This window comes from Rattus norvegicus, chromosome 20 (genome assembly GCF_021556685.1).
Source record: "Rattus norvegicus strain SHRSP/BbbUtx chromosome 20, alternate assembly SHRSP_T2T, whole genome shotgun sequence".
Taxonomy (NCBI): domain Eukaryota; kingdom Metazoa; phylum Chordata; class Mammalia; order Rodentia; family Muridae; genus Rattus; species Rattus norvegicus.
The window spans coordinates 2,484,035-2,610,884 of NC_141553.1; the positions used below are offsets into that span (position 1 = coordinate 2,484,035).

Genomic DNA, 126,850 nt, shown 5'->3' on the forward strand with positions numbered 1-126,850 from the left:
AGACAATGAATATCCACAGGGTTATCAGGAATTTGAATGGCAACCGGTGGATGTGTTACAACTGACGAAATTTAAGGAAAGTGTCACTAATTTTAGAATGCATTCACCATTTGTACAAACAAATCCTGATTTCTTAGGCTATTAAAAATAGAATAATTCCCCAAGACTGGAAAGCTATGACAAGAACAATACTAGAGCCTGCCGAAAATTTACAATGGATCTCATGGTGGAGAGAAGAGGTGAGGGAGATAGCAAAATAGAGCCAGGTTGAGAAATTTCCACAGATCAGCTGCTCGGTGAAGGTTGCTTTGCTGAGGTAGAGGTACAGGCTGTATATGATGAAGAAACACTGGCATAGTGTAGATTGTCAGCCGTAAAGGCCTGGAATAAAGTCACAAAATCAGGGAAAAGACTTGAACCATTCACTCAAGTCACACAAGGTCCTAAAGAAACCTTCCCTGACTGGCTAACCTCAGCTGTGGAAGGGAGCCTTTGAAAATGCAAATACAGAATGCAAGGAAGCAATCAGATCACTGAGGACAAGGTCAGCACCAGTAGAGGAGTGGATTAGACATACAGCTGATGATGGGTCTTGCTCTCCTGTTATGACTGTGATAGGAGAAGCTGCTACTAGACAGCTAGAGATGACCCAAGATTGCAAATGTTTTAATTGTGGGGAGCAGGGTCATCTCAGATATAACTGCAAGAAAAACCAAAGTAATACCTAAAAGGGGGTCTATGCCGCCTGGAATATGTCAAAGATGTGGCAAAGGCTGACATTTGACTAAGGAATGTAGAGCAATAGCATGTAAATGGGACAACACCCTGCCAAAAAACCTTCGGGGGTTGGGGGGGCCTCATGCAGGCCCCGATGCCAGACAAGCAGAGTTCTCTCCCTCGAACAATTAAACATCACTGCTTCCAAAACAGATGTTCTGAGACCAGACAAGGCGGAGCGACTTCTGTAGACAATTGCAAAAGCCACAAAGAGGGCTAAAAACAAATATTTTGGCAAACTTCCATAGAGGATCAAAGGCTAAAAACAAAAATACTAGTAAACAATATTGAAATTGAAAGAATGGTTGACACTGGAGCAGCTGTCACCATCAGCTCTCCAAAATCTTGGCCTGCTAGTTGGCCACATTAAGAAGTGGACATCCAATTTCCAGGTGTTGGCACTTTATCCCAAATAATGCAAAGCACCAGGTGGCTTAAATGTTTAGGACCAGAACGTCAGGTAGGAAAATTGAGGCCATACGTGGCTGATATAGCAATCAACTTATGGGGAAGAGATCTATTACAGCAGTGGAAAACCCTAATCAATATCCGCTAGGTTTCAGTGTCTGTCCATGAAACCCATCAGGCTCATATTAAAAATTTTAAATTATTCAGGGAACATTATCAAAGACAGTTACAGCTGTCCAAGCTGTCCATAAACAAGATACAGCAGAGGCTGACAATTTGGTTCTACTCCAAGGAAATACTTTTGCTAGGACACCAACGGGCTTGCCACTAACAACCCATTTGGATTGATCAATGGTCTGTGACAACAGAAAAACTACAGGTATTAGAACAGCTAGTCCAGGAGTAGCTGGAGGTTCAACATACAGAGGAGACCACAAGTCCTTGGAATTGTCCAGTATTTGTCATCAAAATAAGTCTGGCAATGTGAGGATGTTGGCAGATCTCAGAGCCATTAAGATTATTCAGCCAATGTATTCCCTGCAGCCTGGGATCCCACTGCCTTCTTTGCTTCCTAATGAAAGGCCTATCACAGTGATTGACCTGAAAGATGGCTTTTTTCACAATTCCTCTACATGAAGGCAATAAGGAAAGGTTTGCTTTCTCAATGTATACCTTCAATAGAGGTCACCCAATAAAAAGTTATCAATGGAAAGTCCTGCCACAAGGAATGTTAAATAGTCCAACCATGTGTCAATATTTTGTACAACAGTCATTGGAGATGATTCCCAAACAACCTCCCCAATCTATTATCTATCATACCATGGATGATATCTTTTTGACTAATCCAGATATAAATATCCTGGAAAGAATGTTTGATGAAGTAAAATAAAAAACCTTGCCTTTCTGGGGATTGCAAATTGCCCCTGAAAAAAATACAAAGAGGGGATTCTATTAATTATCTAGGATATAAAATAAGCCTGCAAAGGATTAGGCCACAAAGGGTGCAAATCAGAAGAAACCAGTTAAGGACCCTTAATGATTGTCAGAAGCTACTGGGAGATACTAATTGGCTGAGAGTTGCAATTGGCTTGACCGTTCAAGAGCCAAGCAATTTATTTCAAACCTTACATGATGATAAAGATTTAAATAGCCCAAGAAAACTATCAGCTGAGATTGAGAAGAACGTAGCTTTGGGAGAAAGGAAATTGCAGGATACACATCTAGATCTTATTGATCCAAAGATGGCCTGCATCTTAGTTATCTTACTTCTACTCATTCCCCTACAGGGATTCTTATGCAGAGAGAAAATTATATTTTAGAATGGATATTGTTAGGACATAACCAGAGTAAGAAACTGAAAAACTACATTGAGAAGGTCTCTGAATTGATAATAAAAGGAAAAGTGCGATTTTGACAATTAGTCAGAATGGATCCAGCTGAAATTGTGGTACATTTTACTAAGGGAGAGATTGCCTCATTATGGGCACAGGATGAACACTGGCAAAGAGAATGCAGTGATTTCTTGGGAGAGATTAACAGCAGATACCCTAAAGGCAAGTGACTTCAGTTCATAAAAAGAACTAACTGGATTCTCCCTCAGATAATAAAGGGAACTCCAATATCTGGAGCCCCTACATTTTACACTGATGCCAGTAAGTCAGGAAAGGTAGGATATAAATCAGAAGATGTAAGTAAGGTGGCTGTGAGTCCCTATAAGTTGGTTCAAAAATCGGAATTATCTGCAATGCTCATGGTGTTGTCAGATTTTCAAGAGTCTCTTAATATAGTAACTGACTCTCAATATGCAGAAAGGGTTGTTTTACACATAGAGACTGCTGACCTTACTCAGGATGATTCTGAATTGACTTCACTATTTACTCAGCTACAACAAATGATCAGAAAAGGAATATATATATATCTCACATACAGATCTGCCAGGCCCTCTGTGCAAGGTAATAAGGACATTGACCAGATATTGATAGAAAGTGCACTAGAGGCTTCAGATTTCCATAAAAAACACCATGTTAACAACAAAGGTTTGAAGAATGAATTCTCGGCACCCAAATCCCGTGGGAGGGAGAGCTAAACCTTCAGAGGGGCAGACACTCCTGGGAAGCCAGAAGAGACTACACTCTGCCCACATTTCTGACTCTAGAGGAAAACACCTAATGCCATATGGGACCCCTCAGCACAGGGGCCTGAGAAAAGGAGAGGCAGGCCCTTCTGGTTGCCGCCCTCATGGAGAGGTGAAATGCAGCCCCCCCAGGAGCAACTTCAGGCCCAGAACCAGAGGTAAGACCAACTTTTCTGCTCCTGACTGGTAGACTCAGGACACACAGAGGCAAAATTCCTCTGGGACTGGACACTTCCGGTTTTTAGCTAGAGCCCAAACCTTGCTGGTCCAGGCCCACAGCTCACTGCTCTCAAACCCCTGTGGGGGAGAGAGCTCACCACCCAGACAAGTGGACACTCCTGACTGCAGAGTGGGAAAGACTGCCAACACTGCCCACCCTTGCCCACATCCCTGGCCCAAGAGGAAACTGTATAGGGCCTCTGGGAACAGGAAGATAGAAGCACTGAAGCGGCAGGTCCTCTGTGGTCCAGACACCACTGCATCTGAAGGGACCCGGTCAACAGCTCCCTGCACCCAAATCCTGTGGGAAGGAGAGCTAAACCTTCAGAGGTGCAGACTTACCTGGGAAGCCAGAAGACACTACAGTCTGCCCACATTCCTGCCTCTAGAGGAAAACACCTAACACAATATGGGACCCCTGAGCACAGGGGCCTGAGTAAAGGAGAGGCAGGCCCTTCTGGTTGCCGCCCTCATGGAGAGGTGAAATGCAGACCCCCAGGAGCAACTTCAGGCCCAGAACCAGAGGTAAGACCAACATTTCTGCTCCAAGTGACCTGCCTGGTGGACTCAGGACACAGGCCCACAGGAACATCTGAAGGCCAGTACACAGGAAAGACTACACGCCTGAAAGCAGATCACTCTGTTCCCATAACTGGCTGAAGGAAAACAGGAAAACAGGTCTACAACACTCCTGACACACAGGCCTATAGGAAGGTTTAGCCACTGTCAGAAATAGCAGAACAAGGTAACACCAGAGACAACCTGATGGGGAGAGGCAATCTCAGGAACCCAAGCAACAGAAACCAAGACTACATGGCATCATCGGAGCCCAATTCTCCCACCAAAGAAAACACTGAATATCCAAACACACCAGAAAAGCAAGTTGTTAATTTTAAATCACATTTGATCATGATAATGGAGGACTTCAAGAAAGACATAAAGAACCCCCTTAGAGAAACACAAGAAAACATAAATAAACAAGTAGAAGTCTATAGAGAGGAATCACAAAAATCCCTGAAAGAATTCCAGGAAAACACAATCAAACAAGTGAAGGAATTAAAAATGGAAATTGAAGCAATAAAGAAAGCACAAAGGGAGACAACCCTGGATATAGAAAGCCAAAGGAAGAGACAAGGAGCTAAAGATACAAGCATCACCAACAGAATACAAGAGATAGAAGAGAGAATCTCAGGAGCAGAAGATTCCATAGAAATCATCGACACAACTGTCAAAGATAATGTAAAACGGAAAAAGCTACTGGCCAAAAACATACAGGAAATCCAGGACTCAATGAGAAGATCAAACCTAAGGATAATAGGTATAGAAGAGAGTGAAGACTCCCAAATCAAAGGACGAATAAATATCTTCAACAAAATCATAGAAGAAGATTTCCCTAACCTACAGAAAGAGATGCCCATAAACATACAAGAAGCCTACAGAACTCCAAATAGATTGGACCAGAAAAGAAACTCCTCCCGTCACATAATAGTGAAAACTCAAATGCACAAAACAAAGAAAGAATATTAAAAGCAGTAAGGGAAAAATGTCAAGTAACATATAAAGGCAGACCTATCAGAATCACACCAGACTTCTCACCAGAGACTATGAAGGCCAGAAGATCCTGGACAGATGTCATACAGACCCTAAGAGAACACAAATGCCAGCCCAGGTTACTGTATCCAGCAAAACTCTCAATTAACATAGATGGAGAAACCAAGATATTCCATGACAAAACCAAATTTGCACAACATCTTTCTACAAATTCAGCAATACAAAGGATAATAAATGGTAAAGCCCAACATAAGGAGGCAAGCTATACCCTAGAAAAAGCAAGAAACTAATCACCTTGTCAACAAAACAAAGAGAAAAAAAGCACACAAACATAATCTCACATCCAAATACGAATATAACAGGAAGCAACAATCACTATTTCTTAGTATCGCTCAACATCAATTGACTCAATTCCCCAATAAAAAGACGCAAATTAACAAACTGGATATGGAATGAGGACCCTGCATTCTGCTGCCTACAGGAAACACACCTCAGAGATAAAGACAGACACTACCCCAGAGTGAAAGGCTGGAAAACAAATTTCCAAGCAAATGGTCTGAAGAAGAAAGCTGGAGTAAACAGTCTAATATCGAATAAAATCAATTTTCAACCAAAAGTCATCAAAAAAGATAAGGAAGGACACTTCATATTCATCAAAGGAAAAATCCATCAAGATGAACTCTCAATCCCAAATATCTATGCTCCAAATACAAGGGCACCTACATACATAAAAGAAACCTTACTAAAACTCAAAGCACACATTGCACCTCACACGATAATAGTAGGAGATTTCAACACCCCACTCTCATCAATGGACAGATCATGGAAACAGAAATTAAACAGAGATGTAGACAGACTAAGAGAAGTCATGAGCCAAATGGACTTAACGGATATTTATAGAACATTCTATCCTAAAGCAAAAGGATATACCTTCTTCTCAGCTCCTCATGGTACTTTCTCCAAAATTGACCATATAATTGGTCAAAAAACGGGCCTCAACAGGTACAGAAAGATAGAAATAATCCCATGCGTGCTATCGGACCACCACGGCCTAAAACTGGTCTTCAATAACAATAAGGGAAGAATGCCCACATATACGTGGAAATTGAACAATGCTCTACTCAATGATAACCTGGTCAAGGAAGAAATAAAGAAAGAAATTACAAACTTTTTAGAATTTAATGAAAATGAAGGTACAACATACCCAAACTTATGGGACACAATGAAAGCTGTGCTAAGAGGAAAACTCATAGCGCTGAGTGCCTGCAGAAAGAAACAGGAAAGAGCATATGTCAGCAGCTTGACAGCACACCTAAAAGCTCTAGAACAAAAAGAAGCAAATACACCCAGGAGGAGTAGAAGGCAGGAAATAATCAAACTCAGAGCTGAAATCAACCAAGGAGAAACAAAAAGGACTGTACAAAGAATCAACCGAACCAAAAGCTGGTTCCTTGAGAAAATCAACAAAATAGATAAACCCTTAGCCAGACTAACGAGAGGACACAGAGAGTGTGTCCAAATTAACAAAATCAGAAATGAAAAGGGAGACATAACTACAGAATCAGAGGAAATTCAAAAAATCATCAGATCCTACTACAAAAGCCTATATTCAACAAAACTTGAAAATCTTCAGGAAATGGACAATTTCCTAGACAGATACCAGGTATCGAAGTTAAATCAGGAACAGATAAACCAGTTAAACAACCCCATAACTCCTAAGGAAATAGAAGCAGTCATTAAAGGTCTCCCAACCAAAAGGAGCCCAGGTCCAGACGGGTTTAGTGCAGAATTCTATCAAACCTTCATAGAAGATCTCATACCAATATTATCCAAACTATTCCACAAAATTGAAACAGATGGATCACTACCGAATTCCTTCTACGAAGCCACAATTACTCTTATACCTAAACCACACAAAGACACAACAAAGAAAGAGAACTTCAGACCAATTTCCCTTATGAATATCGACGCAAAAATACTCAATAAAATTCTGGCAAACCGAATTCAAGAGCACATCAAAACAATCATCCACCATGATCAACTAGGCTTCATCCCAGGCATGCAAGGATGGTTTAATATACGGAAAACCATCAACGTGATCCCTTATATAAACAAACTGATGTCTCTTATCACTTGGTGAAACTGCAGGGACTCAGGCCTAGAAAGCCAGTGAGGGTGAGCTCAGGACATGTTCTGACCAGATCAGCACCCCATTGTCCCCAAGGTGTACAGCAAACTGAATCCAAGGAACTGCAAGAAGGGTCCCCTGTTTTATGCAAACCAGGCACTAGGAGACCCTCAGATCCTCTAGACTGTACTTGTGACAGTTTTGAATTTTTTTGTACAGCAGGCAGTGCTAAGTGTTCATGATCCTCTCTGGCCATGAGGTGCTGGCTCAGCAAGATGTAGGCCAGGCTGAAGACCCATCAGCAGGTGTGGGTCTCAGGGCCTCCTGTAACTGCCTTGACAGCTCCTGCATCCGGAATACAAGGTGGCAGTTTAGGCGTCAGATGCAGGTGGTGTCTGCCCAAGCACCCTGGGAGGCTGAGCTATGAGTCTTCAAGAGCCAGGGAGAGCGGGGGTTCCTGAGACTTTGAGCTCTGCATCTGGTCGCAGCTCTGCTGCCTGCACCCTAGGTGATGGCTGCATTGAGAAGGCACAGAACTGTAAGCAGAGAATTTGAGGCAAAGCTTGTCTCTCCGCAGTTCAACCTCAGAGCTCTGTGGAGAGCCCTGACTGCATCAAATATCTCCCTACCAGGGTGGTTGTTGGCTTTCCAGGGCTGCATCAAACTCACCTATTGTAAACCAACTCACAAACGCCGAGCTCTCAGCGCCCCCTGCTGGTGCTTCTGTATGCTTGCGGATCCCATTCCCACCAGAGCACAGGCACCCAGTTTTTCTTTCCTGCATTTTTTTTTTAAGAGTAGAGTAGCAGACTTCCTTGTACCAGGCTCCCCGAGGCCAGACTGGGATGTGGTCGTGGAGAAAGACCTCAGCAAGTGTGAGCATGAGGCTGTGAACAATGAGACCCGCCTGGCATCCCCCAACCCCCACTGCGCACGCGCACACACACACACACACACACACACACACACACACACACACACACTTACTTCCTCCTGTGACCCTGGTTGGGTGCACAGACCTGGAGGGGAGAGGGGAGGGGCCTGGGATGCAGTGGAGATGGGGCAAAGCACCTGGTGGGAAATGCAGGGATGCTGCTTCCCTGGTGCTGCACCTCACAGCCCCTCCCCCCTCCCTGTCCCTTCCTGCAGAGGACATTTTCATCCTGACCAGGCACTCTGTGGTCAGTGTCTGGGTCAAGGACAGGGCAACGACCAATAGGAGGAGCAGCAGCATGGCGCCATCACTCACATCTGAGTCCCATGGGCTGTGTGGACTTTATAACCCATGACCATGTCGACTCTGCTTGGTTCCCCAGGATCACACAACCAAATGGGAATGAGAACTGCCATCTGTCAGCAGTGTCCTGGCCAAAGGACCTGACACAGGTTAGGAGCAAAAGTGAAGCAGGGGAAACTGGGAATGCCCTTCTCCCTTCCCCACCTGACTTGACCTGCAGACTAAAAGTTTGCCCCAACACTTAAAAGGAGAATACCTGGATAAGAAGGTAAGGATACCGCCTGGTGCTTCTCTTTTGGAAAACACCAAATGGGGGATGACTTAGGTGCAGCAGGAGGGCCCAGAGGACCTGGTGGCCCAGGTTTAGGAGTCTGTGATGGATTCCACAAAGGATTCACAGGGGTCTTAGGGGATGAACATGGCAGTAGCCATGGTCCAGGACCTGGGGTTGGTGGAGGTAAAGATGAAGACAAGGAGTGGATCCCCATCTCCAAGTTGCCCTGCCTGGTTAAGGACATGAAGACCAAGTCCTTGGAGGAGATCCCCCTGTTCTCCCTGCCCATTAAGGAGTCTAAGATTATTGGCATCCCTAAAGCATGAGGTTCTGAAAATCATGCCAGTGCAGAAGCAGACTCGGGCTGGCTAGCAGGCCAGGTTCAATGTTTTTGTTGCTATTGGGGACTACAATGGCCATGCTGGTCTTGGCATTAAGTGCTCCAAGGAGCTTGCCTCTGCCACCCAAGGGGTCACCATCCTGGCCAAGCTTTCGATAATCCTAGTGTGGAGAAGCCACTGGGGAACAAGATTGGCAAGACCCACATTGTCCTATGCAAGGTGACAGGCTGCTGTGGCTCTGTGCTGGTGCATCTCATCCCTGCCCACAGAGGCACTGGCATTTCCTCTGCTCCTGTGCCCACGAAGCCACTGATGATGGCAGGTATAGATGACTGCTACACTTCAGCCAGGGGCTGCACTGCTTCCCTGGACTACTTTGCCCAGGCCACCTTTGATGCCATCTTCAAGACCTATAGCTACCTGAACCGCACCCGACCTCTGGAAAGAGACTGTGTTCACCAGGTCTCCTTATGAGGCATTCACTGATCATCTTGTGAAAACCCACACCAGAGTCTCTGTTGAGAGGACCCAGGCTCCAGCTGTGGCTACCAAATAAGGGATTTTATATAAGGGAAATAAATGAATTAAGTCTGATAAGAAAAAAGAATGATGCCTTATAATATCTTAGGGCGGATTAAAGGCAAGATAATTCTCTTCTTTGAAAGCTGTGGATTTCAGAGTCTGTGGAACTCCACAGGAAGATTGTTGGAGAACTGCACATCTCAGGAATCTACTGCACTCTAGCAAATCAGCCAAATTCAGCATCTGGAGACAGCAACCACTGATACTTCCCACAGTGTGTGACAACAAGGGACCTTGGTGACCCTGGCTCAGGAACACTCCCAGGTCACAGTTGTTTTCTTTTTGCAGTGTGTTCTCAAGGCTTCATTGGAGCTGAGGTTGCATGAGATATGGCTTCCTCATAGGGTAGCTAGAAAGGGTTCAGATTCCTGCTGGCGTCCCCAGGAGTCCTATGTCCCTATTTACCTAGATTTCTCTTTTGAGACTGCTCTTGACACAGCAGCTTACTTCCCCAGAGCCAGCCATTAGGGAGAGAGAAAGAGAGAGAGAGAGTGAGGGAGACAGAGACAGAGAGAGATACAGAGAGAGATAGGAGGAAAAAGAATAAATATGTGTAATATGCTAGTTACTCATTCCCAGATCACTGTCCATCATTTCACCTTCCTCCACCAGGGGAAGCAGTGAGCAGGCTCTGAACACCCAAGAGCAAGGATGTAGTCTCATACCTGGCAGGGGCAGAGTCTGAAACCTGTGAAAACCCACTATAGAGAAATTTCAATTCAGAACCTTGATGCCATGGCAGGAGATCACATCCAAAGGCCTTCTAGGTCTGTAAGATAAAGCAGAAATAAAGGCAGGCCCTTAATCCCAAGAGACAGAGGCAAGCAGATCTCTGAGTTTATGGCCAGCTGGTATAGAGCAAGTTTCAGTTAAAGCTTAGGCTCAGGTATTGTGGTACACACCTTTAATTCCAAAGAATGAAAGTAAATCAAGGTTGTAAAAGGAAGCCCTCCTGTTTGAAAGTGATGTGCTATTGAGTGGCAGGAAAGGTGACAAATCAGAGAAAGATTTGACAGGATAGGATATGCCCAAATCTCAGAAGAATAGAGAAGAAAGGGAAGCTACTGAAGGGAGAGACAGACGGTACAGGAGGAAGAGAGTCCAGTCAGGGTACAGTAGAGTTCATGGAGAGCAGTTGACAGGTAGAGTGGAGCAGCACAGAGGCAGTTTTACTGGGAGAGTTTCAGGGAGACAGACTGAAGGCAGAACAAGTAGACATAGGTAAAAACAGAAAGAACAGAGAGTCAGAAGGAGCCAGAGGATTAGAATACATGGCAGAGTTGGTTTGAGGCAAGTAGAGCGATTCAGAGTCTGAGAGCAAAACCAGGTTGAATAAATCAGCTGGGAGAGGAGTTTCAGCCAGAATTCAAAAAACAAAACAAAAAAAAAAAAACCCCAAAAAACAAAAAACAAAAAAAAAAAAAAAAACAAGGAAAGCTCAGAGCCTGAAAATATTCTAGGCTTATATTAGATTATCTGGAGGCTATACACTTCAAGGACTATGCCTAGTTACCTGACTGAGGCAGTAAGTCTCCCAGGAAACAATTACAACAGGACAATGAAAGATACTTTTACAACCCACTCTAAATACAATGTTACTGCAGCATCCTGTGAGTCAAATGGATATTTGCAGATCTTCTTGCCCTAGGCATTTAATTAAAAAAGAAAGGTAACATCTGCTACCACAAAAGATGATACAGGTTTATCAATTTTTCTCAAAAGGGTCTTTAAGAATTATTAATTGTATGAATATGAGTTCACTGTAGCTGTCTTCAGACACATCAGAAGAGGGCACCTGATGCCATTACAGATGGGTGTGAACCAGGAAGGGTTTGCCGAGAATTGAACTCAGGACCTCTGGAAGAGCAGCCAGTGCTCTTAACCTGTTAATCACTGAACCATCTCTCCACCCGCTAAACTCTTTTGTTGTTGTTGTTGTTGTTGTTGTTGTTGTTGTTGTTGTTGTTGTTGTTTTAGTGTCATGTTTGTCTTAGTCGTTGTTTTGTTGCTGTGAAAAGACAGGAGGACAATGGCAATTCCTATGGAAGAAAGCATTCCATGGGGCTGCTCTGCAGTTTCTGAGCTTAACATGGGAAGGATATTGGCAGGCGGGCAAGCAAGGTCCTGAAGATGGAGCTGGAAACTCTACATCTGGTTCCTCAGGCATCAGGTAGAGAGCCCCTGGGACTGGCTCTGGATTTGGAAACTTCTAAGACCACCCCCAGTGACACACCTCCTAATCCCTTTAAATAGTACCCCTCCCTAATGACCACGCCTTCAAGTCTATAGGCCAATGGGGGCCATTTTCATTCTTTTTGTTTGTTTGTTTTCTTTTTTTCCGGAGCTGGGGACCAAACCCAGGGCCTTGTGCTTGCTAGGCAAGCGCTCTACCACTGAGCTAAATCCCCAACCCGGACATTTTCATTCAAACTACCATATTCCACTACCTGGTTCCAAAAGTTTGTAGCCCTATCATAATGTCAAATGCATTAAATCCAACTTCTAAATTCCCCATAATCTGTCAGTCTCAAAAACCTTAAAAGTTCAGATTCCATAGTCTCTTCTGAGCCTCAAGACAATCTCCTAATTGCAACCTTTCTAGAAAGAAAATGAAGGTGCAGGTCCCATACTTCTAACACACAATGGTCCAGGAGGTACATTTGTGTTTCAAAAGGAAGGAAAAGCAGCAAAGTGAGGCAGTGTTAGATCACAGACTAAAATCCAGCTGGGCAAACTGTAAACTACATCCCCATGTCTGACGCCTAAGCTCTCTTCAGATCTCCAAGTCCTGTCAGCTGTGTTGTATGCAACACACTTCTCTGTCCAGGCAGGTTGACACCCGCTAGTGATTTTCCTGCTCAAATCATGAAGATTGGCATCTCCCATATCTTGGATTCTCCAGGAAACTCCAGGTCTTACTTTCACAGCTTCCCACAAGGACTCTCTGGGCCCCATTGTCACAGAAGACCCCACAGAAGAATCCTGTCCCACCTAACACGCAGCACAGGAAACACAGATTCTGGAAAAGTTCTCCATCTGCCATTTATTTCTTCCTCAATACTCTGACTGTTCTCAATCCCTTAAATTACCCACCAGTGAATTGCACAGGTCAAGGGGTTCACATTCAGATTCAGATGTTCAGTGCTGATGACAGCCTGGAGCCAACAGGATGCAGATACCCCAGTGTCTGTTGGACCAGGAAGGTTAGCTATGGAAGGGATGACAGTCAGTATAGGGACAGAGTGCTGGTGTCCCCAGGTCTCCCCCTTTTGTGCCCCATAACAAAAGCAAAAACCACCAGTCATAGTTCCCCAAAGTGATTTCACTGTTCCGAAGTCAGATCTTGTCACTTGGTCCCACGTGGCAGCTGTCCCAAGATAGAGAACAAGAGTCAACACTGTCAGTATGAAAACATCTCAAAGGCCCACCTCTCATTCAAAGGTCTCAACCTGAGAGGCCCCAGAACCCAGTTCTCTCCTGTTTGCCTCAGACCTAATACTATGTCCCCAGGTATCACCTTTTCAAGTCTCCAGAGACAAGTCAGAGGTCTGGGAACTGTTCCCATCTGCAGGAGAAGAAATACCAAGGCACACTCAGGAGACTGACATGCGGGGCTGGAGGAAGAACCTTCAGCTCAGTTCCCACCCTGAGTACCTCAGGCACAATGTTCCCTCACATACCGACCTACAGCAGGAGCCTAGCCTCTGTTTCCACCTGTAAGAAAAAAAGCTGTGAGAGTCCATGGAAGTCCTGGTCCCAGGAAATTTCCAGAACAATAGCAGCAGACCAGGGAAGGTTCAGGAGGCATGAGGAAGGAGTTGTCCAGGGAATGAACCCAGGACAGCCTGTGATCTGTAGCTGTGCAGGGTCCTTCCCCTCTGACCTCTGACCTCTGACCTCTAACCACAGAGATTCTTGTGTAGATCACCTCCACCATCAGGGTTATTCCTCTCTCCTTCATTTTCCATGTGCTTTACTGTCCGATGGGTGTCGGCAGACATATCCAGTTATGGCCTGGTTGTGCTTATGGTATATGTGTATGATGCTTATGGCATATGTTTATTGTGCTTATGATATATGTGTACTGTGCTTATGGTATATGTGTATTGTGCTTATGGTATATGTGTACTGTGCTTATGGTATATGATGGGTATTGTGCTTATGGTATATGTGTATTGTGCTTATGGTATATGATGGGTATTGTGCTTATGGTATATGTGTATTGTGCTTATGGTATATGATGGGTATTGTGCTTATGGTATATGATGGGTATTGTGCTTATGGTATATGTGTACTGTGCTTATGGTATATGTGTATTGCTTCTTCTTTACAATGGATCCTTGTGAAAGAACCAAGTAGCAGCCCTCACACACCTTTTTGCTTTTTCATCCACCTAACACCACCAATGATGAGACCTATGATGACCACACCACCAACAATGGCTATGATGCACATCATAGGCAGAGGAGGCTCTGGGACTGAAAGGGAAAGAAGGGAAAGTGAGGGTCATGGCTCCAGCCACCAGCACTGTCCTTCTCCAGGATTTAGAGAAGGTTCCACCTTTCCCTTGCCCCAGCTCTGCACCCACACACTCCCTACCCCATCTCAGGGTGAGGGACTGAGGCAGCCTCTCATGCTCCACACGGCATGTGTAACTCTGCTCCTTTCCAGAAGGCACCACCACAGCTGCCCACTTCTGGAAGGTTCCATCCCCTGCAGGCCTGGTCTCCACAAGCTCCCTGTCCTGAGTCAGGTCCTCCCCATTCAACTGCCAGGTCAGGGTGATGTCAGCAGGGTAGAAGCCCAGGGCCCAGCACCTCAGGGTGACATCACCTTCAGGTCTGGGGTGAAGGGTCACATGTGCCTTTGGGGGATCTGAGGAGAAAAGTTGGAAAGTTCAGTAATTTTTCTTTCTTCTTTGCCTTGAGCAGTGCCCATGAGGCTGTTGTGGGAATGGACTGAATCAGGTGCAGTAGAGGTCAAAATCTCTCTTAGGTAGCTTAGACACAGTGTTCTGGATAATCTAATATTTGGAAATTCTAGATCTGGGTTAAGGAGGCCATGATCAGAAACTTCAGGTGCTCACTAGGAAAAGTGACTTCTTCTCTGATCAGGTTGGCCAGACACTCAGCCTCACTGGAGTCAACTCCAAAGACCTCACGTGTGCGCTGAGAATGGGCCCTGAGCAAGACCATGGCTCCAAGGGCTGCAGATGCAAGTTTAACGGACTTGGTTATTTCAGGATCTTCCCTCCTTCCCTCCTGGTACACTGAGCTGTCCTGAGAAAAGGGTGAGGCCTGACAGAATTGAGAGCCTTTCCTGATAGATGGTGAGGAGTCCCAGGAGACCTTTCCTCCTCCCATGTGCAAGAGATGGAGAGAATGGGAAACCGAGTCAGGAAAAAAAAAACCAGGAAAATGGATGAACTTAGCATAGATAATATTAACCAAGGTCACACAAGCCCAGGAAGAAAATTACTCAGTCTTTCCTCCTGTGTGCGATATAGCCTACAGCATATGTATTTACGTAAGCAAGTGTACATCTGTGTAGAGTATAACATGACCAAAAGTCAACAAGAAAGGTAAACACTGGGAGGTGAGAGAGACTGAGTGCAGGTCATCACCTAGAGTCATGGAACAGGATAAGGAGCCAACTGTTTTCTAGTTCTAACTGTCCTGGATATCTCTCTCTCTCTCTCTCTCTCTCTCTCTCTCTCTCTCTCTCTCTCTCTCTCTCTCTCTCTCTCTCTCTCTCTCTCTCTCCCCCTCCCTCCCTCCCTCCCTCCCTTTGCCTGTTGTTGCTGGGTTTATATTTGATAATGAATTTGTAAAATTCAAAGTGAATCTCCAGCGGTTCAGAATGTGTACTCTACTGGATAGACCATCACTGAGATGTACAGCTCCTGTTGTGGTTAAATTCAGTGTCTGATTTTTTTTTTTTTTGGTCACTTTTAGAAAAAGATAAATAACTAAAAGCTAGAAGAGACAGGGGCATGATCCCAGCTGATGGTTTCCTCTTCCTCAGGACTGAGCCCGAACCAGAGGGCAGAGGGAGGAGTTGCCAGAGTCCATCCACTGCACCTGTGCGCAGCAGCGTCTCCTTTCGGTTCTCCATGTATCTGTCCAGCCACCCCACGCAGATGCAGCCCTTGTAAAGCTTTGCAGAGTCCATCCACTGCACCTGTGCGCAGCAGCGTCTCCTTTCGGTTCTCCATGTATCTGTCCAGCCACCCCACGCAGATGCAGCCCTTGTAAAGCTTTGCAACATCAGTCTGCTCCCACTTTCATCCCGTGATCTGCGCTACTGTGCCCGTGGCCTTCCACGTTTTCAGGTCTTTGTTCAGGGCGATACAATCGCGGCCATTGTAGGCGATCTGCCTGTGCCCACGGACAAGAGTCCAGTCCGACGCCACCTCACAGCCATGCATCTCCTGAACTGTGTGAGAGCCTGCGGGAAGCTATGGTCAGCTCTGTCAGCTCTTTGGGTCCTCGGAATCCCCTCAACTGAGAGTGAAAGTGGGTCTCCAGTTTTTGGTCCCAGGCGCATCCTCAGTTTCCCCCAGTTTCTCTGAGTTGGGACCCCGGAAATATCAGGCCCTGTATCAAGGAGGGGTGTTGAACTGTGACCTGGGGTAGCTCACCACCCTCGCTCTGGTTGTAGTAGCCTAGTGAGTTCCTCAGGTTCACTGGGAACCACTGCTTGTTTCCCTTGGCGACAACACCAATACTCCGGTCCCTCCTGCTCCATCTGCTGCGCCCGCGGCTCCATCCTCGGATTCTCCGCGTCACTATCGAAACGCACGAACTCCGTGTGGTCCACTTAGACGACCTAGATGAACCGGGGCTCCCTGAGGCCGTTGATGTAGCCGACAGAGATGAAGCGGGGTTCCCTGAGGCCAGGCCAGGACACGGCCACAGCGAGTGTGAGCCTGGGGCTGGAGCGCGGTGAGACCCCGACATCCTCCCAGGACCCCGGGGCGGGTGCATGGGCCGGGAGAGGAGCAGGACACAGAGGTCCGGACGCCAGTGGAGAAGGAGCAGAGAGTCTGGAGGGACCTGGCTTCCCTGGTGCTGCTCCTGCACCTCCCTGCAGAGGCCTTTTCCCTCCGGACCCCACACTCTGGCCCACTAGGGGGGCTGCCAGCAGCAGGAGCAGCAGGCGAGACGCTATCGCCCCCCAATTTAGATGCGGGGCGCATCTGAGTTCTGCAAGGTGCCTAGACTTTACTACCAATTCCCACGGCCACGCTGCTTGGTTCCCCAAGATTGCTTCACTCACTAAGGGATGAGAACTGTCATCGTCATCAGTATCCGGGCAGAAGGACCAGATATAGGTTAGGAGCAGAAGTCAAACTGGGGAGATGGGAAATCGCCACCTCTGGCCTTCCCCACCCCTGACCTCACTGCCTGGAGACTAAGACTTTACACTTAAAATTGAAAGAAACTGTTAAGATAAAAAGGCTGAATAGGATAATTCCTCATCTTTGAACATTGTAGCTTCAGCACAGAGTTCTCTCACTTCCCCAGGGAGATTGTTGGAGAACTGCACTTCTCAGGAGTCTGCTGCACTGTAGCAAAGCAGTTAATACTTCCGACAGTGACACTGATATTTCCCACAGTAACACCAAGAGTCCTTGGTGACCCTAGCTCAGGAACTCTCTCAGATCCTGTTTTCTTCTTGTTGTGTGTTCTCAAGGCTTCACTAGAGCTGGGGTCACATGACATATGGCTTCCTCATATGGCAGCTGGAAAGGACTCAGGTTTCTGCTGCCTGTCCCCAGGATTCCTCTGTCTCTATTTACCTAAGTCTCTCTTGAGACTGCTCTTGACTTACCCAGAGCCAACCATTAGATAGAGGGAGGGAGGGAGGGAGGGAGGGAGGGAGGGAGGGAGGGAGGGAAAGAGAGAGGGGGGGGGGCTGGAACACCTAAGAGGATGGGATTAATCCCATACCTGGCAAGGGCAGAGCTGCAAATCTGTAAATACTCACTCTAAATACAAAGTTACTTCAAGGGCTGGAGAGAAGGCTCTGGGTTTAAGAGTACTGGCTGCTCTTCCAGGGGTCCTGAGTTACATTGACAGCAACCACATGGTGGCTCACAACCATCTGTAATGGGTTCTGATGCCCTCTTCTGCTGTGCCTGAAGACAGTGACACTGTACTCATACATAAAATAGACCGATAAATATTTTTTTAAAAAAAACAATTTTACTTCAGCATGGTGTGAGTCAGATGGACTTTTAGTGATCTTTTTATAAGGCTTTACTTTTAAAAAAAGAACTTATAATTTGATACAACAAAAGAATATACAATTTTCTCAGCTTTTCACTAAAGGGTCTTTGCAGTAATTTTATAAAGGTCAACTTGTGTCTTCATTATTGTTCTCTTGCTGTGAAGAAACACCAGGACCACAGCAACAACAACAACAACAACAACAACAACAACAAAATCATTTAACTGCCAGCTTGATCACAGTTTCAGAGGTTTAGTCCATGATCCTCAAGGAGAGCAGCATTCTATCATGTAAGCAGGCATGGTGTTGGAGCAATAGCTAGGAGTTCTACAACTGGTTCCTAGGGCAGCAGGAGAGCCTCTGAGCCTGGCTTGGGCTTTCAAACCTTCCAAGACCATCCTGAGTGACCCACCTCCTAAGGCAGTAGATCAGCCAGTCTGTCAACCAGTGGCTCTATTAAGTGCCAAGTACCAAGGAGATATAACTGAGGAATGACCAGAACAGCAAGGAAGTTCACTAGACTGAGCTCCACCTGCCACAGCCCCATTCACATGCAGATGCCACAGTGGACTCCTGTCCACATTATACTCAATACAGGAAGCATAGATTCTGGAAGGTTCTCCATCTGCCATTTATTTCCTCCACAATATTCTGAGTGTTCCCAACCCCTTAACTTCCCCACCAGTGAACGGCTCAGGTCAAAGAGTGTACATTCAGAATCTTATTTTCTGTGTGGAAGTGAGGAGCTGCAGCCCAGGGCAACATGGAGCTAACAGGATGCAGATGTCTTCTACTGTCTAAGATTGGCTATGCAAGGGAAGACAGGCAGTGCACAGACAGGGTCCTGGAGTGCAGGGGTGAACTGGGCTCTCCAGATTTCCCCATTGCGTGCACAGCCAAAAACATAAACCCCCAGACATTGATGTCCAAAGAGAATCCACTGTTTCTATGTCAGAACTTGTCACTGGATTCCACCAGGCAGCTGTCCCAAGATGAAAAACAGGAGTCAGCACAGTCAGTAGGAAAACATCTCAAAAGCTCACCTTGCATCCAAATGTGTAAATCTGAGAGGCCCAGGGACCCAGTCCTCTCCTGTTTGCCTCAGCCCTAATCCAAGGTCCCTGGGTTTCCCCCTTTCAAGTCTCCAGAGACAATCAGGAACTGTCCCTGCCTGCAGTAGAAGAAGTAACAAGGCACACTCAGGGGACTGACAGGTGGCCTGGAGGAAGAACCATTAGGACACTTCCAGAACTATGACTTCAGACCAAGGAAGTTTCAGAAGTCACCAGGAAGGGAGATATGCAGGGAATGAATCAAGGCCAGCCTGGAGATCTGTAGTGTTTAGCATGAGGCTTATCCTCTGACCCCTGACCATCAAGAATCATGTGCAGAGCCCCCCCATCACCATTATGAATCTGTCTTTCACTGTAAGCTGAGTGTCTGCAAACAGACACAGAGATGGGCAAGACACAAATGGGTATGCATATTGCTTTACATAAAGAACCTTTCTTTAAAAAAGAGAGAGATTTGGGGAGTCCCCCGCAGTGGGCGGCAGCCGCAGCATTGGCGGAAGGAGGCTGCGGTGGAGAGAAATGGCTGGCAGAGACCCTTGTGGTCTCATCACCTCAGAACCTGAATGACACAACTTCCTGGAGATCGACGTGAGCAATCCCCAGACAGTGGGGGTCGGCCGGGGCCGCTTCACCACCTAAGAGATCAGGGTCAAGACAAATCTTCCTATCTTCAAGCTGAAGGAATCCACTGTTAGAAGAAGATACAGTGACTTTGAATGGCTTCGAAGTGAACTAGAGAGAGAGAGCTAGGTTGTCGTTCCCCCACTCCCGGGGAAAGCATTTTTGTGGCAGTTTCCTTTTAGAGGAGACGATGGAATATTTGATGATAATTTCATCGAGGAAAGGAAGCAAGGGCTGGAACAGTTCATAAACAAGATGAAATCATAGATAAAAGCTATACTCCATCTAAAATAAGACATGCCTGAGTTTGGCAAGGAGAGGCAAACCCTGAGACCATGAATGATTCGTCCGCACCAATGAAGACGTTGTAACTAACTTAGCATGCTGCAGACACTGGTGTAACAAACACGCATGCCCTGGATGTACTAACACTCACGCTCCCTTTCATTCTGCCTTGTTTGGCAAGACGTTCATTTGCTTTAGTGGAAACTCCCTTGCTTCTTCCAGCCTTTCTAAGTAGCTCTTCCCGCTGTGTCCCTCCGCATGCACTGTAGCCTCAGCCCTGTAGACCTGCAGTGTTCTGACTAAAGCTGCTGACTTGCTCGAATTTGCAGTTTCTGGGTCGTGTGGTTCTTGAATCTGATTGACTAGGATATTTCTCCCCACCCCTGATGTGTGATGTAACCACTTGGTCCTAATTTATGTGCAGGAGCACGACACCATTTGTCTCCAGTGCCACACATACGAGGTGTACTTTGTGTGCAGAATGTGTCTTCCTTCTGGCCTGTAATCCCCTTCACATGAGAGATTAATGAGGGAAATCTTTATATTCTGTATAAAACAAAATCAAATTTATATACTAAAATCATTTGTCTAAAATTTAAGTTGTTTTCAAATAAAAGTTGAAATGCAAAAAAAAGAGAGATTTATTTATTATATATAAGCGCACTGTAGCTGTCTCAGACACATCGGAAGAGGGCAGCAGATCCCATTACAGACAGTTTTGAGCTGCCATGAGGTTGCTGGGATTTGAACTCAGGACCTCTGGAAGAACAGTCAGTGCTCTTGACCACTGAACCATTTCTCCAGCCCATAAGGAACCACTCTTAAAGGAGAAAAAAAAGACACAGACTCTTCCATACCTTTGTTATTCTTCATCCACATCACAACACCCCTGATCATAAAATCTCAGCTGACCATAGCTCCAAGAACAGCACCAACAATGGACCTGAAGGCTCTGAGAAGAGAAGGGTAAGGACATGAAGGGAAAGTGAGAAACAGGATGATCACAGCTCTCAGCCCTGACCAGCTCAGGGTCTGCAGAAGGCTCCAGCTTTTCCTGACACCAGCTCTGCACCCACACCCTCCTTACCCCATCTCAGAGTGAGGGGCTCAGACAGCCCCTCATGCTCCACACGGCATGTGTATTTTTGCTCTTCCCCAGAAGGCACCACCACAGATGCCCACTTCTGGAAGGTTCCATCCCCTGCAGGCCTGGTCTCCACAAGCTCCATGTCCTGGGTCAGGTCCTCCCCATTCAACTGCCAGGTCAGGGTGATGTCAGCAGGGTAGAAGCCCAGGGCCCAGCACCTCAGGGTGACATCACCTTCAGGACAGGGGTGATGGGTCACATGTGCCTTTGGGGGATCTGAGGAGAAGAACTGGAAATTTGGGCATCTTGTGTTCTTCCTGGGAACCTCAGATGTGCCTGTGACACCACCTGGGAAGGAAAGGACTAGAGCAAAGGTCAATTTTCCCCAATAAGTTAGATATGGAGTTCTGGAAATTCTAGACCTTGGGCCCAGTTTCAGCTTTGTGTCTCAAGAACAAAAGGGACCCCTGCTTTTGTCTGGGTGGGGCTCAGAGATTCAGCATCACAGAGTTCACAGAGGTTGGGTGTGGGCAGAGAAAAAGGCCTGAGAGAAGCCATAGCTGAAAGAGATGCAGATTCAAGGGAGCAGCTTCCTGTTCTTTCAGGAACCCTGTCTTCATCCTGAGGAGACTCTGAACTGTCCAGAGACAAAGGTGCTCCCTTGGGAGAGCCAGGCTCTGATATAGTCAGGAAAGACAGGAGTGCTCTCCCCCTCCTATATTGAAGAGAGAGAGCAAAAGGCTGGAAGCTGCTGTCAAAAGAAGAGACTCCCAGTATTTCTGGTAAGATCAGGAATAAGAAGGGAGTGTCCACTCTCCCTCTCTTCCTTGATCTGGTGCTCAAAGCCTTAGCTATTTCAATTAGACAAGAGGGAGGCATGACCGGGAAAGGAAGCAGTCAAATGATGTCTGATTTCAGATGATACGATTCCTAAAGACCGTGTGGAGTCCTCTAGGAAACATGCAGGCCTAATAAACACTTATTATAGCTGGATACAAAATTAGGTTTATAGGGACCTATGTATCCTAGGAAATAAGAGAACTCCACAATGAAAACTTCAAGATACTGAAAAAGGAAATCGGAGAAGACGATGTTAGACGCTGGACAGAAAACCCATGCTCTTGACTGCCAGAGTTAATACCGTGAAAGGGGCCATACGAATAAAATTAACCTCCAGATTCCAGCACTACTATCAAAATTCTGATTTATTTGATAGGTTTAGAAAAAAAATACGAACAAGTATGAACAACCAAACAAACGTAAGGAGTAAGAACTGGAGGCGTTTCCATCCCAGCCTCAAATTACACCACAGAGCTGTAGTGGAAGGGACAGCCTGGAACTGGGAGAGAATAGACAGGAAATCACAGGCCTGGGGTAGACGTCCAGGCCATGACATGTCAAGATATGCATCCTCAGTATTCCACAAAGAGTGCAAGATACACACTGGGGGTGGGGGCGGGGAGGATAGCACATACTACAAATGATTCTGTGACACAGTATTCCTATATGGGAAGATGAATTCAAATACTTAGGTTTCACCTTCTACCAAAATTACCCCAGCTGAAAGTTTCTTCTTCCTCCGGACTGACCCCCAGCCGAGGACAGAGGGAGGAGAAGCCTGAGGCCGCCCCCCCCCCGCCCACCACCTGAGCGCAGCAGCGTCTCCTTCCTGTGCTCCTGGTTTCTGGGGAGCCACTCCAGGCACATGCCCTCCAGGTAGGCCCTGTATTTCTATCTGTGCTGCAGTGTCCGCAATCTTCACGTTTTCAGGTCTTCGTTTATGGCGATGTAATCACTGCTTTTGTATGTGTACTGCCGCGGAGGAGGCTCCCGTCCGACCCCACAGCAGACGCTGGAGTGTGTGTGAGAGCCTGCTGGACACCTCCTTTCACTGAAACTGAATGTTGGTCCCAGGTCTTGGGTCCCAGGGTGTTCCCACAACTTCTGGGAGTTCCTAGGATTTGGGACCCAGGACATCTCTGGCCCCTCAGGTCACTCAATGCCCTCGATCATCTCTTAGTATCTGGTTACCCTCCCTCCAAGTTTTGGTATCAAGCAGGGTCCACAGGTTCACTTGCAAATCTGCTTGTTGCCCTTGGCAACCTGTGCTGCAGCTCCCAATGCTCAGGTCCCTCCTGCTTCACCCAAGTCGTGTGCCTCATATCTTTGAAATAAACCCCCACACCTATAGACACTTGATTTTTGACAAAGAAGGCAAAACTGTACAATGGAAAAAAAGAAAGCATCTTCAACAAATGGTGCTGTCTAATTGGATGTCTACATGTAGAAGAATAAAAATATGTCCATATTTACCACTCTGCACAAAACTCAAGTCCAAGTGGATCAAGGACCTCAACATAAAATTGGATACACTAAATCTAAGAAAAGAGAAAGTTGGAAATAGCATTAAACACCCTGGTACAATAGAAAATTTCCTGAACAGAACACCAATGGCTTAGGTCCTAAGATCGACAACTGATAATTGGGACTTCATGAAATTGAAAAGCTTCTGTAAGGCAAAGGACACTGTCAGCGGGACGAAGTGGCAACCCACAGATTGGGAAAAGAGCTTCACTAACCTTACATCTGACAGAGTGTTAGTATCCAAAATATATAAAGAACTCAAGAAGTTAAACTTCAGGAGATCAAATAACCCAATTTAAAAGTGGGGCACAGACCTGAATGGATAACTCTCAACAGAGAATCTTGACGGGCCGAGAAGCACTTAAAGAAATGTTTAATATCAGTTACCAGGGAAAAGCAAACCAAAACGACCCTGAGATTCCACCGCACACCCATCAGAATGGCTAAGATCAAAAACTCAAGGGACAGCATGTGCTGGAGAGGATGTGGAGAAAGTGAAACACTCCTCCATTGCTGGTGGGAGTGCAAACTTGTACAACCACTCTAGAAATCCGTCTTGTGGTTTCTCAAAAAGTCAGAAATAGTTCAAGCAAGAAGACCCTGGCCATATACCCAAAAGATGCTCCACCATACCACAAGGACATCCGCTCCACTGTGTCCATAATAGCCAGAAACTGGAAAGAACACAGATGTCACTCAACTGAAGAATGGATACAGAAAAGGTGGCTCATTTACACAATGGAATACTATTCAGTTATTAAAAACAAGGACATCATGAATTTTGCAGGCATATGGATGGAACTAGAAAATATCATGCAGACCCCAAAGGACATGGATGGTGTGTGCTCACCGATAAGTGGATATTAGTCATAAAGTACAGAGTACCACAGACCCAAAGTAGTTAAACAAGAAAGAAGATCCGAGCAGGGATGCTTGAAGGAGAAACAAAATAGGGGACAGAGTGAGGGAGGGAAGTGGAGGGGGATCAGGTGGTGGGGGAGACAGGAGAGAGGCCCAGATGGTCAGGAGAATGGATAGAAATCTACAGTTGTTAGGGGTGAAGGGATGGGGGAGGGGAGAATCTCTAGGAACTCACAGGAACGTGGGATAGAGGAGGCTCCCAGGAGTCAATGTGGGTGACTTTAGCCAAGATGCCTAACACTGGGGACATAGAACCTGAAGAGGGTACCTCTTGCAGCCAGACAGGATCCCCCAGTGGACAGATAAGGACACTAAGCCACCCACAGAAATTTCTGTCCAGAATTTATCCTGTCTAAAAGAAGTGCAGGGATGGAGCAGAGAGCAAAGGAAAGGCCAGCTGGTAACCTGCTCAACAGAAACCCATCCCATGGGCAAGCATGGATTAATGATACTCTGCTATGCTGTCAGTCATACAGGAACCCAGATAACTGTCCTCTGAGAGGCTTTGCCCAGCAGCAGACTGAAACGGACATAGATACCCACAGCCAGACATTAGACGGAGGTCGGGGACACTTATGGAAGAGTTGGGAGAAGGACTGAAGGCCTGGAAGTCAATAAGAACCCCACAGGTAGACGATCAGAGTCAACAAACGTGGGATCTCCTGGGCTCTTAGAGTCTGAGCCTCCAACCAAAGAACATACATGGGCTGGAAAGAGGCTCCCTGAATATATGTAGCTGACAGGCAGCTCAGATTTTTATTTAACCATTTCCCTTATATTTTTATTTAAATTGGATATTGCATACATTTCAAATATTAACCCCTTTTCCAACTTCCTTTCTGCAAACCCCCATTCCATCCCTCCTTACCCTGCTTCTATGCTCCCACACACACCCACCCATCTACCTACCCACCCACCCACTCTAGCCTCACTGCCTTAGCATTCCTCTACATTGAGACATCAAACCTTCACAGGACCAAGGGCCTCCCCCCACCCCCATTGATGCCAGATAAGGCTCCTTCAGCTCCTTCAGTCCTTCCCCTAACTCCTCCATTGGGGTCCCTGTGATCAGTCTGTTGGTTGGCTTCAAGCATCCACATCTGTATTGGTCAGGATCTGTCAGAGCCCCTCAGGAGACAGCTGTATCAGGCTCCTGTCAGCAAGCACTTCTTGGCATCAGCAATATTGTCAGGGTTAGGTGTCTGCATGTGGGATGGATCCCCAGGTGGAGAAGTTTCTGGATGGCCTTTCCTTCAGTCCCTGCTCCACTTTTTGTCCGTGTATTTCCTTTTGACAGAAGCAATTCTGGGCTAAATGTTCGGAGATGGGTGAGTGGCCCCATCCCTCAAACCTGGGGCCATGCCTAATCTCTGGATATGGTTTCAACAGGTTTTTTTTTCTCCTCTTCCAGGGGTAATATCATCCCCGTGGTATCCTGGGAGGCTCTTGCTTTCCTGGCATCTGGAACTTTCTGATTGCTATCCCCAGCTCCCCATCCCCCATTGCTATATACTTCTGTCCAAGTTCCTGACCCCCTTACATCTACGCCATCTCCTCTCATACCTGATTCTGCCTCTCTTTTTTCCCTCCCCTCCTCTCTTCCTCCCAAGTCCCTCCTACCCATTACTTCCCTTGATTATTTTGTTCCCACTTCTAAGTAGGACTGAAGCATTCACTCTTTGGTCTTCCCTCCTCTTCAGCTTCATGTGGTCTGTGAGTTGTATCGTGAGTATTCCAAGCTCTTTGCCTAATATCCACGTATCAGTGAGTACGTACCATGTGTGTTTTTCTGCGACTGATTTTTCTCACTCAGGATAATATTTTCTAGATCCATCCATTTGCCTGAGAAGTTCATAAAGTCATTGTTTTTAATGGCTGAGTAATATTCCATTGTATAAATGTACTCTATTTTCTGTATCCATTCCTCTGGTGAGGGACATCTGGGTTGTTTCCAGTTTCTGGTAATTATAAATAGGACTGCTATGAACATAGTGGATCATATGTCCTTATTACATGTTGGAGTATCTTTTGGGTCTGTGCCCAGGAGTGATATAGCTGGGACCTCAGGTAGTACAATGTCCAATTTTCTGAGGAACTGCTAGACTAATTTTGAGTGGTCGTACCAGCTTGTAATCCCACCAACAATGGAGGAGCGTTCCTCTTTCTCCACATCCTCACAAGCATCTGCTGTCACCTGAGTTTTTGATCTTAGCCATTCTCACTGGTGTGAGGTAGAATCTCAGGATTGTTTTGATTTGCATTTCCCTTATGACTAAAGATGTTGAACATTTTTTTGGGTGCTTTTCAGCCATTGGTCTAACTTTGCCTCCATGTCCCCTCCTATGGATATTTCGGTCCCCCATTTAAGAAGGGGTGGGAGCATCCTCATTTTGGTCATCCTTCTTCTTGAGCTTCCTGCGGTCTGTGGATTGCACCTTGGGTAATTCGAGCTTTTCCTCTTATCACTGAGTGCATACCAAATGTATTTTTCTGTGATTGAGTTACCTCACTCAGGATGATATTCTCTAGTTCACTCCATTTGCCTATGAATTTCACGAAGTCATTGTTTTTGATAGCTGAGTAGTACTCCACTGTGTAGATGTACCACATTTTTTTAATCCATTCCTCTGTTGAAGGGCATCTGGGTTCTTTCCAGCTTCTGGCTATTATAAATAAGGCTTTTGTTGTATGTTGAAGCATATTTTGGATATATGCCCAGGAGTGGTATAGCTGGATCCTCAGGTAGTGCAATGTCCAATTTTCTGAGGAACCTCCAGACTGATTTCCAGAGACGTTGTACCAGTTTGCAGTCCCACCAACAATGGAGGAGTGTTCCTCTTTCTCCACATCCTCGCCAGCATCTCCTGTCACATGAGTTTTTGATCATAGCCGTTCTGACTGGTGTGAGGTGGAATCTCAGAGTTGTTTTGATTTGCATTTCCCTGATGACTAAAGGATGTTGATCATTTCTTTGGGTGCTTTTCGACCATTGAATATTCCTCACCTAAGAATTCTTTGTTTAACGTGTACCTCATTTTTAATAGGGTTATTTGGCTCTCCAGAGTCTGACTTCTTGATTTCTTTGTAATTTTGGATATTAGCTCTCTATCAGATGTTGGATTGGTGAAGATCCTTTCTCAATCTGTTGGTTGCCATTTTGTCCTAATGACAATGTCCTTTGCCTTACAGAAGCTTTGCAGTTTTATGAGGTCCCATTTCTTTAGGAGTTATGGGGTTGTTTAGATGGTTTATCAGTTCCCAATTTAACTTTGGTACCTGGTATTTGTCTAGAAAATTCCTCCAGATTTTCATGTTTTGTTGAGTATAAGCTTTTGCAGTAGGATCTGATGTTTTTTTTTTATTTCCTCAGATTCTGTTGTCTCCCTTTTCATTTCTGATTTTGTTAATTTGGACACACTCTCTGTGCCCTCTGGTTAGTTTGGCTAAGGGTTTATCTATCTTGCTGATTTTCTCAAAGAACCAGCTCTTGGTTTTGTTGATTCTTTGTATAGTCCTTTTTGTTTCTACTTGGTAGATTTCAGCCCTGAGTTTGATTGTTTCCTGCCTTCTACTCCTCTTGGATGTATTTGCTTCTTTTTGTTCTAGAGCTTTTAGGTGTGCTGTCAAGCTGCTGACCTATGCTCTCTCCTGTTTCTTTTTGCAGGCACTCAGAGCTATGAGTTTTCCTCTTAGCACAGCTTCCATTGTGTCCTATAAGTTTGAGTATGCTGAACCTTCATTTTCATTAAATTCTAAGAAGTCTTTAATTTCTTTCTTCATTTCTTCCTTGACCAGGTTATCATTGCGTAGAGGGTTGTCCACGTTCCATGTATATGTGGATGTTTTTTCCTTATTGTTGTTGTTGAAGACCAGCCTTAGTCCATGGTGATCTGATAGCACGCATGGGATTATTTCTATTTTCCTGTATCTGTTGAGACCTGTTTTGTGACTGATTATATATGGTCAGTTTTGGGGAAGGTATCATGAGGTGGTGAGAAGAAGGTATATCCTTTAGTTTTAGGATGGAATGTTCTATAAATATCTGTTAAATCCATTTGATTCATGACTTCTGTTAGTTTCTCTATGTCTCTGTTTATTTTCTATTTCCATGATCTGAGTGGGGTATTGAAATCTCCTACTATTATTGTGTGAGGTGCAATGTGTGTTTTGAGCTTCAGTAAGATTTCTTTTACGTATGTAGGTGCCCTTGTATTTGGCGCATAGATATTTAGGATTGAGAGTTCATCTTGGTGGATTTTCTCTTTGATGAATATGAAGTGTCCTTCCTTATCTTTTCTGATAACTTTTGGTTGAAAGTCGATTTTATTCAATATTAGACTGGCTACTCCAGCTTGCTTCTTCAGACCATTTGCTTGGAAAGTCGTTTTCCAGCCTTTCACTCTGAGGTAGTGTCTGTCTTTGTCTCTGAGGTGTGTTTCCTGTATGGAGCAAAATGCTGGGCTCTCTTTATGTATCCAGTCTGTTAGTCTATGTCTTTTTATTGGGGAATTGAGTCCATTGATGTTGAGAGGTATTAAGGAATAGTGGTTGTTTTTTCCTGTTATTTTCATATTTAGAGGTGGGATTATGTTTGTGTGTCCCTCTTCTTTTGGTTTTGTTGCAAGGAGATTACTTTCTTGCTTTTTCTAGGGTGTAGTTTCCCTCCTTGTGTTGGGCTTTTCCATCTATTATCCTTAAAGGACTGAATTTGTAGAACAATATTGGTAAATTTGGTTTTCTCATAGAATATCTTGGTTTCTCCATCTATGTTAATTGAGAGTTTTGCTGGATATAGTAGCCTGGGCTGGCATTTGTGTTCTCTTAGGATCTGTGTGATATCTGTCCAGGATCTTCTGGCTTTCATAGTCAATGGTGAGAAGTCTGGTGTAATTCTGATAGGTCTGCCTTTATATGTTACTTGACATTTTTCCCTTACTGCCCTTAATATTCTTTCTTTGTTTTGTGCATTTGGTGTTTTGACTATTATGTTATGGGAGGAATTTCTTTTCTGGTCCAAACTGCAGTTCTGCAGGCTTCTTGTATGTTTATGGGCATCTCTTTCTTTAGGTTAGGGAAGTTTTCTTCTATAATTTTATTGAATATATTTACTGGCCCTTTAAGTTGGGAGTCTTCACTCTCTACTATACCTATTTTCCTTAGGTTTGATCTTCTCATTGCGTCCTGGACTTCCTGTATGTTTTGGGTTAGGAGTCTTTCCGATTTACATGATCTTTGATTGTTGTGTCTATGTTTTCTGTGGTATCTTTTGCTCCTGAGATTATCTCGTCTATCTCTTGTATTCTGTTGGTGATGCTCGGATCTATTACTCCTGATCTCTTCTCATGTTTTCTATCTCCAGGGTTGTTTCTCTTATGCTTTCTCTATTGTTTCTATTTCCATTTTTAACTCCTGGGTGGTTTTGTTCAATTTCTTCTCCTGTTTGGATATGTTTTCCTGTAATTCTTTAAGGGATTTTGTGTTTCCTGTTTAAGGGCTTTTACTTGTTTACTTGTGTTGTCCTGTATTTCCTTAAGGGAATTATTTATGACCTTCTTAAAGTCCTCCATCATCAAGATAGAATGTGATTTTAAATCTAAATCTTGCTTTTCCGGTGTGTTTGGATAGCCAGTGTTTGCTTTGGTGAGAGAACTGGGCTCTGATGTTGCCAACTAGTCTTGGTTTCTGTTGCTTGGGTTCCTGCACTTGCCTCTCACCATCAGGTTGTCTCTGGTGTTAGCTTCTCTTGCTGTTTCTGATGGTGACTTGACCCTCCTGTAGGCCTGTGTGTCAGCACTCCTGTAGACCAGTTTTCCTGTTTTATTTCAGCCATTTCTGGGAACAAAGTGTTCTGCTCTCAGGCATGTAGTCACTCCTGGCAGCTGCTTTTCAGCTCTCATCGAGGGCAGCAACCTTAAGAGTCCTGCCCACAACTGGACCTAGGTCCCTGTGCACAGGGGTCACAGATGGCACAAGGCTTTTTCCTCTTGGTTCAGTAATGTGGGCAGAGAGTGGTCTCCTCTGGTTTCTCAGGAGTGCCTGCACCTCTGAGGGTCCAGCTCCCCCCAACCCCCACCCCCATGTGATTTCAGTGCAGGTAGCCATTTGACCAGTTCAGTTCAGTTCTGGGCCCAGAACTAGATAGTGAGTTCCTGCAGCTGACTGCTCCTATATTCCTGTGTCCAGAGGCACTATGCAGTTTCCTCTTGGGCCAGGGAAGTGGGCAAAGGTGGGCAGAAGTGGCAGTCTGTCCTGTGGTCTCAGGATTGTCCCCACTTCTGGGTGTTCAGCTCACTTTCCCATGGGATTTGGGAAGGGGTAGCTGTGGGAAGGGACAGTCAGTGGTCTTAATCACTGAGCCATCATTCCAGGATGTCTAGTCTTAATGGGAACATATGTAAACATTCTCGGTTTTAAGCTTCTTATTCAATGGATGATTTCAATTTATGTTTGAGCTTTTAAAGAACTTTTGTAATAAAAAAAGATTCTTGGAAAAATCATAGAATCTATTCCCCCAGAAAAACACAAAAAACTAGCAACGATGACATTGCATGGAATTATAACTTCAGACCAGGAGGAGAGAGCAAGATTAGGAGGAAGAGGGAGAAGGAAAGCAGAGCAGAATAATTTAGAAATTAAAAAGGAATTTTGAAATTAGGGGTTTTTTGTTCGTTTGTTTGTTTTTGGAGAATTTCTGGGGAGAGGACTTTTGGAGCGATTTTAGAGAAGAAGAATGTAGAAATAAAGATGAATATAACTTTTCAAAGTGTCCCTTTTTCTTCCTCTCTATTTCACTCAGAGTCTGAGCTGCTAAATTACTGCAGAGAAAAGGACAGGATACTTTACTTAGCAGAAAGGGCTAGCTGCTTTACAGTGAAACAGGGACCCAGGAAGAAACCCTTGTGGAGGGCTAGTGTTTCAGCAGGGAATCAAATCCTGCAAAAGCTGGAGATTAGGGCAGTGGGGGAGGGTGTTGGTGCCTCAGCTCCTCCAAGTGATGCATGTTTTTTCCTGTTGAGACAAACTCAGTGTCTGCTGTGTGTTCACACCCCAGGTGAGTGCAGGCCCTTAATAACATATCAGAGAGAGGTTCTGTTGATCCTCACTGAGGAGTAGGGATAGGGATAGTTCTCTCTTCAACCTTCTTTCTGTCCAGGTTCCAGATAGGTGGAAGGTGATCCTAATCAGTGCTGAGAAGTCAGATCCACTCACCAGAGAAACCGCTGTCCTGCTGCCACTGCGCTGTGTGTGCACCCATGCAAAACCCTTAATGAATTTGCAAAAATAAAAGTAACCCCACAGTTTTAGCATCAAGATATTGAATGTAGAGTTTAATCCTCCCCTAATATTGACACAGTCCAAAAAAGGCTTGACTGGTTTATTTTCTCTGCCAGTCAGGAAAATAAGTCAGGAAAAATCTCAAGAGCAAGTGCCAGCTGCAGAGAAAACTCCAACATTGCATAGAATTCGCATTTGAAGAAAGCCTTTTATTGTGGCTCATGAAGCACATGTAGGAGAAACAGGAGAAAGTCTCTCTGGGTCTGCAGATCTTTCTGTACTCAGTCCCAAGTCCTCCTCACCAATAGTCAATCAACAGTCAATGGAACTGAAGGGCAGGGAGGGTATGGCTAACAGGGCAGACTGTTGTCAGGTTGGCCTGGGGTGGAGGGACTGTGGGCCCATTCCTGGGGATAGCATCTTGCCACAAGCCATCCTTCTGAGGACTCCTTCTCCCTTTTCACTCAGCTACAGCCAGACTCCTTTCTGTGCCCACACTACTCATGACTGTGAGTACAGTGGATGGGGTGGGGTGGGTTGGTAGGGGAGGGCTGATGGGGACGTGGTCACACCACTCTTTATCCCATAATAGTCATAAAGGACATTTGGAACACAACCTGGTGGGTTTTTTTTTTCTCATTTGCTTTGTTGTTTTTGTCGTTGTTTGAGTGTTTGTGTGTGAAGTTACTTTGTGGTGGTGGGGAGTGAGGGTGTGTGCATGCATTCCACCAAGCGCTTGTGACAGTCTCAGAAGACATTTCAAGAGACTGGCTTCTTCCTTCCTGTGGATCCCTGGGATCACACCCATGTCCTCAGGTGTGGCACGAGCCTCTCTTGATGGCCCTCTGTATTGTTTTTATACTTTTATGTGTGTGGCTCCCCTTCAGAGATCACCAGTCGGGGGCTGAGAATCACTGTCAACCTTCGTAGGTGACAAGACTTAATGTGCAGAAGGAGAAGTTCCTGTACCTCAGAAGAGCGTCATCCATGGGGCCCCAAGAGAACCTAACAGGTGGCAATAACTGTGCAACTGCGTGGGAATCATTAAGAGACAGTCAATAAGAAATTACATCCAGGTTAACACAAATCAAAATGCAGAGGAACAAGCAGCTGAAAGCCTTGTAAATGAAGCCACCATCTGTTTGACAAATTAAAAGAGAAATAGAAGAAGGCCCACTGCCGCGTGCAGGCTGACCAATTCCGCTGTCATCCAGTTTCAGATCCAGCACGTCGAGTCAGTCTACCCCAACATCTCCTCCATCTATGAGCTGCTAGATCGGGGGGGGGGGGGGGGGGGAGGAGCGAGTGCTGCAGAACCAGATCCAGGAACAGGTCCTGAAGCATGGCTGTGACTGAAGCCGCCTCCCACCTGCAGCCTGCAGAGCAGGAGCCCAAGACACCCATGGAGGCTCCCTTGATGTGGGGGCAGGAGAGAAGTCTGCAGAGACCGAGCGTTTCTGGAAATACCTGAGACCGGAATGTCCAGGGAAAGACGCCTTTGCACAGCGAACTCACAAAATTGGAAGGAGAGATGGAGGAACAGAGCTGGGTGTCCAGGGTCGAATGAAAAAACTAAGGACTGTGATGCTCTGGTCCACGCTAAGCCAGAAACTGCAATTTCCTGCTGCTGAGCTGCTGACTACAAAGGGCTGGTGTCAGTAGCCAAGCAGGGTCTTCTGGTCCAGTAGGAAAGTCTGCTCTGGGCCCTTGGCTCTCTTTCTCTGCAGCTCCCAGTACTCAGGCAACTCCTGATGTAGCTAAGAAGCCCGCGGTTCAAATCACTGTGTCCCTGTGGAAGCTCACAAAATAGTTGTTGTCCCCCTAGCCTTCCAAGAACCAGGGCTCCTCCAGGACAGGGCAGTGAGGAAATACCACAGTGAGTGTGATCCTGTGGAGTGTAAGGGGTGAGGGCATGCAGAGGGCTGAAGGTGAACATTGCTCATGACTGGCAACAGGGGTAGAAAAGTGTCAGGTGGTGTGGTCAGAAACGCAGGGGCGTGGCTTCCCCAGTAGCCACTCCCCCTCTTCTCTGCAGAGGCCATTTTCCTCCCCCTCCCAGCTTGTACTCACAGGTGCTATACTGGTTAGGAACCAGGGCAGCCACCAGTTAGGCAGATCTTGAGATGCAGGGCAGGTTTGATTCCTCGGGATCTGTGCAGACTTTATAACCAGTGCCCTTAAACAAGCTGGCTGCTTTTTCAGGATCTCACTATCCAATAGGGGTGATAATAGCCAACTTGTCATGAGTGCCAGTACAGAAGGAGTTCACTGGGGTGGGGTGTGAAACTAGGGAGATGGGGAAGAGCCTGCTATGTCTACTCCATCCCAGACCTCAATAGCAGACTTGTCCAGACCCTGTGTTGCTGGAGAGAGCACTGGCAAGTAGCCCTCTCCCCACACCTTTCTTAACCTGGAATTGAGAAGAGACCTACAGGAAAATCTTATTTCTTCATCTCCTTCCTCTTTCCTCTTCTTCTTTCCCTTCCTACCATAAGACCCCAAACTCTGGCTTTTACATTTTATTACATTACTGTATGAGCATGTGCCCGTGTACATACATGCATTCCTGTATGCATTTGTGTGTATGAGTGTATGTGCGTGTCTGTCTGTCTGTCTTTTTGAATGTGTTCCCAGCCATCATCTGACTGCAGCACAGATGTGGAATTCAGAGGGAAATTGCCAAACCTGGTTCTCTCCTTTCACTGTGTTGGTCTCAGGGATAGCATTGGTAGCAAATGCTTTCTCAACTAAGCCACTAAACTTGTCTTCCAGCTTATATATGTTTTCTTCTAGAGCTGCAGGAGTTTTCCTTCAATCACCTGAGACCAAGATCTATGTTTACCAAGGACACCTGACTTAACCATAAGGTTTAATTAGTCAATCACAGTAAAAATGACTGTTGGTTGAAGCTATTCTAAGATGATCTCGGGTTACATGAGTTCTCATGATTGGAGGTGAGAGTCACACAAATTGTCATGCCCTGGAGAATGTGGCATGCCTGCCCAACTCAGCACCAGGGATGCCACCCCTAGCTCAACTCAGTGAGCAAGGGAAAGTTTGCAGAAGCCCCTGAGCCTCCAGCACTTTCTATATTAGAATCACAAACCATAAAGTTAGAGGAAGAAGCAGAAGAGGTTAAAGAGCTTTGTGGGAAACCTGGTGACCAACCAATGAGCTCTTGAATATTTGTATGCTAATTCATCAGCAGTCACTGTGATTGGCCTGCACCAACTCACATATTTTAATAAGACTGACAAATCAAGCTTGCTGGAGTCACATCAGTCACTAAGCAGTCAGTCACAGACAGCACGTGGTGCAGCACAAGGCAAGTGATCTGCAGGGATCCCCAGGACCTATTTTCTAGAGTTCTTCTAGAGCAGGTTAGAAGATCTAGTGTTCACCATGAACCAGAGCCTCTTACTCTTGGTAAGAAGACCTAGGATCTACATCAGGTGGGAAAGCCATGAAAAGACAGTTTGGGGAGGAGACAGGTCAAAGTCCCATACAGCCATGACCTCAAGTGAAGTTTTCCTAGTGGAGGTCAGCATTTCTTTTCTGCAATCTCCCTTGACTAGCAGGGCTCAGCTCTCATACCCTGTCCTTTTCTTGTCCTGGGGATCTGAGCCTCATTGCAGGACCCTCACTTCCTATACAGAAGACACCATGGGCACCCTGAGTATCGTGGGTGGTCCTCTAAGGTCAATCATGCAGGGTCCCTCATACCTCCTGTCTATTTTAAAAGCCAAGTCTTTAGTTTTCAACTGCAAAGTGCTGCATGAAAGTCCTTGTGGGGAGGTCTATGCAATGGGCATGATACCGAGTGATCATGGTGGCCTCCATTGTCCCTCTGGTAAGGCAGACGCCTGCTCCTTCCTTCCTTCCCTGTACTCTGCCTTGGCTTTAAGAACTTCCTTCTCTGTGAAGCAAGGGATGCTGTCCTAACTCTTGATTTTTCTTTCTGCCCTTAGGATGTTTCTCCCTTCAGGCTGAGACTTCTTTGGTCTTTCTCCAGTTCTAGGCTTTGGGAGACTGCAGCCATTGTGGCTGGCACAGGAGTGTTGGGAGCTGCAGCCCTCTGGCTGTGCTGGGTAGGTAGCCCTCTTAGCTTGTCTTTCACGTCTAAGGGAGAAAAGGAAAGGGAGAGGGGCGCACTGAGGACAGTATGTGAAGGTATGTGAAGGATATTTTTCATCATTTTGTCACTGTAAGTCTTAGAAATGAGACCTTACAAGACTATGAGAGGGGCTCAGGCCCCTCTTCTTCTTATTTTCAAATATATAATATATTTTTGTATTTTAAGATTAATTTTATGCCTACGTGTTGCATGTAATAATTAACAAACAGGCGCGCGGCAGCATTTGCGATCTGCCAAATCTGTAAGTGTTGTCCCTCTGGAAGCGGCTGTGTAAGCAGCAGCCACCATGTATGGGGCGAGGCAGAACAAGCTTGCAATGCGGGTAGCAGGGGCAGCAGGGCAAGGGCAGGAGGGGGACTCAGTGCCAGTCCGGGCAGCTTTGCCAGCGGCGGGACTCCTGGATCAGAGCCGCCCCTTGCGCTGGAGCCCTGGAGTCTCCTCTTGAGGTGGAGCGGCCCCAGGCTTTGCCCTGCCACCCCGACCCCGTGTGGCAGGATGTGGGTTTTCAGTATTGACTGTTCGGAAGTCCTGCTGACCTGGCTGTGGATAGAGGCATTTCCTCTCTCCTTCCTCTATCAGCTATCAATGCCCAGTCCCCAGCTCGACAGCGAAAGCACCTAAGAAATGGCCATAAGTATCGATAAAGATGTGCCACAGTTTACTTCTGTCCTTGGATTTGTCTCAAAAATAAAGTGACTAATCTACCATCACCGTAGGCATTCAGCGAATGCTTCGGTTTGGAGTCGCTATTGCTGGTACGTCTTTAATTCTTTGCATTACTGAGCAGTTTCAGACAGGACATGAGAGAAGTTCAGCCTTGTTAGTTCCCAAGAGGAGACTAAGACTACAGAAGAACTCACATTATCAGAACTTTGTTTTCTGATCCTGACATTCTTAGTTTTGGAGCTGATGATAGGAAGCCTCTGAATGGCTTTTATGGTCCCAGCCATGTGCCCCCTGTGGCTAGCTGTCACCAATCCCCAGAACCCAGTAAATTCAAAACTCTAGAGGCTTGGAATTTATCAGTCAGTTTTATATCAGTAATTACTCAACCTCAAAAATGATCACTCAAAGACCACAAAACTCACTTGATATAAACAACAGCTGCACTCCTGGATGGGGCAAATGTGCTATATTATTCTATTCTTCTTCTGTAATATTCATCACTACCTGTGGCTACTTCAAGTCAAGTGGATCCTTCTTCCCCCATCTTGTCTCATCCCTGTGTCTTCTCTCTCTCTCTCTCTCTCTCTGTCCCATCTCTAAAACTGTCAGCCCGCCTTCCTTTCCCACTGCCCAATCTCAGGCTCTAGTCTTATCTTTCACCCAACCTAACCAGCATATAGAGAGCAATCCAGATATGAGCATGTTTATTTTATGTGTATGAGTACACTGTCTTCCTGCACACCAGAGGAGGGCATAGGATCCCATTACAGATGGTCGGTCCTGAGCCACCATGTCAGTGCTGGGAATTGAACTGAGTACCTCTGGAAGAGCAGACAGTGCTGTTATCCTCTGAGCCATCTCTCCATTCTGCGTAACTCACTCTTGATAATTCCTCCAGGTGTGCCTGCAGGCTACTTCCCTAGGCTACTCTGGATACTGTCAAGTGGGAGATCAATTCTGACCAGCACAGTCTACATTTAACATTGACCTGAGTAAATAATTTCTTCAATCCTGCTGGATTTTCTGAAGGTCAATTTCTGCCTTTCCATGTGGCCAGACTCCTTGTCCCTGACTGAACAGGTTTCACTGTCAGCTTCTCTGTTGCCTCCCCCTGCTTTCCTGGTGAGCCTGTTCACTCTCTCATGGTTACAGGCAAACCTCCACACACCTCAAATCTTTATTTTTTTCTTCTACCCACAGCTTTGTAGAAAACTCCTTCAAAACGTAGTAGGAAAATTGGGATAACTGTGTTAGAAACAGGAAATGTTCATGGTTTGCAATATGGAAATTTCTTCCTGATTTTCAGGGGAGAATTAGAAAACCAGGATCATCCCGTGAGCTGGAACCACTGAGGCTGCCAGAAGAGGATCCAAGCCAAGGGCACACCAGCCCTCCTGATGAACACAGAGACTAAATGATCTCCACAGATTCCCCAGCAGCTCTGGACAAAACCATCAGAGGCTGCAGATGACTGCTGGGCTGAATGCAAAACTCTGTCAGGGGTGATCAAGCAGTGGGGGTAGGGGCCAAGGTTTGGGTCTCAAAACAGGGTTTTACTCCCTGGCTGTCCTGGAATTTCCTGGGTAGATCAGGCTGGCCTCAAATTCAGAGCCACCTGCCTGTGCATCCTGAGTGCCAGGATTAAACATGTGGGTGAAGATGCCTGGCTAGGGAACCCTCATTTTTTATCAGAGACATGGTCCTTGTCCTCTACTCCATGTCCAGAAAATACAGAATAAATTCTGAAAACATCTGAATATGCTGGCAGTTCTGTTTGTGTGTGTGTTGGGGGTAGGGGTGTTGGACAATAAGAAGAAATAGAAGGGAGGCAAAGAGAAGGACTGGAGGGCAGAGAGTAGGCCACAGAGTGGTGGGCAGGAGAGTGCAGGGCAGGGGAGTAGAGGGGCAGAGTGGAGGGAATGAGAGTGGAGGGAAGGAGATTTGGTGGGGCAGAGTGGAGGGGAGCAGAGTGGAGGTGGCAGAGTGAAGGAGAGCAGAGTAGGGGGACATAGTGGAGGGGAGCAGAGTGACCAGTAGAAGAGTGGTTGAGTCATGCCCAAATCTGTTTCTTTCCTAGTCTGACTCTCCCACTCTCCACTTTCTATACTTTGTGCTCCTGCCTTCCTCTCATAAGCACACAAGTCAGGGTCCTGTTTTTAATCCTCCCTCACTCCTGGTGATCCCCTTTCTCCCCTGTATTTATCAAGCTCCCAGAGCTGCTCCCAGTAGCCTGGAAATCCTCTAAAGCAGCTGAGCTCCTGAAGCTTTGTGCTGCCCAACTGCCTGGGATCCCAGCACCAAGAGCTACCTGCACTGCAGTTAAACAGGGACATCATGAGAAACACGTGTGGAGTGCTGGAGTTTAAGCAGGGAATCGGGCATTTCTCAGTTGGCATCACTCACCAGACTGACTTCCATGCCCCACACTACTCTTGCCTGTTAGTATAGATGGGTGTGGTTGATGGGTGATGGGTGGGCAGGGTGTGGTCGCACCTCCTAGCCAGGGACATTCTCTCTGTGGTCATTACTGTCAGAAAATAATAGGTGGACCAAAAGCTGGAGGTGGGTGGTGTTGTCTGAGCCCCTAAAAGGACACATAGTTTCTCTTCTTGACACAAACCCAGTCTCTGATGTGAGTCTTGTCCTGGTGTGTGCAGGTGCTTAACAGATACATTGGAGAGAGGCTCTGTTGATCCACATAGAGGGGAGGGGATGCATTTACTGCTCCTTTTAACCTTCTTTCTGTCCTGGTTCCAGATAAGTAGGAGGTGACTTAAATCAGCATGGAGAAGTCACATCCCCTCACTACAGAAACCACTGTCCTGCTGCCACTGTGCTGTGTGTGCACCCTCACAAAACTTTCAAGGAATTTCCAAAACAAAAAATCTCACAGTTTTAGCCTCAAGATATTGACTCTAGAGTTTAAAGTAAACCTAATACTGACACCATCTTTAAAAAGTCTTGATCAGGTAAATTTCCTCTACCTGTCAGAAGAACTACTGAGGAAAAAACTCAAGGGTAACCCAAGAGCAGCAGAGAAAGCTCCAGTGGGCAAACAGACAGAATAAGCTATTGAAGAAAAAGGTTTATTGTGGGCAAGGAAACCCATGTAGGGCACAGTTGGGGAAGTCCCTCTGGGCCTGCAGATTTTTCTGTTCTCAGTCCCAAGTCCTCCTCACCAATAGTCAATCAATAGTCAAGAGAACTGCAGGGCAGAGAGGGTATGGCTAACAGGACAGACTGTTGTCAGGTTGGCCTGGGGTGGAGAGGCTGTGGGCTCATTCCTGGGGATAGTGTCTTGCCACAAGCCATCCTTCTGAGGTCTCCTTTGCCCTTTTCACTCAGCTACAGCCAGACTCCTTTCTGTGCCCACACTACTCATGACTGTTAGTACAGTGGATGGGGTGGGGTGGGTTGGTAGGGGAGGGCTGATGGGGATGTGGTCACACCACTCTTTATCCCAGAATAGTCATAAAGGACATTTGGAGCACAACCTAGTGAGTTTTGTTTGCTTGTTTGCTTGTCCTGTTTTTGTTGTTGTTCGTGTGTTTCCGTGTAAAATTACTTTATAGTGAGGGTGTGTGCATGTATTCCACCAAGTGCTTGTGACAGCCTCAGAAGGAGTTTCAAGAGGCCCACTTCTTCCTTCCTGTTGATCCCTGGGATCAAACCCAGGTCCTCAGGTGCAATAGCAGTGCCTCCCTTGATGGCCCTCAGCATAGTTTTCATTATCTTATGTATATGGCTCCCTTGCAGAGATCACCAGTCAGGGGCTGAGGAACACTGTAACTCTTCAAGAAGACAAGACTGAGTATGCAGAAGAGGAATAAGTACCTGTACCTCAAAAGGGGGCCCATCCAGGGGGCCACAAGGGAACCTAAGAGATGGTAAAGATAAGGAACTTAAGTCAGGGGTACTAACTGTAGACCCGCTTGGAAAACATTAGAGACAAATTAATAAGAAAAATTTACATCAAGATTAATACAAATCAATAAGAAATTAAATATAACGTTAGAAGATTAAATGCAGTTGTACAACTGGCCGGATCCTGTAGGAGAGTGCTGTAGTGGGGTAAGGAAACTGTTACTAGCAACTTGTCTGCATCAGACTCATACATAAGGATGAAGCACACAGAAGTCTGTAAAGGAACCATCGTCTCTCTGACAAATTAAAAGAGAAATAGAGGAAGATCAGACAGGGCAGTGAGCTGACTATTTGGGGTGTCATCCGCGCCCACATCCAGTGCTTCAACTCGGTCCACCCCAAAATCTCCTCCATCTATGAGCTGCTAGATCAGGGGGAGGAGCCATGGCTGCAGAACCAGATCCAGGAGCAGATCCTGAAACATGGCTGTGACTGAAGCCATCTCCTGCCTGCAGTCGATGGAGCAGCTCCGTGGAACCTGAGAGACCCATGGTGACAGCAGAGGAGTCTGCAGAGCCCGAAGTGTTCCTGGAAATCCTCGCGAAGGGCAGGTCCACGGAATGAAGCTTTTAAACTGTCAACTCTCACAATCGGAAGGAAAGAGAAGGAACAGAGCTGGGCGTCCAGGGGAGAAAGCAAAAGCAAATGATGGACTGACAGGCTTTGGTCCATGTTGAGCTGGAAACCGTGTGGAGTCCAAAATGCGTGCTCCTGACTTATAAAGGACTGGTTGTAGTAACCAAGCAGGATCTTGAGGTTCACTGGAAAGTCAGTTCCTCATTCTCTGCTCTCCACAGCTTCAGCTCTCAGTACTCTGGCCCCTCCTGCTCCAGGTAGGATGAGGGGGTGAGGATGTGCTGGGGGGGGTGGGGGTGGTGGGCTCCACTCTCCTATTCTCCGAGTCTCTGTGGAAGCGCGCGGGAGCTGCCGATCCTCCAAGTAGCTGACTTCCAGTAACCTTGTTTCCTGCAGTCCGGTAGGCACTTGGCTGTGAGGAAGTACCACAGCAAGTTTGAGCCTGGGGAACTTAAGCTGAGAGATCCCAACTTCCTCCCAGGACTCAGTTGCAGTACTCAGCCGACCAGTAGGGGAGCAGGACGCAGGGCGTGCCACTTCCTTGGAGAATGGCAGAGGGTCTAGTGGGCCTTGCAGGAAAGCTTCCCTGCAGAGTCAGATTCCCTCCAGATCCTGCACTCTCCAGAGCGTTTCTGTGTAGGGAACCAGGGCGGCAACCAGCAAAGGGAGGAACAGGCAGGCACCATCAGGCAAATCTAAAGATTCAGGGTAAGTTTGATTTCTGCGGATCAGTGTGGACTTACAACCAGTGCCCTCAGGGTCTCATGGAAGTCCTGAATACCTGCTGCTGAGGGCGACCCTGTGGTGAATGCCAGAACCTGCCTGGAAGTACAAAGTGCCAGCTGCTGACTATAAAGGCCAAGGTAGGGATGACTGCAAGGCTCTTAGCAGAGAATGAGAGACATGGAAGGCTTCTGTGACAACCTCTCCCTTATCACCCCCTCAAAAAAAAAAGAGAGAGAGAAAAGGAAAAAGAATGTGGACGGGAAGCCATTGAAAAAAAGTTTAAAGACAATGTGACAAGAATACTGACAGATATTTCTACCCATTGGATGTCTTCTGTCAGATGTGGGGTGAGGAAGGAACCATCTTTAAGGGGGATGGCCACTGGGAGTTTCACCGGGCTCCAGTGCAGCATATTTGGGCAACACAGGTAGATTAGGCACTGTTTTCTTTTTTGTTTTCTGGGAGGTCAGAAGGGTGGGGCGAGGTCAACTGGGAGGACTGGGAAGTGATTGCGATTGGGGTGCATCATGTGAAATTTCCAAATAATCAATAAATACAGTAAGTTAGAAAAAGAGAGAAGTAAAGTCCCCCCTGCATCACTTTTTATAAGATTGCATCCCGAATATCTTTCCAAAGCTGTGAGTTTGAGGGCAGAGCATCTGGAAGCTTGCTTTGATGTGGAACAAGGACAGCTGAGGTACTGGACCTTGGAATTAGCTTTTAAGTGGAAGAACTGAATGCCACAGACAATGGCGCGGCCAACTGAACTAACATGCAAGTCCCAGACCCACTCAGGTGATCGGCTCTGTACAAGGTTCCCCTGTTCACAGCATCCTCATAGGGCAGTTTGGGAGGCACTGAGTGCAGATCACTGATGTCTGCATCTCTGTTGTTGGAGACATTTAGGATGTGGGTGCAGACTCTGATTTCTTCCACAGGGCAAGGGAATCCATCGCCATCCCTGACAGTCGAGACAGGAGGAGTAACTCATGTTCCCTGTAGATAAGGAGGGTTTTTCTGGTTACATCTCTACAGTCAGAGGTAGAAGCAGCAGGCTTCTGGTGGGTGTTATTTCCCCATGTAACCTTAATGAGGGTAGCACACACCTTACTCTGGTGGGACTGTGCTCCACCCAAGGGAACCAATTGAGCCGGGGACATCCTGCCATGCAAATGATTTGCAAATCTAACCCAGTTTACTCAAGCATTCAATTTCTCATAGCCAGTTTGTGTGTGTGTGTGTGTGTGTGTGTGTGTGTGTGTGTGTGTTTCTTTTTGTTTTGTTTTGGGAGACAGAGTTTCTCTGTGTAGCTCTGGATCTTGTGGAACTTGCTCTGTAGACCAGGTTGGCCTCAAACTCAGAAATCTGCCTGCCCCTGCCTCCCAATTGCTGAGATTAAAAGTGAGTGCCCCCAGTGTCTGCCATAACCAGATTTTTTTTATTTTTTATGTATGTATTTATTTATTCATCTAATGTATGTGCATATACTGTCTCTCTCTTCAGACACACCAGAAGATGGCATCAGATCCTATTACACATGGTTGTGAGTCACAATATGGTTGCTGGGAATTGAACTCAGGACCTCTGGAAGAACAGTCAGTGCTCTTAACCACTGAGCCAACATTCCAGCCTGCACAATCAGTATTTTATATACCCAATTTTGAACATTATTTTATGTGTAACAAAGTTGAAGTTTGTTTTCAGTTACTTTCTTCAGGCTTAGCTTTGACAACATAAACAGAGACTATATCTGGGAGATGTAACTGGTCTCTCTGCAACTTTGTCTCTGTAAATCAATCACATTTGTACTTAGTGCGAGTAGAGATGATATGTTGGATCATTTATGTGGTGATAAATTATTTTATATGTTAACTAGAGTTTACAATAATATAGTAACCTTTATAGGATTAAAATTTCTATACTTATCCCTGTTAAGTTTGAGATTTACAAAGTATAATTTTTTTTTTTTTTGGTTCTTTTTTTCGGAGCTGGGGACCGAACCCAGGGCCTTGCGCTTCCTAGGTAAGCGCTCTACCACTGAGCTAAATCCCCAGCCCCAACAAAGTATAATTTTTGAATTGAAGATTTTCCAGTATCAGGATAAAAAAATTTTTTTTGAGGCAGGGTCTCTCTATTATGTAGTCCTCAATTTCCTGGAACTTGCTGTGTAGACCAAGCTAGGCCAGAAGTCACTGAGATCTGCTTGTCTGCATCCCAAGTGCTGGGATTAAAGATGAAGGGCTACATGACAAGAGGAGCCTCTTCTGGAATCTTCCCCAGGGAAAGTAGAGATTTCTGGACAGGAGTGGGTGGCTCACAGCTCAGGCCAACCTCACCACTCTTGCTAACTTGCATAGTGTGAAAGACTTTGCTGGGGCTCTCAGAGGTTCCCAGTGCATAGCCTCCTTCTTCCTTGAGCCTGTTGCTACCTTGTCCACATAGTTTGTTCTGGATACTTAAAATGACAGTTCTGGAAGGCACCTGTTTCTCTTCATAAGGCCATCCGGGGTTCTCATCTGGCTTTCTCTTGTCCTCCACTTTGCTGGTTGGTAGCCTCTCAGGCTCAAAGAACCACTCACATCCCTCACCAAGGCAGGCTGCCTGGGTGCCTGCTGGACTGGACCCTTAAGCCCTCACTTCCACCACAGGACAAGGGTCTTGGGCTTTGTTGAGGTCCTCTAGGCTGGCATTCCACAGGCCAGAGCCCTGTCCACCAACTACCTCTGATTCTGGTCTCTGAGGTAGGCTCCAGGAAGGAGCCTGGAGACTGCTTGCTGTGAGGACCAGCCCTGAGGGAGGAGCCAACTGGGAATCAAGTTACATTGATCCAGACAAGTGCCTCAGATTTCTTTTGCCCCCTGCTCTTGGGATTTCACTCCAGATACAGGTTTATCTCTGATAATTATTTTAAGATGCAGCTACTTGTGGGTCCCCTCAGATTTGCTGCAGACACTGGGCAGACAGGCTCCTTCTACAGACTGAAAAGTCCTCCCCTCTGTGCTAACTGACAAATATCTAATGCACAAAATGTCAGCAGACACAGACCCACGTGTACCGAGCACCTCCTCCATTCTGCTCACTGTAGAACAAAGCAGTGCCCGAGGCAGATGAACAGCTCAATTCCTCCTGGACACTCTATTCTGGAGTCCAGGAGGAGAAAGAGAAACAAAACAAAACAAAAAACAGAAGAGAATCTTCTAGATCCGTTTAGAGAAAGTTAACACCTTTTGCAAATTTCAGTAAAATCTAAATGCAGAAGTTGAAATGGGGAAACCTAAGGAGGGTGGGAAGGGGAGCCTCAAAGGCAGAAAATTACAGAGAGGAACAGGAGGGATGGCTCAGTGGTTAAGAACACACTTCTCGGGTCGGAGAGATGGCTCAGTGGTTAAGAGCTCTGACTGCTCTCTCAGAGGTCCTGAGTTCAATTACCAGCAACCACATGGTGGCTCACAACCATCTGTAATGGGATCTGATGCCCTCTTCTGGTGTGTCTGGAGACAGTGACAGTGTATACATATTAAAGTAAATTTAAAAAAAAAAGATCCAGCTCCTTGGAATCCAAGACCTTTACCTTTTATGGTCACCTGGTCTTGTGTGCACACACAATTAGAAATTATGAAAACAATATAAACAGAAAAGAGTATTATAGGCAGACATCACCTCATGTTGTAGACAAAAGAATCTTTCCTGAGAGCCTGTTTGGAATTTCTAGCAGGGGACCACAGACTGTCCCACTTATATTCATGGAGGGTCATACCTGTCCTCTGAGCCTGCAGCTTGGGGATAAATGCACACTTGTGGAGAGGTGAGGAAGAAATAGGCATCCTTAGAGCTAGTCAGATCATCAGAATCAATCAACCCTGGTGATCAATGGGTAGACAGATATTGCAGCTGGATTATCCTCACAGCTTCAAAATCCTTCTTTCCTTCTTTCCTTCCTTCCTTCATTCCTTCCTTCCTTCCTTCCTCCCTTCCTCCCTTCCCACACTCTCTCATTGTCCTCCTCCTCTCCCACCCAAAATGACTTATGGAAGAAATATTCTTCTTATTGTTCCAGTGGGGGAGGGAGGCATAACCTCCGGAACCCAGAGTGCAAAGTTGAAAGCTCAAATCTTCAGTCACCAACAAACACTAAGGACAGAGCAGACTGGAAGTGGCTTGTTGGGAGCATTTATCTATAGCACTGACATCTAGTGGTCGCTTGTATTTACTACCACCTTTAGCTTTCTTCTGACATCTTTACTAGGTCATAATTGATAAGCATGTTAATAAGATGTCTTTACTCCACCAATCCCCCGAGGACAAGTCCTTAGCCATGCTGTCTGTTTTGTACTTAAGGCAAGTGCCTTTGTTCCCCGGGGTCCCCGTATCATCAACTAGGTGTTCCTGCAATAAAGGCTGATTGAGAAGGATCCAACGGTGTTGCGTCTTCCTTGCAGGTCGAGGTGGGCGCGACAGTGGCTCAAGGCTATAGACTCTCAAAGCTTGCCCACAGTGGCTTACTTCTTCAGGGAAGGCGGAAATCTAAAAGTCCTGACTCCCAGTACTACCAACTAGGGGCCAAGTGTTCAAATGCTTGAGCCTAGGGAATGCATTTCTAAATCACTAGACAATCATGCTGCTATTGAAGCAATAGACACATCCCTCCTGAACGGTCAGTATTACACTAGTGGACAGATCCCGCCTGGATGACCAGCATTACGACTCGCAGGGTCTACAGCTGGGATGACACAGTGGCTTCCTTTCTGTGCCTACACATCACTTCCTCTCATTCCCCAACTCTCAATAATGCCACCATATTCTGTACCCATCAAGGGGGTACATCACAGACTGCATGATCCAATCCCCAAATATCAGGAGAAAGCTTTCAGATCTTCTCTTTTTTCCGGTGTCCTGTATTCAAAGTGTGTGGTGTCTTCATTAGTAGAACCTTAGCATCTGTCTGTGGTGGACACCCAACCAAGAGCAAGGGCACTAGTCTATGCTGTCTCTGGAGCTCAGGGTGGGGGTGGAGGAGGGACTCCCTGCCAAATGAGCCATAGGGAGATGTCACACACATGGCAGTGGGATTCAGAGTTACAGATCAGTGACTTCTGAGGGCAGCATTATATACTGATGCTCAAGCTCTTTTTTATTTAATTTTTAGATTTATTTTGTTTTACATGAATGAGTGTCTTGCCTGCTTGTTTATATATGTAACAGGAGTGTGCCACAGTATAAAATAGGTTTCTATACATTTAAACTTTGGTTTATCTGGTATTTTGTTTATACCCCTGCCCCAACACCTCTTTTTTTTTTCTCTTTTTACTTTTTTTTTTATTAACTTGAGTATTTCTTATTTACATTTCGAGTGTTATTCCCTTTCCCGGTTTCCGGGCCAACATCCCCCTAATCCCTCCCCCTCCCCTTCTTTATGGGTGTTCCCCTCCCCATCCTCCCACCATTGCTGCCCTCCCCCCAACAATCACGTTCACTGAGGGTTCAGTCTTAGCAGGACCCAGGGCTTCCCCTTCCACTGGTGCTCTTACTAGGATATTCATTGCTACCTATGAGGTCAGAGTCCAGGGTCAGTCCATGTATAGTCTTTAGGTAGTGGCTTAGTCCCTGGAAGCTCTGGTTGCTTGACATTGTTGTACATATGGGGTCTCGAGCCCCTTCAAGCTCTTCCAGTTCTTTCTCTGATTCCTTCAACAGGGGTCCTATTCTCAGTTCAGTGATTTACTGCTGGCATTCGCCTTTGTATTTGCTGTATTCTGGCTGTGTCTCTCAGGAGCGATCTACATCCGGTTCCTGTCGGCCTGCACTTCTTTGCTTCATCCATCTTGTCTAATTGGGTGGCTGCATATGTATGGGCCACATGTGGGGCAGGCTCTGAATGGGTGTTCCTTCTGTGTCTGTTTTAATCTTTGCCTCCCTATTCCCTGCCAAGGGTATTCTTGTTCCCCTTTTAAAGAAGGAGTGAAGCATTCACATTTTGATCATCCGTCTTGAGTTTCATTTGTTCTAGGCATCTAGGGTAATTCAAGCATTTGGGCTAATAACCACTTATCAATGACTGCATACCATGTATGTTTTTCTGCCAACACCTCTTTTTATACTGGAGAGACAGTTCAGCGGTCAAGAGGATTTGCTGCTTTTCCAGAGAACACGAGTTCGATTCCCAGAACCCACCTTTGCATGGAATATAACTGCCTGCCTGTAACTCTAGCTCCAGGGAAACCAACATTCTTTTCTGACTTCCAAGGGATATCCACACACATGTGATAGGCACACAGTACACATCAGTAAAACCATAAAGAGTAAAATGAATACAGACATATGTTGCCGAAACCTCTCCAACCCATATAAGCCTTTGCAAAGAAAACACAACTCGATTAATATGAATACAAGCTCATGCCTAGATTGGGCAGATTTACCACTACACTTCACCGTTCTCCTGGCTATGAGATCCCTTTTAACTTGCAGTTTCTCCAGCCCACCTACATCAGCTCCATCTTCCTTCCACCTCCTCCTCTCCCATAAAACCCCCACCCCTTTCTTTCAACTCTTCTGCTCCACCTTGCCTTCCCCTGCCCAATCACTGACTCACACCTCTATTTTACAAGTTAAAATGGGGAGAAGGTTCTGATAAGTCACCTGAGTCAACTACATGACTAAACAGCCCTTGTTGGGGCAGCAGAATTAGCATCAAAATACAAACAACTCAGGGCAAACCACAACATTTGCCCTTTTTGTCCAGTTAAAAGGCTCTTTTCCTCAAATATAAATTGGGTAAAACTATTACTATTTACAATTTATGAAATATAAGATACACTTAACACCCAGTTCATCAATTTTGTCAATTAATTAAAGCACCTTGCCATCTATCCTAAAAGATGATTTTACACCTGACTTATTTCCTGGTTTTAGATTGTATGTTATCTGAAAACCACCCTTTCAAATCTATATTATCTTTCTCAATGCTAAACAGCTTGGGTTGGCTATAAGACTACAAGTCTTCAAATCCTTCAGAAATCCAAGAATGATTAATGATATCTGAAAATATGAGAAGCACAAAACAGAGACCGCTGATCACCTGGACAGCTCACCATTCCTCATAACGTTGGAGCCATCAGTCTTCAGCCTTCCAGCCCAGGATCATCTGTCAGACCTCTATAATTTTGAAGGGCTGATTACACTGTCTTGGCAGAGATTATCAGCCAACTATTCTGCATAATTTGTCCTTTATCTGGACAGTATTTTGTCTGTAGATGAACTGAGGCAATTCTTGCCTAGTGGCTGTCTTGCCACAATTGGAGCAACTCCATTGGTGCTCTATTTCTTCTTAGAGTACAAGAAGGGGTGCTGTGAGGAGCAGACAGGTCCCTAGTCAAATGATTTTTAATAAAAAAAAGTGTATGAACATCATATTCTGTGGACTTTCTTTAATATGTGGGCTCTCTCTGATTCCTATATGTCTGCATGCCAGAAGAGGGCACCAGAACCTAGGAGGACACACCACATGGCTCGTGAGAATCCAGGTTTTGTTTTTGGGGTTTTTTTTTTGTTTGTTTGTTTGTTTTTTGTTTTTTGTTTTTTTTCTGGAGCTGGGGACCTAACCCAGGGCCTTGCGCTTGCTAGGCAAGTGCTCTACCACTGAGCTAAATCCCCACCCCCCTTCTGTGGACTTTTGACGCCTTTGAAGATTATCTTTCTACACAAAGCATTTCTGAACTGTTAAGCATTGACTACTGTTGGCCATTTGTAATTGAAGAATCTCAAAAACACCCTTAATTGACTCAGAACCATGACTTTGCTATCTGGCCTTTAACTTGTATTGATTAATCAACTAAAAACAGTGTATAATAGCACTTATAGAACTGGGTCTAAGACTTGTATTCTTAAATGTATTGTATAGGAACAATGCTTATATGAAAGTAACAATATTAATCTCCATTTTAAATCAATAGGAAATTATAGCAATGAAAACCTTAAGTTTGTATCAAATGAATTCTATACCATTGTAAAGATTACAACTTCAATTTTGTATCAATTAGAAGGATTTCTACCAATGTAAGATAGAGCTATGTAATATTTTGTTTGAGTAAATTTGCTAACCTATCCCTATTTGTCTATTTCTCTAACTTCTATGATACACTATATCCTCCCTTTCTCTTCCAACCCCTTCCCTTTTACCTAAGAAGACAGGATAGAGAAGAGGAAAGGAAAGGTAGAAATCCCTGAGTTTAAACTCTCTTGTTCCCTCCCTGTTCAAAGCCACATTTGTGAAGAGTCCCTTAAATGACAACATATCTATGATTCTTAAAATACCAGAACCATCCACCCCAACATAAGGCACGGGGACAACGATCTTCCTTTGTCTGCTTCTAGCTGAATTGGGGTGAAGATTTCCTTCTGGGGACCCTAAGGGAAATAGGAATATTGTCTCTGTCAAAGGAGAGCTAACTGTCATCATTTGCCTTCCAGTCACTCTGTGCTGAGAGACTTCATACCTTAGCTGACATCTTGACTCTGACAGTCCAAATGGCTGGACAGGAGAACTAGCTGTTCCGGAAAAGTTCTGAAGCGAGTCTTTAAAAGAAGCAGCTTCGATATGGTTGAGGTAGAATCAAATGCGGAGCTGGAATGGAAGGTCCCAGAATCTCAGCATCTGGGAGTGTGGATCATTTCAGGGCTGTGTTTCTCTTCTTTCATCCTGCAGCACACAAAACTTACAGGCGTCATATGGTTCTGTAAAGGCATTCACTCGGACTGTGCAGGGTGCACGGATTGGTTACTGAAGATCGACAAAGAAAGACGACTGCCTTTCTTCAGAGGTCAGTTTGACCACATAATCAAAGTGTAGTATAACTTTGTATACATGCGATCTTAAAGGGTGGTATGTAATAACAAGTTATGGGAAATTCATACCCAAAGCATGTTACTGGCCATGACAGACATTTTAGTCTCAGTCAGTTCTGGGGCTGCCTCCGTGTATTCAGAGACATAAACATCTCCATATATCACTTATTTGTTGACTATGTTAGTCTCCCTTTTCTTCTCTGTCACCACGGTGTTCAGGAGGTCTCCGTTAGTTGTGTCTGATCTTTATCAGCTTGGAAGGAACCCACAGCTTTTCTTTTCCTGGGGAAACATAGGTATAAGCCTTTCCCCAGTGTAACACATTTCCCACTTTCCGTTCTGATGTCAGAATGTCCTTAGTATAAACAGGCTGGCTTAGTTCAATAGTTCTTTTTCTGAAATTCAATGTTTTTCAGCAGCTCTGCTGTTTTGTTCATCAGCGTGTAAAACATTTAAGGTTAATAAAGCACTATTAATCTGTCCTTGGGGTTTTGTTGACCCCTTTTGCCTGTTAAGCATCTCCTCTAGAATTGGATTAGATCTCTCCACAATTGCTTGTCTTGTAAGATTGTGTGAGATGCCTGTAACATGTTTTATATTATAATATTAAAAACGCTTCATCTTACTAGAGATATACACTGAACCATTGCCTGTTTTAATTTGTATGGGTGTTCCCATAATGGCCATAACTTCTAACAAATGTGTAGTAGCTGAGTAAATAGTGAAGTCAGTTCAGAATCATCCTGAGTAAGGTCAGCAGTCTCTATGTTTAAAACAACCCTTTCTGCATATTGAGAGTCAGTTACTACATTAAGAGACTCTTGAAAATCTGACAACAACATAAGCATTGCAGATAATTCAGATTTTTGAACCAGTTATAGGGACTCACAGCCACCTTACTTACGTCTTCTGATTTATATCCTGCCTTTCCTGACTTACTGACATCAGTGTAAAATGTAGGGGCTCCAGATATTGGAGTTCCCTTTATTATCTGAGGGAGAATCCAGTTAGCTCTTTTTATGAATTGAAGTCACTTGCCTTTAGGGTATCTGCTGTTAATCTCTCCCAAGAAATCACTGCATTCTCTTTACCAGTGTTCATCCTGCCCATAATGAGGCAGTCTCTGCCTTAGTAAAAGGTACCACAATTTCAGCTGGATCCATTCCGACTAATTGTCACAATCGCACTTTTCCTTTTAGTATCAATTCAGAGACCTTCTCCATGTAGGTTTTCAGTTTCTTACTCTGGTTATGTCCTAACAATATCCATTCTAAGATATAATTTTCTCTCTGCATAAGAATTCCTGTAGGGGGATTGAATAGAGGTAAGATATCTAAGATGCAGGCCATCTTTGGATCAACAAGATCTAATGCATATCCTGCAACTTCCTTTCTATCAAAGCTAGCTCTTTCTCAGCCTCGGCTGATAGTTTACTTGGGCTATTTATCTTTATCACCTTGTAAGGTTTGAAATAAATTGATTAGCTCTTGAATGGTCAAGCCAATCGCAACTCTCAGCCAATTAGTATCTCCCAGTAGCTTCTGACAATCATTAAGGGTCCTTAATTGGTTTCTTCTGATTTGCACCCTTTGTGGCCTAATCCTTTGCAGACTTATTTTATACCCTAGATAATTAATAGAATCCCCTCTTTGTATTTTTTTTCAGGGGCGATTTGCAGTCCTCAGAAAAGCAAGGGTTTTTTTTTCTTCATCAAACGTTCTTTCCAGGATATTTATATCTGGATCAGTCAAAAGGATGCCATCCATGTAATGATAGATAATAGATTGGGGACATTGTGTGCGAATCATCTCCAATGGCTGTTGTACGAAATGTTGACACAAGGTGGGGCTATTTAACATTCCTTGTGGCAGGACTTTCCATTGATATCCTTTTATTGGGGGACTTCTCTTGAAGGTATACATTGAGAAAGCAAACCTTTCTTTATTACTTTCATGTAGAGGAATTGTGAGAAAACAATCTTTCAGGTCAATCACTGTGATTGGCACTTTCATAGGCAACAAAGAAGGCTGAATAATCTTATTAATTGCTCTGAGATCTGCCAACATCCTCCCTATTTGTCCTATTTGCACATTTTATAACCAAACTCCATTGCCTACAGGAACTGACCCTAAGGGTACCCAAAAAAATGAAATTTGGCAGATGGATGTCTTCAATTTTACAGAGTTTGGTAAACTGAAATATGTGCACCATCCTATAGACACATATTCAGGATTTCAATGGGCAACTGCCTTAGCATCAGAAAAGACCGATTCTGTAATTACACATTTGTTAGAAGTTATGGCCATTACGGGAACACCCATACAAATTAAAACGGACAGTGAGATATCTCTAATAAGACGAAGCATTCTTAGTATTATAATATAAAACATGTTACAGGCATATCACACAATCTTACAAGACAAGCAATTGTGGAGAGATTTAATTGAACTCTAAAGGAGATGCAGTCAATCAGGGGCAACAAAACCCCCAAGGACAGATTAATAGTGCTTTATTAACCTTAAATGTTTTACAAGCTGATGAACAAAACAGCTCAGCTGCTGAAAGACAGTGGACTGTGGAAAAAACTATTGAACTAAACCAGCCTGTTTATACTAAGGACATTCTGACATCAGAACGGAAAGTGGGAAATGTGTTACACTGAGGAAGGGTTTATACCTATGTTTCCACAGGAAAAGAAAAGCTGTGGGTTCCTTCCAAGCTGATAAAGATCAGACACGATGAAGGGAGACCTGTCAGGGATGGCGATGGATTCCCTTGCCCTGTGGAAGAAATCAGAGTCTGCACCCACATCCTAAATGTCTCCAACAACAGAGATGCAGAGAGCAATGATCTGCACTCAGTGCCCCCCAAACTGCCCTATGAGGATGCTGTGAACAGGGGAACCTTGTACAGAGCCGATCACCTGACTGGGTCTGGGACTTGCATGTTAGTTCAGTTGGCCACGCCATTGTCTGTGGCATTCAGTTCTTCCACTTAGCAAAAGCTAATTCCAAGGTCCAGTTCCTCAACTGTCCTTGTTCCACATCAAAGCAAGCTTCCAGATGCTCTGCCCTCAAACTCACAGCTTTGGAAAGATATTCAGGATGCAATCTTATAAAAAGTGATGCAGGGGGGACTTTACTTCTCTCTTTCTCTAACTTACTGTATTTATTGATTATTTGGAAATTTCACATGATGCACCCCAATCCCATTCACTTCCCAGTCCTCCCAGTTGACCTCCCCCAATCCTTATGACCTCCCAGAAAACAAAAAAGGAAACAATGCCAAGTCTAACTGTGTTGCCCAAATATGCTGCACTGGAGCACGGTGAAACTCCCAGTGGCCATCCCCCTTAAAGATACCTGGTTCCCACTGAACTGAGAATAGAACCCCCGTTGAAGGAATCAGAGAAAGAACTGGAAGAGCTTGAAGGGGCTCGAGACCCCTTATGAACAACAATGCCAAGCAACTAGAGCTTCCAGGGACTAAGCCATTACCTAAAGACTATACATGGCCTGACCCTGGGCTCCAGCCTCATAGGTAGCAATGAATATCCTAGTAAGACCACCAGTGGAAGGGGAAGCCCTTGGTCCTGCTAAGACTGAACCCCCAGTGAATGTGATTGTTGGGGGGAGGGCTGTAATGGGAGGAGGGTGGAGGGAACACTCATAAAGAAGGGGAGGGGGAGGGATTAGGGGGATGTTTGCCCGGAAACCGGGAAAGGGAATAACATTCAAAATGTAAATAAGAAATACTCAAGTTAATAAAAAAAATAAATAAAATAAATAAATAAGATACCTGGTTCCTTCCTCACCCCACCCCTGACAGAAGCCATCGACTGTATAGAAATATATGTCAGTATCCTTGTCACATTCTTTTTAAACTTTTCTTCAATGGATTCCTGTCCAAATTGTTTGTTTGATTTTGAGGGCAGCAGTAAGGGAGAGGTTGTTACAGAAGCCTTCCATGTCCCCAGGCTCACACTCCCCGTGGTCTTTCCTCACAGTCGCATGCCTACCACCCTGGAGGAGCCAAGATTCCTAGAAGTGAGGACAGGCTACATGGAGGACAGGCAGTTCCTGCTCTTCCACGGGAAGAGTGGGAGAGAGGAGCCCGCGCACCCTACCTGGAGTAGGAGGGGCCAGAGTACTGGGAGCTGGAGACACAGAGAGCAGAGAACGAGGAATTGACTTTCCAGTGAACCTGAAGACCCTGCTTGGCTACTACAACCAGTCCTTTTATAGTCAGCAGCAAGCCATTTTGGACTCCACACGGTTTCCAGCTCAACATGGACCAAAGTCTGTCAGTCCATCATTTGCTTTTGCTTTCTCCCCTGGATGCCCAGCTCTGTTCCTTCTCTTTCCTTCCGATTGTGTGAGTTGACAGTTTAAAAGCTTCATTCCGTGGACCTGCCCTTCGCGAGGATTTCCAGGAACACTTCGGGCTCTGCAGACTCCTCTGCTGTCACCATGGGTCTCTCAGGTTCCACGGAGCTGCTCCACCGACTGCAGGCAGAAGGCTTCAGTCACAGCCATGTTTCAGGATCTGCTCCTGGATCTGGTTCTGCAGCATTGGCTCCTCCCCCTGATCTAGCAGCTCATAGATGGAGGAGATTTTGGGGTGGAGCGAGTTGAAGCACTGGATCTGGGTGCAGATGATAGCCCAAATAGTCAGCTCACTGCCCTGGCTGATCTTCCTCTATTCCTCTTTTAATTTGTCAAAGAGATAATGGCTTCCTTTACAGAGCTTCTGTGTTCTTGAACCTCATGCAGGAGTCTGATGTAGACAAATTGCTAGTAACAGTTTCCTTACCCCACTACAGCACTCTTGTACAGGATCCGGCCAGTTGTACAACTGCATTTAATCTTCTAACGTTATATTTAATTTCATATTGATTTGTATTAATCTTGATGTAAATTTGTCTTATTAATTTGACTCTAATGTTTTCCACGAGGATCTACAGTTAGTACCCCTGACTTAAGTTCCTTATCTTTACCATCTCTTAGGTTCTCTTGTGGCCCCCTGGATGGGCCCACTTCTGAGGTACAGGAATTTATTCTCCTTCTGCATATTCAGTCTTGTCTGCTTGAAAGAGTCACAGTGTTCCTCAGCCCCTGACTGGTGATCTCTGCAAGGGAGCCATATACATAAGATAATGAAAACTATGCAGAGGGCCATCAAGAGAGGCACTGCTATTGCACCTGAGGACCTGGGATTGATCCCAGGGATGCACAGGAAGGAAGAAGTGGGCCTCTTGAAACTCCTTCTGAGGCTGTCACAAGCACTTGGTGGAATACATGCACACACCCTCACTATAAAGTAATTTTACACGCAAACACACGAACAACAACAAAAACAGCACAAGCAAACGAGCAAACAAAAAACACCAGGTTTTGCTCCAAATGTCCTTTTATGACACTTATGGGATAAAGAGTGGTGTGACCACATCCCCATCATCCCTCACCTAACCTCCCACCCCACCCCATCCACTGTACTAACAGTTATGAGTAGTGTGGGCACAGAAAGGAGTCTGGCTGTAGCTGAGTGAAAAGGGCAAAGGAGTCCTCAGAAGGATGGCTTGTGGAAAGACACTATCCCCAGGAATGAGCCCACAGCCTCTCCACCTCAGGCCAACCTGACAACAGTCTGCCCTGTTAGCCATACCCTCCCTGCCCTTCAGTTCCCTTGACTGTTGATTGACTATTGGTGAGGAGGACTTGGGACGGAGTACAGAAAGATCTGCAAACCAAGAGAGACTTCCCTACTGTCCCCAACATGTGTTTCCTTCCCACAATAAACAGGTTTCTTCAATTGCTTATTCTGTCTCCTTGTCCATTGGAAATTTCTCTGCTGCTCTTGGGTTACCCTTGAGATTTTTCCTCAGTAGTTCTTCTGACTGGCAGAGAAAATATACCTGATAAAGACTTTTTTAGATTCTGTCAATATTAGGTGAGCTTTAAACTCCAGAGTCAATATCTTGATGCTAAAAACTGTGATCTTTTTTGCTTTGTAAATTCCTTAAAAGCTTTGTGAGGATGGACACACAGCAGACTGGCAGCAGGACAGTGGTTTCTGTAGTGAGGGGATGTGATTTCTCCATGTTCATTTAGGTCACCTCCTACCTATCTAGAACCAGGACAGAAAGAAGCACGAGGAGAGGGGTAACATCATCCACTCTCCTCTATGTGCATCAACAGAGCCTCTCTCCAATGTATCTGTTAAGCACCTGCACACACCAGGACAAGACTCACATCAGAGACTGGGTTTGTGTCAAGAAGAGAAACTGTGCATCCTTTTAGGGGCTCAGACAACACCACCCACTTCCAGCTTTTGGTACACCTATTATTTTCTGACAGTGATGATCACAGAGAGAATGTCCTTGGCTAGGAGGTGTGACCACACCCTGCCCACCCATCACCCATCAACCCCACCCATCTATACTAACAGGCGAGAGGAGTGCGGGCATGGAAGTCAGTCTGGTGAGTGATGCCAACTGAGAAATGCCCGATTCCCTGCTTAAACTCCAGCACCCCACACGTGTTTCTCATGATGTCCCTGTTTAACTGCAATGCAGTTGGCTCTTTGTGCTGGGATCCCAGGCATCTGGGAAGCACAAAGCTTCAGGAGCTCAGCTGCTTTAGAGGATTTCTAGGTTACTGGGAGCAGCTCTGGGTAAATACAGGGGAGAAAGGGGATCACCCAGAAAAAGAGAGGAGAGGAAAAATCAGGACCCTAACTCATATCCTTATGAGAGGAAGGCAGGAGGACAAGGTATAGAAAGTGGAGAGTAGGAGTGTCCGACTAGGAAAGGAACCAAAGGTTTGGGGATGACTCACCCACTCTTCTAAGGGCTATTAAGCTCCCCTCCACTCTGCTCTGCTCCACTTTGCTGCCCAATCCACTCTGATCCTACAACTCTTGATGTCTTCACTCTCTTCCCCTCCACTATACTCCCCTCCACTCAGCTCTTCTACACTCTGCACCCCTCCACTCTCTTCCTCTCCATTATACTCCCCTCCACTCTGATCCCCTCTACTCTGTGTCCTACTCTCTGCCCTCCAGTCCTTCTCTTTGCCTCCCTTCTATTTCCTCTTATTGTCCAACCCCCCCACACACACACACACAAACAGAACTGCCAGCACATTCAGATGTTTTCAGAATTTATTCTGTATTTTCTGTACATGGAGTAGAGGACAAGGACCATGCCTCCAATAAAAATGAGGGTTCCCTGGCCAGGCATCTTGGCACTCACATTTAATCCTGGCACACAGGATATGCAGGTAGGTGGCTATGATTTTGAGGCCACCCTGGATCCACCCAGGGACTTCCAGGACAGCCAGGAAGAAAAACAATGTTTTGAGACCCACCCCACAACACCCCTCAAAAGGATATTTCCTGCATCTGATTACCCAGTATATGAAGGCCATCTGATCTACCCATGGCCCATGGAATGACACTGAGGCCCATGATCCCTGAGGATGCTTGCCCCACCACTGCTTGATCACCCCTGACAGAATTTTGCATTCAGCCCAGCAGTCATCTGCAGCCTCTGATGGTTTCTTCCATAGCTGCTGGGGAATCTGTGGGGATCATTTAGTCTCTGTGTTCATCAGGGGGGCTGCTGTGCCCTTGGATTGGATCCTCTTCTGGCAGCCTCAGTGGTTCCAGCTCACGGGATGATCCTGGTTTTCCAATTCTCCCCTGAAAATCAGGAAGAAATTTCAATATTGTAAACCATGAACATTTCCTGTTTCTAACACAGTTATCTTATTAACCTAGGATGTTTTCTGGTAATTGAGGGATTTTTCTACAAAGCTGTGAATAGAAAAACAAAGATTAGAGATGGATGGAGGTGTTGCCTGTAGCCATGAGAGAGTGAACAGGCTCACCAGGAAAGCAGGGGGAGGTAACAGAGAGGCTGACAGTGAAACATGTTCAGCCAAGGACAAGGAGTCTAGCCAAATGGAAAGGCAGAAATTGACCTTCAGAAAATCCAGCAGGATTGAAGAAATTATTTACTCAGGTCAATGTTAGATGTAGACTGTGCTGGTCAGAATTGATCTCCCACTTGACAGTATCCAGAGTAGCCTAGGAAAGTATCCTCCAGGCACACATGAAGGAATTATCAAGAGTGAGTTGCCCAGGCTGGAGAGATGGCTGAGAGCACTGTCTGCTCTTCTAGAAGTCTTCACTTCAGTTCCCAGCACCCACCTGGTGACTCATGACCGTCTGTAATGGGATCCTATGCCCTCCTCTGGTACACAGGACAGGATACTCAAACACATAAAATAATTGTACTCATACGTGTTCTCTATATGCTGATGATATCAGGTAAAAGATAAGGCGAGAGCTTGTGATTGGGCAGTGGGAAAGGAAGGCGGGCCGACAGTTTTAGAGATGGGACAGAGAGACAGAGAAGACACAGGGATGAGAGAAGATGGGGAAGAAGGATCCACTTGACTTGAAGTAGCCACAGGTGACTATGAATATCACAGAAGAATAGAATAATACAGCACAGTTGCCCCATCTAGGAGTCCAGCTGGTGTTTATGTCAAATGAGTTTTCAGTTCTTTGGTTGAACATTTTGGGGGTTGAGTAATTATTGACATAAATCTGACTAGTAAATTGGAAGCCTCTAGAGTTTTGAATTTCTGCTTATTGGTGACAGCTACCCACAGTGGGCACAAGGGTGGGAACATAAAAGCCATTCAGAGGCAGACAAATGGAACTGAAAAAAAAAAAAAAAAAAAAAAAACATGGTTTGCAGATCCAATGAGGAGGGGAGACTGCATACTGGAGTGTAGCCAGCATTAGTTTGGATTGTGTTTTTAAATTTTTTACCTTAATTTTTCATTGGATATTTTACGTATCTACATTTCAAATGTTAACCCATTTTCAACCCCAATCATTCCCCTCCCTCTCCTCCTGCTTCTATGAAGGTGCTCCCAGTCCCACCCACCCACTCCCACATCAACACCCTGGAATTTTTTTTCACAGGAACAAGGACTTCTCCTCCTAATGATGACAGAGAGTGCCATCCTTTGCTACATAGGAGTCTTGGGCCATGGGACCCTCTATGTGTGCTTTTGCATTTGTGGTTTAGTCTCTGGGAGCTCTGGCGGGGTAGGAGAGGTGGGTTGGTTTATGTTGTTCTTCCTAGGGGTTGCAAAAACCTTCAGCTCCTTCAATCCTTTCTCTGACTCCTCCATTGGCTTCACCCTACTCAGTACAATGGTTGGCTTCAGGCATCCTCCTCTGTGTCAGTAAAGCTCTAACAGAGCCTCTCAGGAGACATGCACTTTAGGCTCCTGTCAGCAAGCACGTTTTGGCATCAGCAATAGTGACTTGGTTTGGTGTCTGCATAAGGGATGGATCCCCAGGGCTGCAGACTCTGGGTGACCTTTCCTTCAATCCCTGCTCCACTCTTTTTCCCTCTATTTCCTCCCATGAGTATTTTGTTCTCCCTTCTAAGCAGCACTGAAGCATCCACATTTCAGTCTTCCTTCTTCTTAGATGACCTTAATTTTTAATCCAGTTCTTAGTATCTGTGTGACCTGGGAAAAGCTACTGAACAAAGTGCCTCATAGACCTCTTCATCCCACAGTGAAGTCCAGGGTCACAGCACCACATCCCTAGTGCCTAGCGCACAGAAGCCTCTGATAACCACTGCCAACCAAATGCCAGCCAGGACATCCTCCAGCTTGCTGGCTGTGAGAATTAAGTGAATATTTTAAAACACCTGTAGGACCATGGCATTTACTACTATCTACTCCAACCTCCCAGTGAAGGACAATACTGCTTCTCAAGCAGAGCCTGCTAATTTCAGAAAAAAGGAGCCCACTGAGAATACACTATTAAATTCGACCTAAGCCTAGTGGGGTCATGCCTGCTATCCTAGCAGTTGGGAAGCTACAGCAAGAAGACCACAAATGCCAGGCCAGCAGTTAAGTTGGCCATGCTATAGGATTAGACCTGGTCCCCAAAACATCATATATATATATATATATATATATATATATATATATATATATATATTCTAGCTTCAAGTCTTACATTGAATTTTGTTGTAATTCTATACCTATTGTCACAAAGAACCACCTTCCTTATTTCCAACATTGTTGGTAGTAGGAGCACTAGGAATTCAAGGAGTCCTTCTTTACATGAGGCAATGCTCTACTACTGAGCTATATCTGGAAACCCCTTTGACTATTGTGAGATTAAGGTGTCACAAAGTTTCACAAACTGCCCTTGGCATCTTCCATCCTCTGACCTCTGACCCCCAAGTAGCTGAGGTCACAGACTGTGGCACCAGGGTCAGCTTCCTTCCTCAGTTCTACTGACCTTCTATGCCTGTGTCATTAGATATAAAGTCTGTACCAACTATTCTTCATCTGGAACCCCACTTCAGCCTACTTACACACCTATACTTTTAACACTTGGAAAACTAAGACAGGGGCATCAGAGTTCAATGTCAGCCTGTTCTGTAGATTTTGAGACCACAAGTGAACTACAAGAACCTATTTGGAATTTCTAAAAGTATACAATTAAAGAAATGAGACCACAGTCCAGACACCGCCTGGACCTGAAGGGAATCGGTCAACAGTTCTCTGCACCCAAATCCTGTGGGAGGGAGAGCTAAACCTTCAGAGGGGCAGACACGCCTGGGAAGCCAGAAGAGAATACACTCTATCCACATTTCTGAATCCAGAGGAAAACACCTAACACCATCTGGGACCCCGGTGCACGGGGGCTCAAGCAAAAGGTGGCACAGACCCTCCTGGTTGCTGCCCTCACCGAGAGCTCAAAAGCAGTCCCCCACGAGCAACTTGAGCCGCGGGACCACAGGTAAGACCAGGTTTTCTGCTCCAAGCGCCCTGCCTGGTGGACTCATGACACAGGCCCACAGGAACAGCTGAAGACCAGTAGACAGGGAAGACTACACACCCGAAAGCAGAACACTCTGTTCTCATAACTGGCTGAAAGAAAACAGGAAAACAGGTCTACAGCACTCCTGACACACAGGCCTATAGGACGGTCTAGCCACTGTCAGAAATAGCAGAAAAAGGTAACACACCAGAGAAAACCTGATGGTGAGAGGCAAGCGCAGGAACCCAAGCAACAGAAACTAAGACTACGGGGTTGGGGATTTAGCTCAGTGGTAGAGCGCTTGCCTAGGAAGCGCAAGGCCCTGGGTTCCGTCCCCAGCTCCGGAAAAAAAAAAAAAGAAAGAAAAAAAAAAGAAACCAAGACTACATGGCATCATTGGAGCCCAATTCTCCCACCAAAGCAAACGCTGAATATCCAAACACACCAGAAAAGCATGATCTAGATTTAAAACCACATTTGATCATGATGCTAGAGGACTTCAAGAAAGACATGAAGAACTCCCTTAGAGAAATGCAGGAAAACATAAATAAACAAGTAGAAGCCTATAGAGAGGAATCACAAAAATCCCTGAAAGAATTCCAGGAAAACATAATCAAACAGATGAAGGAGTTAAAAATGGAAATAGAAGCAATAAAGAAAGGAAACAGGGAAACAACCCTGGATATAGAAAACCAAAGGAAGAGACAAGGAGCCGTAGATAAAAGCATCAAAAATAGAATACAAGAGATAGAAGAGAGAATCTCAGGAGCAGAAGATTCCATAGAAATCATCGACACAACGGTCAAAGAAAATATAAAACGGAAAAAGCTACTGGTCCAAAACAAAGGAAATCCAGGACTCAATGAGAAGATCAAACCTAAGGATAATAGGTATAGAAGAGAGTGAAGATTCCCAGCTCAAAGGACTAGTAAATATCTTCAACAAAATCATAGAAGAAAACTTCCCTAACCTAAAGAAAGAGATGCCCATAAACATACAAGAAGCCTACAGAACTCCAAATAGATTGGCCCAGAAAAGAAAATTCAGAGCTTCCAGGGACTAAGTCACTACCCAAAGACTATACATGGACTGACCCTGGGCTCCAACCTCATAGGTAGCAATGAATAGCCTAGTAAGAGCACCAGTGGAAGGGGAAGCCCTTGGTCCTGCTAAGACTGAACCCCCAGTGAACGTGATTATTGGGTGGAGGCTGGTAATGGGGGGAGGATGGGGAGGGGAAGCCATATAGAAGGGGAGGGGGAGGGGTTAGGGGGGATGTTGGTTCGGAAACCGGGAAGGGGAATAATAATCGAAATGTAAATAAGAAATACTCAAGTTAATAAAGATTTTAAAAAAAGAAATGAAACCAAAGAATTACTTCAGCAACTATCATAGAAAAGGTACATTATCCTATGATCCGCTCTGAAACTAAAAATGTCAGGATCAGAAAACAAAACCCTGATACTGTGAGATCTTCTGTAGTCTTAGTCTCCGCTTGCGAACTAACAAGGCAGAACTTCTCTCATGTCCTGTCTGAAACTGCTCAGTAACACAGAGCTGGGAAAGAAGTAAAGACCATAGACTAATCCAGCAATAGCGACTCCAAACTGAAGCAGTCTCTGAATGTCTATGACGATGGTGGATTGGTCACAGTATACTTCGAGACAAATCCGAGGACAGAAGTGAACTGTGGCACTTTTTTATGGATATTTATGACGATTTCTTAGGTGCTTACTCTGGGGAGCTGGGGTCTGGGCAAAGACAGCAGGCAGCGGCGGGAGTCAGAAGCGCCTCTCTCCACAGACTCCTGGGCTGCTGCCGGGACTCCACGCCAGACTGAGCTCGGAGCGAGGACCTGACGGGAGGCCAGGCTCCGGCCGCAGCGCAGACCGATCGGCCGCGCAAGACCGGCAGCGGGGCGGGACCAGCCACAGCCGGGGCCGGGCGGCAGGGCGAGACCAGTCGCGGGCGGGGCAGAAAGGCTGGGCGGGACCCGCCGCGGCCCGGGCTGGGCGGAAGGGCGGGACCGGCCGAGGCCTGGGCCTTGGGTCGGAGCCGGGGTGGGGGAGGAGTTCCGGGGGTGTGGGAGGGAGCGTGGCGCAGGCGGAGCATCCTGTTCGAGAGTCTGGCTTTCTGTTTCTGTAGCGATCAGAATCAAGGTTTGCTTCTGCCTCCGCGACGGCCACTGCGCCCGCCTCCCGTCGCTGCCCCTGCTACCACTGCGGCGTGCATGTAACCTGACTGCGCCTCGCCGCGTGCGCTGACCCTTGCCGCTCCTACAGCCTCTTCCAGAAGGACAACAGTTACAGCCTGACATCGCAAATGCCGCCTCGCACCTTTTTGTTAATTATTACATGCAACACGTTCACATGAAGTAAATCTTACAAAGCAAAAATATATATTTGAATATAAAAAGAAGCGGGGCCTCGACGGCCTCTCTTACTCTTGTAAGGACTCATTTCTAAGACAGCGACAAAATGCCTGAGAATTCATCTTGAGGTCAACTTTTCCACCCACCCTAGCCTTCACTACCATTACACACTGTCCTCAGCACGCCCCTCTCCCTTTCCTTTTCTCCCTTAGATGTGGAAGACAAGGTAAGAGGGCTACATACCCAGCACAGCCAAAGGCCTGCAGCTCCCAACACTCCTGTGCCAACCACAATGGCTGCAGTCTCCCAAAGCCTAGGACTGGAAGAGGACCAAAGAATTCTCAGCCTGAAGGGAGAAATATCCTAAGGGCAGAAAGAAAAATCAAGAGTTAGGAAAGCATCCCTTGCTTCACAGAGAAGGAAGTTCTTAAAGCCAAGGCAGAGTACAGGGAAGGAAGGAGCAGGTGTCTGCCTTACCAGAGGGACAGTGGAGGCCACCATGATCACTCAATATCATATCTATTGCATAGACCTCCCCACAAGGACTTTCATACGGCACTTTGCAATTGAAAATTAAACAGCTGACTTTTAAAATAGACATGGAGGTATGTGGTACCGTCCATGATTGGCCTTAGAGGACCACTCATGTTACTGAGGGTGCCCATGGTGTCTTCTGTATAGGAAGTGAGGGTCCTGCAAGGAGGCTCAGATCTACAGGACAAGAAAAGGCAAGGGTATGAGAGCTGAGCCCTGCAGTGAAGGGAGATTGCAGAAAAGAAATGCTGACCTCCACTAGGAAAAATTCAACACTCAGGACTTCCATCCCACTCTGAATCTCTAAATAATGAGAGCTTGGCTGCATTGGAGTGAGACTTGTCTCCTCCCCAAACTGCCTTTTCCTGGCATTTCCACCTGATATAGATCCCAGATCTGCTTACCAAGAAGAAGAAGCTCTGGTTCATGGTGAACACGAGATCCTTCCAACCTGCTCTAGAAGAACTCAGGGATTCCTGCACTGGCCACGTGCTTCTGTGTGTAGTCTATGACCCACTGTTTAGTAACTAATCTAGTTACTACAGCAGGCCTGACTTGCCAGCCTCAAGAGAGTTGGTGTTAGCCAATCACAGTGTCATCTGTGGAATGCGTAAGAATTAGACAGGAAATAGTCAAGAGCTCATTGGTTGGTGAACATGTATGTATGCCATGAAAGCTTTTATCCTTTTTAGGGACTTCCTCTAACTGCGGTTTGTGGTTTCTAAGATAGAAACTTCTAGAGGTTCTGGGGTTTCTACTTGCTCAATGAGCTGAGCTCAGTGTGGGTTTCCTATGTCATGTCACGTTTAGTGTGGTTAACTAAATAGATCTTGCTCTCTGGTACTTGAAGGTGGCACTTGCTACCAATGCTATCCCTGAAACCAACACAGTGGAAGGAGAGAACCAGGTTCTACAAGTCTCCCTCTGACTTTCACATCTATGCTGTTGCCAGAAGATGGCTGAGATCACATGCATGTATACATACATACATACATGCATACATACATACATACATACATAACACAGAGAGACAGAGAGAGAAACACACACACACACACACACACACACATACACACATGCTCACACAGTGAATGTAATACAATTTAAAACGCCAGTTTGGGATCTTTTTTTTTTTCTTTTTCTTTTTCTTTTTTTCCCCCGGAGCTAGGGACCAAACCCAGGGCCTTGTGCTTGCTAGACAAGCACTCTACCACTGAGCTAAATGCCCAACCCCACCAGTTTGGGATCTTATTATAGGAAGGGAAATAAACTAGGAAAGAGGAAAGAGATGAAGAAATAAGATTTCCTGGTAGGTCTCTTCTCAATTCCAGACTAAGGAAAGTGTTGGGGGGGGGGGGTGAAATAACAGTGCTCTGTCAAGATACACAGGGTTCTGAGCAAAGTCTGATATTGGGGTCTGAGATGGAGTAGCCCTAGCAGGCTCTACCCCAACTCCCTAGTTTCACATTCCCCGGCAACCTGTGTGAGGTCCTTCTCCCCTGACACTGATGACAAATTGGCAGTTATCACCCCAATTGGATAGTCAGATCCTGAAAAAACAACCAGCGTCCCCGAGGGCATTTGGTTAAAAAGTCCCACACAGATCCGCAGGAATCAAACCTGCCCTAAATCTCTAGATCTGCCTGACGCAGTTGCTCAAGTAGCCAAGAACAGACCCAGACAAGCCCGGGTTGAGTGCAGGGTAGTGAGGGAAATGGCTTTGCAGGACAGTGCCCGGGTCGGCATCAGGGATGCCGGTCCCTGTGTTTCCCACCAGACAATCTGCCCCTTTGCTTACGGCTTCCTGAGCCCAGTACCCTGCTCCCCTCCGAAGCACCGCCCTGCGGTCCCTAGAGGATGTGGTGGTCTGGCCACGTGACATCCCCAGGCTTACACTCATTGTGATATTTCCTCACAGCCACGTGCCAACCCGCCTGGGAAGCCCAGTGCGCACACTTAGAAGGCTACTAGCAGACTCCAAGGAAGGAGCTGTGCATCGTGGGTAGACCTGGAGGCACCAGAGTGCTGGAATCCTGAGACACAGAGGACCAAGAGTGAGGAGCAGACTTTCTGAGTGAACCAGAGGACCCTGCTCATCTTACCAGCCCTTTATATTTATTCAGTGACACACATTTTGGACTTGCATGTGGTTTCCACCTCAACACCCACAACTACCACAGCATCTCAGTCCCTAGTTTTTTTTTTTTTTGTTTTGTTTTGTTTTTTTTTTTTTTTTGGTTCTTTTTTTTTTTTTCCGGAGCTGGGGACCGAACCCAGGGCCTTGCGCTTCCTAGGCAAGTCAGTCCCTAGTTTTATCACTCAGCTGTGTCCCGTCCTCTTTTCTTCCAATTGTGTAAGTTCACATTTTAAAGATTTATTTATTTATTATATATAAGTACACTGTAGCTATCTTCAGATACACCAGAAGAGGGCATCAGATCTCTTTACAGATGGTTGTGAGCCACCATGTGGTTGCTGGGAATTGAACTCAGGACCTCTGGAAGAGCAGTCGGGGCTCTTAACTACTGAGCCATCTCTCCAGCCCTGAGTTCACATTTTAAAAGCTTCATTCCATGGACCTGCCCTTCTCTAGTATTTCCAGGAACACTTGGGGCTCTGAAGACTCCTCCTCAACTGCTGCTGCTGCAGCTGTTCCTGCTGCCTCCAAGCATCCATGGGTCTCTCAGGCTCCTCAGAGCTGCTCCTCAGACTGAAGGCAGGTTATAGATGTAGTAGATGTTGGGGTGGACCGTCTTGAAGCCCTGGATCTGGGCTCTGATGACAGCTGAACTGGTCAGCCCACAGTCGGTTGGCAGGTTTTCCTCTTCCTCTTTTAAATTGTCAAAGAGATGGTGGCTTCTTTTACAAAACTTCCACGTGCTTGTTCCTTATACAGAGGTCTGCAGTAGACAAATCGCTAGTAACAGTTACCTTAGCACAAACAGCACTCTGGTACATGGCCCAGCCTGTTGTACAACTGCATTAAACTTATGTTAACTCTATCTTTAATCTCATATTGATTTGTATTAATCTTGATGTAAATGTTTTCTTGTTAACCGTCTCTTAATAATTCCCCGCCCCCCCCCCGTTGTACAATTATTGCTCCCTGACTTAGTTTCTGTATCTTTACCATCTATTAGGTTTTCTTGTGGCCCCCTGGATAGACACACTTCTGAGGAATAGGAACTACTTGTTCTTCTACATAGTCTGTTTTGTCACCTAGAAAGAGTTATACTGTTCCTCAGCTCCTGAGTGGGGATCTCTGAAAGAAAGCCAAACACATAAATAATAAAAAGCAATACAGAGAGAATCACTTGCTAATCCAGCAATAGCGACTCCAAACTGAAGCATTCGCTGAATGCCTATGATGATGTTAGATTAGTCACTTTTTTCTTCGTGACAAATTCAAAAACAGAAGTAACCTGTGGCGCTTCTTTATCGATATTTATGACCATTTCTTAGGCACTTTCCCTAGGGAGCTGGGGACTGGGCATTGCTAGCAGGCAGAGAGGGAGGGAAGACGCCTCTCCACAGTCACGTGGGCGACAGCAAACACTCCACCCCAGCCTGAGCTCCCAGAGCAGGCGTGAAAGCCCACCCCGCGCCAGCGGAAGCGAGGTCTGGGCGGCAGCGCGGGATCCGCCACAGCGCATGCGGGTCCGCAGGGCGAGAGGGGACGAGCCCGAGATGGGACCAGCGCGGAATGGATGGCTGCGCGGGACGGACGGCAGGGCGGGACCGGACGAACCGCGTGACCGGCCACAGCGCATGCGGGTCGGCAGAGCGGGACAGGACTAGAGCTGGATGGATGGCTGCACGGGACCAATGGTCCGGCCGCAGCGCGGCGCAAGTGGCTGTCTAAGAGTCTGGCTTGTGCTTCTGTGGCGACCAGAGTCCACTTGCTTCTGCCTCCCCGACCGCCACTGCGTCCCCCTCGCATCGCTGCCACTGCCACAAGCGCGATGCTCATTGTAACCTGACTGAACCTTGCCAAGTGCGCACTGCTTCCAGAGGGACAACATTTCCACCCTGGCACATAGCAAATGCAGCCGCGTGCCAGGTTGTTAATTATTACATGCAACACGTCCACACAAAATAAATCTTAAAAAACAAAAATATATATTTAAAAATAACAAGAAGGGGGTCCTGGGCGGCCTCTAATACTCATTACTAAGACATTGACAAAATGCCTGCGAATACATCTTGAGGTCAACTTACGCACTGAACAGACCCTTCACCACCATTGCACACTGTCCTCTGCACGCCCCTGTCCCTTTCCTTGTCTCCCTTAGATGTGGAAGACAAGCTAAGAGGGCTACCTACCCAGCACAGCCAAAGGCCTGCAGCTCCCAACACTCCTGTACCAACCACAATGGCTGCAGTCTCCCAAAGCCTAGGACTGGAAGAGGACTAAAGAATTCTCAGCCTGCAGGAAGAAATATCTTAAGGGCAGAAGGAAAAATCAAGTTAGGAAAGCATCCCTTGCTTCACGGAGAAGGAAGTTCTTAAAGCCAAGGCAGAGTCCAGGGAAGGAAGGAGCAGGTGTCTGCCTTACCAGAGGGACAGTGGAGGTCACCGTGATCACGCAGTATCATATCCATTGCATAGACCTCTCCACAAGAACTTTCATACAGCACTTTGAAATTGAAAACTAAACAAATGGCTTTTTAAAAAAATATTTGTTATGTATACAGTGTTGTGCCTGCATGTCTGCCTGCGGGCCAGAAGAGGGCACCAGATCCCATTACAGATGGTTGTGAGCCACCATGTGGTTACTGGAAATTGAACTCAGGACCTCTGGAAGAGCAGTCAGTGCTCTTAACCTCTGAGCCATCTCTCCAGCCCAACAGATGGCTTTTAAAATAGACAAGGAGGTACGTGGTACCCTGAATGATTGGCCTTAGAGGATCACCCACGTTACTTAGGGTGCCCAAGGTATAGGAAGGGAGGGTCCTGCAATGCAGTTCAGATCTCAGGACAAGAAAAGACATGGGTATAAGAGCTGAGCCCTGCTACTAAGGGTGATTGAAGAAAAGAAATACTGGTCTCCACTAGGAAAAATTCACTTGAGAACTTAACTGGATGGGACTTTGACCTGTCTCCTCCCCAAACTCTCTTGTCCTGGCTTTCCCACCAATATAGACCCCAGGTCTGCTTACCAAGAAGATGCTCTGTTCCATGGTGAACACTAGATCTTCTACCCTGCTCTACCATCTCTTGAACACAGGTTCCGCCCAGGACTGTTGCTGCTGGGTGCTTCTCTGTGCCACACGCTCAAGTTCAAAGTAGCTGGGACTTCAAAGTAGGGGCACCTCCATGAGAAGGAGGAGCTGCAGTTTGACACGCCCGACCCCGGCCTGAGGCGGCTTCTGAGACTCCTGGGCGAGCCTCGGTTCTCCGCCCTCTCCCTCTGTGCTCCCGGCACTTCCCCCCCTCCCCAGCCCGCGGCCCTCCCATTGCCTGAGCCGGGCCCCAGAATGAACCGCTTCTTCCTGGGCGAGCTGTGCTGACTCTTCTGCTGCCCTTCTTGCCCGAGCCCGCACTGCCACACGACTGCCAATGTGGCCTTGCTGCCGCCCGAACCCACCTACACAGTTCTGGCTCCCGAGGAGCGTGCGCCTGCGGCCGCGGCGGCCCCCGCGTCCGCCTCCGCGGCCCAGCCCTCTCCGGCCGAGGAGGGGGCAGGCCCCAGTGTGTGCAGATCTGTGGCACCAGACTCAGCTTTCTTCCTCATTTCCACTGATTGCATCATCAGATATAAAGTCCGTACCAACTACTCTTCATCTCGAACCCCACTTCAGCCTACTCACACACCTATACTTTTAACACTTGGAAAACTAAGACAGGGGCATCAGAGTTCAATGTCAGCCTGTTCTGTAGATTTTGAGACCATAACTGAACTACAAGAACCTATTTGGAATTTCTAAAAGTACAATTAAAGAAATGAAACCAAAGAAGTACTTCTGCAACCCTGGTAGACAAGGTACATTATCCTATCATCCTCTCTGAAACTAAAAATGTCAAGATCAGAAAACAAAACCCTGATACTGTGAGTTCTTCTGTAGTCTTAGTCTCCTCTTGCGAACTAACAAGGTTGAACTTCTCTCATGTCCTGTCTGAAACTGCTCAGTAACACAGAGCTGGGAAAGAAGTAAAGACCATAGACAAATCCAGTAATACCGACTCCAAACTGAAGCAGTCTCTGAATGTCTATGACGATGGTAGATTGGTCACAGTATACTTCGAGACAAATCCGAGGACAGAAGTGAACTGTGGCACTTTTTTATGGATATTTATGACGATTTCTTAGGTGCTTTCTCTGGGGAGCTGGGGTCTGGGCAATGACAGCAAGCAGTAGCATGAGTGAGAAGCACCCCTCTCCACAGACAGTCCAGGCTGCTGCCAGAACTCCACGCCAGCCTGAGCTAAGAGCCCTCCGTCCCGGGACCCCGGCCAGGCGAGCGCGGGGGTCGGGGGCGCGCGAGGCGGACCCTGGCCCCCCCATCGAGCGCGGGCACGCGGAGCGCGCCCCGCCCCCGCCAGGCGAGCGCGGGCAGGCCCAGTCCGGGCTAGGCGAGCACAGGGGCGCAGGGCACTCGTGGCGGGCCCGGTCCCGGCCAGGCAAGCGCGGGAATCGGGCCCCGCCCCGGCCGGGTTAGCGCGGGGATCGGGCCCCGCCCCGGCCCGGCGAGCGCGGGGTGCGAGGGCACTCGGGGCGGACCCGGTCCCTGCCAGGCGAGCGCGGGGAGCGCGGGGCTCGCGGGGCGGAAGGTCGAGACCGGTCGCGAGCAGGGCGGAAAGGCCTGGCGAGACCAGCAGCGGCGTGAGCTGGGCCCAGACCCGGGCCAAGGGCCTGGCCGGTGTGGGGTCCCCGGGGTACGGGGAGGATCGTGGCTCAGGCTGAGCATTTCTTTCTCTGGCTTGCTGCTACTCCAGGGACCAGAATTAAGGTTTGCTTGCGCTTCTGTTGCTGCCACCGCGTCCCCCTCCCATCGCTGCCCCTGCTGCCACTAGGGCAGGCATTGCAACCTGACTGCGCCTTGCTCCGTGCGCTGTCCCTTGCTGCTCTTACAGCCTCTTCCAGAAGGACAACAGTTACAGCCTGGCATCGCAAATGCCGCCTCGCACCTGTTTGTTAATTATCACATGCAACACGTTCACATGAAATAAATCTTAAAAAACAAAAATATATATTTGAATATAACAAGAAGCAGGGCCTCCGCGGCATCCCTTACTCTTGTAAGGACTCATTTCTAAGACAGCGACAAAATGCCTGAGAATTCATCTTGAGGTCAACTTTTCCACCCCACCTAGCCTTCACCACCATTACGCACTGTGCTCAGCACGCCCCTCTCCCTTTCCTTTTCTCCCTTAGATGTAGAAGAAAACGTAAGAGGGCTACCTACCCAGCACAGCCAAAGACCTGCAGCTCCCAACACTCCTGTGCCAACCAAAATGGCTGCAGTCTCCCAAAGCCTAGGACTGGAAGAGGACCAAAGAATTCTCAGCCTGAAGGGAGAAATATCCTAAGGGCAGAAAGAAAAATCAAGAGTTAGGACAGCATCCCTTGCTTTGCAGAGAAGTTCTTAAAACCAAGGCAGAGTACAGGGAGGAAAGGAGCAGGTGTCTGCCTTACTAGAGGGACAGTGGAGGCCACCGTGATCACTCAATATCATATCCATTGCATAGACCTCCCCACAAGGACTTTTACACAGCACTTTGCAATTGAAAACTGAAGACCCAGTTTTTAAAATAGACAGGAGGTATGTGGTACCCTGCATGATTGACCTCAGAGGACCACCCACGTTACTATGGGTGTCCATGGTGTCTTCTGTATAGGAAGTGAGGGTCCTGCAAGGAGCCTCAGGTCTCCAGGACAAAAACGGCAGGGGTATGAGAGCTGAGCCCTGCAATGAAGGGCGATTGCAGAAAAGAAATGCTGGCCTCCACTAGAAAAAATTCACTTGAGATCTTGGCTGCGTGGGACTTTGATCTGTCTCCTCGCCAAACTCTCTTGTCGTGGCTTTCCCACCAATATAGCCCCCAGGTCTGCTTACCATGAAGAAGATGCTCTGCTCCATGGTGAACACTAGATCTTCCAACCTGCTCTAGACCAGCTCTTGAAAACGGGTTCCGTCCACGACCTTGGCTGTTCTGTGCTTCTCTGTGTGGCGCCTGAGTTAAGTAGCCTCAAGGCGGGGCGGCAGTTTGTCCCGCCCCCTTCTGCAGAACACTGCTGCTTCTGGGATTCCCCCAGCAAGTCTTCAATTCCCAGCCCTTTCCCTCTGTGCTCACTGCCCTTTCTGTCGGTCGGTTGCCAGAGCCTTGTCTTAGGATGGACGCCTTCTTCCTGGGTGAGCTGTGACCGCACTTCTGCTGCCCTCCTTGTCCGAGCCGCCCTCTCGCCGCCCGAACCGATCTACACAGTTCTGGCTCCCGAGAAGCGTGCGCCCGCGCCCGCTGAGACACCCGCGTCTTCCCAGCGGCCTAGCCTGCTCCGGCCGAGGAGGGTGCGGGCCCCCGTGTGCGATCTGCACCTGAGCAGTACTCGCAGCGCGAACTGGACGAACTGGACGCATTAGAGATCTTCTTCTCGCGCATGTCCCCTGACAACCGTGTGGGCTGCAAGTTCCTGCGCTGGGCGCTCTCCAGACGCCGCTCTTCTCACACCGCAACGCAGTGGACTTGGCCCAGACCTGTAGCTTCTACATCCGCATGGGCTCGCGAATCAACTGCAACATCTTCTCTTACGACTATTCGGCCTATGGGGTGAACTCCAGGCAAGCCCTCTAAAAAGAATCTCTAAGCTGAAATCAACGCTGCATGCCAGGCGCTGTGCACCCGGTATGGCCTGAGTCCTGAGAATATTATCCTCTATGGACAGAGCATTGGCACCCTCCCCACTCTGGACCTGGCCTCGCGGTATGAGTGTGCAGCCATCATCCTCCATTCCCCTCTGATGTCTGGATTGCGTGTTGCTTTTCCGGATGCCAGGAAAACATACTGCTTTGATGTTTCCTCCAGCACGGCAAGATATCTAAAGTCACCTCTCCTGTGTTGATCATTCATGGTACAGTCATCGATTTCTCCCAATGCTTGGTGATATGTGAGCGCTGTCCCCGTGCTGTTGAGCCCCTGTGGGTTGAGGGGGCTGGGCACAATGATTTAGAGCTCTAAGTACAGTACCTACAACGACTAAAACAGTTCATATCTCCGGAGCTTCCCAATTCCTGAAGAGGGCGGCCAATCTTACCTCATTACTGTGAAGCCAGGATCCTTGTTTGCACACGCTTTGACTGGATTTAACAGTGATCCCTAATAACCACAGAGAAGGGCACAGCCTTTGGGTGTTCTCTTAAAGAGCTAACAGTGTGTCATTTGTACCTAATCTCCACCTTCCACTAGGCTGAGCCGCTGTATTCTCAGCTGCAAGACCTTGCAGGAGTGGGAACCGGAGCTGACCTTGAGGACTGTTTCCCAGGGCTGTAGACTACAGTGTGATCAAGTCTGTCTCCCTCACTGTCACCTCTGATTCCCCCAACCCCCGGTGCAGGATCACCATCTCACCTACGTGACCTGAGGCGCTTTAAGCCCTGGTGCCAAGGGTGAGATTCCTTTGTGAAACTATGCTAGTGTAACCGGCAAACTGTGAGAAATCCTCCACTCACTCCTGTTAACCCACCAGTCTTCTACCACACATGAAAAATGGTTTCCTGGAACTATAACTAACAGCTTCATCAACTGTTACCATTAATACAACTGGAATATTCTTAAACAGCAGGAAACTGGGGTTTTTTTTTTTAGTGTAAATTTATTTCTACCCAAGAGATTTATTATTTTATTTGTCTCATCTACTAGAGCCTGGCCAGCTGTCCTTCTGTAAAAGTCCTCCTTGTCGGCTTTCTTAAAGCCCTGTACACATTTGCAAGTACATTGTGCACAGATTTCTTTTGTCAGGCTATCACAACAGACTGCAGATTCCTTGTTTGTACCGTAAATGATTGAACACCTTTTGTTAATATGTTTTTATTCCTATGTTTTTGCTATTAAAATTTTTATGACATTTCCAAGGCAAAAATTCCAAGTTTCTGCTTTGAAGAATTTAGGTAACTAAATTACCCAAAGCTGATCTCTTTTTTTTTTAAAGATTTATTTTATTTATTATATATTTAAGTACACTATAGCTGTCTTCAGATACACCAGAAGAGGGCATCGGATCTCCTTACAGATGGTTGTGAGCCACCATGTGGTTGCTGGGAATTGAACTCATGACCTCTGGAAGAGCAGTCGGGTGCTCTTAACTGCTGAGCCATCTCTCCAGCCCCCAAAGCTGATCTCTTAGTTGAGGAGGTATTCGGGGTTTGACACTGAGCTGTGCCAGGTGAACATCAGAAAGGAGATGGTGAAATCACTACACTGCTTGTATTGGTTTCCGGGTTACGTTTGGGGTCCTTTGGTCTTATTTTAGATTTCTTTTTTCAAATTTAAAAGCCTTAAATGTACTGTAAGCGTCACATCCTTGTACAACAGGATTGTGTCGGTTACCAGTTAGTGTGCTGTTGCCTGGATGTGGCACGGCAGTTGGTAATGGAATAAAGGAAGCATGGATAAGAAAAGAGAAAGAAGGGCTTGGGGATTTAGCTCAATGGTAGAGCGCTTGCCTAAGAAGCGCAAGGCCCTGGGTTCGGTCCCCAGCTCCAAAAAAGAAAAAGAGAAAGAAAGAAAGGAAGGAAGGAAGAAAAAAGAAAGGAAGGAAGGGAGGAAGGAAGGAAGGAAGGAAGGAAGGAAAGAAGAAAACAGATCCCAGGATCCCGAGAGCATCTCTGGGAACTTGGTAAATACCTGGGAGAAAGGGAATCACCTGGAGAGAGAGAACTGAGGAAATCAGGATGCTAACTTGTGTCCTTATGAGAGGAAGGCAGGAGGTCAAAAGATAGAAAGTAGAGAGTGGGAGAGTCAGACTAGGACAGGAACCAAAGGTATGGAGATGACTCACCCACTCTCCTACAGGTCACTCTGCTCCCCTCCACTCTGCTCCACTCAACTCTGCTCCACTCAACTCTAGTGCCCAACAGTGGGCCCGCTCCACTCTCCTGCCCTTCACTCTTCTCTTCCCCACTCTGCTCCCCTCCACTCTACTGCCCTCCACTCTGCCCCCTCCACTCTGTTCCTAGCCACTCTGCTTCCCTCCTCTCTGTGTCCTACTCTCTGACCTCCAGTCTTTCTCTTCGTGTCCCTTCTACTTCTTCTTATTGTCCAACTCCTCCCCTCCCACACAAACAGAACTGCCAGCACATTCAGGTGTCTTAAGAATTTATTCGCTATTCAGGACAAGGAGTAGAGGACAATGACCATGTCTATAATAAAAAGGAGGGTTCCCTAGCCAGGCATCTTGGCACACACACATTTAATCCTGGCACTTAGGATGCACAGGCAGGTGCCTCTGAATGTGAAGCCAACCTGATCCACACAGGGCATCCAGGAGAGCCAGGGAGAAAAACCCTGTTTTGAGAACCACTGCACCCTCACTCCTCAAAAGGAAACTTTCCTGCATCTGATTTCCCAGTATATGAAGGCCATGTGATCTACCCATGGCCCATGGACTGACACTGAGGCCCATGATCCCTGAGGATGCTTGTCCCACCACTGCTTGGTCACCCCTGACAGAGTTTTGCCTTCAGCCCAGCAGTCATCTGCAGCCTCTGATGGTTTTGTCCACAGCTGCTGGGGAATCTGTGGGGATCATTTAGTCTCTGTGTTCATCGGGAGGGCTGCTATGTCCTCGGATTGGATCCTCTTCTTGCAGACTCAGTAGTTCCAGCTCTCGGGATGATCCTGGTTTCCAATTCTTCCCTGAAAATCAGGTAGAAATTTCAATATTGTAAAACATGAACTTTTCCTGCAGAAGGATAGTATAAGATAGAATGATTTGTCCCATCCACAAGTGCAGCTTGTGCTTATATCAAGTGAGTTTTCAGTCCTTTGGTTGAACATTTTGGGGGTTGAGTAATTATTGACATAAATCTGACTGGTAAATTGGAAGCCTCTAGAGTTTTGAATTTGCTGGGTTTCTACTGATTGGTGACAGCGACCCACAGGGGGCACAAGGGTGGGAACATAAAAGCCATTCAGAGGCAGACAAATGGAACCGAAAAAAAAAAATGGTTTGCAAATCCAATGAAGAGGGGAGACTGCATACTGGAGTGGAGCCAGCATTGGTCTGCATTGTGCTTTTAAATTTTTTACCTTAATTTTTCATCAGATATTTTACATATCTACATCTCAAATGTTAACCCATTTTCCACCCCTATTCCCCTCCCTCTCCTCCTGCTTCTATGAAGGTGCTCCAACTCCCACCCATCCACTCCCACATCAACACCCTGGAATTTTTCTTCACAGGAACAAGGACTTCTCCTCCTAATGATGACAGGCAGTGCCATCCTTTGCTACATAGGAGTCTTGGGCCATGGGACCCTCTATGTGTGCTTTTGCATTGGTGGTTTAGTCCCTGGGAGCTCTGGTGGGGGTGGGGTCTGTTTGGTTGATGTTGTTCTTCCTATGGGGTTGCAAAAACCTTCAGCTCCTTCAATCCTTTCTCTGACTCCTCCATTGACTCAGTACAATGGTTGGCTTCAGGCATCCTCCTCTGTGTCAGTAAGGCTCTGGCAGAGCCTCTCAGGAGACATGCACATCAGGCTCCTGTCAGCAAGCACGTTTTGGCATCAGCAATAGTGACTGGGTTTGGTGGCTGCATAAGGGATGGATTCCCAGGAGCTGCAGACTCTGGGTGACCTTACCTTCAATCCCTGCTCCACTCTTTGTCCCTCTATTTCCTCCCATGAGTATTTTGTCCTCCTTCTAAGAAGGACTGAAGCATCCACATTTTAGTCTTCCTTCTTCTTAGATGACCTTAATTTTTAATCCAGTTCTTAGTATCTGTGTGACCTGGGACAAGCTACTGAACAAAGTGCCTCATAGACCTCTTCATCCCACAGTGAACTCCAGGGTCACAGCACCACACCCCTAGTGCCTAGCACACAGAACCATCTGATAACCACTGCCAACCGAATGCCAGCCAGGACATCCTCCAGCTCGGTGGCTGTGAGAACTAAGTGGATAGTTTAAAAACACCTGTAGGACCATGGCATTTACTACTATCTACTCCAGCCTCCCAGGGAAGGACAATACTGCTTCTCCAGAAGAGCCTGCTAATTTCAGAAAAAAGGGGTCCTCTGAGAATATAGAGAATTAGATGTGGCCCCCCTAACCACCATATGTGTGTGTGTGTGTGTGTGTTTGTAAATTCCCTAGCTTCAAGTCTTACATTGAATTTCATTATAATTCTATACCCATTATCACAAAGAACCACCTCCTGTTTAACTTTCCTTATTCCCAACATTTTTTGGTAATAGGAGCACGAGGAATTCAAGGAGTCCTTCTTTACATGAGGCAGTGCTCTACCACTGAGCTTTATCTGGAAACCCCTTTGACTATTGTGAGATTAAGGTGTCACAAAGTTCCACAATCTGCCCTTGGCATCTTCCATGCTCTGACCTCTGACCCCCAAGTAGCTGAGGTCACAGACTGTGGCACCAGGGTCAGCTTCCTTCCTCAGATCTACTGACCTTCTATGTTGGGTCATCAGATATAAAGTCTGTACCAACTACTCTTCATCTCGAACCCCACTTCAGCCTACTCACACACCTACACTTTTAACACTTGGAAGACTAAGACAGGGGCATCAGAGTTCAATGTCAGCCTGTTCTGTAGATTTTGAGACCATAACTGAACTACAAGAACCTATTTGGAATTTCTAAAAGTACAATTAAAGAAATGAAACCAAAGAGGTACTTCAGCAACCCTCGTAGAAAAGGTACATTATCCTATCATCCGCTCTGAAACTAAAAATGTCAAGATAGTAAACAAAACCCTGATAATGTGAGATCTTCTGTAGTCTTAGTCTCCTCTTGCGAACTAACAAGGCTGAACTTCTCTCATGTCCTGTCTGAAACTGCTCAGTAACACAGAGCCGGGGAAAGAAGTAAAGACCATAGACTAATCCAGCAATAGCGCCTCCAAACTGAAGCAGTCTCTGAATGTCTATGATGATGGTAGATTGGTCACAGTATACTTCGAGACAAATTCGAGGACAGAAGTGAACTGTGGCACTTTTTTATCGATATTTATGATGATTTCTTAGGTGCATTCTCTGGGGAGCTGGGGTCTGGGCAATGACAGCAGGCAGTGGTGGGAGCGAGAAGCGCCTCTCTCCAGAAAGTCCTGGTTGCTGCCAGAACTCCACGCCAGACTGAGCTAGGAACCAGGGCCTGACAGCCGGCCAGGCGACAGCTTCAGCGCAGAAAGAGCAGCAGCTCAAGACCATCAGCGGGGCGGGGGCCGGGCCGGGAATGGGGCGATCGCCGGGCCGGGCTCCAGCCTGGAGCGGCGCGGTCACCGGGCCTGACCCCGGCCTGCAGCGGGGCGGTCGCCAGGGTCGGGCCCCGACTGGGAGCGGGGCGGGCGCACGCCGGGCGCGGGGAGGGTGCGGGGCGGTCGCCGGGCTGGGCCCTGGCCGGGAGCGGGACGGGCTCACGGCCGGTCGCCGGCCAGGTTACGGCCAGTCCCTGGGCCAGTCCCCGGGCCCGTCCCCGGGCTGGTCCACGCCTGGGAGCGGGGAGGTCGCCGAGCCGGGCCCCGGCCCGGAGCGGGGCGGTCGCCGGGCCGGTCGCCGGTCGGGAGCAGGGCGGGGGCAGGGCGGTGCGCCGGCGGGGCTCAAGTCTGGCGCACGGCCAAGCGCGGGCAGGTGCTGGCCGGGCCCGGGGCTGGGCCCCTCCGGGAGCGGGGCGGTAGCCAGGCCGGGCGGTCGCCGGGCCGGGTGTGGGCAGGGAGAGGGGCCACCATTACACACTGTCCACAGCACACCCCTCTCCCTTTCCTTTTCTCCCTTAGATGTTGAAGAAAATGTAAGAGGGCTACCTACCCAGAACAGCCAAAGGCCTGCAGCTCCCAACACTCCTGTGACAACCACAATGGCTGCATTCTCCCAAAGCGTAGGACTGGAAGAGGACCAAAGAATTCTCAGCCTGAAGGGAGAAATATCCTAAGGGCAGAAAGAAAAATCGTTAGGACAGCATCCCTTGCTTCACAGAGAAGTTCTTAAAACCAAGGCAGAGTACAGGGAATGAAGGAGCAGGTGTCTGCTTTACCAGAGGGACAGTGGAGGCCACCATGATCACTCAGTATCATATCCATTGCATAGACCTCCCGACACGAACTTTCACACAGCACTTTGCAATTGAAAACTAAAGACCAGGTTTGTAAAATAGACAGGAGGTATGAGGGACCCTGCATGATTAACCTTAGAGGACCACCCACGTTGCTATGGGTGTCCATGGTGTCTACTATATAGGAAGTGAGGGTCCCGCAAGGAGATTCAGATCGCTAGACAAGAAAAGGCAAGGGTATGAGAGCTGAGCCCTGCAATGAAGGGTGATCGCTTAAAAGAAAAGCTGACCTCCACTAGGAAACATTCTCTTGAGAACTTGGCTGGATGGGATTTTGAGCCGTCTTCTCCCCAAACTCTCTTGTCCTGGCTTCCTCACGAATATAGACCCCAGGTCTGCTTACCAAGAAGAAGATGCTCTGCTCCATGGTGAACTCTAGATCTTCTAAGGTGCTCTAGACCAGCTCTTGAAAACAGGTTCAGTCCACCACCTTCGCTGCCACATGCTTTTCTGTGAGGCGCCCGGGTTAAGTAGCCTCACCTCGCCTGGAAGGCGGGGCGGCAGTTTGACTCAATACTCCGTTAGGGGGATCCTGGGACTCCAGAGCCCGCCTCCGGTTCTCCCACCTCTCCCTCTGCGCTCCCTGCCCTTCTCTCGGGCTGGGGCTCGGGCTGTCCCTTCTTCGCCTGAGCAGGGCCCCAGAATGAATGGTTTCTTCCTGGGCAAGCTGTGCTGGCTCTTCTGCTGCCCTTCTTGTCCCAGCCCACACTGTCACACTGCTGCCAATGTGGCCTTGTTGCCGCCCGAACCCACCTACACAATTCTGGCTCCGGAGGAGCATGTGCCCGCGCACGCTGCGGACTCCGCGTCCGCCCTGACGGCGCACCCCGCCCGGGCCAAAAAGGTCTGGCCCCCGTGTGTGCAGCCTGCACCTGAGCGATCGCGACAACTGGCAGTACTCGCAGCGCGAACTGGACGCAGTAGAGGTCTTCGTCTAGCTCATGGCCCCTGACAACCGGCTGGGCGGCATGTTTCTGCGCTGGGTGCCCTCCCGCCCCTACACGCTGCTCTTCTCACACCGCAACGCCACGGACTTGGGCCAGTTGTGTAGCTTCTACATCCCCATGGGCTCGCGCATCAACAGCAACTTCTTCTCTTACGACTATTCCGCCTGTGTTGTGAACTCCAGGCAAGCCCTCTGAAGAGATTCTCTACACCGAAGATCGACGCTGCATGGCAGGTGCTGTTCACTCGGTATGGCCTGAGTCCTGAGAACATTATCCTCTATGGACAGAGCATTGGCACCCCCATTAGAATATGTGACTGGGTGTGGGACAATCACAGTGACTGCTGAAAAATGAGCACAGAAATATTCAAGAGCTCATTGGTTGGTCAGCAGGTTTCCCACAAAGCTCTTTAACCTCTTCTGCTTCTTCCTTTAACTTTGTGGTTTGTGATTCTAAGATAGAAAGTGGTCGAGGCTCAGGAGCTACTGCAAACTTTCCCTTACCCACTGAGTTGTGTGTGCTAGGGGTAGATTTCCTGGTGCTGAGTTGGGCAGGCATGCCACATTCTCCAGGGCATGACAATTTAGGTGGACAAGAATGACCCTCACCTCCAATCCTAAGAACTCCCATAACCCTAGATCACCTTACAATGGCTTCAACAACAGTCATTTTTACTGTGATTGACTAATTACACCTTATGGTAAAGGCAGTGCCCTTGGGAAACATAGATCTTGGTCTCCGGTGACTGAATGACAACTCCTACAGCTCTAGAGGAAAACATATATGGAGCTTGGAAGATAAGTTTAGTGGCTTAGATTAGAAAGCACTTGTCACCAATGCTATCCCTGAGACCAACACAGTGAAAGGAGAGAACCAGGTTCTGCAAGTTTCCCTTGGACCTTTTCATCTGTGCTGCAGTGAAAAGACGGCTGGGAACACATGCAAAGGGACAGACAGACAGACTGACTGACTGACTGACAGACACCCACACACACTCACACAAATGCACACGTGCATGCATGTACGCACACATGCCCATGCACATACAGTAATGTAATAAAATTTAAACGCCAGGGTTTAGGGTCGTATTATAGGAAGGGAAAGAAGAAGAGAAAGGAGGAAGGAGATGAAGAAATAAGATTTTCCTGTAGGTCTCTTCTCAATTCCAGAAAAGGAGGGTGTGGGGAAAGGGTGACATGCCAGTGCTCTGTCCAGCATCACAGGGTCTGGACAAGTCTGCTGTTGAGGTCTGGGATGGGGTAGCCATAGCAGGCTCTTCCACACCTCCCTAGTCTCATGCCCCACCCCCACCCTCGGTGAAGTCCTTCTGCACTGGCACTGAAGACAAGTTATCACCCCCATTGGATGGTGAGATCCTGGAGATCCTGAAAAAACAGCCAGTGTCCTTGCAGCTGGCATTGGTCATAAAGTCTGCACAGAACCTCAGGAATCAAACCTGCCCTGCATCTCTCGATCTTAATAACTGGCCTCTGCCCTGTCCCCTAACCAGAATAGCGCAAGTGAGTGCAAGGTGAGGAGGAAAATGACCTCTTCAGAGGAGAGAAGGAGTTGGCACTTGAGAAGCCATAACCTGCATTTCAGACCAGACCATCCAACCCTTTCCACCAGTATTCACGGTACGGAGCAGTACGGTCCTTCTAGCCTGTGCATTCTCTCAGGATCCCAGGAGAGGGGCGGGGCCTCACCCCTTACAATCCACAAGATCACACTGCACAGTCCTGTCCTGTCCTGGAGGAGATCTGGTTCTTGGAAGGCTACGTGGACCACACCCATTCTGTGCACTTCCACAGGGACACAGAGATTCAGAACTATGGGCTTCTTGGCTACAGCAGGAGGGCCTGGGTACTGGGAGCTGGAGATAAAGAGAGCCAAGGGTGCAGAGCAGACTTTCCTACTGGACCAGAAGACCCTGCTTGGCTCCTGAGAACAGCCCTTGGTAGTCAGCAGCTCAGCAGCAGGCAATGGCTGCTTCTGGCTCAGCATGGACCAGAGCATCTCAGTCAGTCCTCAGTTTCTTCTTTCGACCCTGGACACCCAGCTCCGTTCCTTCATCTTTCCTTCCAAGTTAGCGAGTTCACTTTGTAAAGGCGTCTTTCCCTGGACATTCCCTTCTCTGGTATTTCCAGAAAAACTCGGTCTCTGCAGACTTCCGTCCTGCCTTCACCTCAGGGGAGCCTCCAGGGGTGTCTTGGGCTCCTCGGAGCTGATCTGCAGGCTGAAGGTGGAGGTGACTTCGGTCACAGTCATGCTTCAGGACCTGTTCCTGGAGCTGCTTCTGCAGCCCTGGATAATCCACCTGATCTAGCAGCTCATAGATGGAGTAGATGTTGGGGTGGACCGGCTTGAGGTGCTGCATCTAAACCAGGCTGAGAGTGGAATTGGTCAGGAATGGCAGGTTGAGAGCATCCTGAACTACAAGAACCTAGTTGGAATTTCTAAAAGAACAACTAATGGTATGAAACTCAAGAAAGACTTTGGCAACCCCTGTAGAAAAGGAGCATTAACTATTCGTTCCCACCATCCGATCTGAAACTAAAAATGTCAGGATCAGAAAACAAAACCCTGGTAATGAGAGTTCTTCTGTAGTCTTAGTCTCCTCTTGTGCACTAACATGGCTGAGCTCTCTCCTGTCCTGTCTGAAACTGCTCAGTAACGCAGAGCTGGGAAAGTAAAGACCATAGACTAATCCAGCAATAGCGACTCCAAACTGAAGCATTCGCTGAATGCCTATGGTGATGCTAGATTAGTCACTTTATTCTTCGTGACAAATCCAAGGACAGAAGCAACCTGTGGCCCTTCTTTATCGATAATTACGACCATTTGTTAGGCGCTTTCCTCTGGGAGCTGGGAACTGGGCATTGCTAGCAGGCAGAGGGGGGATGGAAGTCTCGCCTCACTCCACAGTCACCTGGGCGGCAGCCAACACTCCACCCCAGCCTGCGCTCCAAGAGCAGGCGCGACAGCCCGCCCCGCGCCATCGGAAGCGCGGACTGGGCGACAGCGCGGGATCCACCACAGCGCAAGCGGGTCGGCAGGGCCAGCCCTGAGGAGCTCGGCCTGGGCGGCTGCGCGGGACCGACGGGAGGGCGGGACCGGCTGCACTGCATGACACAACGCAGCGGAGGCGGCTCGGCTGCGCGGGACGGGCCTCACCGCTGAACCCTCCGCATCGTTTGAGCGGCCGCAGCGCGGGACCGAGGGCAGGGCAGGCGGGTCCGCAGAGCCCGACAGCAGAAGAGCCTGATGGACCGCTGTAAGGGACCGGCCGCAGCCCGGGCCAGGAGGCAGCGCGAAGAAGGTGGCGCCTCCAGTCTAAGAGTCTGGCTTGCTGCTTCTGTGGGGACCAGAGTCCTGCTTCCTTCTGCCTCCCGGACCGCCACTGCGTCCCCCTCCCATCATTGCCCCTGCCACCAACGCGATGAGCATTGTAACCTGACTGAACCTTGCCAAGTGCGCGGTCTTTCCAGAGGGACAACAGTTCCAGCCTGGCACATCACAAATGCAGCCACGTGCCAGGTGGTTAACTGTTACATGTAACAAGTCCACGCAAAATAAATCTTTTAAAAAAAACCATATATATTTGAAAATAACAAGAAGGGGGACCTGGGCGGCCTATCTTACTCTAGTAAGGACTCATTACTAAGACAGTGACAAAATGCCTGAGAATTCATCTTGAGGTCAACTTATCCACTCAACAGACCCTTCACCACCATTACACACTGCCCTCAGCACGCCCCTGTCCCTTTCCTTGTCTCCCTTAGATGTGGAAGACAAGCTAAGAGGGCTCTCTAACCAGTACAGCCAGAGGGCCGCAGGTCCCAACACTCCGGTGCCAGCCACATGGCTGCAGTCTCCCAAAGCCTAGGACTGGAAGAGGACCAAAGAATTCTCAGCCTGAAGGGAGAAATATCCTAAGGGCAGAAAGAAAAAGAGTTAGGAAAGCGGGGGCTGGAGAGATGGCTCAGAGGTTAAGAGCACTGTCGGGTTGGGGATTTCGCTCAGTGGTAGAGCGCTTGCCTAGCAAGCGCAAGGCCCTGGGTTCGGTCCCCAGCTCCGAAAAAAAGAAAAAGAAAAAGAAAAAAAAAAGGGCACTGTCTGCTCTTCCAGAGGTCCTGAGTTCAATTTCCAACAACCACATGGTGGCTCACAACCATCTATAATCAGGTCTGGTGCCCTCTTGTGGCCTCCAGGCATACATGCAGGCAGAAAGCAAAATGATGTATACTAAATAAATAAATAAATAAATAAATAAATAAATAAATAAATAATTGAAAAAAGAGTTAGGAAAGCATCCCTTGCTTCACAGAGAAGAAAATTCTTAAAGCCAAGGCAGAGTACAGGGAAGGAAGGAAGGAGCAGGTGTCTGCCTTACCAGAGGGACAGTGGAGGTCACCCTGATCACTCAGTATCATGCCCATTGCATAGACCTCCCAACAAAGAGTTTCATGCAGCACTTTGCAATTGAAAACTAAAGCCTGCTTTTTAAAATAGACAGGAGGTATGTGGTACCCTGCCTGATTGGCCTCGGAGGACCACACACGTTACTAAGGGTGCCCATGGTGTCTTCTATATAGGAAGTGAGGGTCCGACAAGGAGGTTCAGATCTCCGGGAAAGAAAAGGCCAGGGTAATAGAGCTCAGCCCTTTAATTCAAGGGAGATTGCAGAAAAGAAATGCTGACCTCCACTAGGAAAAATTCACTTGAGAACTTGGCTTTGTGGGACTCTGACCTGTCTCCTCCCCAAACTGTCTTGTCCTGGCTTTCCCACCTGATATAGGCCCCAGGTCTGCTTACCAGGAAGAAGAGGGCTCTGGTTCATGGCCTGGTGACCAACCGATGAGCTCTTGAATATTTCCATGCACACTTTTCAGCAGTCACTGTGATTACCACTGAGCGAAATCCCCAACCCGACAGTGCTCTTAACCTCTGAGCCACTAGATTCTTCCAACCTGCTCTAGAAGAACTCTAGAGAACAGGTCCTGGGGATCCCTGCATATCACTTGTGCTGCACCAAGTGCTGTCTGTGACTGACTGTTTAGTGACTGATGTGACTCCAGAAGGCTTGATTTGTCACTCTCATTAGAACATGTGAGATGGTCACCAGGTCTCCCACAAAGCTATTTAATCTCTTCTGCTTCTTAGTCTAATTTGAGGTTTGTGGTTTTAAGATAGAAAGTGGTCAAGGCTCAGGAGCGTCTGCAAACTTTCCCTTGCTCAGGGGTTGAGTTAGGAGTGGGATTCTTGGTTCTGAGTTGGCCAGACATACCACCATTCTGAAGAGCATGACAATTTAGGTGGACAAGAATGACCCTCACTCCAATCATGAGAACTCACATAACCCTAGATCACCTTACAATGGCTTCAACCAACAGTCATTTTTACTGTGAATGTCTAATTAAACCTTATGGTAAAGGCAGGTGTCCTGGTAAACATAGATCTTGGTCTCCAGTGACTGAATGAAAACTCCTACAGCTCTAGAGGAAAACATATATGGAGCTGGAAGACAAGTTTAGTGGCTTAGATTAGAAAGCACTTGTCACCAATGCTACCCCTGAGACCAACACAGTGAAAGGAGAGAACCAGGTTCTGCAAGTTTCCCTGGGACCTAGTCATCTGTGCTGCAGTCAGAAGACAGCTGGGAAAACATGCAAAAAGAAAGACAGACAGACAGACAGACACGCACACACACTCACACACACACACTAATGCACATATGCATGCATGTACACACACAAGCCCATGCACTTACAGTAATGTAATAAAATTTAGGGCTGGGGATTTAGCTCAGTGGTAGAGCGTTTACCTAGGAAGTGCAAGGCCCTGGGTTCGGTCCCCAGCTCCGAAAAAAAGAACCAAAAAAAAAATTTAAACGCCAGAGTTTGGGGTCATATTATAGGAAGGGAAAGAAAAATTGGAAGGAAGAAGAAGAGGAAGAAATAAGATTTTCCTGTAGATCTCATCTCAATTCCAGAAAAGGAGGGTGTGGGGAGAGGGTGACCTGATAGTGCTCTGTCCAGCATCACAGGGTTCTGGAAATAGTCTGCTATTGTGATTTAGGATCTAGTAGTCCTTGCAGGCTATTCCACATCTACCTAGTTTCACACCCCACCCCCAAACTGTGTGAACTCCTTCTGCACTGGCACTTATGACCCCATATTATGGCATTATAATGGGGGTTGTTATCACCCCCATCGGTCAGTGAGAGCCTGAAAAGACAGCCATCATTGATGTTGGCATTGGTAATAAATTCTGCACAGATCCCCAGGATTCAAACCTACCCTGCATCTCAAGATCTGCCTAATGGATGACTGCACTGGCCCCTAACCAGAATGGTGCCTGTGAGTGTAAGGGGGTGGAGGGAGGGAAATGGCCTCTGCATAGAAGAGTGGGAGTGGCTACTGGGGAAGCGCTATAGAAAAGGTACATTATCCTATCATCCGCTCTGAAACTAAAAATGTCAGGATCAGAAAACAAAACCCTGATAATGTGAGATCTTCTGTAGTCTTAGTCTCCTCTTGCGAACTAACAAGGCTGAACTTCTCTCATGTCCTGTCTGAAACTGCTCAGTAACACAGAGCGGGGGAAAGAAGTAAAGACCATAGACTAATCCAGCAATAGCGACTCCAAACTGAAGCAGTCTCTGAATGTCTATGATGATGGTAGATTAGTCACAGTATACTTGGAGACAAACCCGAGGAGAGAAATGAACTGTGGCACTTTTTTATTGCTATTTATGACGATTTCTTAGGTGCTTACTCTGGGGAGCTGGGGTCTGGACAGGGAGTGAGAAGCTCCTCTCTGGACAGATAATCCTGGCTGCTGCCAAGACTCCACCCCAGCCTGAGCTGCGAGGCCACCGCGGGCGGCCAGGCGGGTGTGGGGGTGGGGGGAGGATGGGTGTCGGGCCCCACACAGCCCTGCCAGGCGAGCACGGGGGGGGGGGGAGCAAGGGGAGCGCGGGGGGGGAGTCGGGCCCCACCGGGTCGGTCCAGGCGAGCGCGCGGTCGTGGGGGGGGGCCCGCAGGGACCGGCCAGGAGAGCGCGGGGGGGGGGGGGTGGAGCGGGCCCAGACGGGCCGGTCCAGGCCTGCGCGGGTGGGGGAGCGCGAGGGTAGCAGTCCCGCCCAGCCGGGCCAGGCGAGCGCGGGGACGTGAGGGGGGCGTCTGGCCCCGCAGTGACCGGCCAGGCGAGCACGTGGGGGCGGGCCCCGCCCAGCCTCGCCAAGAGAGCTGGCGGGCCCCGCCCAGCCTCGCCAAGAGAGCTGGCGGGCCCCGCCCAGCCTCGCCAAGAGAGCTGGCGGGCCCCGCCCAGCCTCGCCAAGAGAGCTGGCGGGCCTGGGGGGCGGGGGCAGGCCCCGCCGGGGAGGCGCAGGCTAGCGCGGGCGGAAGGGGCGCGGGCCCCGCTTGGCAGGGCCAGGCGAGCGCGGGGCAGGGGGTCGGGCACCGCAGGGACCGGCCAGGATAGCCTGGGAGGGGGGGCCGGGCTGTGTGGGTGGAGCGGGCCTCGCCCGGCCCCTCCGGGCCAGCGCGGGTTGGGGAGCGCAGGAGAAGCGGGCGCCGCCAGGGACTGGCCAGGCGAGCTCCGGAGGGGGGGGGGCGCCCGGCCCGCCCGGCCTGGCAAGCGCGGGTCCGCAGGGTGAGTCCGGTTGCGAGCAGGCCGGTAAGGCAGGGCGAGGCCCGCAGCGGCCTGAGCTGGTTGGAGACTCCGGCCACGGGGCTGGGCGGGGGTGGGGGTGCCGGGGGTAGGGCGAGGAGCGTGGCGCAGGTGGAGCATCCCTTTAGACAGTCTGGCTTGCTGCTACTGCAAGGACCAGAATAAGGTTTGCTTCTGCCTCCGCGACCGCCACCGCGACCCCGTCCGGTCTCTGCCCCTGCTGCCACTAGGGCAGGCATTGCAACCTGACTGCGCCTTGCTCTCTGCACTGTCCCTTGCTGCTCCTGCAGCCTCTTCCAGAAGGACAACAGTTACAGCCTGACATCACAAATGCCACCTCGCACCTGTTTGTTTATTATTACATGCAACACGTTCACATGAAATAAATCTTAAATATACATATATATATATATATATTTGAATATAACAAGAAGCGGGGCCTCGTCGGCCTCTCTTACTCTGTAAGGACTCATTTCTAAGACAGTGACAAAATACCCGCGAATTCACCTTGAGGTCAACTTTTCCACCCCACCTAGCCTTCACCACCATTACACACTGTCCTCAGCACGCCCCTCTCCCTTTCCTTTTCTCCCTTAGATATGGAAGACAAGGTAAGAGGGCTACATACCCAGCGCAGACAAAGACCTGCAGCTCCCAACACTCCTGTGCCAACCACAATGGCTGCAGTCTCCCAAAGCCTAGGACTGGAAGAGGACCAAAGAATTCTCAGCCTGAAGGGAGAAATATCCTAAGGGCAGAAAGAAAAATCAAGAGTAGGACAGCATCCCTTGCTTTGCAGAGAAGTTCTTAAAACCAAGGCAGAGTACAGGGAAGGAAGGAAGGAGCAGGTGTCTGCTTTACCAGAGGGACAGTGGAGGCCACCATGATCACTCAGTATCATGTCCATTGCATAGACCTCCCCACAAGGACTTTCATACGGCACTTTGCAATTGAAAACTGAAGAGTTAAAATAGACATGAGGTATGAGGGACCCTTCATGATTGGCCTCAGAGGACCACCCACGTTACTATGGGTGTCCATGGTGTCTTCTGTATAGGAAGTGAGGGTCCTGCAAGGAGCCTCAGGTCTCCAGGACAAGAAAAGGCAAGGGTATGAGAGCTGAGACCTGCAATGAAGGGTGATTGCAGAAAAGAAATGCTGACCTCCACTAGGAAACTTTCACTTGAGAACTTAGCTGCGTGGGACTTTGATCTGTCTCCTCGCCAAACTCTCTTGTCATGGCTTTCCCACCTGATATAGACCCCAGGTCTGCTTACCATGAAGAAAAGGCTCTGCTCCATGGTGAAAACTAGATCTTCCAACCTGCTCTAGAACAGCTCTTGAAAACGGGTTCCGTCCACGGACCGTCACTGTTCTGTGCTTCTCTGCGTGGCGCCTGAGTTAAGTAGCCTCAAGGCCTGGTGGCAGTTTGTCCCGCCAACTTCAGCCTCACAGAGCCTCTTGGGGATTCCCCTTTGGAGTGCGCTCCATGCACTTCCTGTCAGTCGGTTGCCAGAGCCAAGGGTGAGATTCCTTTGTGAAGCTATGGTAGTGTAACCGGAAAAGGGTGAGAAATCCTCCATTCACTCCTGCTAACTCACCAGTCTTCTTCCACACATGAAAAATTATTTCCTGGAACCATCACTAACAGCTTCATCAACTGTTACCATTTAAATACAACTTTGATTTTTTTTTTTTTGCTTAGGAAATATAATTTATTGTACAATATTTACATTTATTGTATATAACAAGCATAACAACCTTTACAACCTCTTTTCTTCGAGGTTTTACTGTAGCACTTATAACACACCCCGGGGCAGCAAAAAATTCTGTACAGCACACACCCAACAGCCGGTTTTGTGATCTCTGCAGGGCGAGGGAGAAAGCTGAAAACAGATCAGAACAGTGTGGGAGGAAGTCCACGGCCAAGGAGCAGCCACCAAGAACTGGGGATCTTCCATGTCAAAGCAGAGGCGGTGGGGCTACTTGGTTTGGTTAACTGAAGCCATTCATTAAGATACTCCACAAGGCTGACTGCATCTGGGATATTGTCCCCTTCTGAAACAAATTTCAGCAGAACTGCCATTTGGATTTCTTCACAATAGCTTTCCTCATAGAGTGTTTTTGTGATTCCACCTCCGGGAATGCGAATGCAGAACTCAGAATCACTCGTCTCGGGGATGCACTGACTCTCTTCCATTTCTAGCCAGTTTAGGCTCTTTATTTTATTTTGAACACTCTTTTGCAAACACGGTGTAAGAGGAGTCCGGAAGGGAGTACGGCGGAGTTGTACATCGGTATGGTGATATGAATGGCTGCTGGAGATGACCCTGGCACAGCCACTAGTTCTCACCCAGGCCAAGAGTTTTGCACTGAATGACTTGGATTTATATTTAATGAAGATGGACCTGAGCTGAAGCACCACGAGCTTCGTTGACAGTAAGGGATACACTTCAGTATCTATACTGAGTTTTCTTCTTCAGTTGCATAGGGATTGTTCCCAACCATTGGCACCAGGCAGTCAGTATAGAAATACCCAATCTTAGACATGTTCAGTGTAGAAATAATCAGATCTGTTGCAAGCTGGCCAACATTTCCAACGGATACTGCTGGCATCAGGAGTGTAAAGTTCGTTTGGTCGGGGACAGACTCCTTGAAGGGAATGAACATGACTGCAGTGGGCATAAGAGAAGCTGGAGCACTGTCCCGGACAGCTCGGATACCTCCTTGGGATAGAAGGCAGAAGTCCACAACTTTGATATTCTTAAAGAACAGGAAACTGGGGTATATTTTTAAGTGTAAATTTATTTCTAGCCAAGAGTTTTAAATAAATCTTTTTGTTAATTTATTTATTTAATGTCTATGAGTACACTGTCGATCTCTTCAGACACACCAGAGGAGGGCATCAAGGGCATCGGATCTCATTACAGATGGTTGTGAGCCACCTGTGGTTGCTGGGATTTAAACTCAGGACCTCTGGAAGAGCAGTCAGTGCTCTTAACCACTGAGCCATCTCTCCAGCCTTAGCCAAGAGTTTTAATATTTTGATTTTCTTGTCTACTAGAGCCTGACCAGCTGTCCTTCTGTAAAGTCCTCCTTGTCGGCTTTCTTAAAGCCCTGTACACATTTGCAAGTACATTGTGCACAGATTTCTTTTGTCAGGCTATAACAACAGACTGCAGGTACCTTGTTTGTATTGTAAATGATTGAACACATTTTGTTAATATGTTTTTATTCCTATGTTTTGCTATTAAAATTTTTATGATGTTTCCAAGTAAAAATTCCAAGTTTCTGCTTTGAAGAATTTAGGTAACTAAATTACCCAAAGCTGATCTCTTAGCTGAGGAGGTATTCGGGGTTTGACCCTGAGCTGTGCCAGGTGAACATCAGAAAGGAGATGGTGAAATCACTACACTGCTTGTATTGGTTTCGGGGTTACATTTGGGGTCCTTTGGTCTTATTTTAGTTTTCCTTTTTCAAATTTAAAAGCCTTAAATGGACTGTAAGCGTCACATCCTTGTACAACTGGATTGTGTCGGTTACCAGTTAGTGTGCTGTTGCCTGGATGTGGCATGGCGGTTGGTAATGGAATAAAGGAAGCATGGATAAGAAAAGAGAAAGCAGGGGTTGGGGATTTAGCTCAGTGGTAGAGCACTTGCCTAAGAAGCGCAAGGCCCTGGGTTCGGTGCCCAGCTCCAAAAAAAAAAAAAAAAAAGAAAAGAAAGAAAGAAAGAAAGAAAAAGAAAAAAAAGAAAAGAGAAAGAAAGGAAGAAAAAAGAAAGAAGGGGAGGAAGAAAAAGAGAGGAAGTAAAAAGAAATTAAGGAAGGAAGGAAGGAAGGAAGGAAGGAAGGAAGGAAGGAAGAAACCAGATCCCAGGATCCTGAGAGCATCTCTGGGAACTTGGTAAATACCTGGGAGAAAGGGAATCACCTGGAGAGAGAGAACTGAGGAAATCAGGATGCTAACTTGTGTCCTTATGAGAGGAAGGCAGGAGGTCAAAAGATAGAAAGTGGAGAGTGGGAGTGTCAGACTAGGACAGGAACCAAAGGTATGGAGATGACTCACCCACTCTCCTACAGGTCACTCTGCTCCCCTCCACTCTGCCCCCCTCCACTCTGCTCCCCTCCACTCTGCTCCCCTCCACTCTGCTCCCCTCCACTCTGCTCCCCTCCACTCTACTGCCCTCCACTCTCCTGCCCTTCAATCTTCTCTTCCCCACTCTGCTCCCCTCCACTCTACTGCCCTCCACTCTGCCCCCTCCACTCTGTTCCTAGCCACTCTGCTTCCCTCCTTTCTGTGTCCTACTCTCTGACCTCCAGTCTTTTCTCTCTTTTTTTTTTAAAGATTTATTCATTTATTATATATAAGTACACTGTAGCTGTCTTCAGATACACCAGAAGAGGGCATCAGATCTCTTTACAGATGGTTGTGAGCCACCATGTGGTTGCTGGGAATTGAACTCAGGACCTCTGGAAGAGCAGTCGGGTGCTCTTAACCGCTGAGCCATCTCTCCAGCCCCAGTCTTTTCTCTTTGTGTCCCTTCTATTTCTTCTTATTGTCCAACTCCTCCCCTCCCACACAAACAGAACTGCCAGCACATTCAGGTGTCTTAAGAATTTATTCGCTATTCAGGACAAGGAGTAGAGGACAATGACCATGTCTATAATAAAAAGGAGGGTTCCCTAGCCAGGCATCTTGGCACACACACATTTAATCCTGGCACTTAGGATGCACAGGCAGGTGCCTCTGAATGTGAAGCCAACCTGATCCACACAGGGCATCCAGGAGAGCCAGGGAGAAAAACCCTGTTTTGAGAAACACTGCACCCTCACTCCTCAAAAGGAAACTTTCCTGCATCTGATTTCCCAGTATATGAAGGCCATGTGATCTACCCATGGCCCATGGACTGACACTGAGGCCCATGATCCCTGAGGATGCTTGTCCCACCACTGCTTGGTCGCCCCTGACAGAGTTTTGCATTCACCCCAGCAGTCATCTGCAGCCTCTGATGGTTTCGTCCATAGCTGCTAGGGAATCTGTGGGGATCATTTAGTCTCTGTGTTCATCAGCAGGCCTGCTGTGCCCTTGGATTGGATCCTCTTCTTGCAGCCTCAGTAGTTCCAGCTCACGGGATGATCCTGGTTTCCAATTCTTCCCTGAAAATCAGGTAGAAATTTCAATATTGTAAACCATGAACATTTCCTGCAGAAGGATAATATAAGATAGAATGATTTGCCCCATCCACAAGTGCAGCTTGTGCTTATATCAAGTGAGTTTTCAGTCCTTTGGTTCAACATTTTGGGGGTTGAGTAATTATTGACATAAATCTGACTGGTAAATTGGAAGCCTCTAGAGTTTTGAATTTGCTGGGTTTCTGCTGACTGGTGACAGCTACCCACATGGGGCACAAGTATGGGAACATAAAAGCCATTCAGAAGCAGACAAATGGAACTATAAAAAAACACATGGTTTACAGATCCAATGAGGAGGGGAGACTGCAGACTGGAGTGTAGCCAGCATTGGTTTGGATTGTGTTTTTAAATTTTTTACCTTAATTTTTCATTGGATATTTTATGTATTTACATTTCAAAGCTAACCCATATTCCACCCCTATCATTCCCCTCCCTCTCCTCCTGCTTCTATGAAGGTGCTCCAACTCCCACCCACCCACTCCCACATCAACACCCTGGAATTTTTCTTCACAGGAACAAGGACTTCTCCTCCTAATGATGACAGGCAGTGCCATCCTTTGCTACATAGGAGTCTTGGACCATGGGACCCTCTATGTGTGCTTTTGCATTGGTGGTTTAGTCCCTGGGAGCTCTGGTGGGGGTGGGGTCTGTTTGGTTGATGTTGTTCTTCCTATGGGGTTGCAAAAACCTTCAGCTCCTTCAATCCTTTCTCTGACTCCTCCATTGGCTTTACCATGCTTATTACAATGGTTGATTTCAGGCATCCTCCTCTGTGTCAGTAAGGCTCTGGCAGAGCCTCTCAGGAGGCATGCACTTCAGGCTCCTGAAAGCAAGCACCTTTTGGCATCAGCAATAGTGACTGGGTTTGGTGGCTGCATATGGGATGGATCCCCAGGAGCTGCAGACTCTGGGTGACCTTCCTTCAATCCCTGCTCCACTCTTTGTCCCTCTATTTCCTTCCATTAGTATTTTGTTCTCCCTTCTAAGCAGCACTGAAGCATCCACATTTCAGTCTTCCTTCTTCTTAGATGACCTTAATTTTTAAACCAATTCTTAGTATCTGTGTGACCTGGGACAAGCTACTGAACAAAGTGCCTCATGGGCCTCTTCATCCCACAGTGAAGTCCAGGGTCACAGCACCACATCCCTAATGCCTAGCAAACAGAAGCCTCTGATAACCACTGCCAACCAAATGCCAGCCAGGACATCCTCCAGCTTGGTGGCTGTGAGAACTAAGTGAAGAGTTTAAAAACACCTGTAGGACCATGGCATTTACTGCTATCTACTCCAGCCTCCCAGGGAAGGACAATACTGCTTCTCAAGAACAGCAAGCTAATTTCTGAGTTACAGGACCCACTGAGAATACAGCATTAAATTCGACCCAAGCCTAGTGGGGTCATGCCTGCCATGCTAGCTCTTGGGAAGCTACAGCAAGAAAACCACAAATGCCAGGCCAGCAGTTAAGTTGCAGGCCATGCTATAGGATTAGACCTGGTCCCCAAAACAACTGTTACATGTGTGTAAATTTTCTAGCTTCAAGTCTTATATTGAATTTTGTTGTAATTCTATACCCATTAATCACAAAGAATAACCTCCTGTTCAACTTTCCTCATTCCCAACATTTTTTGGTAGTATGAGCACGAGGAATTAAAGGAGTCCTTCTTTACATGAGGCAGTGCTCTACCACGGATCTATATCTGGAAACCCCTTTGACTATTGTGAGATTAAGGTGTCACAAAGTTCCACAAACTGCCCTTGGCATCTTCCATGCTCTGACCTCTGACCCCCAAGTAGCTGAGGTCACAGACCTATGGCACCAGGGTCAGCTTCCTTCCTCAGTTCTACTGACCTTCTATGTTGTGTCATCAGATATAAAGTCTGTACCAACTACTCTTCATCTGGAACCCCACTTCAGCCTACTCACACACCTACACTTTTAACACTTGGAAGACTAAGACAGGGGCATCAGAGTTCAATGTCAGCCTGTTCTGTAGACTTTGAGACCGTAACTGAACTACAAGAACCTATTTGGAATTTCTAAAACTACAATTAAAGAGATGAAACCAAACAGGTACTTCGGCAACCCTCGTAGAAAAGGTACATTATCCTATCATCCGCTCTGAAACTAAAAATGTCAAGATAGTAAACAAAACCCTGATAATGTGAGATCTTCTGTAGTCTTAGTCTCCTCTTGCGAACTAACAAGGCTGAACTTCTCTCATGTCCTGTCTGAAACTGCTCAGTAACACAGAGCCGGGAAAGAAGTAAAGACCATAGACTATTCCAGCAATAGCGCCTCCAAACTGAAGCAGTCTCTGAATGTCTATGACGATGGTAGATTGGTCACAGTATACTTCAAGACAAATTCGAGGACAGAAGTGAACTGTGGCACTTTTTTATCGATATTTATGACGATTTCTTAGGCGCTTACTCTGGGGAGCTGGGGTCTGGGCAATGACAGCAGGCAGTGGCCGGAGTGAGAAGCGCTTCTCTCCAAGGACAGTCCTGGCTGCTGCTAGTACTCCACGCCAGCCTGAGCTCAGAGCCAGGACCTGACAGCCGGCCAGACGCGGGCTTCAGCGCAGACGGACACCAGCAGCTCAAGAACATCAGCGGGGCAGGAGCCCAGGCTGGGATCCCAGCGGCCGCCAGGAGGGGCCCCTGGCCAGAACAGTGCGAGCTCAAGGCAGGGTGTTGGCCGGGAGCAGGGCCACCATTACACACTGTCCTCAGCACGCCCCACCCCCGGCCCTTTCCTTTTCTCCCTTAGATGTGGAAGACAAGCTAAGAGGGCTACCTACCCAGTACAGCCAAAGGCCTGCAGCTCCCAACACTCCGGTCCCAACCACAATGGCTGCAGTCTCCCAAAGCTTAGGACTGGAAGAGGACCAAAGAATTCTCAGCCTGAAGGGAGAAATATCCTAAGGGTAGAAAGAAAAATCAAGAGTTAGGACAGCATCCCTTGCTTCACAGAGAAGTTCTTAAAGCCAAGGCAGAGTACAGGGAAGGAAGGAGCAGGTATCTGCTTTACCAGAGGGGCAGTGGAGGTCACCATGATCACTCAGTATCATATCCATTGCATAGACCTCCCCACAAGAACTTTCACACAGCACTTTGCAATTGAAAACTAAAGACCCGGTTTTTAAAATAGACAGGAGGTATGTGGTACCCTGCATGATTGGCCTTAGAGACTCCGCAAGTTGCTATGGGTGTCCATGGTGTCTTCTGTATAGGAAGTGAGGGTCCTGAAAGGAGATTCAGATCTCCAGGACAAGAAAAGTCAAGGGTATGAGAGCTGAGCCCTACAATGAAGGGAGATTGCAGAAAAGAAATGCTGACTAAGGAAACATTCTCTTGAGAACTTGGCTGGATGAAATTTTGAGCTGTCTCCCCCCCAAACTGTCTCGTCCTGGTTTTCTCACGAATATAGACCCCAGGTCTGCTTACCAAGTAGAAGATGCTCTGCTCCATGGTGAACTCTAGATATTCTAAGGTGCTCTAGATAATCTCTTGAAAAGAGGTTCCGCCCACCACCTTTGCTGCCAATTCTTCTCTGTGAAGCGCCAGAGTTAAGCAGCCTCACCCAGCCGAAAAGGAAGGCAGGAAGGCGTGGCGGCAGGTTGACTCACTCCGCCTGGGACTCCTGGTCCGGGCCTCAGGTTTTGTGCTCTCTCTCCCTCTGCGCTCCCTGCACTTCCCTCTGGCCCGCGGCCGTCCCTTCGCTTGAGCAGGGCCACAGAATGAATGGCTTCTTCCTGGGCGAGCTATGCTGACTCTTCTGCTGCCTTCTTGTCCGAGCCCGCACTGTCGCACTGCCGCCAATGTGGTCTTGTCGCGGCCCGAACCCACCTACACAGTTCTGGCTCCCGTGGAGCGTGCGCCTGCGGCCGCTGCGGACCCCGCGTCCGCCCTGGCGGCGCATCCCGCTCTGGCCGAGGAAGGTGTGGAGCCCGGCCCCGGTGTGTGCAGCCTGCACCTGAGCGATCGCGACAACTAGCAGTACTCCGCTGCGCGAACTGCAGTCTCGCTCATGGTCACTGACAACCGGCTGGGCTGAATGTTCCTGCGCTGGGCGCCCTCCCGCCCCTACACGCTGCTCTCCTCACACCGCAACACAGGCGACTTGGGCCAGATGTGTAGCTTCTACATCCGCATGGGCTCGCGCATCAACTGCAACATCTTCTCTTATGACTATTGGGCCTGTGGTGTGAACTCCAGGCAAGCCCTCTGAAGAGATTCTCTACACCGAAGATCAACGCTGCATGGCAGGCGCTGTGCACTCGGTATGGGGTGAGTCCTGAGAACATTATCCTCTATTGACAGAGCATTGGCACCCCCATTAGAATATGTGACTGGGTGTGGGACAATCACAGTGACTGCTGAAAAATGAGCATAGAAATATTCAAGAGCTCATTGGTTGGTCACCAGATTTCCCACAAAGCTCTTTAACCTCTTCTGCTTCTTCCTTTAACTTTGTGGTTTGTGATTCTAAGATAGAAAGTGGTCGAGGCTCAGGAGCTACTGCAAACTTTCCCTTACTCACTGAGTTGTGTGTGCTAGGGGTAGATTTCCTGGTGCTGAGTTGGGCAGGCATGCCACATTCTCCAGGGCATGACAATTTAGGTGGACAAGAATGACCCTCACCTCCAATCCTAAGAACTCCCATAACCCTAGATCACCTTACAATGGCTTCAACAACAGTCATTTTTACTGTGATTGACTAATTACACCTTATGGTAAAGGCAGTGCCCTTAGGAAACATAGATCTTGGTCTCCGGTGACTGAATGAAAACTCCTACAGCTCTAGAGGAAAACATATATGGAGCTTGGAAGATAAGTTTAGTGGCTTAGTTTAGAAAGCACTTGTCACCAATGCTATCCCTGAGACCAACACAGTGAAAGGAGAGAACCAGGTTCTGCAAGTTTCCTTTGGATCTTTTCATCTGTGCTGCAGTGAAAAGACGGCTGGAAACACATGCAAAGGGACAGACAGACTGACTGACTGACTGACTGACAGACACCCACACACACTCACACAAATGCACACGTGCATGCATGTACGCACACATGCCCATGCACATACAGTAATATAATAAAATTTAAACGCCAGGGTTTAGGGTCGTATTATAGGAAGGGAAAGAAGAAGAGGAAGGAGGAAGGAGATGAAGAAATAAGATTTTCCTGTAGGTCTCCTCTCAATTCCAGAAAAGGAGGGTGTGGGGAAAGGGTGACATGCCAGTGCTCTGTCCAGCATCACAGGGTCTGGACAAGTCTGCTGTTGAGGTCTGGGATGGGGTAGCCATAGCAGGCTCTTCCACACCTCCCTAGTCTCATGCCCCACCCCCACCCTCGGTGAAGTCCTTCTGCACTGGCACTGATGACAAGTTATCACCCCCATTGGATAGTGAGATCCTGGAGATCCTGAAAAAACAGCCAGTGTCCTTGCAGCTGGCATTGGTCATAAAGTCTGCACAGAACCTCAGGAATCAAACCTGCCCTGCATCTCTCGATCTTAATAACTGGCCTCTGCCCTGTCCCCTAACCAGAATAGCGCAAGTGAGTGCAAGGTGAGGAGGAAAATGACCTCTTCAGAGGAGAGAAGGAGTTGGCACTTGAGGAGCCATAACCTGCATTTCAGACCAGACCATCCAACCCTTTCCACCAGTATTCATGGTACAGAGCAGTACGGTCCTTCTAGCCGGTGCATTCTCTCAGGATCCCAGGAGAGAGGCGGGGCCTCACCCCTTACAATCCACAAGATCACACTGCACAGTCCTGTCCTGTCCTGGAGGAGCACTGGTTCTTGGAAGGCTACGTGGACCACACCCATTCCGTGCACTTCCACAGGGACACAGAGATTCAGAACTATGGGCTTCATGGCTACACCAGGAGGGCCTGGGTACTGGGAGCTGGAGATAAAGAGAGCCAAGGGCGCAGAGCAGACTTTCCTAGGACCAGAAGACCCTGCTTGGCTCATGAGAACAGCCCTTGGTAGTCAGCAGCTCAGCAGCAGGCAATGGCTGCTTCTGGCTCTGCATGGACCAGAGCATCTCAGTCTGTCCTCAGTTTCTTCTTTCGACCCTGGACACCCAGCTCCATTCCTTCATCCTTCCTTCCAAGTTTGCGAGTTCACTTTGTAAAGGCGTCTTTCCCAGGACATTTCCTTCTCTGGTATTTCCAGAAACACTCGGTCTCTGCAGACTTCTGTCCTGCCTTCACCTCAAGGGAGCCTCCATGGGTGACTTGGGCTCCTCGGAGCTGATCTGCAGGCTGAAGGTGGAGGTGACTTCGGTCACAGTCATGCTTCAGGACCTGTTCCTGGAGCTGCTTCTGCAGCCCTGGATAATCCACCTGATCTAGCAGCTCATAGATGGAGTAGATGTTGGGGTGGACCGGCTTGAAGTGCTGCATCTAAACCAGGCTGAGAGAGGAATTGGTCAGGAGATGGCAGGTTGAGAGCATCCTGAACTACAAGAACCTAGTTGGAATTTCTAAAAGTAGAATTAATGGTATGAAACCAAAGAAAGACTTTGTCAACCCCCGTAGAAAAGGAGCATTAACTATTCGTTCCCACCATCCGATCTGAAACTAAACATGTCAGGATCAGAAAACAAAACCCTGGTAATGAGAGTTCTTCTGTAGTCTTAGTCTCCTCTTGTGCACTAACATGGCTGAGCTCTCTCCTGTCCTGTCTGAAACTGCTCAGTAACGCAGAGCTGGGAAAGTAAAGACCATAGACTAATCCAGCAATAGCGACTCCAAACTGAAGCATTCGCTGAATGCCTATGGTGATGCTAGATTAGTCACTTTATTCTTCGTGACAAATCCAAGGACAGAAGCAACCTGTGGCCCTTCTTTATCGATATTTATGACCATTTGTTAGGCGCTTTCCCCTGGGAGCTGGGGACTGGGCATTGCTAGCAGGCAGAGGGGGATGGAAGTCTCGCCTCACTCCACAGTCACCTGGGCTGCAGCCAACAAGCCACCCCAGCCAGCGCTCCAAGAGCAGGCGCGACAGCCCGCCCCGCGCCATCGGAAGCGCGGACTGGGCGACAGGCGGGATCCACCGCAGCGCATGCGGTTCAGCAGGGCCGGACCTGATGAGCTCGACCTCGGCGGCTGCGCGGGACCGGCGGGAGGGCGGGACCCGCTGCACTCCATAACACGCCACAGCGGAGGCGGGTCCGCTGCGCGGGACGGGCCTCAGCGCTGGACCCTCCGCATGGTTTGACCGGCCGCAGCGCGGGACCGACGGCAGGGCAAGCGGGTCTGCAGAGCCCGACAGCACAAGAGCTGGATGGACCGCTGCAAGGAACCGGCCGCGGCCCAGGCCAGGCAGCAGCGTGAAGGAGGTGGCGCCTCCTGTCTAAGAGTCTGGCTTGCTGCTTCTGTGGGGACCAGAGTCCTGCTTCCTTCTGCCTCCTGGACCGCCACTACGTCCCCCTCCCATCATTGCCCCTGCCACCAACGCCATGGGCATTGTAACCTGACTGAACCTTGCCAAGTGCGCAGTCTTTCCAGAGGGACAACAGTTCCAGCCTGGCACATCACAAATGCAGCCACGTGCCAGGTTGTTGTTACATGTAACACGTGCACGCAAAATAAATCTTTTTTAAAAAGCATATATATTTGAAAATAACAAGAAGGGGGGCCTGGGCGGCCACTCTTACTCTAGTAAGGACTCATTACTAAGACAGTGACAAAATGCCTGAAAATTCATCTTGAGGTCAACTTATCCACTCAACAGACCCTTCACCACCATTACACACTGCCCTCAGCACGCCCCTCTCCCTTTCCTTGTCTCCCTTAGATGTGGAAGACAAGCTAAGAGGGCTACCTACCCAGTACAGCCAGAGGGCCGCAGCTCCCAACACTCCTGTCCCAACCACAATGGCTGCAGTCTTCCAAAGCCTAGGACTGGAAGAGAACCAAAGAATTCTCAGCCTCAAGGGAGAAATATCCTAAGGGCAGAAAGAAAAATCAAGAGTTAGGAAAGCGGGGGCTGGAGAGATGGCTCAGAGGTTAAGAGCACTGTCTGCTCTTCCAGAGGTCCTGGGTCAACTACCAATAACCACAGGGTGGCTCACAGCCGTCTACAATCAGGTCTGGTGCCCTCTTGTGGCATGCAGGCATACATGCAGGCAGAAAGCTGTATGATGTATACTAAATAAATAAATAAATAAATAAATAAATAAATGATTGAAAAAAGAGTTAGGAAAGCATCCCTTGCTTCACGGAGAAGGAAGTTCTTAAAGCCAAGGCAGAGTACAGGGAAGGAATGAAGGAGCAGGTGTCTGCCTTACCAGAGGGACAGTGGAGGCCACCATTATCACTCAGTATCATATCCATTGCATAGACCTCCCAACAAGGACTTTCATAAAGTACTTTGCACTTGAAAACTAAAGCCTGATTTTTAAAATAGAAAGGAGGTATGTGGTACCCTGCATGATTGGCCTCGGAGGACCACACACGTTACTAAGGGTGCCCATGGTGTCTTCTGTAAAGGAAGTGAGGGTCCAACAAGGAGGTTCAGATCTCCAGGAAAGAAAACATCAGGGTATGAGAGCTGAACCCTGCAATTCAAGGGCGATTTCAGAAAGGAAATGCTGACCTCCACTAGGAAAAATTCACTTGAGAACTTGGCTGTGTGGGACTTTGACCTGTCTCCTCCCCAAACTGTCTTTTCCTGGCTTTCCCACCTGATATAGACCCCAGGTTGCTTACCAGGAAGAAGAGGGCTCTGGTTCATGGTGAACACTAGATCCTTCCAACCCACTCTAGAAGAACTCTACAAAACAGGTCCCAGGGATCCCTGCAGATCACCTGCCTTGTGCTACACCAAGTGCTATCTGTGACTGACTGTTTAGTGACTGATGTGACCCCAGCAGGCTTGATTTTTCAGTCTCATTAGAATATGTGACTTGGTATAGGCCAATCACAGTGACTGCTGAAAAAATGTGCATGGAAATATTCAAGAGCTCATTGGTTGATTACCAGGTTTCCCACAAAGCTTTTTAACCTCTTCTGCTTCTTAGTCTAATTTGAGGTTTGTGTTTTAAGATAGAAAGTTTTCGAGGCTCAGGAGCTTCTGCAAACTTTCCCTTGCTCAGGAGTTGAGTTAGGAGCGGGATTATTGGTGCTGAATTGGGCAGGCATGCCACCATTCCCCAGGGCATGACAATTTAGGTGGACAAGAATGACCCTCACATCCAATATGAGAACTCATGTAACCAGAGATCATCTTAGAATGGCTTCAACCAACAGTCATTTTTACTGTGATTGACTAATTACACCTTATGGTAAAGGCAGTGTCCTTGGTAAACATAGATCTTGGTGTCCAGTAACTGAATGAAAGCTCCTACAACTCTAGAGGAAAACATATATGGAGCTGGAAGACAAGTTTAGTGGCTTAGTTAAGAAAGCACTTGTCACCAATGCTATCCCTGAGACCAACACTGTGAAAGGAGAGAACCAGGTTCTGCAAGTCTCCCTGGGACCTCGTCATCTGTGATGCAGTCAGAAGACGGCTGGGAACAGAGGGAAAAAGACAGACAGACAGACTCACACACACACTCTCACACACACAAATGCACATATTCATGCATGTACACACACAAGCCCATGCAATACAGTAAGGTAATAAAATTTAAACGCCAGAGTTTGGGGTCGTATTATAGGAATGTAAAGAAAAATTGGAAGGAAGAAGAAGAGGAAGAAATAAGATTTTCCTATAGATCTCATCTCAATTCCAGAAAAGGAGGGTGTGGGGAGAGGGTGACATGATAGTGCTCTGTCCAGCATCACAGGGTTCTGGAAATAGTCTGCTATTGTGATTTAGGATCTAGTAGTCCTTGCAGGCTATTCCACATCTACCTAGTTTCACACCCCACCCCCAAACTGTGTGAACTCCTTCTGCACTGGCACTTATGACCCCATATTATGGCATTATAATGGGGGTTGTTATCACCCCCATCAGTTAGTGCGAGCCTGAAAAGACAGCCAGCATTGATGTTGGCATTGGTAATAAATTCTGCACAGATCCCCAGGATTCAAACCTGCCCTGCATCTCAAGATCTGCCTAATGGATGACTGCACTGGCCCCTAACCAGAATAGTGCCTGTGAGTGCAAGGGGGTTGGGGGGAGGGAAATGGCCTCTGCATAGAAGAAGGGGAGAGGCTACTAGGGAAGCCACACCCCTGTGTTTCTGACCACACCATCTGACACTTTTCCACCTGGGATCCCAGTCATGCACAGTACTCCCCTTCAGGAGGGTGCATACCCTTGGGGTCCCAGGAGGAGGTCTGGGACTCACCAGTAACACTCCACAGGAGCACACTAGCTGTAGTATTTCCTCACTGGCCAGTCCTGGAGGAGCCCTGGTTCAGGGAAGGCTAGGGGGACAATGTCCATTTGGTGAGCTTCCACAGGGACACAGAGATTAGGAACCCAGGGCTTCCTGGATATGGCAGGAGGGCCAGACTACTGGGAGTTGGAGATAAAGAGAGTCAAGGGCTCAGAGCAGAATTTCCTACTGCACCAGAAGACCCTACCTGGCTCCTGACCTTTGTAGTCAGCAGCTCAGCAACAGGGAATGGCTGCTTCTGGCTCAGCAGGGACCAGAGCATCTCAGTCTGTCCTGAGTTTTTCATTCCACCCTGGACACCCAGCTCTGTTCCTTCATCCTTCCTTCAATTTCATGAGTTCACTTTGTAAAGGCATCTTCCCCTGGACATTCCCTTCTCTGGTGTTTCCAGAAACATTTGGTCCCTGCATACTCCTCTCCTGTCCGACCTCAAGGGAGCCTCCATGGGTGTCTTGGGCTCCCAGGAGCTGCTCTGCAGGCTGCAGGTGGGAGAAGGCTTCAGTCACAGCCATGCTTCAGGACCTGTTCCTGGATCTGGTTCTGCAGCACGGGCTCCTCCACCTGATCTACCAGCTCATAGAGGAGTAGACGCTGCTCATAGATGGAGTAGATTTTAGGGTGGACTGACTCAAAGTGCTGGATCTGAAACTGGATGACAGCGGAATTGGTCAGCCTGCATGTGGCAGTGGGTCTTCTTCTATTTCTCTTTTAATTTGTCAAAGAGAGGGTGGCTTCATTTACAAAGTGTTCACATGCTTGTTCCTTCTGCATATTGATTTGTATTAACCTTGATGTAATTTTTTCCTATTATTTGTCTCTTCATGATTCCCACAGTTGTACAGTTATTGCCCCCTCACTTGTTCCCCATCCTGACCATCCATTGGGTTTCCTTGTGGCCCTGAGGATGAGGGCTCTTCTTAGGTACAGGAGCTGCTTCCTGTTCTGCATACTAGGATCTGTCACCCAGAAAGAGTTGCAGTGTTCCTCACCCCCTGACTGGTGATCTCTGAAGGGGAGCCACACACATAAAATAATAAAAACAATACAGAGGGCCATCCAGGGAGGCACGGCCACCACACCTGAGGACCTGGGTTTGATCCCAGATATCCACAGAAAGGAAGAAGCCGGTCTCTTGAACATTGTTTTGAGGCTGTCACCAGCCCTTGGTGGAATGCACTCACACACACTCACTCCCCACCACAAAGTAATCTCACACACAAACACACAAACGAAAACAACAGAAACGAAACGCACCAGGTAGTGCTCTAAATGTCCGTTTAGGACACTTATGGGATAAAGAGTGGTGGGACCACATCCCCATCATCCCTCACCTACCCACCCACCCCACCCCATCCTATATGCTAATGTTCAGGAGTAGTGTGGGCACAGAAAGGAGTCTGGCTATAGCTGAGTGAAAAGGGGGAAGGAGTCCTCAGAAGGATGGCTTGAGGCAAGACACTATCCCCAGGAATGAGCCCAGAGCCTCTTCATCCAGGACAACCTGACAACAGTCTGTCCTGTCAGCCATACCCTCCCTGCCCTTCAGTTGTTTGACTATTGATTGACTATTGGTAAGGAGGACTTGGGACTGAGTAGAGAAAGATCTGCAGACCCGGAAAGAATTCCCCAACTGTCGCCTACATGTGTTTCCTTCCCACAATAAGCAGTTTTCTTCAACTGCTTATTCTGTCTGTGTGAGTTCCAAATTGAACCCTGTCTGGGACCCCTTGAGTGAGACTCACTGAGGCAGCAATAGGTATGATTGCAAGAGGAATTTAAACACAACAAGTTAGGGTTGACTCCCTTGGGAGGGGCGGGAGGGACTCCTGACCAGACTCTAATGGAGTTATACACCTTTCAAACAATTGGGGCAAACTGGTAACTAGGCAGGGAACTTAACCTGGTAGTCAGTGAAACATTCTGGACTCTCAAGGGAGGTGCATGGGGTGGGGGGGTCAGGGAGGGCGAATGGGGTCATGTGGAGGTCAGTTGAAACTCAGTTGGTAGAAACTCACAGGTAGCTTCTTTTGACAGTTACTCCGGGAATTAACTACTCCCCGGAAGGGAGGGGTCTGTGTGCTTGGAGATATGGCCTTAGCTTGACCTCCACTCTGTCTGTCTGCCTACCCCTGGTAGATTTCTCTGCTGCTTTGGGTTACCCTTGAGATTTTGCCTAACTTCTTAGTCTGACTGGCAGAGGAAATAGACCTGATCAAGACTTTTTAAAGACAGTGTCAATATTAGGTTTGCTTTAAACTCTAGCGTCAACATCTCGAAGATAAAAATGTGAAATTTTTTTTTTGGAAATTCTTTAAAAGTTTTGTGAGGGTGCACACACAGCACAGTGGCAGCAGGACAGTGGTTTCTCTAGTGAGGGGATGTGACTTCTCCATGCTGATTTAGGTTACCTCCTACCTATCTGCAACCAGGACAGAGAGAAAGGTAGAAAGAGGGGTAACCTCATCTCCTCCCCTCTATGTTGATCATCAGAACCTTTCTCCAATGTATGTTAAGCACCTGCACACCTCAGGGCAAGACTCACATCAGGGACAGCATTTGTGTCCACAAGAGAAACTGCATCCCTTGCAGGGGCTCGGAAGCCACAACTCACCTCCAGCTTTTGGTCCACCTATTATTTTCTGATAGTAATGACCACAGAGAGAGTGTCCCTGGATAAAATGTGTGACCACACCCTGCCCATCCATCACCCATCAACACCACCCATCTATAGTAACAGGCAAGAGTAGTACGGGCATGGAAGTCAGTCTAGTGAGGGGGACTGAGAAATGCCCGATTCCCTGCTTAAACTCCAGCACTCCACACGTGTTACAGATGATATCCCTGATTCATTGCAGTTAGCTCTTTGTGCTGGGATCCCAGGCAGTTGGACAGCACAAAGTGTCAGGAGCTCAGGGGCTTTGGAGGATTTCCAGGATCCTGGGAATGGGTCTGGGAACTTGGTAAATACAGGGGAGAAAGGGAATCACCTGGAGAGAGAGAAAGGAGGAAATCAGGGTGCTAACTTGTGTCCTTATGAGAGGAAGGCAGGAGGTCAAAGGATAGAAAGTAGAGAGTGGGAGAGTCAGACTAGGAAAGGAACCAAAGGTATGGAGATGACTCATTCACAGGTGAGTGACCTACAGGTCACTCTGCTCCCCTCCACTCTGCTCTCCTCCACTCCGCTTCACTCAACTCTAGTGCCCAACAGTGGGCCCACTCCACTCTCCTACCCTTCACTCTTCTCTTCCCCACTCTGCTCCCCTCCACTCTACTGCCCTCCACTCTGCCCCCTCTACTCTCCAACCCTCCACTCTGTTCCTAGCCACTCTGCTTCCCTCCACTCTGTGTCCTACTCTCTGACCTCCAGTCTTTCTCTTTGTGTCCCTTCTATTTCTTCTTATTGTCCAACTCCGCCCCCACAGACAAACAGAACTGCCAGCACATTCAGGTGTCTTAAGAATTTATTCTGCATTTTCAGGACATGGAGTAGAGGACAATGACCATGTCTCTGATGAAAATGTGGGTTCACTAGCCAGCCATCATGGCACACACAATTAATCCTGGCACTCAGGATGCACAGGCAGGTGCCTCTGAATTTGAAGCCAGCCTGATTCACCCAGGGAGTCCAGGACAGCCAGGGAGAAAAACTCTGTTTTGAGCACCACCCCTCCCTCACTCCTCAAAAGGAAACTTTCCTGCATCTGAATTCCCAGTATATGAAGGCCATGTGATCTACCCATGGCCCATGGACTGACACTGAGGCCCATGATCCCTGAGGATGCTTGTCCCACCACTGCTTGGTCGCCCCTGACAGAGTTTTGCATTCACCCCAGCAGTCATCTGCAGCCTCTGATGGTTTCATCCATAGCTGCTGGGGAACCTGTGGGGATCATTTAGTCTCTGTGTTCATCAGCAGGGCTGCTGTGCCCTTGGATTGGATCCTTTTTTGGCAGCCTCAGTGGTTCCAGCTCACGGGATGATCCTGGTTTTCCAAATCTTCCCTGAAAATCAGGAAGAATTTTTAATATTATAAACCATGAACATTTCCTGCAGAAGGACAGAATAAGATAGAATGATTTGCCCCATCCACCAGTGCAGCTTGTGCTTATATCCAGTGAGTTTTCAGTTCTTTGGGTGAACATTTTGGGGGTTGAGTAATTATTGACATAAATCTGACTGGTAAATTGGAAGCCTCTAGAGTTTTGAATTTGCTGGGTTTCTGCTGATTGGTGACAGCTACCCACAGTGGGCACAAGGGTGGGAACATAAAAGCCATTCAGAGGCAGACACATGGAACTGAAAAAACAAAAAACAAAAAACATGGTTTGCAAATCCAATGAAGAGGGGAGACTGCATACTGGAGTGGAGCCAGCATTAGTTTGCATTGTGCTTTTAAATTTTTTACCTTAATTTTTCATTGGATACTTTATGTACTTACATTTCAAATGTTAATCCATTTTCCACCCCAATCATTCCCCTCCCTCTCCTCCTGCTTCTATGAAGGTGCTCCAACTCCCACCCACCCACTCCCACATCAACACCCTGGAATTTTTCTTCACTGGAACAAGGACTTCTCCTCCTAATGATGACAGGCAGTGCCATCCTTTGCTACATAGGAGTCTTGGACCATGGGACCCTCTATGTGTGCTTTTGCATTGGTGGTTTAGTCCCTGGGAGCTCTGGTGGGGGTGGGGTCTGTTTGGTTGATGTTGTTCTTCCTATGGGATTGCAAAAACCTTCAACTCCTTTGATCCTTTCTCTGACTCCTCCATTGACTCAGTACAATGGTTAGCTTCAGGCATCCTCCTCTGTGTCAGTAAGGCTCTGGCAGAGCCTCTCAGGAGACATGCACTTCAGGCTCCTGTCAGCAAGCACTTTTTGGCATCAGCAATAGTGACTGGGTTTGGTGTCTGCATATGGGATGGATCCCCAGGGCTGCAGACTCTGGATGACCTTCCTTCAATCCCTGCTCCACTCTTTGTCCCTATATTTCCTTCCATTAGTATTTTGTTCTCCCTTCTAAGCAGCACTGAAGCATCCACATTTCAGTCTTCCTTCTTCTTAGATGACCTTAATTTTTAATCCAATTCTTAGTATCTGTGTGACCTGGGACAAGCTACTGAACAAAGTGCCCGCTGCTCCTGGGCCTCTTCATCCCCCAGTGAACTCCATGGTCACAGCACCACATCCCTAGTGCCTAGGAAACAGAAGCCTCTGATAACCACTGCCAACCAAATGCCATCAAGGACATCCTCCAGCTTGGTGGCTGTGAGAACTAAGTGAATAGTTTAAAACCACCTGTAGGACCATGGCATTTACTACTATCTACTCCAGCCTCCCAGGGAAGGACAATATTGCTTCTCCAGCAGAACCTGCTAATTTCAGAAAAAAGGGGTCCTCTGAGAATATAGAGAATTAGATGTGGCCCCCCTAACCACCATATATATATATATATATATATATATATATATATATATATATATATACATATATGTGTGTGTGTGTGTTTGTAAATTCTCTAGCTTCAAGTCTTACATTGAATTTCATTATAATTCTATACCCATTATCACAAAGAGCCACCTCCTGTTTAACTTTCCTTATTCCCAACATTTTTTGGTAATAGGAGCACTGGGAATTAAAGGAGTACATCTTTATTTGAGGCAGTGCTCTACCACTGAGCTTTATCTGGAAACCCCTTTGACTATTGTGAGATTAAGGTGTCACAAAGTTCCACAAACTGCCCTTGCCATCTTCCATCCTCTGACCTCTGACCCCCAAGTAGCTGAGGTCACAAACCTGTGGCACCAGGCTTAGCTTCCTTCCTCAGTTCTACTGACCTTCTATGCTTGTATCATTAGATATAAAGTCTGTACCAACTACTCTTCTTCTCGAACCACACTTCAGCCTACTTACACACTATACTTTAACACTTGGAAGACTAAGACAGGAGCATCAGAGTTCAAAGCCAGCCTGTTCTGAAGAGTTTGGGACCAAACCTCAACTACAAAAGCCTCTCTGGAATTTGTAAAAGTACAATTAATCATATGAAACCGAAGAATTACTTTGGCAACCCCCATAGAAAAGGTACATTAACTGTTCGTTCCTGTCATCCGATCTGAAACTAAAAATGTCAGGATCAGAAAACAAAACTCTGGTAACGTGAGTTCTTCTGTAGTCTTAGTCTCCTCTTGCGAACTAACAAGGCAGAACTTCCCTCATGTCCTGTCCGAAAGTGCTCAGTAACACAGAGCTGGGAAAGAAGTAAAGACCATAGACTAATCCAGCAATAGCGACTCCTGAAACCTGAAGCACTGGCTGAACGCCTATGGTGATGCTACATTAGTCACTTTATTCTCCCTGACAAATCCAAGGACAGAAGTAAACTGTGGCCTGGAATGCTGGGGATTGGACACTGATAGCTGGCAGAGGCGGGAGCTAGGACGCGCCTCCCTCCACAGTCAGCTGGTCCGCACGACTCCACCCTAGCCTGAGCTCTGATCGCAGGCACCACATCCGGTCCCCGTTTCCCGCGCGGACTGCTGCGCGGGCCAGACCGCGGCCAGGAACCGGGCTTGGCGGGACTGGGCTCAGCGAAGGCCGAGCGGCATCGGGTCGCAAGTGGCACCTCCTGTCCAAGTGTCTGGCTTGCTGCTTCTCTGGCTACCAGAGTCAGTCTCGCTTCTGCTACCAGTGACTGCCACTGTGTCCTCGACCGGTCGCTGCCCCTTTCGCCACTGTGCGGTCCGTTCTGCCGCTACAGCCGCTTCCAGAGGGACAAAAGTTACAGACTGGCAGATAGCACAAGCTGCCACGTGCCTGGTTGGTAATTATTATGTGCAACGCGTTCACATAAAATAAATCTTAAAAACAAAAGTATATATTTGAAAATAACAAGAAGGGGGCCTGGGCGACCTCCTCTCTTACTCTCATAAGGACGCATTTCTAACACAGTGACAAAATGCCTGAGAATTCAACTTGCAGTCAACTTTTCCACCCCACATACCCTTCACCACCATTGCACACTGTCCTCAGCACGCCCCTGTTCCTTTCCTTTCTCTCCCTTAGATGTGGAAGAAAATATAAGAGGGTTACCTACCCAGTACAGCCAGAGGGCTGCAGCTCCCAAGACTCCTGTGCCAGCCATAATGGCTGCAGTCTCCCAAAGCCTAGGACTGGAAAAGGACCAAAGAATTCTCAGCCTGAAGGGAGAAATGTCCTAAGGGCAGAAAGAAAAATCAAGTTAGGAAAGCATCCATTAATCACGGAGAAGGAAGTTCTTAAAGCCAAGGCAGAGTACTGGGAAAGAAGGAGCAGGTGTCTGCTCTACCACAGGGGACATTGGAGAGCACCATGATCACTCAGTATCCTATCTATTGCATAGACCTCACCACAAAGTCTTTCATACAGCAGTTTGCAATTGAAAACTAAACAGATGGCTTTTAAGATAGACGAGGAGGTACGTGGTACCCTGAAAGATTGACCTTAAAGGATCACCCATCTTACTAAGAGTGCCCAAGGTATAGGAAGGGAGGGTCCTGCAATGCGGTTCAGATCTCCAGGACAAGAAAAGGCAAGGGTATGAGAGCTGAGCCCTGCTACTAAGGGTGATTGCAGAAAAGAAATGCTGGTCTCCACTAGGAAAATTTCACTTGAGAACTTGGCTGGATGGGACTTTGACCTGTCTCCTCCCCAAACTGTCCTTTCCTGGCTTTCCCACCAATATAGCCCCCAGGTCTGCTTACCAAGAAGAAGATGCTCTGCTCCATGGAGAACACTAGATCTTCTAACGTGCCCTAGACCAGCTCTTGAAAACAGGTTCTGTCCAAGACAGTCGCTCCCGCGTGCTTCTCTGTGGTGAGCCCGCGAGTTCTGTAGCCTCAGGTCGCTGGGAAGGCGGGGCGGAGTTTGACTCACCCCTCAAGCCGCAGAGGCAGGATCCTGGGACTCCTGGGCGGGCCTCCGGTTCTCCGCCCTCTCCCTCTGCGATCCCTGCACTTCCCTCCCGCCCGTGGCTGCCCGGTCGCCCAAGCCGGGCCCCAGGTGGACGGCTTCTTCCTGAGCGAGCTGTGCTGGCTCTTCTGCTGCCTTCTTCGTCCCAGCCGCACCGCCGCCAAGCTGGCCTTCTTGCTCAGTAACACAGAGCAGGGAAAGAAGTAAAGACCATAGACAAATCCAGCAATAGCGACTCCAAACTGAAGCAGTCTCTGAATGTCTATGAGGATGGTAGATTGGTCACAGTATGCTTCGAGACAAATTCGAGGACAGAAGTGAACTGTGGCACTTTTTTATCGATATTTATGATGATTTCTTAGGTGCTTTCTCTGGGGAGCTGGGGTCTGGGCAATGACAGCAGGCAGCACCGTGAGCGAGAAGCGCCCCTCTGCACAGACAGTCCAGGCTGCTGCCAGAACTCCACGCCAGCTTGAGCTCAGAGCCCTCCGTCCACGGGCCACGGCCAGCCGAGCAAGGGGGTCGCAAGCGCGCGGGGCCGGCCCCGCACCCGCACCCGCCAAGGACCGCGGGCGCGTGGAGCGAGCCCGGTCCCCGCCAGGCGAGCGCGGCCGGGCCCCGCCCCGGCCAGGCCAGCACAGGGGGCGCACGGCACTCCCGGCGGGCCCCGACCGGGCCAGCGGAGCGCTGAAAGCGCGGGCACTCGGGGCCGGCCCCACCGGGGTCAGGCGAGCGCGGGGAGCTCGGCGCTCGCGGAATCGGGCCCCTCCCCGTCCGGGCAAGCGCGGGATCGTTCCCGGCCCGGCGGAGCGAGCGCGGGATCAGGCCCCGCCCCGGCGGGTCGAGCGGGGACCGGGCCCCGCCCCAGCCGGGAAGCGCGGGTTTTCCCGGCACACCGGGCGGACCCCACCCCTGCCAGGCGAGCGCGGGGGGCGCGAGGCTCCCAGGGCGGAAGGTCCAGACAAGTCGCGAGCAGGGCTGAAAGGCCTGGCGAGACCGGCAGCGGTGTGAGCTGGGCCCAGACCCTGGCCAAGGGGCTGACCGGGGGTGGGGCCCCCCGAGGTAGGTGGAGGATCGTGGCTCCGGCGGAGCGTTGCGTTCTCAGGCTTGCTGCTACTGCGGGGACCAGAATTAAGGTTTGCTTGCGACTCCGCGACTGCCACCGCGTCCCCCTCCCATCGCTGCCCCTGCCGCCACTAGGACAGGCATTGCAACCTGACTGGGCCTTGCTCGGTGTGCTCTCCCTGACTGCTCCTACAGCCTCTTCCAGAAGGACAACAGTTACAGCCTGACATCGCAAATGCCGCCTCGCACCTGTTTGTTAATTATCACATGCAACACGTTCACATGAAATAAATCTTAAAAAACAAAACTATATATTGGAATATAACAAGAAGCAGGGCCTCAGCGATATCCCTTACTCTTGTAAGGACTCATTTCTAAGACAGTGACAAAACGCCTGAGAATTCATCTTGAGGACAACTTTTCCACCCCACCTTGCCTTCACCACCATTACACACTGTGCTCTGCACGCCCCTGTCCCTTTCCTTGTCTCCCTTAGATGTGGAAGACAAACTAAGAGGGCTACCTATCCAGCACAGCCAAAGGCCTGCAGCTCCCAACACTCCTGTGCCAACCACACTGACTGCAGTCTCCCAAAGCCTAGGACTGGAAGAGGACCAAAGAATTCTCAGCCTGAAGGGAGAAATATCCTAAGGGTAGAAAGAAAAATCAAGAGTTAGGACAGCATCCCTTGCTTCACAGAGAAGTTCTTAAAGCCAAGGCAGAGTACAGGGAAGGAAGGAGCAGGTATCTGCTTTACCAGAGGGGCAGTGGAGGTCACCATGATCACTCAGTATCATATCCATTGCATAGACCTCCCCATAAGAACTTTCACACAGCACTTTGCAATTGAAAACTAAAGACCCGGTTTTTAAAATAGACAGGAGGTATGTGGTACCCTGCATGATTGGCCTTAGAGACTCCGCAAGTTGCTATGGGTGTCCATGGTGTCTTCTGTATAGGAAGTGAGGGTCCTGAAAGGAGATTCAGATCTCCAGGACAAGAAAAGTCAAGGGTATGAGAGCTGAGCCCTACAATGAAGGGAGATTGCAGAAAAGAAATGCTGACTAAGGAAACATTCTCTTGAGAACTTGGCTGGATGAAATTTTGAGCTGTCTCCCCCCCAAACTGTCTCGTCCTGGTTTTCTCACGAATATAGACCCCAGGTCTGCTTACCAAGTAGAAGATGCTCTGCTCCATGGTGAACTCTAGATATTCTAAGGTGCTCTAGATAATCTCTTGAAAAGAGGTTCCGCCCACCACCTTTGCTGCCAATTCTTCTCTGTGAAGCGCCAGAGTTAAGCAGCCTCACCCAGCCGAAAAGGAAGGCAGGAAGGCGTGGCGGCAGGTTGACTCACTCCGCCTGGGACTCCTGGTCCGGGCCTCAGGTTTTGTGCTCTCTCTCCCTCTGCGCTCCCTGCACTTCCCTCTGGCCCGCGGCCGTCCCTTCGCTTGAGCAGGGCCACAGAATGAATGGCTTCTTCCTGGGCGAGCTATGCTGACTCTTCTGCTGCCTTCTTGTCCGAGCCCGCACTGTCGCACTGCCGCCAATGTGGTCTTGTCGCGGCCCGAACCCACCTACACAGTTCTGGCTCCCGTGGAGCGTGCGCCTGCGGCCGCTGCGGACCCCGCGTCCGCCCTGGCGGCGCATCCCGCTCTGGCCGAGGAAGGTGTGGAGCCCGGCCCCGGTGTGTGCAGCCTGCACCTGAGCGATCGCGACAACTAGCAGTACTCCGCTGCGCGAACTGCAGTCTCGCTCATGGTCACTGACAACCGGCTGGGCTGAATGTTCCTGCGCTGGGCGCCCTCCCGCCCCTACACGCTGCTCTCCTCACACCGCAACACAGGCGACTTGGGCCAGATGTGTAGCTTCTACATCCGCATGGGCTCGCGCATCAACTGCAACATCTTCTCTTATGACTATTGGGCCTGTGGTGTGAACTCCAGGCAAGCCCTCTGAAGAGATTCTCTACACCGAAGATCAACGCTGCATGGCAGGCGCTGTGCACTCGGTATGGGGTGAGTCCTGAGAACATTATCCTCTATTGACAGAGCATTGGCACCCCCATTAGAATATGTGACTGGGTGTGGGACAATCACAGTGACTGCTGAAAAATGAGCATAGAAATATTCAAGAGCTCATTGGTTGGTCACCAGATTTCCCACAAAGCTCTTTAACCTCTTCTGCTTCTTCCTTTAACTTTGTGGTTTGTGATTCTAAGATAGAAAGTGGTCGAGGCTCAGGAGCTACTGCAAACTTTCCCTTACTCACTGAGTTGTGTGTGCTAGGGGTAGATTTCCTGGTGCTGAGTTGGGCAGGCATGCCACATTCTCCAGGGCATGACAATTTAGGTGGACAAGAATGACCCTCACCTCCAATCCTAAGAACTCCCATAACCCTAGATCACCTTACAATGGCTTCAACAACAGTCATTTTTACTGTGATTGACTAATTACACCTTATGGTAAAGGCAGTGCCCTTGGGAAACATAGATCTTGGTCTCCGGTGACTGAATGAAAACTCCTACAGCTCTAGAGGAAAACATATATGGAGCTTGGAAGATAAGGTTAGTGGCTTAGTTTAGAAAGCACTTGTCACCAATGCTATCCCTGAGACCAACACAGTGAAAGGAGAGAACCAGGTTCTGCAAGTTTCCCTTGGATCTTTTCATCTGTGCTGCAGTGAAAAGACGGCTGGGAACACATGCAAAGGGACAGACAGACAGACTGACTGACTGACTGACAGACACCCACACACACTCACACAAATGCACACGTGCATGCATGTACGCACACATGCCCATGCACATACAGTAATATAATAAAATTTAAACGCCAGGGTTTAGGGTCGTATTATAGGAAGGGAAAGAAGAAGAGGAAGGAGGAAGAAGATGAAGAAATAAGATTTTCCTGTAGGTCTCCTCTCAATTCCAGAAAAGGAGGGTGTGGGGAAAGAGTGACATGCCAGTGCTCTGTCCAGCATCACAGGGTCTGGACAAGTCTGCTGTTGAGGTCTGGGATGGGGTAGCCATAGCAGGCTCTTCCACACCTCCCTAGTCTCATGCCCCACCCCCACCCTCGGTGAAGTCCTTCTGCACTGGCACTGATGACAAGTTATCACCCCCATTGGATAGTGAGATCCTGGAGATCCTGAAAAAACAGCCAGTGTCCTTGCAGCTGGCATTGGTCATAAAGTCTGCACAGAACCTCAGGAATCAAACCTGCCCTGCATCTCTCGATCTTAATAACTGGCCTCTGCCCTGTCCCCTAACCAGAATAGCGCAAGTGAGTGCAAGGTGAGGAGGAAAATGACCTCTTCAGAGGAGAGAAGGAGTTGGCACTTGAGAAGCCATAACCTGCATTTCAGACCAGACCATCCAACCCTTTCCACCAGTATTCACGGTACGGAGCAGTACGGTCCTTCTAGCCAGTGCATTCTCTCAGGATCCCAGGAGAGAGGCGGGGCCTCACCCCTTACAATCCACAAGATCACACTGCACAGTCCTGTCCTGTCCTGGAGGAGCACTGGTTCTTGGAAGGCTACGTGGACCACACCCATTCCGTGCACTTCCACAGGGACACAGAGATTCAGAACTATGGGCTTCATGGCTACACCAGGAGGGCCTGGGTACTGGGAGCTGGAGATAAAGAGAGCCAAGGGCGCAGAGCAGACTTTCCTAGGACCAGAAGACCCTGCTTGGCTCATGAGAACAGCCCTTGGTAGTCAGCAGCTCAGCAGCAGGCAATGGCTGCTTCTGGCTCTGCATGGACCAGAGCATCTCAGTCTGTCCTCAGTTTCTTCTTTCGACCCTGGACACCCAGCTCCATTCCTTCATCCTTCCTTCCAAGTTTGCGAGTTCACTTTGTAAAGGCGTCTTTCCCAGGACATTTCCTTCTCTGGTATTTCCAGAAACACTCGGTCTCTGCAGACTTCTGTCCTGCCTTCACCTCAAGGGAGCCTCCATGGGTGACTTGGGCTCCTCGGAGCTGATCTGCAGGCTGAAGGTGGAGGTGACTTCGGTCACAGTCATGCTTCAGGACCTGTTCCTGGAGCTGCTTCTGCAGCCCTGGATAATCCACCTGATCTAGCAGCTCATAGATGGAGTAGATGTTGGGGTGGACCGGCTTGAAGTGCTGCATCTAAACCAGGCTGAGAGAGGAATTGGTCAGGAGATGGCAGGTTGAGAGCATCCTGAACTACAAGAACCTAGTTGGAATTTCTAAAAGTAGAATTAATGGTATGAAACCAAAGAAAGACTTTGTCAACCCCCGTAGAAAAGGAGCATTAACTATTCGTTCCCACCATCCGATCTGAAACTAAACATGTCAGGATCAGAAAACAAAACCCTGGTAATGAGAGTTCTTCTGTAGTCTTAGTCTCCTCTTGTGCACTAACATGGCTGAGCTCTCTCCTGTCCTGTCTGAAACTGCTCAGTAACGCAGAGCTGGGAAAGTAAAGACCATAGACTAATCCAGCAATAGCGACTCCAAACTGAAGCATTCGCTGAATGCCTATGGTGATGCTAGATTAGTCACTTTATTCTTCGTGACAAATCCAAGGACAGAAGCAACCTGTGGCCCTTCTTTATCGATATTTATGACCATTTGTTAGGCGCTTTCCCCTGGGAGCTGGGGACTGGGCATTGCTAGCAGGCAGAGGGGGATGGAAGTCTCGCCTCACTCCACAGTCACCTGGGCTGCAGCCAACAAGCCACCCCAGCCAGCGCTCCAAGAGCAGGCGCGACAGCCCGCCCCGCGCCATCGGAAGCGCGGACTGGGCGACAGGCGGGATCCACCGCAGCGCATGCGGTTCAGCAGGGCCGGACCTGATGAGCTCGACCTCGGCGGCTGCGCGGGACCGGCGGGAGGGCGGGACCCGCTGCACTCCATAACACGCCACAGCGGAGGCGGGTCCGCTGCGCGGGACGGGCCTCAGCGCTGGACCCTCCGCATGGTTTGACCGGCCGCAGCGCGGGACCGACGGCAGGGCAAGCGGGTCTGCAGAGCCCGACAGCACAAGAGCTGGATGGACCGCTGCAAGGAACCGGCCGCGGCCCAGGCCAGGCAGCAGCGTGAAGGAGGTGGCGCCTCCTGTCTAAGAGTCTGGCTTGCTGCTTCTGTGGGGACCAGAGTCCTGCTTCCTTCTGCCTCCTGGACCGCCACTACGTCCCCCTCCCATCATTGCCCCTGCCACCAACGCCATGGGCATTGTAACCTGACTGAACCTTGCCAAGTGCGCAGTCTTTCCAGAGGGACAACAGTTCCAGCCTGGCACATCACAAATGCAGCCACGTGCCAGGTTGTTGTTACATGTAACACGTGCACGCAAAATAAATCTTTTTTAAAAAGCATATATATTTGAAAATAACAAGAAGGGGGGCCTGGGCGGCCACTCTTACTCTAGTAAGGACTCATTACTAAGACAGTGACAAAATGCCTGAAAATTCATCTTGAGGTCAACTTATCCACTCAACAGACCCTTCACCACCATTACACACTGCCCTCAGCACGCCCCTCTCCCTTTCCTTGTCTCCCTTAGATGTGGAAGACAAGCTAAGAGGGCTACCTACCCAGTACAGCCAGAGGGCCGCAGCTCCCAACACTCCTGTCCCAACCACAATGGCTGCAGTCTTCCAAAGCCTAGGACTGGAAGAGAACCAAAGAATTCTCAGCCTCAAGGGAGAAATATCCTAAGGGCAGAAAGAAAAATCAAGAGTTAGGAAAGCGGGGGCTGGAGAGATGGCTCAGAGGTTAAGAGCACTGTCTGCTCTTCCAGAGGTCCTGGGTCAACTACCAATAACCACAGGGTGGCTCACAGCCGTCTACAATCAGGTCTGGTGCCCTCTTGTGGCATGCAGGCATACATGCAGGCAGAAAGCTGTATGATGTATACTAAATAAATAAATAAATAAATAAATAAATAAATAAATGATTGAAAAAAGAGTTAGGAAAGCATCCCTTGCTTCACGGAGAAGGAAGTTCTTAAAGCCAAGGCAGAGTACAGGGAAGGAATGAAGGAGCAGGTGTCTGCCTTACCAGAGGGACAGTGGAGGCCACCATTATCACTCAGTATCATATCCATTGCATAGACCTCCCAACAAGGACTTTCATAAAGTACTTTGCACTTGAAAACTAAAGCCTGATTTTTAAAATAGAAAGGAGGTATGTGGTACCCTGCATGATTGGCCTCGGAGGACCACACACGTTACTAAGGGTGCCCATGGTGTCTTCTGTAAAGGAAGTGAGGGTCCAACAAGGAGGTTCAGATCTCCAGGAAAGAAAACATCAGGGTATGAGAGCTGAACCCTGCAATTCAAGGGCGATTTCAGAAAGGAAATGCTGACCTCCACTAGGAAAAATTCACTTGAGAACTTGGCTGTGTGGGACTTTGACCTGTCTCCTCCCCAAACTGTCTTTTCCTGGCTTTCCCACCTGATATAGACCCCAGGTTGCTTACCAGGAAGAAGAGGGCTCTGGTTCATGGTGAACACTAGATCCTTCCAACCCACTCTAGAAGAACTCTACAAAACAGGTCCCAGGGATCCCTGCAGATCACCTGCCTTGTGCTACACCAAGTGCTATCTGTGACTGACTGTTTAGTGACTGATGTGACCCCAGCAGGCTTGATTTTTCAGTCTCATTAGAATATGTGACTTGGTATAGGCCAATCACAGTGACTGCTGAAAAAATGTGCATGGAAATATTCAAGAGCTCATTGGTTGATTACCAGGTTTCCCACAAAGCTTTTTAACCTCTTCTGCTTCTTAGTCTAATTTGAGGTTTGTGTTTTAAGATAGAAAGTTTTCGAGGCTCAGGAGCTTCTGCAAACTTTCCCTTGCTCAGGAGTTGAGTTAGGAGTGGGATTATTGGTGCTGAATTGGGCAGGCATGCCACCATTCCCCAGGGCATGACAATTTAGGTGGACAAGAATGACCCTCACATCCAATATGAGAACTCATGTAACCAGAGATCATCTTAGAATGGCTTCAACCAACAGTCATTTTTACTGTGATTGACTAATTACACCTTATGGTAAAGGCAGTGTCCTTGGTAAACATAGATCTTGGTGTCCAGTAACTGAATGAAAGCTCCTACAACTCTAGAGGAAAACATATATGGAGCTGGAAGACAAGTTTAGTGGCTTAGTTAAGAAAGCACTTGTCACCAATGCTATCCCTGAGACCAACACTGTGAAAGGAGAGAACCAGGTTCTGCAAGTCTCCCTGGGACCTCGTCATCTGTGATGCAGTCAGAAGACGGCTGGGAACAGAGGGAAAAAGACAGACAGACAGACTCACACACACACTCTCACACACACAAATGCACATATTCATGCATGTACACACACAAGCCCATGCAATACAGTAAGGTAATAAAATTTAAACGCCAGAGTTTGGGGTCGTATTATAGGAATGTAAAGAAAAATTGGAAGGAAGAAGAAGAGGAAGAAATAAGATTTTCCTATAGATCTCATCTCAATTCCAGAAAAGGAGGGTGTGGGGAGAGGGTGACATGATAGTGCTCTGTCCAGCATCACAGGGTTCTGGAAATAGTCTGCTATTGTGATTTAGGATCTAGTAGTCCTTGCAGGCTCTTCCACATCTACCTAGTTTCACACCCCACCCCCAAACTGTGTGAACTCCTTCTGCACTGGCACTTATGACCCCATATTATGGCATTATAATGGGGGTTGTTATCACCCCCATCAGTTAGTGAGAGCCTGAAAAGACAGCCAGCATTGATGTTGGCATTGGTAATAAATTCTGCACAGATCCCCAGGATTCAAACCTGCCCTGCATCTCAAGATCTGCCTAATGGATGACTGCACTGGCCCCTAACCAGAATAGTGCCTGTGAGTGCAAGGGGGTTGGGGGGAGGGAAATGGCCTCTGCATAGAAGAAGGGGAGAGGCTACTAGGGAAGCCACACCCCTGTGTTTCTGACCACACCATCTGACACTTTTCCACCTGGGATCCCAGTCATGCACAGTACTCCCCTTCAGGAGGGTGCATACCCTTGGGGTCCCAGGAGGAGGTCTGGGACTCACCAGTAACACTCCACAGGAGCACACTAGCTGTAGTATTTCCTCACTGGCCAGTCCTGGAGGAGCCCTGGTTCAGGGAAGGCTAGGGGGACAATGTCCATTTGGTGAGCTTCCACAGGGACACAGAGATTAGGAACCCAGGGCTTCCTGGATATGGCAGGAGGGCCAGACTACTGGGAGTTGGAGATAAAGAGAGTCAAGGGCTCAGAGCAGAATTTCCTACTGCACCAGAAGACCCTACCTGGCTCCTGACCTTTGTAGTCAGCAGCTCAGCAACAGGGAATGGCTGCTTCTGGCTCAGCAGGGACCAGAGCATCTCAGTCTGTCCTGAGTTTTTCATTCCACCCTGGACACCCAGCTCTGTTCCTTCATCCTTCCTTCAATTTCATGAGTTCACTTTGTAAAGGCATCTTCCCCTGGACATTCCCTTCTCTGGTGTTTCCAGAAACATTTGGTCCCTGCATACTCCTCTCCTGTCCGACCTCAAGGGAGCCTCCATGGGTGTCTTGGGCTCCCAGGAGCTGCTCTGCAGGCTGCAGGTGGGAGAAGGCTTCAGTCACAGCCATGCTTCAGGACCTGTTCCTGGATCTGGTTCTGCAGCACGGGCTCCTCCACCTGATCTACCAGCTCATAGAGGAGTAGACGCTGCTCATAGATGGAGTAGATTTTAGGGTGGACTGACTCAAAGTGCTGGATCTGAAACTGGATGACAGCGGAATTGGTCAGCCTGCATGTGGCAGTGGGTCTTCTTCTATTTCTCTTTTAATTTGTCAAAGAGAGGGTGGCTTCATTTACAAAGTGTTCACATGCTTGTTCCTTCTGCATATTGATTTGTATTAACCTTGATGTAATTTTTTCCTATTATTTGTCTCTTCATGATTCCCACAGTTATACAGTTATTGCCCCCTCACTTGTTCCCCATCCTGACCATCCATTGGGTTTCCTTGTGGCCCTGAGGATGAGGGCTCTTCTTAGGTACAGGAGCTGCTTCCTGTTCTGCATACTAGGATCTGTCACCCAGAAAGAGTTGCAGTGTTCCTCACCCCCTGACTGGTGATCTCTGAAGGGGAGCCACACACATAAAATAATAAAAACAATACAGAGGGCCATCCAGGGAGGCACGGCCACCACACCTGAGGACCTGGGTTTGATCCCAGATATCCACAGAAAGGAAGAAGCCGGTCTCTTGAACATTGTTTTGAGGCTGTCACCAGCCCTTGGTGGAATGCACTCACACACACTCACTCCCCACCACAAAGTAATCTCACACACAAACACACAAACGAAAACAACAGAAACGAAACGCACCAGGTAGTGCTCTAAATGTCCGTTTAGGACACTTATGGGATAAAGAGTGGTGGGACCACATCCCCATCATCCCTCACCTACCCACCCACCCCACCCCATCCTATATGCTAATGTTCAGGAGTAGTGTGGGCACAGAAAGGAGTCTGGCTATAGCTGAGTGAAAAGGGGGAAGGAGTCCTCAGAAGGATGGCTTGAGGCAAGACACTATCCCCAGGAATGAGCCCAGAGCCTCTTCATCCAGGACAACCTGACAACAGTCTGTCCTGTCAGCCATACCCTCCCTGCCCTTCAGTTGTTTGACTATTGATTGACTATTGGTAAGGAGGACTTGGGACTGAGTAGAGAAAGATCTGCAGACCCGGAAAGAATTCCCCAACTGTCGCCTACATGTGTTTCCTTCCCACAATAAGCAGTTTTCTTCAACTGCTTATTCTGTCTGTGTGAGTTCCAAATTGAACCCTGTCTGGGACCCCTTGAGTGAGACTCACTGAGGCAGCAATAGGTATGATTGCAAGAGGAATTTAAACACAACAAGTTAGGGTTGACTCCCTTGGGAGGGGCGGGAGGGACTCCTGACCAGACTCTAATGGAGTTATACACCTTTCAAACAATTGGGGCAAACTGGTAACTAGGCAGGGAACTTAACCTGGTAGTCAGTGAAACATTCTGGACTCTCAAGGGAGGTGCATGGGGTGGGGGGGTCAGGGAGGGCGAATGGGGTCATGTGGAGGTCAGTTGAAACTCAGTTGGTAGAAACTCACAGGTAGCTTCTTTTGACAGTTACTCCGGGAATTAACTACTCCCCGGAAGGGAGGGGTCTGTGTGCTTGGAGATATGGCCTTAGCTTGACCTCCACTCTGTCTGTCTGCCTACCCCTGGTAGATTTCTCTGCTGCTTTGGGTTACCCTTGAGATTTTGCCTAACTTCTTAGTCTGACTGGCAGAGGAAATAGACCTGATCAAGACTTTTTAAAGACAGTGTCAATATTAGGTTTGCTTTAAACTCTAGCGTCAACATCTCGAAGATAAAAATGTGAAATTTTTTTTTTGGAAATTCTTTAAAAGTTTTGTGAGGGTGCACACACAGCACAGTGGCAGCAGGACAGTGGTTTCTCTAGTGAGGGGATGTGACTTCTCCATGCTGATTTAGGTTACCTCCTACCTATCTGCAACCAGGACAGAGAGAAAGGTAGAAAGAGGGGTAACCTCATCTCCTCCCCTCTATGTTGATCATCAGAACCTTTCTCCAATGTATGTTAAGCACCTGCACACCTCAGGGCAAGACTCACATCAGGGACAGCATTTGTGTCCACAAGAGAAACTGCATCCCTTGCAGGGGCTCGGAAGCCACAACTCACCTCCAGCTTTTGGTCCACCTATTATTTTCTGATAGTAATGACCACAGAGAGAGTGTCCCTGGATAAAATGTGTGACCACACCCTGCCCATCCATCACCCATCAACACCACCCATCTATAGTAACAGGCAAGAGTAGTACGGGCATGGAAGTCAGTCTAGTGAGGGGGACTGAGAAATGCCCGATTCCCTGCTTAAACTCCAGCACTCCACACGTGTTACAGATGATATCCCTGATTCATTGCAGTTAGCTCTTTGTGCTGGGATCCCAGGCAGTTGGACAGCACAAAGTGTCAGGAGCTCAGGGGCTTTGGAGGATTTCCAGGATCCTGGGAATGGGTCTGGGAACTTGGTAAATACAGGGGAGAAAGGGAATCACCTGGAGAGAGAGAAAGGAGGAAATCAGGGTGCTAACTTGTGTCCTTATGAGAGGAAGGCAGGAGGTCAAAGGATAGAAAGTAGAGAGTGGGAGAGTCAGACTAGGAAAGGAACCAAAGGTATGGAGATGACTCATTCACAGGTGAGTGACCTACAGGTCACTCTGCTCCCCTCCACTCTGCTCTCCTCCACTCCGCTTCACTCAACTCTAGTGCCCAACAGTGGGCCCACTCCACTCTCCTACCCTTCACTCTTCTCTTCCCCACTCTGCTCCCCTCCACTCTACTGCCCTCCACTCTGCCCCCTCTACTCTCCAACCCTCCACTCTGTTCCTAGCCACTCTGCTTCCCTCCACTCTGTGTCCTACTCTCTGACCTCCAGTCTTTCTCTTTGTGTCCCTTCTATTTCTTCTTATTGTCCAACTCCGCCCCCACAGACAAACAGAACTGCCAGCACATTCAGGTGTCTTAAGAATTTATTCTGCATTTTCAGGACATGGAGTAGAGGACAATGACCATGTCTCTGATGAAAATGTGGGTTCACTAGCCAGCCATCATGGCACACACAATTAATCCTGGCACTCAGGATGCACAGGCAGGTGCCTCTGAATTTGAAGCCAGCCTGATTCACCCAGGGAGTCCAGGACAGCCAGGGAGAAAAACTCTGTTTTGAGCACCACCCCTCCCTCACTCCTCAAAAGGAAACTTTCCTGCATCTGAATTCCCAGTATATGAAGGCCATGTGATCTACCCATGGCCCATGGACTGACACTGAGGCCCATGATCCCTGAGGATGCTTGTCCCACCACTGCTTGGTCGCCCCTGACAGAGTTTTGCATTCACCCCAGCAGTCATCTGCAGCCTCTGATGGTTTCATCCATAGCTGCTGGGGAACCTGTGGGGATCATTTAGTCTCTGTGTTCATCAGCAGGGCTGCTGTGCCCTTGGATTGGATCCTTTTTTGGCAGCCTCAGTGGTTCCAGCTCACGGGATGATCCTGGTTTTCCAAATCTTCCCTGAAAATCAGGAAGAATTTTTAATATTATAAACCATGAACATTTCCTGCAGAAGGACAGAATAAGATAGAATGATTTGCCCCATCCACCAGTGCAGCTTGTGCTTATATCCAGTGAGTTTTCAGTTCTTTGGGTGAACATTTTGGGGGTTGAGTAATTATTGACATAAATCTGACTGGTAAATTGGAAGCCTCTAGAGTTTTGAATTTGCTGGGTTTCTGCTGATTGGTGACAGCTACCCACAGTGGGCACAAGGGTGGGAACATAAAAGCCATTCAGAGGCAGACACATGGAACTGAAAAAACAAAAAACAAAAAACATGGTTTGCAAATCCAATGAAGAGGGGAGACTGCATACTGGAGTGGAGCCAGCATTAGTTTGCATTGTGCTTTTAAATTTTTTACCTTAATTTTTCATTGGATACTTTATGTACTTACATTTCAAATGTTAATCCATTTTCCACCCCAATCATTCCCCTCCCTCTCCTCCTGCTTCTATGAAGGTGCTCCAACTCCCACCCACCCACTCCCACATCAACACCCTGGAATTTTTCTTCACTGGAACAAGGACTTCTCCTCCTAATGATGACAGGCAGTGCCATCCTTTGCTACATAGGAGTCTTGGACCATGGGACCCTCTATGTGTGCTTTTGCATTGGTGGTTTAGTCCCTGGGAGCTCTGGTGGGGGTGGGGTCTGTTTGGTTGATGTTGTTCTTCCTATGGGATTGCAAAAACCTTCAACTCCTTTGATCCTTTCTCTGACTCCTCCATTGACTCAGTACAATGGTTAGCTTCAGGCATCCTCCTCTGTGTCAGTAAGGCTCTGGCAGAGCCTCTCAGGAGACATGCACTTCAGGCTCCTGTCAGCAAGCACTTTTTGGCATCAGCAATAGTGACTGGGTTTGGTGTCTGCATATGGGATGGATCCCCAGGGCTGCAGACTCTGGGTGACCTTCCTTCAATCCCTGCTCCACTCTTTGTCCCTATATTTCCTTCCATTAGTATTTTGTTCTCCCTTCTAAGCAGCACTGAAGCATCCACATTTCAGTCTTCCTTCTTCTTAGATGACCTTAATTTTTAATCCAATTCTTAGTATCTGTGTGACCTGGGACAAGCTACTGAACAAAGTGCCCGCTGCTCCTGGGCCTCTTCATCCCCCAGTGAACTCCATGGTCACAGCACCACATCCCTAGTGCCTAGGAAACAGAAGCCTCTGATAACCACTGCCAACCAAATGCCATCAAGGACATCCTCCAGCTTGGTGGCTGTGAGAACTAAGTGAATAGTTTAAAACCACCTGTAGGACCATGGCATTTACTACTATCTACTCCAGCCTCCCAGGGAAGGACAATATTGCTTCTCCAGCAGAACCTGCTAATTTCAGAAAAAAAGGGGTCCTCTGAGAATATAGAGAATTAGATGTGGCCCCCCTAACCACCATATATATATATATACACATATATATACATATATGTGTGTGTGTGTGTGTTTGTAAATTCTCTAGCTTCAAGTCTTACATTGAATTTCATTATAATTCTATACCCATTATCACAAAGAACCACCTCCTGTTTAACTTTCCTTATTCCCAACATTTTTTGGTAATAGGAGCACTGGGAATTAAAGGAGTACATCTTTATTTGAGGCAGTGCTCTACCACTGAGCTTTATCTGGAAACCCCTTTGACTATTGTGAGATTAAGGTGTCACAAAGTTCCACAAACTGCCCTTGCCATCTTCCATCCTCTGACCTCTGACCCCCAAGTAGCTGAGGTCACAGACCTGTGGCACCAGGCTCAGCTTCCTTCCTCATTTCCACTGACCTTCTGTGCTTGCATCATTAGATATAAAGTCTGTACCAACTACTCTTCTTCTCGAACCACACTTCAGCCTACTTACACACTATACTTTAACACTTGGAAGACTAAGTCAGGAGCATCAGAGTTCAAAGCCAGCCTGTTCTGAAGAGTTTGGGACCAAACCTCAACTCTCTGGAATTTGTAAAAGTACAATTAATCATATGAAACCGAAGAATTACTTTGGCAACCCCCATAGAAAAGGTACATTAACTGTTCGTTCCTGTCATCCGATCTGAAACTAAAAATGTCAGGATCAGAAAACAAAACTCTGGTAA

At 47.9% G+C, this 126,850-nt stretch overlaps 1 long non-coding RNA gene and 18 pseudogenes across 2 annotated transcripts; 6 read left to right on the top strand and 13 right to left on the bottom strand.

Annotated features, from left to right (window-relative positions):
• Window positions 8,752-9,662, bottom strand: Rps2-ps4 (ribosomal protein S2, pseudogene 4; annotated as a pseudogene).
• Window positions 8,764-9,625, top strand: Rps2-ps32 (ribosomal protein S2, pseudogene 32; annotated as a pseudogene).
• Window positions 12,807-16,827, top strand: RT1-V2-ps1 (RT1 class I, locus V2, pseudogene 1; annotated as a pseudogene).
• On the top strand, window positions 16,465-38,067 carry LOC147998435 (uncharacterized). Of its 2 annotated transcripts, none has more exons than XR_015645341.1 (4): window positions 16,465-16,595; window positions 35,478-35,597; window positions 36,154-36,399; window positions 37,617-38,067. It is a non-coding gene; the product is annotated as an uncharacterized LOC147998435 (long non-coding RNA). The 2 variants fall into 2 exon arrangements; XR_015645340.1 differs by having other exon boundaries at window positions 16,475-16,595; window positions 35,369-35,597; window positions 36,224-36,399.
• RT1-P1-ps1 (RT1 class I, locus P1, pseudogene 1) lies at window positions 20,755-23,225 on the bottom strand (annotated as a pseudogene).
• On the bottom strand, window positions 33,158-33,394 carry 2543a1 (class I gene fragment 2543; annotated as a pseudogene).
• Nerg-ps6 (EST221625 related pseudogene 6) lies at window positions 37,537-38,055 on the bottom strand (annotated as a pseudogene).
• On the bottom strand, window positions 57,531-58,137 carry Nerg-ps5 (EST221625 related pseudogene 5; annotated as a pseudogene).
• Window positions 60,582-60,677, bottom strand: Rcrg1-ps9 (Riken clone 5830469G19 related pseudogene 9; annotated as a pseudogene).
• Window positions 62,668-62,975, bottom strand: Rcrg1-ps8 (Riken clone 5830469G19 related pseudogene 8; annotated as a pseudogene).
• 2509a1 (class I gene fragment 2509) lies at window positions 66,038-66,246 on the bottom strand (annotated as a pseudogene).
• On the bottom strand, window positions 67,465-67,616 carry Rcrg1-ps7 (Riken clone 5830469G19 related pseudogene 7; annotated as a pseudogene).
• On the top strand, window positions 68,111-73,510 carry LOC147998436 (alpha/beta hydrolase domain-containing protein 17C pseudogene; annotated as a pseudogene).
• On the bottom strand, window positions 69,562-69,848 carry Rcrg2-ps6 (Riken clone 2210412D01 related pseudogene 6; annotated as a pseudogene).
• Window positions 70,051-70,464, bottom strand: Rcrg1-ps6 (Riken clone 5830469G19 related pseudogene 6; annotated as a pseudogene).
• Rcrg2-ps5 (Riken clone 2210412D01 related pseudogene 5) lies at window positions 72,463-91,662 on the bottom strand (annotated as a pseudogene).
• Window positions 92,666-93,258, bottom strand: Nerg-ps3 (EST221625 related pseudogene 3; annotated as a pseudogene).
• LOC147998437 (alpha/beta hydrolase domain-containing protein 17C pseudogene) lies at window positions 96,987-97,629 on the top strand (annotated as a pseudogene).
• Window positions 97,630-100,180: 2,551 nt separating this feature from the next.
• On the top strand, window positions 100,181-114,734 carry LOC147998438 (alpha/beta hydrolase domain-containing protein 17C-like; annotated as a pseudogene).
• Window positions 114,735-126,850: the final 12,116 nt, after the last annotated feature.